The sequence below is a fragment of the Boleophthalmus pectinirostris genome, unplaced genomic scaffold (genome assembly GCF_026225935.1).
Source record: "Boleophthalmus pectinirostris isolate CB_2022bp ecotype Guang Dong unplaced genomic scaffold, ASM2622593v1 HiC_scaffold_6, whole genome shotgun sequence".
NCBI lineage: Eukaryota > Metazoa > Chordata > Actinopteri > Gobiiformes > Gobiidae > Boleophthalmus > Boleophthalmus pectinirostris.
In genome coordinates, this window is record NW_026571447.1 from 3,359,575 (window position 1) to 3,486,437 (window position 126,863).

General features: G+C 41.0%; 2 protein-coding genes and 1 long non-coding RNA gene across 6 annotated transcripts; 2 read left to right on the forward strand and 1 right to left on the reverse strand.

Moving 5' to 3' along the window:
• Positions 1–38,724: 38,724 nt before the first annotated feature.
• Positions 38,725–56,847, forward strand: LOC110170138 (uncharacterized). Of its 4 annotated transcripts, none has more exons than XM_055163821.1 (6): positions 38,751–38,807; positions 40,348–40,392; positions 45,420–45,597; positions 45,694–45,745; positions 49,003–49,065; positions 53,001–56,847. In XM_055163821.1, the coding sequence occupies exons 2-6, from the start codon at positions 40,358–40,360 to the stop codon at positions 53,363–53,365; spliced, it is 693 nt and encodes a 230-aa protein (XP_055019796.1). In that variant the 5' UTR covers positions 38,751–38,807; positions 40,348–40,357; the 3' UTR covers positions 53,366–56,847. The 4 variants fall into 4 exon arrangements, with proteins under 4 accessions (XP_020791426.1, XP_055019796.1, XP_055019798.1 ...); XM_055163823.1 differs by having other exon boundaries at positions 38,760–38,807; positions 49,033–49,065; XM_055163822.1 differs by having other exon boundaries at positions 38,760–38,807; positions 45,694–45,736.
• Positions 56,848–61,446: 4,599 nt separating this feature from the next.
• On the forward strand, positions 61,447–121,655 carry LOC110163992 (uncharacterized). Its single transcript, XM_055164092.1, has 9 exons — positions 61,447–61,863; positions 90,470–90,635; positions 93,906–94,283; positions 96,410–96,778; positions 107,862–108,215; positions 113,638–113,655; positions 119,373–119,433; positions 119,516–119,559; positions 121,472–121,655. Exons 1-9 carry the CDS (start codon positions 61,652–61,654, stop codon positions 121,646–121,648), a joined length of 1,779 nt encoding a protein of 592 aa, XP_055020067.1. The 5' UTR covers positions 61,447–61,651; the 3' UTR covers positions 121,649–121,655.
• LOC129411867 (uncharacterized) lies at positions 76,127–77,518 on the reverse strand. The gene is made up of 3 exons (XR_008633476.1): positions 77,414–77,518; positions 76,885–77,035; positions 76,127–76,718 (listed from the first exon to the last, which is right to left on the reverse strand). It is a non-coding gene; the product is annotated as an uncharacterized LOC129411867 (long non-coding RNA).
• Positions 121,656–126,863: the final 5,208 nt, after the last annotated feature.

Here is a 126,863-nt window from a genome sequence, read left to right on the forward strand (position 1 = left end):
GTTGTGAAAGTTTTCAGCTTGTCCAAGAAAGGTTGGAAGTAAAAGGGTGGAGACCAACTGGCTGTACTACGCAGGAGAAGTTTATGTTGAGGACAACATAGTATGATTTCACAAGAGAACATAGTTTACTCTTTGAGAAGGTTTATAAAGCAGGTGGTTAGACTATTAAGGCCAGTAGGCACCAGTTATTCAACAATATGTCACTATCTATCAAATCAAATCAAATCAAACTTTATTTATAAAGTGCTTTTCATACAAAACTGTAACACAAAGTGCTTTACAGTGATTAAAAACAATTCCACATTTCCATCCACCCACCCACCATCCCAACCCCCACACCTGCCCGACCCCACACAACCAGACAACCCAAACACACACACACACACACGCACTCACGCACACAAACACACAAACACACAAACACGGTAAAATACATAAAACGACACATAGTAAGATGTGAGGCTGAATACAGGCGAACCAGTTGAGAACGCTCCATCAGAGATAATGGTCTGCCAAGGGTGATGGTGTAAATATAGTAGTAGTAGTAGTAGTAGTAGTAGTAGTAGTAGTAGTAGTAGTAGTAGTAGTAGTAGTAGTAGTAGTAGTAGTAGTAGTAGTAGCAGCAGCAGCAGCAGCAGCAGCAGCAGCAGCAGCAGCAGCAGCAGCAGCAGCAGCAGCAGCAGCAGCAGCAGCAGCAGCAGCAGCAGCAGCACTTTTAATAGTGGTAGTAGTAGTAGTTCATTATGAGATTTACAGAGGAACAATGCATATGTACAACTACACTTTGAGTAAAACAAGAGAGAAGTATTTTTCGGACATTATTGGTAATTGCAGTAACAACTCTCGTGTCCTGTTTGCAACAGTGAACAGATTAACAAACCCTCCAGCTCCACTGCCACTAGAACTAATTTCCACATCTAAATGTAATGAGTTTGCAGTTTTCTTTAATGACAAAGTTCAGGGCATCAAAAATGCCATCAATTCCACAACACAAATAACAAGCATGAAACCACAGAGACACTTAGAGCTGAATCACTTTGCACCTGTAACTGACAAAACTGTTTTAGAGATCGTTACCAGTCTGAGTTCATCTACTTGCTGCCTGGACATGTTACCCACTAGATTTCTAAAGTCCATCCTCAACAGTTTACTCTCACTCACATAGTGAACATGTCACTTCAATCTGGAACATTCCCAAACGCGTTGAAAACTGCGGTCATTAAGCCTCTCCTAAAGAAGAGCAGTCTTGATGCCACAGTACTGAACAATTTCCGACCCATCTCAAATCTGCCGTTTTTTGGCAAAGTCCTTGAAAAAGCTGTTTACCAACAGCTTACGAACTTTCTCCAAATGAACAACTCCTTTGATGTTTTCCAGTCAGGTTTTCGAGCCTCCACAGCACTGAGACTGCTCTTATCAAGGTGACAAATGACATCCGCCTGAACACTGATGGAGGCAAAGTCTCAGTCTTGATCCTGTTAGATCTGAGTGCTGCTTTTGACACTGTCCATCATGGGATCCTCTTACAGAGACTAGAGGACTGGGTGGGCATCTCTGGTACTGTACTAAACTGGTTCAAGTCCTATCTAGAAGACAGGAAGTATTTTGTTGAAATTGGAAACTGTGTCTCAGATGACATGGCCCTGACCTGTGGGGTGCCTCAGGGGTCAATCCTGGGCCCCCTGTTGTTCAATCTGTACATGCTGCCATTAGGCCAGTTAATAAGCAGCAATAACGTGTCGTACCACAATTATGCAGACGACACTCAGATCTACGTCTCTCTGGCAGCAGGAGACTATGGACCAGTGGACTCACTTGGTCACTGCATCCAACAGATCAGTGTGTGGATGCAAAACAACTTTCTCCAGCTAAACTCTGACAAGACTGAAGTCATAGTGTTTGGTCCACAGAAACAAAGGGACAGTGTCAGCAGTCACCTCCAGTCTCTCTCTCTAAAACCTTCAAATCAGGCAAGAAATCTCGGGGTAATAATGGACTCAGACTTGAACTTTAACAGCCACATCAAATCAATAACATCTGCAGCCTTTTACCATCTAAAAAAACATAGCAAAAATCAAAGGTTTACTGTCTAAATCAGACTTGGAGAAACTTATCCATGCATTTGTCTCCAGTAGGTTAGATACTGTAATGTTCTGCTCACTGGTCTCTCCAAACGAGCTGTGAGACACTGCAGAACATCCAGAACGCTGCAGCTCGGGTCCTTACTCGAACTAGGAAGTACGAGCACATAAGTCCTGTGCTCAGGTCTCTGCACTGGCTCCTGTGCCTCAGAGAATAAACTTTAAAGCAGCTCTGCTTGTGTACAAGTGTCTCCATGGCCGAGCACCAAAGTCCATCTGTGACATGTTAGTGTCATATGAACCATCTCACACTCTGAGGAGCTCAGGGACCGACCTCCTGCTGGTGCCCAGAGTCACGACTAAACAAGGGGAGTCAGAGTTTCAGGTTCATGCAGCTAAAACCTGGAACAGTCTGAACATGTGAGACAGACTCTTCTGTGACGCTGTTTAGATTCAGGCTCAGAACATTTCTGTTTAACTGTGCAAATAACTGAAAGGTTTTCACTCCACACTCTTCTCTCCAATTTATGTCTCTCTTTTTAAATTTTAATCTTCATGATTATTTATGTTTTGATTTGATTTTAATGTCTTTCTTTTTCTGTAAAGCACTTTGAATTACTTTGTGTACGAATTGTGCTGTACAAATAAACTTGCCTTGCCTAGCAGTAGTAGTAGTAGTAGTAGTAGTAGCAGCAGCAGCCACAGCAGTAGCAGTAGTAGTAGTAGTAGTAGTAGTAGTAGTAGTAGTAGTACCAGCAGTAGCACTTTTAATAATAGTAGTAGCAGCAGGAGCAGTAGCAGTAGTAGTAGGAGCGGTAGCAGTAGTAGTAGTATTAGCAGTAGCACTTTTATTAGTCGTAGTAGCAGCAGTAGTACTATTAGTAGTAGTATTAGTAGTAATAGTAGCAGCAACAGCAGCAGCAGCAGTAGTAGTAGTAGCACTAGTGGTAGTATTAGCAGTAGTATAAATACAAGGAGTAGTAGAAGTAGCAGTAGTAGTAGTAGTAACAGTAGCACTATCAGTAGTAGTAGTAGTAATAGTAGTAATAGTAGCAGGAACAGCAGCAGCAGCAGCAGTAGCAGCAGTAGCAGTAGTAGTAGTAGTAGTAGTGGTAGTAGCAATAATATAAATAATAATAGTATTAGTAGCACTAGTAGTAGGAGTAGCAGTAGTATAAATACAAGAAGAAGTAGTAGTAGTAGTAGTAGTAGTGGTGATAGTAATGTTAGGAGTTGTGGTAGCAGATGTACTATTGTTGAAGCACTGAAAATGTAGTCGGGTTTGTGTAGTGATTTCAGGTAAAAAATAAATAAATAAATAAATAAAAATAAACGTCTAATAATTATGACCAACTTTTGATTAAAAATAAACTTCTAGGATTGATACTGTGCAGTGACATCACGCTGGGGGTGTTCTACATGCATCTTTATGATGAAATGTTCAGCAGTTATTATGGTGACACAATGCAGGAGTGAAAGTGAAAACTCAAGAAAACCACAGAACAATAAAAGCTGAGAGTGACTAACTGAAAAACCTGGAATCTCCCCTGGACTGGTAGCAGTAGCAGTAGTAGTAGTAGTAGCAACGGTGGCAGCAGCAGTAGTAGTAATAGTAGTAACAGTAGTAGAAAAAAGTATAAGTAGTAGCACCCGGGCTCAGACTGGTAATCTGTACTACAGGGAAAATGCCCATTTGTGGGGAAAACGTCCAGGGCTGTTTTTTGGTCCCAGTCCGGCCCTGGTAGCAGCAGTAGTATAAATAGTAGTAGCAGTAGTATAAATACTACTAGTATTAGTGGTGATAGTACTGGTAGGAGTTGTGTTATTGTTGAAGTACTGAAATATAAAACGTAGCAGGGCTCTGTTTAGTTAGATTATTGATTAGTATTTGATTTTCAATACTTCTGACAACCCACAGTACACACATCTGAACAGAGGACTGGTACTAACAGTAGTAGTAGTACAAGTATAAATAGGAATAATATAAATAATAGAAGTAGTAGTAGCAGTAGTATAAATAGTAGTAGCAGAAGCAGTAGTAGCAGTAGTAGTATAAATAGTAATAATATAAATAAAATAAATAGTAGTAGTAGCGGTACTGGCAGCAGCAGCAGCAGGAGCAGCAGTAGTAGTAGTAGTAGTAGTAGTAGCAGTACTAGCAGTAGTAGTGGTAGTACTAATAGTAGTAGCAGCAGCAGTAGTAGTAGCACTAGTAGTAGTTGTAGTAGTATAAATACTACTACTAGTAGTAGTAGTATAGTAGTAGTAGTATAAATACTACTACTAGTAGTAGTAGTGGTAGTGGTAGTGGTAGTGGTAGTAGTAGTAGTAGTAGTAGTAGTATTAGTGGTGATAGTACTGGTAGGAGTTGTGTTACTGTTGAAGTACTGAAATATAAAATGTAGCAGGGCTCTGTTTAGTTTGATTATTGATTAGTATTTGATTTTACAATAGTAGTAGTACATGTATAAATACTAGTCGTAATATAAATAATAGAAATAGTAGTAGCAGTAGTATAAATAGTAGTAGCAGAAGTAGTAGTAGTAATATAAATAATAGTAGCAGTAGTAGTAGTAGTAGTAGTAGTAGTAGCAGCAGTAGGAGTAGTAGTAGTAATAATATAAAAATAGTAGTAGCAGTAGTAGTAGTAGTAGTAATAATATAAAAATAGTAGTAGCAGTAGTAGTAGTAGTAGTAGCAGCAGTAGGAGTAGTAGTAGTAATAATATAAAAATAGTAGTAGCAGTAGTAGTAGTAGTAGTAGCAGCAGCAGCAGCGGCAGTAGTAGTAGTAGTAGTAGTGGTGATAGTAATGTTAGGAGTTGTGGTAGCAGATGTACTATTGTTGAAGTATTGAAAATGTAGTCGGGTTTGTGTAGTGATTTCAGGTAAAAAAAAATAAAAATATAATAATAGTAAAGTAAAAGTCAAATTATGACCAACTTTTGATTAAAAATAAACTTCTAGGATTGATACTGTGCAGTGACATCACGCTGGGGGTGTTCTACATGCATCTTTATGGTGGAATGTTCAGCAGTTACTATGGTGACACAATGCAAGAATCAAAAAGGTTTTAAGTGTGAAAACTCAAGAAAAGCACAAAAGTGATTTAAAGAGACATTTTCAGGCCATTATCAGGAGCCTGTGATCAGTCTGAACGCTCATGCTCCTGTTTAGGAGTCTGATATTAACAGGGGTGTAACGCCACTGTATGAACCTCACCGTATCGTGGGAAAGCTCACGATGTGGTGGGGAGGCTCACGATTAGGGATGTAACAATATCCAAATCTTTTGGTATATTTTCACAATATACATCTCACGGTACAATATTTATTGCAATATTTGGTTGTAGGCTCTTACTTTTTCCTCTTAAAATGCCTTGACAAGACTTAAAAGTGTTAGAACTGTTATTTCTTCATGTAGTCTACACTGAAATGGAGCAAAGGATCATGGTCTATGTAGTTCCCTCTGTGTTTTTTTTTTAGCTATTGCTGCACCATAACCCTTCATTTAAGCAAAGACACTTGTAATTCGATATATTATGATGGTCCATGATATTATTGTGAGAACTGTGACGATACGATATCATGATATTTCGGTTATTGTTACATCCCTAATTTTTAACTCAAAAGTGAGAGTGACTAACTACTGAAACTGCTGGCTACAAATAAGGCAGCTCTTTCTCATCAGACTGTGTTAAAATAAAGGTCAGATTAAAGTCTCACTACACTTAGCTACAGTTTCAGCCCCTGAGAGAATGTTGTGAACATCAGCTCCACACGTACAGTCTACAGTTTGACCTCATCGTACACTTGTGTCAGAGCTCTTGTTTCACTTTGCCTTTTGTGGGATGAAAGTGCTTCCTCATTGTACGATGTGATTATGTTTTCTGGAAATACCAGAACTTGCATACAGTTCATCACAGTTCCCTTTGCAGATGATGTTGTGTTGGACATGTTGAATGTTGAACAGACGCAGTGGCTCAAGTGAATCTCGCTCAGGTGCAGGTCCGTGTTGTCTTGGCTCTGGTCTCTACAGAAATGATCAGATTCAACATTTGTGAATTTACCTTTTGGAGATTTCATGGTAAAGTTTAATGTGATTAATTGATGCTTTGCAGTGACATCACACTGAGGGGCTTCTGCATTTATGTCTATGGTGGAATGTTCAGCAGTTACTATGGTGACACAATGCACACCTTAAGCTCTGCCAAAAGTGTTTTAAAATTGTCTGAAAAAATACAAAATGGATTTAAACAACACATTTTCAGGATCAATGTGAGTGTTCACGGTCCTGTTTAGGAGTTAGATTTTCAACAAAAGGTGAGACGGTTGGTTGGGTTGTAATTATTCGTTTGTTTTGGTTTTGCAGATTTGAGAGGCTGGTCCCACATTTTACATTTCATTCATCCACATTAAGCACAATAAACATGTATCACAAAATACAATCACAAAATAAAGTGTTACAGAGCTCCAGTGCAGAATGGTTTGTTCCTTAAACATTCATCCATCACACTTGGCTAAGATCCCAAAAAACATTAAATATATACAAACACATGATTTTTCCAAGACAAACATAATACACTCAATAGATTACAAAGCTCCTTTTAAAACAATTCGTTCTAGATTTTATCCTCTATGTAAGTGTCTTGAGTACAGAGAGTCCAGGCGGCTCTGAGGATGAACCAAACCAAACTCGCCCATTTAACCAACTGATCAGGGAGTTCTTGTTTTTAGCAGAAATGCTCCCAAATGAGGCCAATGAAAAAGTTAAAACTGATTGCATAAATGTTTTATAGAACAGTGTCCTCATGGTTCTGTCTACATGGAAAAAGCACAACTTCCTCGGACAATGAAGACACTAGTGCCTCTTTTACATACAGCAGCAGAATTATCGTCAAAGCTTCATTTACAATCTGTGAGTTTGATGAAGAGTCCAGACACTCAATGGACAGCCCCTTTATATATGTGATGTCATTCTGAGGCACACTCTTCCCAAAGTCAGTAATCATATCCTTTGTTTTGGATACATGTGACTCCTCACACCATTTTACAAAGTCATCAACCCATGTTGGTTTTCATTTTTTCAGAAGTAAACATGACAGATTTGTCTTAACATACTATATTGCACAAAATGTATTCTATTTATCCATTTTCTTCTGCTTCTGCTTCTTCTGTTAAAGCAGAAGCAGCTGGTAGACTTCCCCCTCGACACACACCGCACTTCCTTGAGCTCTTGCAGGGGGATCCTCATTCAACACGTCTAATAATAAAGGATTACTCAGTCTGTCCACAGCTCCAAAGCTCAAATTAGTTCAGTAGAGATTAACAAATCAAGGGCTGAAATCATTCAAATAATTCTAGTGGTGAAGTCTGGGTATATGGAGTTTAAACACACGATGGAGCACTTCCTGTAAAACCACATGATGTCTAGGTGGAACAGAGTATTTATTTATTTATTTTTGAGAGAAAACAAAAACAACAATAATAATAATAATAATAATAATAATGTGCTTTACAGACTTGTTTTATTTTTGTATTTATTTATTTGATTGGGATAAAACATTAACTTCTTAGGTTCTTTTTAAAGACAATGCAGTAAAGTGTATTTACCTTGTTGACATGTTTCGGCTGCTGCTGCATCTTCAGAACTGTCACCGGTGTTGGTGGTGACGTGTCGTATATCAGCTGTTGTTACTTCCTGTAGACGTGGTCAGACCCGATGGACCTGCAGGTCGCTCAGACTGACCACGCCTCCCGTCGCCCGGTGTCTCTGGAGGAGGGTGTCCCAGGTGTGTGAAAGGAGGAACGCTCCGTCATCACGGTTAATGCTGTCCGTGCCTCGTTTCCTGATTTCACCGTCCTCCTTGATCCAGCGTTTGAACTTGTTGTTTTCCGATCCAATGACCCGAGCCCCGTCCCAATCCAGAATGTGGTTGTTCCTTTTACAGTGTCTGATATTTTTAGGTTTTCCCGTTCTGCTTTGTCTTTTTCTGTTCTGATGAGTCTCCCTGATGTTTCCTTTTCGCATTCCTTTTGGTGTTCCTTTTTTTTGGATGTGAAATGCCTGGCCTGTTTCCCCTATGTATGATTTATTGCATGATTTGCATTGAATTTCATGTTTCCTATGCATAGTGTGACATTCATGGGTGTTTTGGTGAACAGTGATATGACGTCGTGTGATATGAGTATTTCATCCGGTGCTATTGTAATGTTTTTTAGTTTCATTTTGTTCCAAAATTCCACTGCAACAATGCGAAACAATTGGCACAGGTACTAAAAAACATAGCAACGGGTGAAATACTCATATCACACGACGTCATATCACTCTTCACAAAAACACCCATGGATGTCACACTACGCATAGTACAGGAAAAACTTAAAAAGGACAGAACACTCAAAAAACGCACAAATCTAACAGTTGATGACATTACATAATTATTAAGTTTCGTGGCCAAATCTACATATTTTCAGTACAATAGCATAATTTACCGACAGAAAGAGGGGTTCACAATGGGAGATCCACTATCAGCAATAATGAGCAGTTTTTTCATGGAGGACCTGGAACAGAAAGCATTCAACACCGCACCTGTGAGGGTTTCATCTGCCCCTCCTACCCCTCCCTTCCCTGTTCTTTCTCTCCTTACCCTATTTGGTTTTTCCTGGGCGGACCCCAATCACTCACCTGCTGAGCTCCACTCCTGATCCTCGTCAACTAATCATCTCCAGCAATAAAAGACCTGCTGACCTGCTCTCCAGTGCCAGATCGTTCTGTCAACCAAGTGGTGAACAACTCAGGCTTTTTGTGTTTTTGAGCATTTTAGAAGACTTTGACTCTTACCTGTTTTCTTTTATCTGTTCCCCAGTTCTTCCGTTTTGGTGCCAGCCTCATCCCATTACCACTGGTTTCTGTAAGCCTCCGGTCAGACTTCCCATCTGCAGCCAACCTGGACCCGTCCTGCCTCCCCTGGAATCTATCCCCCCGCCAAGACACTTTTTTGTAAATAAAATATGTTTTTTCCCTCTGCATATTTGGGTCCGACCAGTGATTTCATAACAGCACCACCACAATGCCGTTTAACCTTTTGGAAACGCTACGTAGATGACATCCTGGAAAAAATACAGCAAGGACAATGCAAGAACTCACGGACCATCTCAACACACAAGACGACACAGGTAATATTCAATTCACACACGAGGAGGAGAAAGATGGAGCCATATCTTTTCTGGACATTAAATCCACCACATCGCAGACGGCAGCATCAAAATGACTGTATACCGGAAACCTACACACACTGACCAATATCTGCTCTGGACATCCGAACATCCCACTGCACACAAACTTTCAGTAGTAAGAACATTATTGGAACGGGCCACACCGACAGGGAGGAAGAGGAGAGACACATCATACAAGCACTCAAACAATGTCAATATCCCAGCTGGGCCATAAACAAAGGCAGACAACAAGTTATCAATAAAGCCAACAAACCCAGGAAAAAAACACAACAATCCAACACAGGGCAGCAGGACAAAAACATAGTCACACTACCGAACATCAGAGGAATAACCGAACCCATCCAGAGCCATGAAAAAACACAACATAAACACTGGAGTAAAACCAGACACAAAACTCCACCAACAACTCGCACACCCCAAGGACAAAATCCCACAAGAACAAAAATGCAATGCCATCTACAGTCCATGACAAAAGTCTTGTCACTTATCCATTTTGTAGAAACAAAAGCTTATAACCTGACTTTAAATTAATTGATTTCTTTTAGAAATGTCTCATATGAAAGCTAAAACCCTCCCAAATTATGCTCAATATACTAAAATAAATTTGCTTCACTGAAGAAAGATTGATCATTTAATGAACACAGAAAGGTCAGATCTACAGGAAATTGAACAAATAATTTACTTCAAATACAAAAATATGTTGCATAACGTCAGTGAATTAAGTAGTGGTGCTGTGAGATCCATATTTAATATCTTGTATGACTTCCATGAGCTTGAAGGACGCATCCATGCGGTTCAACAATGATTCATACAATTTGTTGATGAAGTCATCAGGAATAACAAAGAAAGCGTCTTACATGCCTCCCAGAGTTCATCAAGATTCTTTGGTTTTGCCTTCCATGCTTCCTCTTTCATTCTACCCCAGACATGCTCCATGATGTTCATGTCTGGTGACTGGGCTGGCCAGTCCTCGGAGCACCTTGATTTTCTTCACCTTGAGAAACTTTGATGTAGAGATTGAAGTATGCGATGGAGCACCATCCTGCTGCAAAATTTGACTCCTTTTATGGTTGGGAATGTAAGAGGAGCTAATACTTCTTGATATTTTAGGCTATTGATATTGCCTTCCACCCTGCAAATGTCTGCGCACACCCTCATACTGGATGGAACTCCAGACCAGGATTTTTCCGCCACCAAACTTAACTGTTTCCTGGGTGAATCTTGGATCCATGCGGCTCCAGTAGGTCTCCTGCAATATTTGCGGCGGCTGTGATGTAATTCAACCGAGGATTCATCTGAGAAATCCACCTTCTGCCACTTTTCCAGTGTCCCGTCCTTTTAGCAGGCTGTGGGCCTTGGCAAATGCCACACGTTTTTTTAATTGCCTTTTGTTTAGTGCTGGTTTCTGTGCACTGATTCGACCATGGAGGCCATTTCGAGACAGAATTCTACAAACTGTTGTGGTTGACACAGGGACTTGAGGTGACCAGGTCTGGTGGAGTCTGCTGCAGTGGAAAAGGGGCCTTGGATTTTCAAATCAACAAACGGTCCTCCAGAGCAGTTGTCTTGTGGCGTCTGCTGGACCTGGGCTTGTCAAAAACATCTCCAGTCATTTCAGATCTTTTTCTTATTCTTTGTACTTGACGCTGAGACACATTGAAGGTGTCAGCCACTTCAGCAGTGGATCTGGTCTTCAGCCTCTTGATAATTAACGCTTTGGTCTCAGGGTGGATCTTAGTCATGTTGTCAGAGGTCAAGTTGCAGTTGATGTGAAGGTCCGGTGTGCTGGGGCTTCTTTTTATATACACCCACTGACTGATTGATCAGTAACTGATCACAGATGAAGCTGTAATCTAGGATTGGGTGCATCATATGACAAGGTGACAAAACTTGTCTTGCCAAAATCTGACCTTTCTGTGTTCATTAAATGATCAATCTTTCTTCAGTGAAGCAAATTTATTTGAATATATTGAGCATAATTTGGGAGGGTTTTAGCTTTCATATGAGACATTTCTAAAAGAAATCAATTAATTTAAAGTCAGGTTATAAGCTTTTGTTTCTACAAAATGGATAAGTGACAACTTTTGTCAGGGACTGTACGAAATTCAATGCAAATCATGCATAGGGGAAACAGGCCGGGCATTTCACATCCGAAAAAAGGAACACCAAAATCAATGCGAAAAGGAAACATCAGGGAGACTCATCAGAACAGAAAAAGACTAAGCAGAACAGGAAGACCTAAAAATATCAGACACTGTAAAAGGAACAACCACATTATGGATTGGGACGGGGCTCGGGTCACTGGATCGGAAAACAACAAGTTCAAACGCTGGATCAAGGAGGACGGTGAAATCAGGAAACGAGGCACAGACAGCATTAACCGTGATGACGGAGCGTTCCTCCTTTCACACACCTGGGACACCCTCCTCCAGAGACACCGGGCGATGGGAGGCGTGGTCAGTCTGAGCGACCTGCCAGGTCCATCAGGTCTGACCACACCTACAGGAAGTAACAACAGCTGATATACGACACGTCACCACCAACACCGGTGACAGTTCTGAAGATGCAGCAGCAGCCGAAACATGTCAACAAGGTAAATACACTTTACTGCATTGTTTTTAAAAAGAACCTAAGAAGTTAAAGTAGATAAGAAGACAAAATTATCATCATTAGCTTAATGGGATAGAACATGTCAATAGATAAACATGACACAACATGAATGTAAACCCACCAGATTGTCGCCTAAGGTTCATTCCCATCCATTGCCCCAAGGGGCTGTGCTCACAGGGGGCCAAACAATAAAATATTGTACACTCCACTTATTACAGTTTCCATTATTACACACTCCATTCATTACACAGTTCCCATTTTTGCACAGTTCCCATCGTTGCACAGTTCCCATTATTGCACACTCCACTAATTACACAGTTCCCATTATTGCACAGTTCCCATCATTGCATAGTTCGCACCATTGCACTCTCCACTTATTGCACAGTTTCCATTATTGCACACTCCACTCATTGCACAGTTCACATCATTGCACACTCCACTCATTGCACAGTTTCCATCATTGCACACTCCACTCATTGCACAGTTTCTATCATTGCACACTCCACTCATTGCACAGTTTCCATTATTGCACACTCCACTAATTACACAGTTCCCATTATTGCACACTCCACTAATTACATAGTTCCCATTATTGCACACTCCACTCATTGCACAGTTCACATCATTGCACACTCCACTCATTGCACAGTTTCCATCATTGCACACTCCACTCATTGCACAGTTTCTATCATTGCACACTCCACTCATTGCACAGTTTCCATTATTGCACACTCCACTAATTACACAGTTCCCATTATTGCACACTCCACTAATTACATAGTTCCCATTATTGCACAGTTCCCATTATTGCACACTCCACTAATTGCGCAGTTCCCATTATTGCACACTCCACTAATTACACAGTTCCCATTATTGCACACTACATTCATTATACAGTTTTCATTATTGCACACTCCACTAATTACACAGTTCCCATTATTGCACCGTTCCCATTATTGCACACTCCACTCATTGCACAGTTCCCATTATTGCATAGTTCCCATTATTACACAGTTCCCATTATTGACAGTTCCCAATATTGCATAGTTCTCATTATTGCACAGTTCCCATTATTGCACAATCCATTCATTGCACAGTTCTCATCATTGCACCATTATTTTGCCATCAGTTTGGCCACACATTCAACACATGTGAATGTATGTCCATAGAAGATCAATTCAAATCACAATGCAGCTATAAATGAGCACATGTTTGGTTTGACCATAACCAATCAAAATCATTTTTCATTTGCATTTTAAAAGAGCTGTACATAGGACACTCTCTCAGTGTTAGTGGAAGACTATTCCACAGATTTCCACCTTGGATAGATAATACATTCTGACCAAAGGTGGTCCGTCTGTGGGGTCAGGTCACCCCTGGTGGCGGCTCATGTGGTCCTTTATGAAATATCTTTGCATTTGATGTACTCCTTTAATGGTGGTGCTGGTGCGAGGGAGTGTAGGAACTTATAAATTAGACACGTGCTTTTAAGTTTGACCATGTTGCTAAAATCCAAAAGCCTGTGCTTTTTCAGAATGTGACAGTGCTGGTGGGAAAATAGATTTTTTATAGAGGTTTTCAATGGTTTGAAGTGTTGTGAGGCAGGCAAGAGATCAAGTAGTCAAACAATAATCTATGTGAGAAATGATCATGGAGTAGAAATACATTTTAGCTGCATTCATGTTTAAGTTGTTCCTGATGTGGCGAAAATTCTGATTATTGAACTGGATTACCTGGGACACTTTTTTAACATGACTTTTGAAGGATGGTATTGGATCTAGTGTAACTCCAAGGTCTTTAAATTCTGAGACCAGATCAAGTTCTACTCCAGTAAGAAAAACATTTGATTGCTTCAGTTTGATGTGATGTTTTGAGAAGTACATACAGACAGTTTTTTTGGGTGTTTAGCATTAGGCGTGAATCCTTGAGCCAGCTATGCACAGATGATAGGTCAACTGTGAGGTCATCAGAAGCCTGCTGAAAACTTTTGGCTTTAGTGTAGATGATTGCATCACCCGCATACATATGTGAAAATATATCTGGACAAGCATTTGGTAAATTATTAATGAAAAGGGAGAATAACACTTGTTCAAGAACTGACCCCTGTGGCACACCAACATCACCATCCAAACACTGAGATTTTACACCATCAACTACCACATACTGTTTCCTGTGGGACAGATACAATGTAAACCATTAGAGAGCTTGACTGAAGATGTTAAACTGAGTCAACTTGGACAGCAGAATCTGATGGATTACAGAGTCGAAGGCTTTCTTCAGATCTAAGAAGACAGCTCCAACACAGGGACTCTTATCAAGCAAGCTCTTTATGTTTTCTGTTAACATACACAGGCCAGTATCTGTGGAGTGCAAAAGCCAAACTGTAGCGGGTGTAGTGATTGTTGGGTGTTTTCTAAGTCAGCAATAAGGAGTTTAACTACCCACTTCTCAGCTATTTTAGGTATAATAGGAAGCATGCTTTTTGGCCTAAAATTAACCATGTCTGTTTTAGCACCTGATTTAAAAACTGGTGTCACCGCAGCTATTTTCCAATCAGTTGGAACAACTGAAAATTTGAAAGACATTGAGGAGATGGGTGATGGGTAGTGATGGGCCAATGGAGCCTCATGAAGCATTGTCACCTCAGTCGCAATATTGTCTCAAATGGTTGGACGTGTCTGAGGCCTCGGAGAAACACTGACCTCTAGTGGACAAATTTAACCATTGGCCGCAGGTGTCTCATCATCATTGAAGTATTGTTAGTGTAAGACAATACTTGTGTTCAGAGCAACACCGAACCTAACAACAACAATAATAATGATGATTTAAAATAATATGTAAAGAGCAACATAAATAACATGCTGTAAATAAGAAAATAGGTGTTACCTTGTTAGGTGGAATTAGATCAAAGTGATCCCAAACCATGGATCACTTTTTTCCACTTGTAGATGCCATTGAAAATGAAACAAATGCCAAAAGTCGCCAAAATCACCACTAACGTCACACACTCCTCACTACCCAACATTTTTAAGAAATATTGGTGCATCTTTTACACTGTAGCAGTTTAGCGCTTGTCAAACCACGGAAGTGTGCTGAACACTCAGAAGCACTCTGAACCAATCGCAGAGCGGAACATTCGCTGAGCCAATAAAACGCTTCGATACACTGAAGCGATTGAGCAATCTCATTTACGGAGGTTATGAAAAAACTGTTTAACTGAGTAGCTAAGGAGAGATGCTCTTTAACAATGGAGTTATTGACTTGTAGCTCCATTGTCTTTCCATTCTTGTTTAATTGACGGCCAAGCAATTTATTTTGATGTTGCCAAATTATTTTACCATTGCCTTTTGCGTTCTCTATTACATTTATGAAAAAAATTTGCTTTTGCCTTTGCCTGTCTTAAACTTGCAGTTATTTTGTTTCGTTTATGAGTAAATCTCTGTCTGTCTATAATTAAACCAGTTTTTAAAAATTGTTTCAGTAGCTGGTCTCTAGTTTTCATTAGATCCCTACATTCTCTGTTCTGCCATTTTTCCTTTTAATTTAAGCTTCTCTTTAGTGGACAATGTTGATATGACCTCTTTTACACTTTTATTGAGTTGACTGCTACAAGATTGAGGATCATCACTGGACAGGATTGATTCCCAATCTACTGATAATAACATTTCTGCCACATTTTGTCGCTGGTTCCTCGGTATGAATTCATTTATTGACCTGTTATTAGCTGGATTAGTAAAATCATTAGTGACCCTTTACCTGATGAGTTTTCTAGAACATAATATAAAATTGTAGTCTGAAATACCAGTGAGAAACTTATATGATTTGATTAAACATTCAGGCTTGTTACTAAAGAGCAAGTCTATTTTAGTTTTTGAATGTCTTGTGATTCTTGTAGGCTGCTCAATAAGTTGAAAGGCAACACTTTATAATAACTACACATTATTTAGCCTTAATAAAGCATGAACAAAGACTTAATTGATAATGAACAAAGACTTAATTAATAATGATTCACGCTTAGTAAATGCTTAAAGGATAATTAGGCTTCACTTTAGAAAAGCTCTCAAAAAGACTTAACTAACAGATAACAGCTGCCTGAATGATCATTGCAATGCATTATTAGTAAATCATTCTCTCATAGTTTACTAATGATTAATAAATGCTCAAATGGTTAGTCCATGAGTAATTAAGTATGAAATAATTATGAGTAACTATTTACAGCACAGGCAAATTAAGTGCAAGTGCTAATTAAGGTAGTAATTAAGTAGTTACTAAGTATGAATCATTATTAAGTCTTTGTTCATTATTAATTAAGTCTTTGTTCATGCTTTATTAAGGCTAAATAAGGTGTAGTTATTATAAAGTGTTACCAGTTGAAAAAACTGAGGGTGTCCATGATATGTTTAAGTGTTTTTCTGTCCTTACAGTCCCAGTTCACATTAAAATCAAACTGTGGACGCCCCTCAAAGCACCACACACAATCATTCACACGTGCATACCACTTTCATAGGCAATGCGGGTGAAGTGTCTTGCCTAAGGACACAATGACAGAACTTTTTCTGAGTGAATGCAGTGTAATGTGAGCCCTTCAACAGTACAAGTCATCTCAACTGTCAAATGTTTGTGGTCAGATTGTGTTGAAATAAAGTTGAGATTAAAGTCAGACAGAGCGGAGCCGACAGTTAGCATCACACACAACACACGATGAGGACACTGACACACAACACACGATGAGGACACTGACACACAACACACGATGAGGACACTGACACACAACACACGATGAGGACACTGACACACAACACACGATGAGGACACTGACACACAACACACGATGAGGGCACTGACACACAACACACGATCAGGACAAAGGTCCTAGTTCATTTGAAAGTTTGCAGAGGTCAAATTATTCCTCACTGATCTTGTGTGTTGAGAGAGTTCTAATGACTCGCCATGAGAAGTTTATAAGAGGTTTTTACAACTGTCAGACATGGGAGCAGTGCTAGTAATTCTAAACAAACTATGTTCTGAGGCTGGATTCAGAGTCAGAGCAGAGGCATTTCTCACATTTGCTCAGGGTGAGCCCATCAAGCAGAGGCGTATGACTCAGTTCAGAAGTTAAATCATTCTCAACTGAGCGGCAGTAGCTCAGTTGGTAGAGCATTCGCCCACTGATCTGAAGGTTGGCGGTTCAAATCCAGCTCTCGACATAAACATCACAGGTTGAGCGGTCAGATCCACTGACCCACAGGTTGGCTGGTGTGATTCCAGCTCCCACAGATGAATGCTGCCGTTGTGTCCTTGGGCAAGACACTTAACCCACCTTGCCCACAGTGTCTGCGTACACTGGTGTATGAATGTGTGTGTGAATGGGTGAGTGGTTCCTTGTTGTAAAGCGCTTTGAGTGCCTTGAAGGTGGAAAAGCGCTATAGAAAAATGTGACCATTTACCATTATTAAACAAAGGGTCGACTTTGATGACTGGGGGCTGGCAGAGGTTCAGCACAAAGAAAACGAAACAGAAGTTTCTCTCTAAGGTGCAGGAAGAGCCAACCACACACCATCATACACAAGCCCCCCCAGAGAAACACACGGAGGAACAACACAAAACAAACGACACCTAACAACATGCTCAGCAGACTGATCCACGGTTTAACTGCAGAAAACTGAAATGCTGACTCCATGTTTAGTCCAGATTTAGTCCTGGTTTAGTCCTGCTTTAGTTCTGCTTTAGTCCCGGTTTAGTCCCAGTTTAGTCCTGCTTCAGTTCTGCTTTGGTCTTTCTTCAGTTCTGCTTTGGTTCTTCTTCAATTCTGCTTTGGCCCATCTTCAGTTCTGCTTTGGTGGAGCAGAAATACATCCTACCTTGTCCTTGTCCTTCCTTCTCCTCATCGTTGACCTCTGAGAGCTACATCATGAGGCTGACTTGAGGATCAAGGAGGAGGAAGGAGCAGCGAGGAGAAGGAGATCTCACTGCTTTAGGTGGATCTGGATCCTCCTATCCAGCGGGACTAATGCACGAGTTGCCGTGTTCCGAATAAGAAGTTCTCATCAGGGTGCTTCCAGCTCCTTCTGACTCTGGCTCCGGTTGGCTTATGTTGGGATATTGTGGCCCCTCTCTTTGTAACTTCCGCTTTGAGGCTCGTCATTTTGAGCTTAAAATGTTTGAACTAACCCACGCTACATGACCCTGATCACACTCACTTAAGAGCGAATTATATTTCTGCGTCGACTCAACGCACACTGCCGCCATCGTTTTGTCACCATCGTTTTTGGTTCATGGATCTGCGTCGAGGTTTATGCGCCGCAAAATAATTAAACGCAAGAACGCTAGGGGGCGCTGAGTCGCAAAATGACTGATGTGTTTAGTTTGTGTATCTTTGTGTGCATGTGGGCAGGTGTATGTACACTGTGTGTGCGCGTGTGTGTGTATGTATGTGTGTGTGTGTGCCAGGGTGCGTGTGTGTCTGTGTGTGTGCGTGGGTGTGTGTGTACGTGTTCGTGTGTGTGTGTGTGTGCACAGGTTTGCGCGCGTGTGTGCGTGCACGTGTGTGTGCCTGTGTGTGTGCATATGTGTCTGTGTGTGTGTGCACGCGTGTGTGTGCATGTGTGTGTGCCTGTGTGCGTGCGTGCGTGTGTGTGCCTGTGTGCGTGCGTGCGTGTGTGTGCGTGTGCGTGCGTGTGTGTGCATGTGTGTGTGCATATGTGTCTGTGTGTGCGCGTGTGTGCATGTGTGTGTGTGTGTGTGTGTGTGTCTGTCTGTGTGTGCGCGTGTGTGCATGTGTGTGTGTGTGTGTGTGCGCGTGTGTGCATGTGTGTCTGTGTGTGTGTGCGCGTGTGTGCATGTGTGTCTGTGTGTGTGTGCGCGTGTGTGCATGTGTGTCTGTGTGTGTGTGCGCGTGTGTGCATGTGTGTCTGTGTGTGTGTGCGTGTGTCAGATTGAGATCACTCATTAGTGATTCAAATTTCAGCACGATCGGACTAAGTCTGTGCGAACAGGAGCAAATAATGTCACCTTGAAATTAGGCAAAATTTTCATCAAAATTTGCGACCTCGCTGCATGTAAACCGTGACAGTTATCAAAATAATTTGGCTAACTTTAGATGTTCCACTTGTGTAGATGATGTACGGTGATTTTCAGCCCTGTGGGTGAAGCGCCTTCAGAGGAGTGCGTTCAAACGCAATGACAGTGAAAACGCGGACATAAATTTCAAGATGGCCGCCTTCTGGTTTGTCAGGGGGCGTGGCTATAATAACATTTTTTGTTTGTCTTCAATGTGTGTACCAAATTTCGTGGCTCTACGACAGACGCGCTCGTCATTCACCATCTCGTCGAGGTCGCCCATCGCCTTCCATTGACTTCCATTCATTTTAGCAGTAGTAAATATGGCTCAGGCCTTGGGCGTGGGTTACTGGGATACTGCTGTTCGTGCCGGAGGCGACCGAGGACAAGGTTACATGTCGTCCTGTCGCATTCGGCCATGCGCACGTCGCTCCCCATTTGCTCCGCGTAGGGCGTCAGGGCATCGGGCCTATTGCAAAAAAAGATTGCAAAAAATATGAAAAACAGTCCTAGTCTTATTCTTGGTTTAGTTCTGCTTTAGTCCTGGTTTATTCTTGCTTCAGTTCTGCTTCTGTCCATCTTGAGTTCTGCTTCTGTCCATCTTCAGTTCTGCTTCTGTCCATCTTGAGTTCTGCTTCTGTCCATCTTGAGTTCTGCTTCTGTCCATCTTCAGTGCTTTGGTCTTTCTTCAGTTCTGCTTTGGTCTTTCTTCAGTTCTGTTTTAGTCCCGGTTAGGTCCATGTTTAGTCGTGACTCTGGGCACCAGCAGGACTTGATCCCTGAGCTTCTCACAGTGCAGATGGTTCATATGACACTGTGCCAGTGCAGAAACCTGACACCAGGACACATGTGCTTGGACTTCCTGCTTCTTCTCACAACTTGAGCTTGAAATGACCTGAAAATGGGCAGAAATACATCCTTCCTTGTCCTTCCTTGTCCTCATCATTGACCTCTTAGAGCTACATCATGAGGTTTACTCTAAGGATCAAGGAGGAGGAAGGAGCTGCTGAATAGGAAGTTCTCATCTGGGCGCTTCCAGCTCCTTCTGACTCTGGCTCCAGTTGGCTTACATTGGGATATTGGCCCCTCTCTCTGTAACTGCTGCAGTGAGGCTCGTCATTTTGATCATAAAATGTTCATATTAACCCACATGATCCTGGTGTTTTTTTTTTTTTTTTTTTTTTCTCTATATTGTCTGTTAAAAAATCCTATTCATAATATAGAACTCGCTCCTGTAACCGTTGGTATCGCGAGCTTCATTTGGGTGACGCCACACTCACTTTAGAGCGAATTATATTTCTGCGTCGACTCAACGCACACTGCCGCCATCGTTTTGTCACCATCGTTTTTGGTTCATGGATCTGCGTCGAGGTCTATGCGGCGCAAAATAATTAAACGCCACAACGCTAGGGGGCTGAGTCACGAAATCGCATGAAGTCGTTGGTGGAGTGTCCACTGTTCACACCAAGATTTTTGCTGATCTCCCTCCATGAATGATTTGACATTTGGCTGTCCTTGTAGCTTTTCGAAGAAGAATTGTAGCGGTGATCATATTTCCTCACCTCTTCGATAAGACTGGGCTTACTTCAGAGGTCATCAACCTTTTGTCTCTGGGGACCACATTATGGCTCCTGACTGTGATGGGGGTCGGGTCGGGGACAGAATTGTATGACCCTGACGACACAGATTATATTCTTTGAAAACCGTCACACTTTCTTTACATATCAGACAAACTGCATGGTCCTTAAACTGAACACAAAAATAATCAGTTGGCCATTGTTCTTTGAAAACTCTGCACTCTCTGTCAACTTTTTGTACTTTAACACGAGTCATTTTGCTGTTCTTACCTGCACTACAGAACTCTGCACGTGCGACTGTCACTGTTTGATCTCGGGCTTGTCAGGTGATGAAAAGTCAGCTTCAAATTCAGCGGCAAATGTAAATGATATGTTATGATATGATTATTTAAATCAGGGGTGTCAAACTCATTTTGGTCCGGGGGCCATATCCAACCTACTGTGATCCCAAAGGGGCCGGATCAGAAAACTCAAGACATATAAACCCCAAAAACAACAATAACTTTATAATAATAATAATATTTGTCCAGAGAAACACAAATCTATTACAGAAATCTTTTTTAACTGATGAACTCTTTCTTTTACAAAATATTATAATATTATGAACAACCTGAAACGTTAAAAATGTCATTTCAACACAAAGTTTTAACATTAACTTGTATAAATAGGAATAAGTAAATTTTTCTTGTAAAATCCTGCACTCGGCTCCACTTTTCTCATGTTGGACATTTTTCTGATGAGGGTGTCACGGTCAACAGTCAAAACGATCGTCCTTTAAGAGCGTTTGGAAAGAGACAAGTCTTCATTTGTGCTGCTCTGGTGGGAGGGGCCACGTACAGAGACACTGGAGACAATGATATGCTCAGCACCGCAGAAAATTAACAAAATTTTAATAGAAAATATAATTTAAATATTTTTGTAGAAAATCAACCTGAGGGCCAGATTAAAGGTCTTGGAGGGCCAGATTAAAGGTCTTGGAGGGCCAGATTAAAGGTCTTGGAGGGCCAGATCTGGCCCCCGGGCCGTATGTTTGACACCTGTGACTTAAATATAAATATAAATGCTCCATATAAATATCCTTTTTAATTGAAAAGATCAACAAAATACAAGATGCAGACGTGTTATTATTTGCTAAAAAATAACTTATAGACTTACAGACTTAAAAATAGTCCATGACAATTTTTGAAGATTGTCTCATGTGGCCAGTTCAAGTGTTGGTGGGCAGAGGGTCAGAGGAGCTGCTCAAAGGGGCGTGGAGGGCTGGAGTTGACCTGCGGGCCCTAGTATGACGACCCCTGCTCTAGTTGATCCATCTTCAGAGGAGGAGGAGGATTAAAACTGGCATTTGTGTTTACAAAATGAAGCGGGGAAGTGGAGTACCGGAAGTATAAGTAGAGCAGATGTAGAGAGGACCAATCCCAGCTCTTATTGTCTGCATCGCTTCCCCTGCTGTCTGTGTCGGTTCAGTGTGTAGTTAGAACATTTTGGAGGTGCATGTCGGTGGACGCAGTCGCTCTGTGGAGGGAGTTCAACCAGATGTGTGAACAAGTTTCCAAAAAAGATAAGACACAACACTGATTGCAGAACAAATAAAAGTGACTCAGGCAGAATATGCCTTGACTTAGTTCACCCCCCAAAAAATGTAATTTGAATCCTCACATTGTCCAATTACAAAGAAGATTTATGTATGGGTAAGTCATAGCCAAGAAAGCCCAAATCTCAAATTTTAGCATGATTGGACCAACGGTTTCCGAGATATTGCAATAAATTTTTTTCACTTTTTTGCATGGTCGCTGAAATTCAAATTGCATTTAGTCAGTAACGACTGGTCCAGTATCAAAAACCAAGGGGTCTCTGGAAAAGGGAAATCATAAGGAAGATGGGGGTAAGTCAACTTCCAGGTAAATTTGTGTGAAAATAAAAAAAAGAAAACCCCTCCAGGTTTTTTTGTATGTTGTAGTAGACATACAGTTGTGTTCAAAATAATGGCACTCCAACATGACTAATCAGATCAATCACTGTTTTTGGTATAAATCATATCATTACATGGCAAATAATTTACTAGTAGGTGTAGTAGAGTCAGAGAAACCAACAGACCCAACATTCAAGATATGAATGCTCCCAAGTCGGTGGAATTGAATACTTAAGTGAAAGGGGCGTGTTCAAAATAATAGCAGTGTGGAGTTCAATCAGTGAGGTCATTCATTATGTGAAGAAACAGGTGCCATTCAGGTGGCTCTTATTTAAGGATGAAGTCAGCACATGTTGTACATATAATTCTTGGGGTCGTGCCAGACACTGTTCAGAAGAACGGCGTGCTTTTATAGATGCATCAAGAATCTCAGACTTCCGGTCATTGCGCAATTCATACTGGGAAGGATTTTCCGAAAAAGTGAGCATCAAACCTCCATGTTTGTTTTCCAAGTGGGATGTGTCTACTGACAAAGCCGATCTTTTCAAGTCTTTTGAACCATATCACTTTTGTTTCTGGTTCTGATATTGTCATATTTTACTTTTGGGATTTGGACATCATAATTGTGGTTGTTGGATCTTAACACCGGAAAACGGCTCGAGAAATTTGTTTACGAACTCCATAACTGCAAAAGGGAATCAGATGTGTGTGACTGTGAACCTCCATTCAAACTGTTTCCCTTCACAACGGAATTGAAAAATAGTGAAAGGTGAAGGTGATGGGCAGGATTGATCCACAGGAAGGACCAAAAAGGAAACCTTTGACTGCCTGAGAAATCATCCTGAGTTTACAGCGAACTGCTCTCGGGGTGTTTTCTTCGAACAGTGGATTGTGAAACGTCCACACCTGCACTGTGAAGGTTGTTGGTGATTTTGGGATTTTTCTTTAAAGCTTGCACAATATTTCTGTTCAATTGCTATTGTTTTCCCTGGCCGACCTGTTCGACTTCTGTTACTCAGAACACCAGTAGTTTCTTTCTTTTGCAGGACATTCCAAACGGTTGTGTTTGCTATGTCCAATGTTTGTCCAATGACTCTGACAGATTTTCCTTCTTTTCTCAGTTTTAAAATGGTTTGCTTTTCTCCCATAGACAGCTCTCTGGTCTTCATTTTGGTTTATGCTCTTTAACAAGAAATACAGTGTTGCAGCCAAGAAGTAGGCTAGTCATGCAGACACCTGTCAGCACTTGTCAGCCACATGTTCCAATAGTTTTGCTCAGTTGAAAAATGGGTGGGTTTAAATAAAGGTAGGTATGTCCTGAGTTGTTTAACACATCTAAATGTAAATACCATACTTTTGGAGGGGACTGTATAATTTAAGGGGAATTCATCTCTTTAAAATGGAATAAAGAGTCCGTATGACAAGAAAAAGTATCTGTATTTCAGTTTGTGGGGTCAAAATCTGGAACTCTATGAGAGATGAGCTCAAAAAATATACAAATGTGAAAATGTTAAAACATAAATATAAAGAAATGATTATATCTAAGTATGCTCAAGAAGGAATTTAATTTTATTGTTATCTGAATGTAAAATCTGTATTTATTTTGTATCAGGAGTAATGTGATGTACTATAAGAGTCTGGCAGAAGCACATTATTACTTTAGTGGGATTGTAAAAGGGGGTGGGGGTAGATAATCGTTGCTTCTCCCCACTCCTTTTCTGAACAATTGATTTTATTTATTTTTTATTTCTATTTGTGGATATTATAGTAGCAATGTAAAATAATAGTCTTTATGTATCTGTTGATTATTGCATATGCAATTTATCATTTACTGTATGATAATGCAATTTATTATTTATGGAAACATCTGAAATAAACTTATCATTATCATTCCTACTATTTTCTTTTTAATATTATGAACCAGGACCACATACTTAAATTAGTCATTTGTGCTCCATTAATTATGAGGGGCTGGTTTAAACCAAAAATGCCAGGGCTGTTTTGTATTGTCCCAGTTTGTTTGCTTGTAATTATCTGTAAATGTCAGCTGTCTGCATCATGTCATTCCGGCTTTGCAGAGGCTGACGTCCATGTGTTTCCAACTATCCCACTAAACAGAAGCATGAACAGAGCCTGTTATAGTACAGGTCAGTGATGGAAAAAGGAACATTGAACATTTTCCGATGCACCGTCTCCCGTACACTTCTCTCTTCCTCCCTTCATTATCTTTCTCAAGTCACTCAAACATCAGTGAGCATGCTAACTTGCCCTTCCTGCTCGTAGGACAATACAACTCTTTATGATAGCTACAGAGAGCTCACAGCGGACTTATTGTGAGCTGCTCATACAGTAAATGCAGTGTTGTGCAAGTTCACACTTTTCATGAACTAGTTCAAAGTTCAGTTCATTTTATTTTTAGGCGAGATCTGTAAATGAAACGCTGAACTTATTTTTCAAACTGACTTCCAGTTTACACCAACTTTACAACATATAAACCATAAACACTCTAGAGCCACATCAGCCTGTTTGAGGTTATAATGTGTATAATGTGCAGCTTTGACATATTTGTTTATGTCTTACAGAAACAAAACTTAAAACCACATGGCTAATTTGCATAAACTGCGCTGATGCATCAGCTTCTGTTGGACTAAAGGACACGACTATATGTGTTTTTTCTGTGACAGAGGGATGTCACTGCAACTTTTGGACGCATTATTTGTAGAATGAAAGTGATGAGGGCAGCTCCACTGCACACGCTAAACGCATGTATGTAGCAGCGCTTCCTGCACAAGAAGATTTCCAAAAATGGATCCATCCTATTTTTGACGCTCTACACGAGCGTAGGTGTGTGTCCCCTTGAAAATACGCAGAGAGCATGGATCTATTGTTTACCATCTGTGCAACGTGCTCCCGGAGCAGTTCTGTGTCGTGTGAAAGAGCTCAGGTCCAGAACGACTGTTCATTAATGTTTCCCTTTGAGCAACACGGAGCCAGAGCCGCGTCCTCGCGAAACCACAGCCGCACGTCAACGCAAAGGCGGCTTTACCGGCAGCTGCAGCAGGACGTACACACGCGGCACTGCTCTGTGTTTGTCAATGGGAAAGACAATCAAACTTGACTGGAAGCGTTTAGCCTTTTGTATCAGGTCCACAGTGAAACTCAAAAGTGCGAGCAGACCTTGACTCATCAGGTGAAAACAAATTCCGATGTTGAATTGAACCCCAACAGTGACGTACGTCGTTCATCTCATATAATTTGAACAAATTCATATTCAAGTTCTTGATTTACAAATGCGTTGGGTTCAGTTCAAAGTTCAATGAACTTGTTCTTTTGAACTCGTTCATGCACAACACTGAGTAGATGTGTAGTGAGAGTCACAGGGTGCAGGACTTTCGCAGTAGCAGCCCGGTGCAGGGTTTGACTTCCCCCTCCTCTGCTGCGGAGAAAACAGGGCACTTCCTTGATCACATCAAACATTTGCACAGAAAACACAACACTCACAAATACTCACAAACACGACCACAAGAGACCTGACTTGAATGATTTGACTCACTGTGTTTCCCAGATTCTAATGAGGCCGCCGTGCTCAGATTATGACACAAAACGGAAACGTGTCTGTTTATTTTTAGAACAGCTTGACTTGAAGGTGCATCGGTGCAGGGTCCATCAAATGATGTTATTGATTTGTCTGGAATGTTTCACAGTATGGCATTAAATCTTTCTATTTGCATGGACACCAGATTAGACCAAGTTACAGGTCAGATCTGTAGAGAGGCAACCCCACTCACAGTCAGAATGTCTGTTTCTGTAGGATTTTTTGAGCTGTAAAACCACCTGCAATTGAATAAATGTAAAGTAGAGCTGTTTAATGTCACACTGTGGAACATTCCAGGCACAGCAATGACATCTCCATAGAAACAAGCAGGTGATGAACCCCCAACCCAAAAGTTACACAGTGCTTTTTTAATTTGTGATGTGTGAGCACAGAGTGTGACAGAGCTCAACCTCACTCAGACCTCGGCCCGACCACAGTGTCTCACTTGTACCACGTGTTTCTCAAACGCAGAAGACAAAACCTCCCAAAACATTCTTGTGTGATTTATCGACAAAATATATGACTTCTTATTTAAAAATAAAAGTTTAGTGCTCAGGTCTCTGTGTTATTTACAGTGTTGGGGAGTAACAGATGTATGTACATGTACTGGCGTTATGTAATCAGAGTACAAATTATGAGTAACTGTATTCGGTTACAGTTACTGTTTCAATGAGCGGTAATTGGATTACAGTTACTTTGTTGAAATAAATGGATTACATGTTTTCACATTTTGGACTAAACCAGGTCTAAACGAGGACTAAACCAGGTCTAAACCAAGACAAAACCAAGTCTAAACCAGGACTAAACCAGGACTAAACCAAGTCTAAACCAAGTCTAAACCAGGACTAAACCAGGACTAAACCAGGACTAAACCAAGTCTAAACCAGGACTAAACCAGGTCTAAACCAGGTCTAAACCAGGATTAATCAGGTTTAAACCAGGACTAAACCAGGAATAAACCAGGTCTAAACCAGGACTAAACCAGGTCTAAACCAAGACAAAACCAAGTCTAAACCAGGACAAAACCAAGTCTAAACCAGGACTAAACCAGGTCTAAACCAGGTCCAGGTAAACAGGTAAACTAAAAACCAGGTCTAAACCAGGTAAACTAAACCAGTCAAACCAGGTCTAACCAAAACCAGGTCTAAACCAGGTCTAAACCAAGACAAAACCAAGTCTAAACCAGGACAAAACCCAGTCTAAACCAGGACTAAACCAGGTAAACCAGGTCTAAACCAGGTCTAAACCAGGTCTAAACCAGTCTAAACCAAGTCTAAACCAGGACTAAACCAGGTTTAGGATTGACCTGGCAGGACTGGGACGGAGCTCGGGTCATTGGATCAGAAAACAACAAGTTCAAACGCTGGATCAGGGAGGACAGCGAAATCAGGAAACGAGGCACGGACAGCATTAACCGTGATGACGGAGCGTTCCTCCTTTCACACACCTGGGACACCCTCCTCCAGAGACACCGGGCGACGGGAGGCGTGGTCAGTCTGAGCGACCTGCAGGTCCATCGGGTCTGACCACGCCTACAGGAAGTAACAACAGCTGATATACGACACGTCACCACCAACACCGGTGACAGTTCTGAAGATGCAGCAGCAGCCGAAACATGTCAACAAGGTAAATACACTTTATTGTATTGTCTTTAAAAAGAACCTAAGAAGTTAAAGGCTTCAGGACAGAGGGGCTAGACCTGCTTTTTTGAGGAGCCTGAGAAAGTCGAGGCATCAGTGTGCTTTCTTCAGTGTAAAACTGGTACTGTTAAACCAGGTGAGATTGTTCATGATCTGGACTCCCGGGTATATGAAGCAGGAACCAATCTCCCATGCTTCTCCACTGATGTACAGAGGAGAAGGGGCACTGGCTTCCTTATGAAAATCCACAATCATCTCCTTTGTTTACTTTACATTTAAGCACATATTGAGTGTTTTGTACCAGGCCTCCAGCTGACAAACCTTCCTTCTGTAGTGAGACTCTTTGCTGCTGCTGATAAACTCCACCACAGCTGTGTCCTCAGCAAACTTCACAAACTGTTTGGTGAAGTTTGGAGATGTAAAAGTCTGCACAGGAAGTGATTCACTCATCCTTGTAAGGTTTGGACAGAGCTTCTGCTTCTGGCTGGAAAAGGAAAAACTTAAAGGAGGTTTGTTTTTGGCACTCTGAGTCAAAAGTCACTCAGAGCCCTGTCACATTTAGTGTTGGGAAGGTTATTTTTAAAATATATTCCCCTACATATTACAGATTACATATCCCAAAATGTAGTTTGTAACGTAATCTGAATAGTTTGGATTACTTGGTATTGTCATGCTTTTTAAAACGACATGAATGTAGCGACCACATCCTGATAGAGAAATGATTTTTATATGAGATCACTGCTGCCTTCAATTATGTCCACCTACTATTAGTGTCATATTGTTTAGTCCTGGTTTAGTCCTGCTTTTAGACCTGGTTTAGTCCTGGTTTTAGACCTGGTTTAGTCCTGCTTTAGACCTGGTTTTAGTCCTGCTTTTAGACCTGGTTTAGTCCTGGTTTTAGACCTGGTTTAGTCCTGGTTTTAGACCTGGTTTAGTCCTGCTTTAGACCTGGTTTTAGTCCTAGTTTAGTCCTGCTTTAGTCCTGCTTTTAGACCTGGTTTAGTCCTGTTTTTAGACCTGGTTTTAGTCCTAGCTTAGTCCTGATTTAGTCCTGCTTTTAGACCTGGTTTACTCCTGTTTTTAGTCCTGGTTTAGTCCCGGTTTAGTCCTGGTTTAGTCCCAGTTTTAGACAAGGTTTAGTCCTGGTTTTAGTCTTGGTTTAGTCCCGGTTTTAGTCCTGATTTAGTCCTGGTTTAGTCCCGGTTTTAGACCTGGTTTAGTCCTGCTTTTAGTCCTGCTTTTAGACCTGGTTTAGTCCTGGTTTAGTCCCGGTTTTAGACCTGGTTTAGTCCTGCTTTTAGTCCTGGTTTAGTCCTGGTTTTAGTCCTGGTTTAGTCCTTTTAGTCCTGTTTTAGTCCTGGTTTAGTCCTGCTTTTAGTCCTGGTTTTGTTTAGTCCTGTTTAGTCCTTTTAGTCCTGGTTTTAGTCCTGTCCTGTTTAGTCCTGTTTAGTCCTGGTTTTAGTCCTGGTTTAGTCCTGGTTTTAGTCCTGTTTTAGTCCTGGTTTTAGTCCTGGTTTAGTCCTGGTTTTAGTCCTGGTTTTAGTCCTGGTTTAGTCCTGGTTTTAGTCCTGGTTTTAGTCCTGGTCCTGGTTTAGTCCTGGTTTAGTCCTGGTTTTAGTCCTGGTTTTAGTCCTGGTTTAGTCCTGGTTTAGCCCAAAATGTGAAAACAGGAAAATACTGCCCTGTAATCCATTTATTTCAACAAAGTAACTGTAATCCAATTACCACTCAGTGAAACAGTAACTGGAACTGAATACAGTTACTCATAATTTGTACTCTGATTACGTAACTCCAGTACATGTAATCTGTTACTCCCCAACACTGGTCACATTACAATCTGGTCTAATGAAAGCACTGCACCTCACATCAGGTTTGTGAAGTTGTAGTTACTGTTTGTATCTTGCTTTTGTATATTTATGGAGAATTGTCATGTGGGGTCATGTCATGGGTTTAGGCTTGTGGGCGGAGCCGTGTACAGAATTTTACAGCTAAAATGATTCAAACATGTGTAATGGAATTAAAAATGCAAATTTTTTTGTTTGTATTTCATGTATATTTGTAATTTATGTGAATTTTATCGTTTTAACGTTTTATTTTGAAAACCCGGAAGTCCGCACTGCTCCCCTGTGTATTTTATTTTGGTAGTTTGGCTTCCCCTCTCAGTGGCTCGTTGGAAACTGCAGAGGGTGAGTTCTGTCCAAGTATGAAAGAATACATTTCACAAAATCAGCGCACGTTCAGCAAAAATACAAGAACACATTGACAAGACAACTTCTTTTACGTGTAATGAATGTTTTGTTTTGTGCTGATTTTGAGTTTTATATATTTTATTTGTATCGTAAAGAAAAAAAGAAATTAGCTTAATGTTATAGCCTAGTGCTGAGTGCCGCGAAAATGAACATCTGTCTCACGGTGCTGTTTTCATGTTGCAGAGGGGAGCCAGTGCTGACACCAGAGACATATTAATTGGTTATTTATATGTCACAGGTATGATTTATTTTGTTTTATTTTTGTGAATAGTGTGCATTTGTTTTTCTAGATAGCTGCTCCACTAGATTTTAAATGATTTTGTTGTTCATACATTTACATAAATGAGCCAGTCTGTAAGTGAGTGGCTCGTTGGAAACTGCAGACATATTAATTGGTTATTTATATGTCACAGAGGGAATAAAGCGGACTGACTCCACACTGTGTCCTGTCTCCTTTATACGGCCTGACGAAGGATCAACAGCCGTTACACATGCATGGATGATATAAAATCTCTTCAGCCTGGTTTCTGATGGGGGAACAGTGTAACATGGTCGAAAGCTCTGTGTAACTTTCAGGTGGGCGACCCGTCATCTGCCTGTCCTCGCTTTGGTTCGCCCAGTCTTTTGTGAAACATTTCGGAAAAAGGAAAAACTACATTCTTATACGAGCTTTTCATATCAGAAAATTACAAAGCTGCTTCCCCTCTCTTTTCTCTCTTTCCTCCCTTCTTCTCTTCTCTCTCACTCTGTCTCCTCCACCTCCTCACCCTTGCCGTCTATCTCCTCTCACTCTCTCCTCTCCTCTCTCTGTTCCCTCTCCTCTTCTCTCTCCTTTCACTTACCCTGAAATTGTGGTGTTCCGAGAATCAGATCTCACTTCTGTAATCAGCTGCGGTGTTTTTATTCATGGTACTTTCAAAATAAAGAAGCAGATCAGCTGTGTGGTCAAAATCAGCTTGATTATTTTATTATTTGTTATATTATGTTTTGAATATCTCGGATTTGGAAAGATTAGTCTTCTCCTGCAACATGATCCCACACCTCCCATCCTCCAGCCTCTATGAGCAAATAACGTCTGCAAACTGCCACTGCACTAAGTGTCCGGATGCTGATGCAAGATTTTATCATTTTCCAGAGGCCCACCCATCAACCACATGTGAGGGACAGAGCAGCTTCCCGACCACCGGACCAGGGGTAATGTCCTCCGCTTCTCGAGATAAAAGAGTGATTCAGTCTGCAGAAACCACCGTCCTTTCTACACCAGGTAAAGTCTTTACAGTAGGAGCTGTGGCCTGGAACAATAACACATTTTGCTAGACGATTAATTGACCAAGAAATTATTGCGATAAATGATAATATTGACATTTTGAGACCTTTTTTTTAACTAATATAATGACAATACAATAAAAATGCAAATATACCCTTTCAAAGATCAGTAAACTTTCTTAAGAAACACAGGAACTGCAAGACAAACAAAAACAACAGGCATAAATAAAACAGACTTTGTTAACATAAGAATGTAGTGTGGCTCACAGTGAAGACTTGTTAACAAAAAGGCTCTTGAATAAACCACTGTTGAACCAAACACAACCAAAACAATAAATAAAATGGATTATTAAGTCTCTGTAACAAAATTGCCCTTAAAAGTGATTTTAGTCACTGACTTCCATTAGAATATTGTGTCTCGTCTCTGGCTGCTGCGGTGAGCCTCGGCATTTTGGTCTTAAAATGTTCATATTAACCTGCGACACAGGATCCTTTTTCACTCTTTTGCCTGGCTCCTCACTTCGTCAACTTTTTTATAAGGGATTTCTGCGCAAGTCTCCTGCAGAAAGAGCCACTGTCCTGTCTGTTATCGTGCCGGTGTCTTGTGGGATTTCAGTGGACTCTCCCGGGGCAGGGATAGGTTTGGTTAGGTTGCTTTATTCATAACTGTAGGTAAATTTGTTTTGCGGAGAGGCTGGTCCCATATTTCACATTTTATTCATCCACATTATGTACAATGAACAGGTAAAAAAACCACAATTACAAAATAAAGTGTTACAGAGCTCCAGTGGAGTGATTTGTTCCATAAACTATTAGTTAAATTCATCCATCGCGCTTGGCTAAAAACATAATAAATATTAAATATATATAAAAACACATTTTTCAAGACAAACATATTAAAATTGATAGATAAATAGATTACAATTTATTCATAAGTATGATATCAGCTGGAATGAAGCTCCTTTTAAAAGAATTTGTTTCTAGATCTTGGGATGAAAAGCCTCAGACCAAAGGGAAGCAGCTGAAACTCTGAATTTAGTGGATGTTGCACATCTTTAGAATCCTCTAGAAGACAGTGGGATGATAGTTGTGTGAATGGGGTGTGGGTTTATCTTGGCTGTTGGGGTTTGAGACATTTTTTCTCGTTGTTTGCACTCGCTGCATTTGGCGCATGTCGCCGTTGAGACGTGTCCCGCTCACTCGTGTTGATTTGGCATCGTGACTTGATTTATCACACAGAGATGAACTGTTTCGGTTCAAACAGCAGCGCTCATGTTGCGGCTTCATGTTCACTGCACAGACAGCAGCGCTTTCTGCACTCAGGCTGCCCGTGCATCCGCTGTATTGACAAAGAAATAATAAGTCCATACAGTCCATGCCCCAGGGTCTAGACCAGGGATTGGCAACCCAAAATGTTCAAAGAGCCATATTGGCCCATAAAACCAAAAACCAAACCTGCCTGGAGCCGCAAAAAAATTAAAAGCCTTAAAATGAAGGCAACATAGGCTGTCAGTATATTAGCTATATAAGCCGACTATTAAAATGACTAAGTCAGCTACAAATACAAAATGAGCATTCATGATTTCACAAACCCCTTTTGTGACCTGCTCATACTCGCTGCGCCGTCTGTAGCCACTGAAATCAGGTGGTTAGTGTTTATTCCTTTGTTATTTAGGCCCCATTTACACGTACACGGGTACATTTCCCTTCATTTGTACACATCATTTACACGCAAACGGTGAATTCGCCTCTGAAAATGAATCTTTCTAAAAACTCCAGCTAGAGTGGAGATTTAGGAAAACTCCGGTTTCACGTTTGTGTGTAAACTGAGATAAACGGAGTTTTAGGAGCTGACGCACTGAAAGTGCGACCGACATTTACCTGTTGCTTTGACGACGATGATGGAAGTATTCAGAGCAGCAGTCGCATTTCTTCTGATCGTGCACAGGAGCACTCAGAAAACAGCAGCATGTAGAACTTTGTACACAACATCAGCCCGGAGCAGAAGCTCTGAGCTCGGGCAGCAGCGCTAAACACACGGGAGCAGTCAGCGCGCAGCTCCTCAAGACGGGGCTGGGGGTCCAGTGTTGGTCAGATTGTCCGGAGGCTTCGTCCCCCAAGTCCTGGTTCCAGACGGGGGCGAGCAAGACCAGCACGCAAAGAACTGGGTCCGAGTGCTTCAGTGCAGTCGTCTGTGCGCTGGTTCCGTGCGGGAAAAGCGAGAATGCCCTGTGGACCACAGGTCCGGGTGGGCTGCTCCAGTCCTCCACGCTCGACCACGGCTGGTTCCGAGTTGGTGCAAAGCATCTGGACAGAAGCATGAATCCCGTTTGGTTCGTTATATGTTGTTCTGAGTGTCCGTCTACGCATGTGTTTTTTGAGGGTTTTTTTTTCGGGGAAAGCGCTTCTCAGGTGGAGGCACCGGACACCAACCGCTGCTTCAGCTCATCTATTTGTTCGGCTGAAACACTTTTCATATGTTTGCATTTGCACACAGCTGATGGATCAGATCCATGAAGCAGAGATGAACGAGGGTTTTACCCCTAAAGAAACCAGATTAAAACAACAACCAAAAAAATCATTCCTTTTCCATTTTCACTCATTTTTGAAAAAGCTCCAGGGAGCCACTAGGGGAGTGCTAGCATGTGGCTCTGGAGCCGCCGGTTGCCGACCCCTGGTCTAGACTCTATGCTGACACGCTGGTTCAAGCAGCATTATATAACAACACTCAGATCTACGTCTCACTGGCAGCAGGAGACTATGGACCAGTGAACTCCAGCTAAACTCTGACAAGACTGAAGTCATAGTGTTTGGTCCACAGAAACAAAGGGACAGTGTCAGCATCACCTCCAGTGTCTCTCTCTAAAACCTTCAAATCAGGCAAGAAATCTAGGGGTAATAATGGACTCAGACTTGAACTTTAACAGCCACATCAAATCAATAACATCTGCAGCCTTTTACCATCTAAAAACAGCAAAAGTCACTTGGAGAGACTTATCCATGTGTTTGTCTCCAGTAGGTTAGATACTGTAACGGCCTCTCACTGACCTCTCCAAACGAACTGTGAAATGCTGTAGAACAGGAGTGCCCACACTTTTTCAGCACGCGAGCTACTTATAAAATGTCCAAGTCAAAATGATCGACCAACTACAAAGCCAAGTAAACTGTACTGCACTTAAACACTTTAAACAACTTTTTTGGACCCTCACCCTCAGTTGAAGAACCCCTTCTTTAAGAGAACGTTCAGTAGCACTTTACAGAAAACTGAAAAAAGTGAAGACAGTGATTAGGATTTTTAACCTGTTTTTTCAAGTTCCTAACTGGAGTTACATGGTTAGTACTAGTTTTACAGTGGGATTTAGCCTCTGCACATTTACCAAACCAAACACACGCCGTGACAATCACAGATGTATTTGTGCACCGTTTTGTTTTGTTTTTTTTTGTTTTTTACAGCGTATGAACGCGTATTGTGTATTACAGGCAGGTAGTAATTACACACAGGTGGGCCAGGACTAAACCAGGTCTAAACCAGGACTAATCTTGGATTTAAGAGAGAGAACTTCAAGCAGTTTGTCTGCAAAGTGCGATCAGGCAATTGCCGCGTTTACCTCGGTGAGGTGCGGAGCTGAGCCGGTCCTTTCTCCTGCGTCACCTCCAAGCCCGTCCTGACAATGAGTCCTGTTTCAGTTCTGGTTTAGTTTTAGTCCTAGTTCAGTCGTGGATTAGTCCTCCTCTTCAGTCCTGGAATCTGTCCTAGGTTAATCCTGGTTTGGTCTTGGTTCAGTCCGTGGCATAGGCAGCGCATAAGTTTGATATAATCTCGGGTTAATGGGCAGGTGCGCTCCTGTACTGGCGGGTGCGGTGTTGTACTGCAGGTCTCAAAAAATGGACCCATGCAGGACTCTGCGCTGTAGGCTCCATTACGGAATAAATGAATCTTCAGTTCGTTACATAAAGAAGGAGGAAAATAACAAAAGGACGACAGCAGCAATAAGTTTTAAGAAGGAAGTAAAAAGGGTTGCACCTGTCCTGTCTGAGAAAAGTGTATAAAGTTTGTGCTGAGGGGTTTTACAGCCTTAACACAGATAGAATAGTTATAAAATATAAAGTTGACTACTCGGTATCTTGCAGGCTGACTGTTTGTGTCTCACTCCTTCTGAATCACAGAGAACTACGAGAGACGCTCAGTTTAATGAATGGTAATGAAAACCCGGACATTTGCATCACTTTATAAAAAAAACCCAAAAACGGCCACCCAGGACAGGACGCAAAATACGGACATGTCCGGGGAAAAACGGACGTTTGGTCACCCTACATATGAACCATCTCGCACTCTGAGGAGCTCAGGGACCAACCTCCTGCTGGTGCCCAGAGTCACGACTAAACAAGGGGAGTCAGAGTTTCAGGTTCATGCAGCTAAAACCTGGAACAGTCTGAACATGTGAGACAGACTCTTCTGTGACGCTGTTTAAATCCAGACTCAAAATGTTTCATTGTGCACATGACTGAAAAGTTTTCATTCTGCACTCTTCTCTCTTATTTATGTCATTAATGTCTCTCTCTTTTCTAATTTTAATCTTTAATTTTATGATGATTATTTATGTTTTGATTTGTGTTTATTATGATTTTAATGTATTTCTTATTCTGTAAAGCACTTTGAATTACTTTGTGTATGAATTGTACTGTACAAATAAACTTGCCTTGGTTTGCCATTACACTAAGGAAATGAAAGTGATAGAAGCCTTTTGACACTCTCAGTCTCTTGGTAAAGAGCGAGACAGACAAGGAAAACAAACAAGCATACAAACAGAAATGTTCACAGCTAGAAAAGTTATCGAGCTTGTTGAAAGTTACCTTACGATTAACTGATTTATTGATTATTGTTACAGGCCCACCAAGTGCTCCACCACACAGCACCTCTGAGCTGTGCATCTGCTCATAGAACACACACATGAAGATCCTAATCAACCTGAAGGAGCTTTCCACACCGTCAGTCACACTTCCCTTTGGAGTAGACCCCATACTGCAGAGCCTCAGAATTGTTCACTTTGCACACTCCGGCCAGAACAGTCCGGAGATGAGATCAGCTGCTTGTACACCAGGCCCAGACTCCAAACCAGCGGAGATAGAGCTTTTGCTGTACGGGCCCTAAGTGTGAATGCCCTCCTGTCACACCTCAGAGCTGCTGTGAAAACACACTTTTTACCCTGGTTTGTAACTCGAGGAGATTTGCGGTCGTTTCATGTGTGTTCTTCAAGAACCTGTCACGCTGTTTTCTCATCTCTCCTCTAGTTTCCTCATCACACACACATGTGGAGTTGTGTTTTGTTTCATTCACACACAAACCCTGCACATTTTGAGTTCTTCTCTCAAACAGAACTCTGTTCCTCCTTGTGATGTCATGTGGTAATGCAGGAAGTGCTCCACTGTGTTTTTAAACTCCAAACACTTTCACCAGAATCATTTGGATGATTTTAACCCTGGAATTGCCAATCTCTACTGAACTAAGCGTAAAAGAAGCTGTTGAAAACTACCACTTCATGACATCACAAGGTGGAAGAGAACATTTGGAGCTTTGGAGATGTAGACAGACTCATAATAAAGGATTACTCACACATGTGTGACAAACAAAACACAACTCCAGGATGGAATTCCATAAAGCGAAAGCAAAAGTGAAAGCCTGACTTATTTGGCCAGTCCAGTCGAGGTTTGCCAAATCTTCTGTTCCATCAAAGTGACTGAGCTGAAGAGACGCAGAACTGACACAATAACAGACACCTGAAACAAACGTGCTCACGACCACACTCACTCTCCACATCATGTCAGCTCTGTCTCCAACAAACAGACTGTTGGTCAAATTTTCACCATGTGCATCACACACCTGTGTGACGGCACCTGTGTGACAGCACCTGTGTGACAGCACCTGTGTGACAGCACCTGTGTGACAGCACCTGTGTGACAGCACCTGTGTGTGTGAGATACAGTTTAAAAAGTGACTTTTATATTCGCATCTTGTGAGACTTTTACAGTCCATACACTCCTACACACGGGACAAACGTGTGTGTGTGTGTGTGTGTGTGTGTGTGTGGACACAGGACAAACGTGTGTGTGTGTGTGTGTGTGTGTGTGTGTGTGGACACAGGACAAACGTGTGTGTGTGTGTGTGGACACAGGACAAACGTGTGTGTGTGGACATGGGACAAACGTGTGCATGGACGCTTCACTCATCAAAAATGCACAAACCATATCAAAGCCTATGGGTATTATTTCATTCACTGATGTTGCACATGTGTGTGTTGTGGAGAGCAGTGCAGCTGTGTGTAAAAACACACACACATGTTGGTTTGGACTCTGAGGATGACTGTGGGTTGTGTCTGTTCTCTCCTTCATCACACCTGTCTCTCTCTTCATGCCCTCGTCTCCGCTCCCTGTCAAACTGCAAACTCCTTTGTGCAGATTTCATTGTTTCTTGTTCAGTACATGTAAAGAGTTCCATTACAGCTTCACTTTTACACACAGTCGAACTCCACACTCCACAGCAGCCTCCTCCCTGTCCACGGAGCGACAGGGGAGGAAGAGGAGCGACAGGGGAGGAAGAGGAGCGACAGGGGAGGAAGAGGAGCGACAGGGAGAGGAAGAGGAGCGACAGGGGAGGAAGAGGAGCGACAGGGGAGGAAGAGGAGCGACAGGGAGAGGAGCGACAGGGAGAGGAGCGACAGGGGAGGAAGAGGAGCGACAGGGAGAGGAAGAGGAGCGACAGGGAGGAAGAGGAGCGACAGGCGACAGGGGAGGAAGAGGAGCGACAGGGGAGGAAGAGGAGCGACAGGGAGAGGAGCGACAGGGACGACAGGGAGAGGAGGAGCGACAGGGAGGAGAGGAGCGACAGGGAGAGGAAGAGGAGAGGAGCGACAGGGGAGGAAGAGGAGCGACAGGGGAGGAAGAGGAGCGACAGGGGAGGAAGAGGAGCGACAGGGGGACATTAGAATGACTGGGAATGTTCTGTGGTCCAAATCAAACTCTGCGGGTGCGCGCTGTGGCTCTTCTCTCATTTAGTCAAATCATAAGAAACATCACATTTCTGGCCCATTTTTCATGGTGTTGTTGCTCTGGTCTTTTCAGAGTCAGAGGGAGCTCTCAAAACTCACTGCTTAAACACCAGGCCTGAATGAGCTTTGGTCAGAGACTTATTTCTGTCATGGAGCAAGTTGAGGCTTAAACTGGAGATGGAGCTGGTTTCAGCTCAGGATTTAAGGATAAGTCTGGATTTGTTAAGGCACTTTGATGGAATATCCTCTCCTGGTCTGTGATGAGGAAACAACATTATTACATGGCTCACAAGAGTCAGTTGAGCCTCCCTCCTTCTCTCATTTGCCTCTCATCTCTGTGGGTCAACAGACTCTGACACAGTCTCTCTGGTGCCCCCTGGTGGTGAGGCGCAGCAGGGTGCATGCGTGAGTACGCACGCTCTTGGGAAACTCCAAAGTAGGTGAAGAGGCCACGAGACATGCTCCTCAGTCCCTCACTCACAACAGAGACACGGAGGGGACAGGAGCACAGACAGGAGCACAGACAGGAGCACTGACAGGTGAGTGCAGTAAACTTTGACATGAATCTGTTTTATAGATGAGTTTAATATATTTATTTATTTTTATTATTTTTTATTTATTTATAGTTTATCTTTCAGTCTTCTCTCAAATTATGACTCACATTCCACCTTAAACTGCTCTTTGACTAACTGTTGTTCATGTTAGAACCTGTTGTTGCCTTAAATGTGCTGTTTTACTCTCACTATCTCCATGTGAGATCTTTAAGTGTGAAATGGACTAAGATGCATCTTTGTCAGTATTTCTCTTTTAAACACTCACACCTGACGTGTTTTAAAGAAGGCTCCCGTTAATACAAGTGTGTAGGCTTTTGTAGCAGGGCATTCTGAAAACACTGATTTCATTTCACTTTCAAGTCTCTCTCTTTTTTTTTTTTTTCATTTAAAAAAAATCAAAGTCAAATAAATGTGTGAGTGTGAGCACAGCTGCTCCCCACACAGAGCATGTGCTGCTCCATCCAGCTCCACTGTACTACTGTACTACTGTAGTACTACTGTACAACTGTAGTACTGCTGTATTACTGTAGTACTGCAGTAGTGTGTGACTCTAGGAGGCGGTGGTGCTGCGCTGTGGCGTCGTATGAGTGAAACAACAGTCTACGCTCTGTGTTTGTGTTGTTGTTTGCCTAATCTTCCTGGAGATCCCGCGGGTGCGATAGTGACCGGGATATGACCGGGATATGACCGGGTTATGACCGGGTTATGACCGGGTTATGATCGGGTTATGACCAGGATGTGACGGGCTGGAACACGCCGCGCTGAGGCTGCTGCTGGGCTCTTGCTGCTGCTATGGGTGATGACGAACTTCTTTGCAAAAGTGGCACTCAGATTTCTTGGCCTTCAGGGAGCAAGGTGCTTCTCCTCGCCAACACTAGTGGCCTTGGAAGACGCGGAGTGCACCATCCCAAACGGAAAATCCAAGGAGTTGTAAAGGAATCTGTGGGAGTACAAGGCGCGGAGGAAGAGGGAGACGCGGAGGCTTGAGGCAGGTGCTGCGCAGAAGAGCCAACAGACCCCCGCTTCCCTCTGTGACCCTGAATAATGTTCGCTTTTTAACAGACAAGACGGACGAGTTCAGTCTCTTCAGTCACTGGTACAAATCCCGGCGCTTGTGGAGACTCCATGTACCTGCTGCGCGTGGATGGATTTTCTTGTGTTTATATTAAAAATGGCCGGTGTAAGCAAGTTACAGTGTGGAGACGTCGTGTTGTCGTGTTTGGAATCACTTCGTCTGTGCGTAACTTTTCTCTTCTGAGGGACTATGTCAGACTGTCACCTGCGCCGCGTCGGAAATGCCGCAAAAGGCGCACGAAATCTTAGTTCACAAACATCCCCCGCGCACATGGGAGCTCCACATCCCTGCCACCCCTCGAAAATTCTGACCATGCCACTGTCCACCTCACGCTCACTTATAAAACGATGCTTAATGTGAAGGACAAAACAGGAAATAAATCACAAAATCAGATGTGAACGAGCTGCAAGAAACACAAATGTTCAAACCATTTCACTTTTGTCACTTTAGATTGACTCACATGCAGCGGGAAGAGGAAGCACAACTTTTGATCAAGTAAGAGTACTGTTACTTCAATTAAAAATATTACTCTGGTAGGAATACACATACACTGCAAGAAAAAGTACTCTGAAATATTGATGTTTGGAACTTTATTTATGCATTTTTTGTTATCTTGTCAAAAACAGATCTGGGGTTGTGTTTTGTTTCATTCACATGTTTGAGTAACACTTTATTATCAGTCTGTGTACATCTCCAAAGCTCAACATGCTCTGTTCCACCTTGTGATGTCATGAAGAGGTAGTTTTCAAGTGGACAGCTCCTTTTACCTTTTGTTTCAGAAATAAAAACGTCTGTTCCGGAGCTGAAATCATCCAAGTGATTCTAGTGAAGGTGTGTGGAGTTTAAAAACACAGTGGAGCACTTCCTGTATTCTCACATGTCGTCAAAAGGTGGAACAGTGTTTTCAGTTTGAGAGAAGAACTCAGCCTTAATGTGCAGAGTTTGAATGAAACAAAACACATCTCCAACTGTGTTTGTGTGAAGGAAACATGCTAGACAAGTGACTCATGAGTTACAGCCTGTTTGACCTGACCATGAGGAGTAGTAAAAAGTACTTGACATCAGAGCCTTACTTACCAGTTTTCTAGTTAAAGTTGATCCAGGTGACTGTACTGTAGCGTATCAAACTTTCCAAACAGCGTTCTTAAACAGGCAGTGTTGGGAAGATTACTTTTAAAATGTATTCCCCTACAGATTACAGATTACATACACCAAAATGTAGTAATCCATTAAATTACTTAAAGTGAGTAACATAATCTGAATACTTTGGATTACTTCATATTGTTATGCTTTTTAAAACGACATGAATGTACCAACCACGTCCTGAAAATTCTTGTTCTCTTCAAATTCTCTGTTGAGCAGAGGTCTTCGTGAATAAGAAAATGTTTGTTGTAGAGAAGCAAAGACCAGGAAATCTTAACCTGGGATGTTTTGTTTTGTCTGTTAAAAGAAAATAAAAAGCCCAGTCTTTACTTAAGCATATCAAAAATATTATTGATAGAGAAATGATTTTTATATGAGATCACTGCTGCCTTCAATTATGTTCACCTACTGTTAGTGTCATATTGTTTAGACCTGGTTTAGTCCTGGTTTAGTCCTGGTTTTAGACCTGGTTTAGTCCTACATTAGTCCTGCTTTAGTTCTGCTTTTAGACCTGGTTTAGTCCTGGTTTTAGTCCTGTTTAGCCCAAAACGTGAAAACCGGAAAATACCGCCATGTAATCTATTTATTTCAACAAAGTAACTGTAATCCAATTACCACTCACTGAAACAGTAACTGTAACTGAATACAGTTACTCATAATTTGTACTCTGATTATGTAATCCTGGTACATGTAATCTGTTACTCCCCAACACTGTAAACAGGTCATGACTTTTGTGCTCACACCAAACAGCCTCAGTCTCCTTAAAAAAGTGGAGCCTCTGGAAAATCAAGGTGTCATTCCATTTGAACAAAAGATCAATGTACACAGACAAACACTGAAAAGATGTAACCTGCTCAGTTAGTTTACCTTCTATGGAAGATCATTTGTTCCATCAGATTTTGAATTTTAAATACCACTGAATTGATCACTTTAGAATTTTTTAAATCTGAAAAAAATATTAAATTATTTTTATTCAGAATTGTAGTTTCTGAAATGTTATATATTTTTATATATATTTATATATTTTATACTTGTATACAATATATTTCAAACTCAAAATAAAAATTTCACCTTTTAAACATTCAGCACAGATATTTTCAAGTAGCCAGGCTGGCACCACCTAGTGTCTCCACTCAATTTCTTTTCTCTCCAGCAACTAGGTTAGAAATCAAAATACACTAGACCACAGGTGTACAACATGCGGCCTGGGGGCCAGATCCGGCCCTCCAAGACCTTTAATCTGGCCCTCGGCAGATTTTCTACTAAAATATTTTAATTCTATTTTTTATGAAATATTGTTAATTTTCTGCAGTACTGAGCATAGCAGCATCTCCAGCGTCTCTGTACGTGGCCCCTCCCACCAGAGCAGCACAAATGAAGACTTGTCTCTTTCCAAACGCTCTTAAAGGACGATCGTTTTGACTGTTGACCGTGACACCCTCATCAGAAAAATGTCCAACATGAGAAAAGTGGAGCCGAGTGCAGGATTTTACAACAAAAAAATTACTTATTCCTATTTATACAAGTTCATGTTAAACAAGTTCATATTAAAACATTGTGTTGAATTGGCATTTTTCTTAAAGTTTCAGGTTGTTCATAACATTATAATACTTTGTAAAAGAAAGAGTTCATCAATTAAAAAAGATTTCTGTAATAGATTTGTGTTTCTCTGCACAAATATTTGAACTTATTGTTATTTTTGGGGTTTATATGACATGAGTTTTCTGATCTGGCCTCTTTGGGATCAAAGTAGGTTGGATGCGGCCCCCAGACCAAAATGAGTTTGACACCCCTGGCCTAAATCATACCGAATTTGCAGCGAACATTTGTATGTGGAACACCATCAATGCAGAATCCCGATCCCTCGCTCCACTTTGGTTACGAATTTAAAAGTCAACACCAAAGCAAAAGGCACCAACTGTTCATCAAGAAACACCTTCCACTGCAAAGAGACCAAGACTTAATGTTGCTGTAAAACCACAAGAACAAGAAAGTGCAGCTCAGTGTGTTTGTCTTCTGCACCTCTCACTTAACAAACGGGACCCTGCTTTGATCCACATACAAAATGTTCACTACAAACTCGGGATGATCTAGACAGTCAAAGGTTTCCTTTTTTTTGTCTTTCCCATGGATCAATCTCCTCATCACCTTCGCCTTTCACTATTTTTCAATTCCGTTGGGAAGAGAAACAGTTTGAACAGAGGTTTGAGTCACACACATCTGATTCCCTTTTGCATCTATGGAGTTCGCAAACACATTTCTCAAGCCGTTTTCCACTGTTAGGATCCAACAACCACACAATTACAATGTCCAAATCCCAAAACTAAAATATGACAATATCAGAACCAGAAACAAAAGTGATATGGTTCAAAAGACTTGAAAAGATCAACTTTATCAATAGACACATCCCACTGGGAAAACAAACATGGAGGTTTGATGCTCACTTTTTCGGAAAATCCTTCCCAGTATGAATTACACAATGACCAGTAGTCCAAGATTCTTGATGCATCTATTGGCCGTTCTGTGGGCGGGGCTTACACTGAAGAAATCAAAGAGATGAGCTTTGGATGAGGTGAATTCTGACCAATCACATCGCTTCACTGCACCGTTTCCTGCTGTTACTAAGTTAAATGGGATCACTTTGGATCGATTGCTTCTGCCTTGGCATCTTGGATCTTCACTGCAAATTTTACACTCTGAATTTTGACTTTGAGGGCTTGAATATATTGTATTTGTGCTGAATATTTAAAAGGGTGATTTTTTATTTAGAATTTAAACACTTTGAAAATGTACACTTAACATTTCAGGAACTAAAATTCAGAATAAAAAGAAGTCAAACATGTTTTTTCAGAGTTAAAACATTTAAAACATAATCGACTTGAAACAATTTTAAGCTGAAGTAAAGATTTTTGGGGGAATATTTTTTATATCAATAAGTTTATTTATTTTATGTTTAAATATAGAGATTGTAGAACAACTGGATATATCGTTTATTTTGGATACATTTATGTTTTTCTGCTTTATTTCATGTTCAAAGTTTTTTTTAATTTTTATTCACATTATGTTTTATACATCACAAAACTGCTCTATATTTGTAGCCTGAATTTATTTTGAATTAAAAAATTTTGCGTACATGATCAATAACAAAGTGTTTTTTTTAGAGAGAAATGCTGAATAAATGCATCGTGTAACTTTAAAAAAAAAAAAAGTCTTTGAATATTGAGGATTTCAATATTGACCAAAATAATTGTGATAATGATTTGTTCCATAATCGAGCAGCTCTGATTCAAAGTGAGAAATTCAACGGCATTTAAAATTCAAAATCTGATGGAACAAATGATTTTCCAAAACCTTCATCACTCAGGACGAGGAGTGTGCAGAGCTCCATGCAGCCGTTTTACCACAATAACCTTTGTGTTTTTTTAAGCAGCAGATCAACCTGTGCTGGAGATTGAACTAAAAAAATCAGACAAACGATATATCAGTCCTGGTTCAGACCTAGTTTAGACCTGGTTTAGTCCTGGTTCAGTCCTTGTTCAGTCCTGGTTTAGTCCTGGTTCAAGTCCTGGTTCAGACCTAGTTTAGATGTAGTTCAGTTCTGGTTTAGACCTAGTTTAGACCTGGTTTAGTCCTGGTTCAGTCCTGGTTTAGTCCTGGTTTAGTCTTTGTTTAGACCTGGTTTAGTCTTTGTTTAGACCTGGTTTAGTCTTTGTTTAGACCTGGTTTAGTCCTGGTTTAGTCCTTGTTTAGTCCTGGTTTAGTCCTTGTTTAGACCTGGTTTAGTCCTGGTTTAGTCCTGGTTCAGTCCTTGTTCAGTCCTGGTTCAGTCCTGGTGTAGTCCTGGTTTAGTCCTGATTTAGTCCTGGTTCAGTCCTTGTTCAGTCCTTGTTCAGTCCTGGTTCAGTCCTGGTTCAGTCCTGGTGTAGTCCTGGTTTAGTCCTGGTTTAGTCCTTGTTCAGTCCTGGTTCAGTCTTGGTTTAGTCCTGGTTTATTCCTTGTTCAGTCCTGGTTTAGACTTGGTTTAGTCCTGGTTTAGTCCTTGTTCGGTCCTGGTTTAGACTTGGTTTAGTCCTGGTTCAGACTAGGATTCATATTTATTGACATTTACTGACATATTCTTATTTTTTTATTATTATTTTTAAATAAATAAAGTAAATATTTGTATTGGTCATATAATAGACTCAGTGTCGTAACACACCTGACCCGCAAACCCCACCTGTAGTTTTATTGTTGCTACCGAAAAGTGAATTTCATTTGAGATCGATCAAGTATTTATCTCTCTGCCTCCTCTGTTTCTTCTACTTTTCCTTTCCCTCTCCGTCCTCTCTCCCTCTCTGTCCTCTCATCCTCTTCCTCTCTTCCTCTCTCTGTCCTCTCAGGATGGATGCCGAGCTGAGGCCCAGACAGTTTTTTTTTCTGCATCTCTGGTGTGGAGCCCTTTCCGTGGCAGTAATCGTCATGGCAACAATGTTAATAACAACAAAACCCCCATCAGCACCACCTTCACCAACACCAGCACCGACAACGACAACAGCCAACCAGAATACTACTTCTCGGGTCAGTGTTCTCCCTGTGTCACTGTGAGGAGGTTGTGGGTTAGACTCCTGAACGTGCATGAACTTATGTCTTTGTGTCTCTGTGTGTTTTTTACAGGAAAAAAACTTTCCAGTCATACAAGGTCCACCAGGTCCACCAGGTCCACCAGGTATTAAAGCTGCACTATGTAACTTTTCTGACAGGGTGACCAAACGTCCATTTTTCCCCGGACATGTCTGTTTTCTGCGTCCTGTCCTGGGCGTGCAAATGTCCGGGTTTTCATTACCTTTCATTGGGGGCATTAAACCGAGCGTCTGAGTCTGTGACTCAGAAGGAGCGAGACACAAACAGTTGGTCAGTCTGCAACATACTGAAGCACAAATGTGTATTTAACAATGACTTGTACAAGAAATTCTCAGTTTTCCATCCCGGTCGGGACAAGTGGGAGGCCATGTGCCCCGGGTGCGAAGTGAGATTACAGTGTCCCTCGTTTATCGCTGGGGTTAGGTTCTAAAATAACCTGCGATACGTGAAATCCGCAAAGTAGTCAACTTTATATTTTACAATTATTTATTCTATCTGTGTTAAGGCTGTAAAACCCCTCAGCACACACTTTATACACTTTTCTCAGACAGGACAGTTACAGCCCTTTTTACTTCCTTCTTAAAACTTATTGCTGCTGTCGTCCTTTTGTTATTTTCCTCCTTCTTTATGTAACGAACCCAAGATTCATTTATTCCGTAATAGAGCCCCACAACGCAGAGTCCTGCACGGGTTCATTTTTGGAGACCCGCAGTAAAACACCGCACCCGCCCGTTAACCCATGATTATATCAGACTTTTGCGCTGCCACGAACTGAACCAAGACTAAACCAGGACTAACCCAGGACTAACCTAGGACTGATTCCAGGACTGAAGAGGAGGATTAAACCAGGATTGCAGTGTACACAATATAATAAGTTGATCCACTAGTGTCTATTAATACTTTACCAATTAGTAATGTTTTGCTGATGTGGACACGGTGCTTGAGCTTCGTGCTCCTCAAAGTCCTCGTCCAATTCCGGGTCCAACACATGCGGCTGAACTCGCTGTATCTCCATGATGAATAAAAGTTTATTCTTAACACTATCAGGGTGCACGCCTGTCTCCCCCTTCCTCTCTGAGATCCCTGGATGAGCAATAGTCCGCCTTTCATAGTTCCTGGTCTGTGACTGTCTCCAAGAAATCAGTAAGATTTCATAACTATTGTGTAATGAATGTTCCAAAACCCAAATTGTGCTTGTTTATGTGCAGAAGATACAACGTGAAAATACTTATTTTGCATGAGATGGGCCCTTTAAATTTCCTCTCGTACCGGAGCCAGAACATGTACAGCTTATTTGTTTTAAGGAGGAGACCACTTGGATATGTGCTCCTAAAACCGATACATATCCGATCTTTTGACATGCGACTTCAGCCTGAACGTCCAGGTCACATTCATCCCGCCTACACGTCAGGCTCGGAGTCTAGTCAATGGAGGGAAAGTGAGGATAGTGAGTTTGTTAATATTTGGGTTATCGCTATATTCAGGCCAAATGTTTTGAAATGATTGCCAAAGAAATGCACCAGCGCAGCTACAGGTGGTCCTGACTCCAATGTCAACGAAACATAAAGAGCCTGCGAGTCGAATACAACAAGGCTAAAGACTCAAACAAACGAAGCAGCCATGGACGTGTAACCTGTTCATTTTTTTTGGGAGACAAGTCATGTCCTCCAGTGTGCATGCGGGACACTTTTGTGGCACTTTTTGAGCTCACATACAAGTCACATTTAATTGGAAATGTGAAAGACCACCAAAAAATTGGATTTCACCCACAGCGTTGGGCTCATGGATTTATAATTAAAACTGGATGAGCCCCTTCCCCCCTTTGTCTCTCAGCTCCGGGAGCTTGGGCCCAGAGAGAATTCTCCCACAGAGTGCAATGCATTTTGGGAATTCAAACTGCCCGTGTTCTCACAGGGCATCAACAGCTTTCAAAATATTCGGATTTCACAAAAAAATCTGAATTGAGCATTAAGCCCTGCAGTCTGAATGTAGCCTTTGAAATTTGTGAATACTATTTTAGATCTCAAACACAACAGGACTCCAGGCACCCCAAAGAAGAAAAAAAGAGTACAAGGAAATTTGCACGAGGAAAAATATAGTAAAAGGCCTTTATTTAAATGGCCAAAGCCAACATGTTTCGACTTTAACTGGTCTTCATTCATTAAGCCCTGATGAAGACCAGTTAAAGTCGAAACATGTTGGCTAAAGGCCTTTTACTATATTTTTCCTCGTGCGATTAAACTTTTTCTATTTCTTTGGGGTGCCTGGAGTCCTGTTGTGTTTTAGTTTTGATCCTTTTTCCAAGAGCACCCTCTACCTCAGGGGTGCTCACACTTTTTCATCATGTGAGCTACTTACAAAATGACCAAGTCAAAATGATCTGCCTAATACAAAGCCAAGCAAACTGCACTGAAACACTCTGTGCCCCTTTTTTTGGACCCTCACCCACAGTTTGAGAACCCCTTCTTTAAGAGAACTTCCTCTGGCACTTTACACAAAACTGTGAAAAAAGTGAAGGAAGATTTTTAAATCTGTTTTTTAAAGTTCCAAACTGGAGTTTCATTCTTTTCTGGTTTTGCAGTGATATTTACCAGCCTCTGCACGTTTACCAAACCAAACGCACATCGTGACAAACACAGAAGCATTTGTGCACTTTTGTTAGACAAACTTCAGCCAAATGTGGCAGTAGGTCTGTTCTGTAGATCCGCTCTATGCTGTAGACCTGCTTTGTGCCAACACTCTAATACAAATTTAAACTCGTTTTTGCTTCACGTTTGGTCTTGCTCTTCTAATCAGCGCGCACTGTGGGAGGGGCTTGTGTTCGCTGTACGCAGGAAGGAGCGAGAGCGTGAAAAGGCGAGGGGCGGCGTGCTGACGTGAGGCAGATGGACAGGTAGAATGTTTAGGAAGTTGAACCTGCCCTGTGATGCCCGCTGGTACACGAGGGCACACGCTGTTGCAGACGAGCCGTGCATAGGGAGCGTGTGTGTTTGTGATGTGACGTAGAGTCTCTGCGGGTTTCAAATGAGCGCACAGATCGCACTGAGACGCCCCACACGCTCCTGCACCCGCTACAAGTTTATTACCAACAGCAGCGGCCGTAACGAAATATGATCGCACTTGTTGAGTGTCAGAGCTTGAGTGAGAGACAAGACCGAGTCCAAACGCGAGTCCGAGACGAGACACAGTGATCTACCCACACGACATTGGCGATCGACTGGTAGATCGCGATAGACGTATTGAGCAACCCTGCTCTACCTTCCCCAATGATTGGAACACCTGCAGTAAACAGCCACACCTTTGTTTGTTCTGTACTATTTTAGATCTATTTTCTTTTTGCAGCTTTTAACAGCAGTGTTCCTCCATCTACAGCTCCTTCACTGTCCTACATCCAGCTCATCCCAGGTAAGTCCTGGTTTAGTTCTGGGTAAAACCTGGTTGAGTCCCAATTAAATCTGGGCTTAGTTCTAGCTAGGGATGGGCATGATTAGTCGATTAATCGATAATTGATCATTAAGAATTTCACTGATTACGCTCATTTTTAATCCACAATCTAAATGTAGGTTGCTGTGCATAGTGTAGCGTGTGACCAAACAGGTGTCAGTACATGTGTGTCTCTGCTCTCAGAAGGAGCGAGACACAAACAGTCGGTCAGTCTGCAACGTGCTGAAGTGCAAATGCGTATTTAACGATGACTTGTACAAGAAATTCCACACTTTCCATTCCGGTTGGGACAAGTGGGAGGTCATGTGCACAATTTACAAAGCATCACATATGTTTCAGTGTCCAGTGGGAAAAAGTTCACCAGGACACTGAAAAACATGAAAAAAGTTTTGCCAGGTGAGAGTAGCACAATGCCGATGACAAGTCCCCGCCCCCCTCCCCCCGTACGCTGTCCTGGTTTTAACAAACTCAAATATGGTCACACTAACCTGTATTCCACTGAGTTGTGTCCATTAATCCAACAGAAGTTGAACCACATCAGCGACACAAGAACTGTTTTTTTTCTTTGCTTAGTTTATGCAAATGAGCCATGTGGTTTCGTTTCTGTGAGACTTGCACAAAGCTGCATTAAACATTATAATGTCAAACGGGCTGATGTGGCTCTAGAGTCGTTACGGTTTATATGTCGTAAAGTTGAATTTATTTATGCAGATTAGTAGTGCAGATAGTAATAATAATTATGATCATTTTAATATAAAAACGTTAATGATTAATCGATAATTGATCGTTAATTCTCCCGGCGATTGATTAAGAAAATTCAATCGAATGCCCATCCCTAGTTCTAGCTCTTAGTTTGGTGAAGTCCCAATTTTGTGCTGGTTTAAGCTTTGGCACTAGTCTAGATCTGGTTAAGTCCAGGCTCAGTCCTGGTTCAAATCTGGGCTAGTCCCAAAACGAGACTAAAGTAAGTTAGATATAGATAGGCCTCAGTTTGCTTGATGTGATGTCTGTTGATCCAACCTGGTTCAACCCTGGTCTAGTCCTGGTTGAGCTCGGGTCCAGGTCTTAGTCCTCGTCATAGACTGTATATAAATGGACATATCTAACCTGCTGGTTGCCGTATTCAAATAGGAAGTGAACATGGCCGCACATCTAGCTCTGTTGACTTGTCATTTTGGTCTTAAAATGTTCGTATTAACCACTCTGCCTGATCTGTTTTTTTTTTTGTTTGTTTTTTATTTCATTATTTTGTTCTTAAATCAACATATGAACATTAATAACAAACAGATCAGGAACTTTCCCAAGGTCGCTCCTGCTACTGTTAGCAACAGGTTTGATTGACAGCATTACTAAGCACCTGTCCCCTGCCAAACCAGCGGAGCAGGCGGGAAGGGGCATTACCTTCAACAACCTTGCTCTGGATTGGCTCTTTGGTTGCTATGATACTCATGTCGTAATTCCAAATAGGCTCCAAATCTGCCGCTATAGCTGCTCATTGACAACATGATGTGATCATGTGATGTTACACTCACTTCTTTATACAGTCCAGACTCCTGTCTAGTCCTGGTCTAGTTCTGGTCTGGTCCTGGTCCAGTCCTGGTCTTGCCTGGGACTAGGCCTGTAATGATAACCAATAAATCAATAATTCACATAACTTTTAACAAGCTCAATAAATTCTACTAGCACTTTTGTTTGTTTTCCTCGTCTCTCTCTCGCTCTATCACAGAGTCTGATGTCAAGAGGCTTCTATCGCTCTCCACTGACTCCTCTCGTTTCCTCAGCGTAATGACGCTTGAACCAGCGTGTCAGCATAGACTGTATAGACCATGGATCCATGGTATAGACGGATTATTAGTTATTATTTAGACAGAGTGCAGAAAGTGCTGCTGTCTGTGTTGTTCACATGAAGCCGCAACGCGAGCGCCGCCGTCAGAGCACCAAAACAGTTCATCTGTATTAGAGATGCGCGGATGGGCTGTTTTTTCATCCGCAACCACGACACAAAACTCATCATCCGCCCGCTGTCCATTTTGGCACCGAAGGTTTTCAAAACCACACCCGCCCGCCATCCGCCGATTGATTTTAGATTTTAGAACAATCATACAGCAAACAAACTAAGGAGCCTCGATAAAAATGCAAATTCTATAGCTCATTCATTCCAAAATTCTCTCAGCGTGTATGTTCACATTCTTAATTGTCCGTAACAACCCCAAACTTACCTGGTTTTCTTACGCAGCTAATTAATTGGCAACGTTTTCCGACTAGGCTATTTTTGAAACCTTCTTGCCTTCGTGTTGGATGTTGTTACATTCTGAACATTCTGCCATTGCCCGATGTTATTTCAAAGTCATAGCCTCACTCCATCGGTCTTTCTTTAAGTTTTAAATCCCCCGAGTGGCAGTCTACGCTATAATGTCTGCGTGTTTTAAAATATAACTGATATCGAAACAAAACAGACAGATCATCTCATCCAGATGAACCTTTATTGAAATCAGGCAATGCCCTCTTTATATTCCAATTGAAATAGGCAAGAAAAAATATGCATAACTAAATAAATCTGGCCCTATAGCCACTTATGTGTTGGCAAACAGCTGAAATAAATTAGAAATAATAAAATAAACTGCATATAATATGTGCCTCGTAAACCTTAGGCATCAATGACCCGACACAACCTGAACCTTCAGAACATAAAAACGAGGTCAAATGGGCTAATTAAGGACATGACGTACACTTCATACTACAAGCATAAACAATGACACTCGTCTTTTCAAATGTAGGTAACAATACTAACAATAACTTTTTTTTTTTTTGTAGTAGTTAAACCGCCACCCGCCCGAATTTAATTAAAATATAATTTTTCGTCACGTCATCCGCCCAACCCGCGGATTAACCGCGGATACCGCGGTTAATCCGCGCATCTCTAATCTGTGTGTGACAAAACAAGTCACAATGCCAAATCAACACTAGTGAGTGGGACACGTCTCAACGGCCACATGCATCAAATGGAAAGAAATGGCTCAAGCAGCCGACATACACCCGTACCCGATCGACACAACTCGCCCCCCGGAGAGCCCGAAACCTGCTGCAATCCCACAAGACTGTTTGTTTAAATGTTTAAATCCTCAAATTGTCTAAAAGTGATCTTTGTCAGACTGAGCCTCGCCGCTCTGAGCCGCGCTCGCTCCACTCTAGCAGCTCTCACTCTGATTGGTTCAAAGGCTCCACACCGTGCATGTTACAGACGTCACACGGGTGGGAGGAGCTCGCCTGGACTGAGGAAGTAAATGTGGAAGAGAAAATTATTTTTGGGCCCATGTGCCAATGAGCACAGGCCACTGAAAACAATACAACACCATCTTGGATTCATCTTCCAGATTTGATTAGAGTTCTGTGGTTCAGCTCCACTCAAATGAAACAGTTACAGGAATGAATTTGGAGTTAGGCTCTATATTATGAAGAGGATTCTTTTTTTTTTTTTTTGACGGACAAAACAACGAAAGGTTAATATGAACATTTTAAGACCAAAATGCCGAGGCTCACAGCAGCAGCCACGGAGAGATGAGACCCAATATTCTAATGGAAGTCAGTGACTAAAATCACTTTTAAGGGCAATTTTGTTACAGAGACATAATAATCCATTTTATTTATTGTTTTGGTTGTGTTTGGTTCAACAGTGGTTTATTCAAGTGCATTTTTGTTAACAAGTCCTTGCTGTGAGACAGACTACATTAGACTAGTCCTGTGTTAACAAGTCTATTTTATTTAGGCCTATTGTTTTTGGTTGTTTTGCAGTTTCTGTCTTAAATGTTTTGTTGTTTTGTCAATATTATTGTTTATCAAAATATTGTCTTGTTCAATTAATCATCTAGCAAAATTTGTTATTGTTACATTCCTAGATAGGAACTCCTGGAAACTGGACAATGACTTGTCTGCAGATCTGGCGTGCGATGCCTGCTCTCTGGTCTATAACAACAACTCCATCCACTGCAGAAGGAAGGGTCTGTACCTGGCCTACGCCCAAGTCAAATTCCACTCTGATGAGCAGAATTGGTCCTTCACCCTGAAAAAAAATGGCTTCAAAGGCGAGACGACGGAGCGGACTTTGTTCCAAATTGATGGTCCAAAGTTGCAGAACAGTAGTTTTGCGATGAAGGTGGTGAGTCTTCAGAAGGAGGACAGCATCAGCCTGATAATCGATGGAAAATATTCTTATGAAAAGACATTTTGGGGAGTGATCCAACTACAGCATATAGGCAGATAAGAACACCATTAACAAATCCATCCAGTGTCCAGTGTAGTCTTCCAGAACAGCAAGAATACCCACCTTCATGCCTTTGGTGGACCTCTGAACTGGGTCTGTCTGTTAAAAGAGGACAGACGGACAGACGGACTCCAATATGACCAGTACTGCCAATAAGCATTCCTGTAGTTTTGATTTGTACAAACATGTTCAGAAATGGGATTCTTGTATTACCGTAATTTCCGGACTATAAACCTCTACCTTTTACTCACACTTTGAACCCTGCGGCTTAAACAACAATACGAGAAATATATGGATGGATTATTTGTTTATCACCATAGCGGATGTGCGCAGCCTGAGTGCAGAAAGCGCCGCTGTCTGTGCGCTTACCATGAAGTTGCAGGGTTATCTAGCGACGTTGTCAGCACTAAAACAGATTATCTCCGTGCGATGAAATAAGTTATGATGCTAAATGCACATTAGTGAGTGGGATACGTCTTTAAATGCCGGTGAGTGCGTAAATGACGAGAAAAAATGTTTCAAACTTCAGTAGTCGGACTTCCGCTCATACCTGATCGATACACCACCTGAAATCTGCTGAAATCCTACAAGACACTGACATGATACCAGACAGGACAGAGACTCTTTCTGTAGAGCGCCAAGTGACGGGGTGCAGGAGCGAGACAGAAAGGTGAAAGAGATGATTCGTAGATGAAGATGCTCGTTTGATTGTGCTTTGAACAGTTATTTTGCGCTTCATACACACACCGTCCGTCCTCATGGAAATCACGCAAAGAAAAGCAGATGATGCAGATTTTAAAGGTTGTATGAGGATTTTTTTGTTTGTTTGTCCATTTCAAATTGTCAATGAAAGTTTAAAATACCGTTACAGAGATTCAGCAGCCTTGTAATTATGATGACCAAAAAAAAAAAAAAGAATGAAAATCCATCAACTGGACGTGTTGAGGCCAGATAAACATCAGCCAATAGAAAACGAGGCTGCCTCATTTTCTACTGGCTGTTAGGTTACCAATAAAACTCCCTACGTTCTCGGATTTTTTTAACTGTAGCTTCCTTGCATTTCACACAAACTTTGTTGCGATGGCGGCAAAAGAAAGTCAGTTTTTGAGGTTGCTGAAAGACGAAGAGAAGGAGAAAATGAGCAAAGCCAAACTGAGGTGATTCTTGGAGATCTCTTCCAGCGATTGCGCGAATGAAGCAGACGAAGGGTCTAAAAACTGACGCATCGGTCACTAAATTATTTCTAGACAGGTCACTTCAACTGTAATTCTTGAATGTGCACGGCTGTAAACAAGTGTGATTTCTAGAGTAAAGAGGTGGGAGGAGGTGTTTCTACTGAGGGAGCAGTGGAGGAGGAAGGTGGTGTCACACATGCACAACATTTGAAAAAGTTCTGTCGCTGTATTTCTTTTTCCTTAAAAATCCTCTACACAACCTTTAAGTTAAAGGCAACTGATGTGACTGTGGGAGAAGGAAATCGAGCTGCTGCACGTGAGCTCGGCGTCAGCGAGTCGTTTCTGAGACGTTGGCGATGGCAGCATGACGAAATGACTCAAAAAAAAAAAAAAAAAAAAAAAAAAATCGACAAAAGCTTTCAGACGGGATAAAAGCAGACAGCTCCAACTTGAAAACGTTCTTGAAGACGTGGATACCTGCGGCTTATAGACAAACATAAATAAATAAATCTTAAAATTTAGTTGATGCGGCGGATATTCAGGTGCGCTCAGTAGTCCGGAAATTACAGTCGTTTGTCAGTTTGTCTTTTTGTCATTTTGTGTGGATGTATTTAAAATGTGAGCTTTGAACAGAATCACATTATTAAAACAAATTCCAAATCCAATTAAAAGTGCAACGCTTGTCAGAAAAATTACAATTGAACATTTTTCCCAAATTGTTGAGCTCAGGGGCAGTATGTGGCCTTTTAAACCTTAATCCGGCCCACCAAACTTGAATAAATTATAATAATAAACCTTGTGAAGGTTTTTTTTTTTTTTTCCTGCAATTCTGGTGTTTCCTAATACACACATAAGGAATCTCGGACCATGTTTGATTTTACAGTGGGATGTGTCTATTGACAAAGTCATTCTTTTTAGGTCTTTTGAACCATATCACTTTTGTTTCTGGTTCTGATATTGTCATATTTTAGTTTTGGGATTCGGACATTGTAATTGTGTGGTTGTTGGATCCTAACACCAGAAAACGGCTCGAGAAATGTGTTTGCAAACTCCATAGATGCAAAAGGGAATCAGATGTGTGTGACTGTAAACCTCTGTTCAAACTGTTTCTCTTCCCAACGGAATTGAAAAATAGTGAAAGGTGAAGGTGATGGGCAGGATTGATCCACAGGAAGGACCAAAAAGGAAACATTTGACTGTCTAAATCATCCTGATTTTGCAGCGAACATCCTTCCCAGTATGCATTGCACAATGACTGGAAGTCTGAGATTCTTGATGCGTGTATAGATGGCGGACTCTAGATACATCGACCTTTGTTGAGGTGTGGCGTATTATGTTGCATTCATGTGGTGTCGAAAGATCCGACTTGCCGTTGTTTTTCCGACATGAGACGCGTGTGAATTGTGAATCATGTGAAGTCATTTTTTACGATCATTCCGACATCACATGAACGCATCCTGAAAATGGCCACAACAAAACTAACTCCAGACTTTGGATGGTCTGGATAAAAAGGGACACCAACAACACTGTTCCCACTGAAATCAAAAGTGAGTTTCTCTGCTATTATGTAAAAATGCATTTACATGTTACATGTCATTTCTGTTCAGCTGTGCAGGTACATGTAACTGTACGTTCTCATTATAAACTATGTGCACCAGATCAAATAGAACGCGTTGCTGGCAGACTGGCACGCTGTCACTGTTCCGTTCTGACGCTGGTCGTTGTTGAGTTTTGGGGACACACAGTGAACTGAAGTAGATCTGCATTTTGTACCGTTTTTGAAATAAAGAGTCAGGAGGAGAACTTTCAGTGCTTTAAAATAGTAAATGTTAGTCAGAATTTTATAAAAGCTGTATTTTATTAATTTAATTTTCAGTGTTTTAAAAGTAATTTCAGTAAACACTGTGGGACTTGAAAAACAGATATTTTGTTGTAATGCTTTGTAATGATTTTCTATTGAAATTCAAGCTCAGGTTTTCTACATATCCCATGTTATTTTTTTTCTTTTATGAGGTGGATTACCAAAACACTTCATCCCTCTGGTCCTGTTCCAGCCCTTCTGTCAAATTTTAGAACCCTTTGTGGCCCACGAGTCAAAAAGTTTGCCCAGCCCTGTCTTATATTACATATATATTGCTGTACACCATATTCCACTCAGGGGCCCAAAGTCTCTCCCTCCTTTACCGGTCAAACTCATATGTCTTATTTAAACCCTGGATTGTGAATTTGTGTATATTTTACTTGAATTGTGTGTCGTTGTTTTTTTTATTATTTCTATAATAAAATGTATTTTTATAATTTCTTAAAGATGCCTCTTTCTTTGGACTTAATTTTGGTTCAGTTGTCAGTAAAAGTGTTGGTAACCCTTTCTTTTACTGTCCCCTAATTACTATGTGTCTACCAGGTAATAACAAGGTAAAAAAGAGAAGTTACATGGTACCTAACATGTAAAAAATAATGATAACTACCAAGTAAATGATAAGTAATTGCCTAGAAATATGTCAAGTATTACTATGAAATAACTTTGTACTAATGGGTAATTATTGGTGCTTTATGATGGTAACTGCAGAAAACTAATGATGAAATTACTCTGTAAAAAGAGATAACATACTACCCATTTACCTGGTAGTTTACTCCAATATCACACCATATCAAGTTACTAGTTTATGTGCTGTTTTGATTTGTAATAACTGCACAAAATCGAGCAATTTCCAGGAAAGATTAGTAATGTTTCAAAGAAACTACATCCTCTGTTTGTCTTTACTTTCAGGGTAACACTGCAGAATGTAGGTAGTAAAGGTTTACCGTATTTTCTGCACTGTCTTTAAATGGTCTATGTTTTCACAAATAAACCGCACTGGACTTGAAAGGAAACACAACAGTTGGATGGGTCAGTGGAACTTTGTTTGGCACGTTCACGGTGACTCAGCACCCTTCCTACACGCCACAACCGAACAAAGTGCAGTCTGGGACCGCTGGAATGTTGGCATTAATTTTATTTACTTGGTGAAGGCTTTGATGGTTGGAATGAACACCGTGGTGACTTCAGACTTCTCCTGTACTTACCATGTACTTTCCAATCTGCAAGAATTAAGAATATACATCCTACTGGCAATGTTTGAGCAGGTGTTTTGTCAGGTAAGTACTACATATAATCAGTTAGTAGTGTTTTAAACAAACTACATCTGTTATTCCTCTTTACTTTCAGGGTCCTTCATAGTTATAACAGTTTTTCATTGTTGTTTCCAGTTAATTACAAATAGGACTGCTGCTTTTTCAGCCCCTACCCATTTATTGTGTGATTATATGTCATACTTACCTGACAAAACAACTGCTCAAACAATGCCAGTAGGATGTATCGTCTTAATTCTTGCAGACTGGTAAGTACAGGAGAAGTGTGAAGTCACCATGGTGTTCATTCCAACCATCAAAGCCTTTACCATCTGCAGTGTTACCAGGCTACACATGTTTATTTACCAAGTAAATAAAATTAAACTGAACTGTAAAAGAAAGTCTGGGTTCTTTCTACTGTATTACCCACTTCTTACTAAGCAATTCAATTATGTTATTAGGTTCTTTGTTCAGACCAAGAGTTTGTTTTCATGTCTGACAGTTTGGACTGTTCACTAGTGCTCTTCCTCAGAGTGGTCTCGTGATGTTGCTGTGACGTATCGGTCAGCTGATTTATACAGGTTTTTAAACCCGGTCAGTTGATTTAAACCTGTTTAAATCAACTGATCAGACACGTCACAGCAACATCACGAGACCACTCTGAGGAAGAGCACTAGTGAGCAGTCCAAACTGTCAGACATGAAAACAAACTCTTGGTCTGAACAAAGAACCTAATAACATAAATTATCGGAAGACCAAATAAACCTCATTGGAGCAATTAAATTAGTATAAGTAATTATTCACTTACTGTATTTTCAGATCTATTAGATGCAATTTTAAACCTCTAACCTCATCAAAACAGGACTGCGCCCCACAATCCAGAGCGCCCTATACACGAATCCACTCGGGTGTCCCAGCACGACTTCAGTAAACTACAAAGCTGCACCACCCGCAGAACATGCAAACACACACCTAGCAGACAGCGACCGTGCGGTGAAAAACACCCTCAGACACACTCATCACTCCACGCTGACGAGCAACGGAACGGAGGAATGAACCAAAAAAAGCGAGTGCAATGTGACACTTCTAGACACAACTGAACAACTGAGTCACTGCGAACACGCTGACAAACCAGCGGCCCCAGACAGCACCCTCCCTACACGCCACAACTGAACAAAGCCCAGTGTCACCGTGAACGAAACAAACAAACAAAACCACTCACCCATCACACTGTTGTGTTTCCTTTAAAGTCCCACATGGTTTATTTGTGAAAAACGTTCAAAAATAGACCATTTAATGACAGTGCGTCTTATAATCCAGAGCACCTAATAGTGCAGAAAATACGGTAAACCTTTATCATCTACATTAAAGAGGAATAGAGGATGTAATTTCTTTGAAACACTATTAGTCTTTCCTGTGATACTGGAGTAACCTACCAGGTAAATGGGTAGTATGTTATCTCTTTTTACAGAGTAATTTCATCATTAGCTTTCTGTAAAATAGAAAAATGATGGCAGAGGCTCTGATTTGTGGTGAATTTATTAAAAGTCACAACCAGTCCCTCTTGACAACTGGCAACAGTATAACAAAGACATGGACATGCTAGGATAGCAAATAAGAGCATACATGACAGGGCTTAATGGGTCCCAATAATTATGGACACAATTCAATTAGTTCAAATAGTTCATAGTTAATAATAAAAATTAAAAAAAAAGTATTTAAAATGATAAAAATTTGCTTGGAAGGACTGACATATTTTATAGAAATAGTTTCCTTTCATTTTGAAGTAATATTAAAGTATTTGGAAGAGAAAAACTGACAAATTATGTAAAATCATGCACCTTCTTCTTCTTGCTTGCACAATTTTCCCTCGGTTACCATGACCTTTCTTAATGTAACCGGGTGATTAAAGTATGTTGTCCTGCTGTGTTGCGTCCGTGAGTGCGTCCACCTGTGCGTCGCTGCGCGTGGCTCCCGGCGTCACTGATTACGCGATTAGAAAAGGCTGCGCACGTCGTGGTGAGGCAGTCGGGGCTTTCTTTGGCTTCTGAAGGCAGCGCGTGTAAGTACCGGAGTTGGTCTTTCAATATTTCTTATAGAATTTGCTTTAACTCGATGTGTCAGACTACATTTTAAAGGTTGTCTGGAGTAGGCGGTGGTGCCGGCGGCCGCTCGTAGCGCTCCGAGCCCCATGTAGAGCGCCCCCCTCCCTCTTCTAAACTTGTGGTAAATGCTCTTTGGTTGTATATCTGGGGTGGTGGTCGCTCATGGTCTCCCTGAAGCTAATTTATTTTTCCCTGTGTAACAGATTGCCACTGCTGCATTATTCTTGCTCTTTATTCTTTATCTTATTCTTCGTGTTGGTTTTAATTGAATATTGATTAACAGTAGCCGAGGTCTTGGAGGGAAGTGCAATATTTGGTCAGGGGGTCAGTGCAATGCGAGGTCAGGTCTCAGGGTTGGCACAAGTCACTTTAGTCCAAATAGGCCTCCTTAGCACGAGCACTTTCACCAGCTGGAATTTTATGCCCTTTATTGTAACGAAGTCTACCTCAGACACCTTAGCACACGCACACTTTAAGTATTATTACATTATCCAGGTTTACAGTGCACCTGCACTTTAACTTATTATAAATGTAGGGTTCAACTAGTGTTTGTTTTTTTGGTATTAATGTTTGGTTTGGATTATTAATTAGATTTGTTGTGTTTTAGTTTGGGTTGTTTGAGTCCTACATTTGACAATTGAGTGGTGTGTAATTGTATCAAGAAGGAAACCAGAAAATGAAATATATTTTTTTATGTTTAGAAGATTTAAATAAAGAGGTGTAACTTTTATACCACATTGTCCTTGTCCTTTTTTATGCCAGAACGGATTCTGTGAGTAAATAAGGGTTCTCGGTCACAACATTACATTAATAAAAAATCTCATGACTGAAAAATCTCATGACTGAAAAAGTAAGAGGTTTTTCAACCTAATCTTGCACCATATGGTAGAAAACTATATGAAGCAAATATTCAAACCAGTTTGTTAAGGATATGGAAGTGAGAACCAAGAGTTATCACTGTTTGGATTTATTGTCCAAAAAGTGCTGCATATTTCATTCCCTCCGTTACCGACATGAGTTTTAAAAAAATTTTTTTTGTCAAAACTTGAAAGAATATCACAGGTTTAACTTGACCCTGTTGGAGTGTAACTCTTTCCTACATTCTGATACTTTACTTATTTCAATAGTTCCTCTAGTTTCTGAATAAGAGACATTTGAATCTAACCCAGTTACATCATAAAGCACCAGTAATTACCCAATAATACAGAGTTATTTCATAGTAATACTTGAGATATTTCTAGGCAATTACTTATCATTTACTTACCATTATAGGTAGTTACCATTATTTTTTACCTGTTAAGTACCATGTAACTTCTCTTTTTTACCTTATTACCCGGTAGACACAGTAATTAGGGGAGAGTAAAAAAAAAAAAAAGGGTTACCAAAGTGTTTTTTAGTCCTGCTTTAGTCCTGCTTTAGTCCATCAACTCAGTTCAGCCCTGTTGAATTTCACAATCGGCCGGTCTGTTTAGAACATTAGTCCTTCCTGTAATGACCGTGTCTTTTGGCTTGATGCAGCGTGTTCTGGGTCTAATTAGAAACACATTGTCCCCCTTTGACCCATCTCCTGCTGAGAGCCTCTATTTCCACAATTTATTTCTAGTTTTCTATTCGTCCAAACCCACTCCACCTCCAAGTTATGCAGGATTTTACTGAAACTTCACAGGACGAAACCAGGAGTGAAGCAGAACTAAACCAGGACTAAACTAGGACTGGACTAGGACAGAAGCAGGACTAAAGCAGGACAGAGGATTAAACTAGGACTAAACTAGATGTAAATGAAATCTGGACTGAATCAAGGCAAGGTAGGGTCAAATTAGAACTATAAACGGGACTAAAAATACCTAAACTAGGGCACATCCAGGTCTAAACCAGGACTAGACCAGGGTTCAAACATGCCCCGAGCAGCAGTCATCTTTCTGTGCCTGTGTTTACTCCGCGGGGCCGAGTCGAAGCCCAACTGCAGGCCGCTCCAGGCGTCGTTCTGCGGGGCCGTGGGCTACTCCACCAGCGGCAGCCCCACAGGAGTGTCCGGGTACAGCCTGCGGGAGGTCGGGCAGATCGTGGAGACGGCGTGCTCCCCCGAGGTGGCGACGCTCATGTGCAGGTGCGTGACTCTTCTGACCCTGTGCTTCTCGTTTCTCGAAGAGGAGGAAAGCTGTTATTTATGTTTTCATTTATTGACAGTGGAATGGATACTCTTGTAGGTTTTACGTCATTATTAGCTACTTTCTGGACTGAAATGGCAGAGGGGGTCAGCTCTAGGTTCCCGCGGCTCTTCATTTGCTGGGTTTGTTAAAAGGTCCTATTACACAAAAAACTGACTCATGTGGGCTTTAAGTCATGTTACGTCATCAAAAACATGGAGGTGATCCTACACTGCACTACAAAAGCAAAAGCCCCTAATTCTCCAGAGTGAGAAACTGAGAAAAATGACTTCAGAGTTTGTTTTGTCCAGACAAATGTAGAATAGGCAGGGCTCCCAAATGTGTAAAATCTTGAGCTCAAAATTGACCTTTGACCCTTGTTTGTCAGTTCCTGTTCTGTCTTTGTATCATGAGACAAAAATAAGTTTGTGCAAAAGCAAAAGGCAGAAACTAACATGATCATGATTTGTTTGATTTTCTTCAGACTTCCATCCAAGAAAAACACGTCACCAAGCTCCAGTCGTCATGTGTGTGTTTGAAATGATCTAGAAGAGTTTTGGATTTCCTGTTTAGTGTTGATCAGGATCGTGCAGTGACACTTACACAGTGAAACAGTTTGACACAAGTGACTTTGCAGTACAGTGTGTACAGTATGAAGAAATACACATGTGGGGTGGGGGGGCAAAAATTCAAGTTAATGCATCTGATATAAAAATGTATTGAACAGATGCATATGTACTCTAGTTTATGAAACTGACTTTTCTGTACCATTTTTGGTTCTAAAGTTCCATCCGTTTTAAACAGACCATGTGTGAAATATGGAACAAAAATTATTTCCCAAATTTCAAAGACCTGAAAATCATGTCAGATTTTCCCTCTGTTACTTTTCCCTCCATTACCATGACCTTTCTTAATAAAAAATCTCATGACTGAAAAAGTAAGAGGTTTTTCAACCTAATCTTGTACCATATGGTAGAAAACTATATGAAGCAAATATTCAAACCAGTTTGTTAAGGATATGGAAGTGAGAACCAAGAGTTATCACTGTTTGGATTTATTGCCCAAAAAGTGCTGCATATTTCATTCCCTCCGTTACCAACATGAGTTTTTAAAAATTTTTGTCAACAACTTGAAAGAATATCACAGGTTTAACTTGACCCTGTTGGAGTGTAACTCTTTCCTACATTCTGATACTTTACTTATTTCAATAGTTCCTCTAGTTTCTGAATAAGAGACATTTGAATGTCAAAAATCTGCCCGTTTCCCTCCGTTACCACTTGACCAGACCCACAGGTGAGTCTGGCTGAAACACTGGACAAAAGCATTACATAGTGGAAAAATATACAATTCTTTATTTTAGTTAATATTAAAACAGCTCATTTTACACTTTTTTTTTTTTTTTTTAAATAAAAAGTACACATTTAACAACAATTTGGAGCTAAAATCTGGGACACAAGTAAAACCAAATCTCACAAAAACAATATTAGTAATCCAAAAAGAAAAATTAATCAAACCAAGACAACTAGTTGAATCCCAGGAGTCAAGAACCAAAGTGCTAGTGCAGTGCAAATATCTGTTTATACATACAAATTTGCTATAGTATTTTCTTTTAGATGTAAAGTGCTAGGTGCGTGGTTTGAATGTTGAGACTTTAAATGTTTTAAAGTACAAGGTGCTGCTAGTTGCACTATCCACTATTGCACAACCCACCCCAGCCAATAAATACACACACTATAAAAACTACACTCTAACTGCAGATAAAAGGAAATATGGAATCAGACTGAGAGAATAAGACTATTTCAAGAGCATTTGAGAGCAAAAACCAACAGCAGCAACGTAATCTGCCACATAGAAATACACCGATTACCACACACGAAGTCAAACGCCACCACCCAGAGCCTCTACCTGGATTCTAGAACAGGTGTACTCTACATTGGGCCGGGAGAGCGTTAGGAGCGGCCGATGTCACCACCTGCTCCACACAACACCTTTAAAAGTAGTCACAAGGAACAAGGCATTAAAACAAAGTTCAAAGAGAAACACTGAAGGAACAACTCCAGTACTCACACGCGCCACGTTCACAAGCCACCGAAAGCCCCGACTGCCACACTACGGCGTGTGCAGCCTTTCTAATCAGTAATCAGTGACGCCGGGAGCCACGCACAGCGACCCGCAGGTGGACGCATTCACGGACACACTACAGTCAGAGAAAAGTCTAACCGTTCATAAACAGGACCAAGACATGGTCCTGTTTATGAACAAAAGAGGGTCACAAATGCTCAATATAAGTATGCTGTGTGTTTTATAACCAAGAATGAACACGCCATGAGAGCAGACTCAATGGCAAGAAAACTCTTGTAACAACACATTGGACTTCTGGAAAGAAGTAAAAAGCATGACTGCCAGAAAATCGTCACTGCCGTGTGCAATAGATGCACCTCTGGCACTGAGAACATTTTGGAGCTTTGGCGTCAGCATTACAGGAGCTTATTTAAGTGTGTTCAGAGTGACCCTTGTATTTTGAATGATGTTGACTATGCAGATGTAATTCTGTTACATGAAGTTCTTGAAGCTATCACCAAACTGTCTAATAATAAGGCTAGTGGGCAGGATGGTGTTTCAGCAGAGCATCTAAAATTTGCAAGTGTGAGGTTAGCACCACTGCTTCCATCTGTTTTACAGCTTTTCTTGTTCATGGATTTTTACCTGACTCTGTGTTAACTGTGTTGCTACTCCCTGTCATTAAAGATAAATTGGGAAAGTTGGCAGTTCTGACAATTACAGACCTATAGCTTTGGCCAGCATAGTGTCAAAAATGATTGAAGTAATCCTGGACAGGATCTCACAATTTATTAAATCTACAGACACCCAGTTTGGGTTTCAGGCTCTGCTGGGCACAGATATGTGTGTATGGTCTAAAAGAGATTATTGCTAAATACAAGAGGCAGGATTCATCAGTTTTTATGTGTTTTTTTTTAGATGGATCCAAAGCATTTGATAGGGTGAATCACCAGAAACTATTTGTGAAGATGATTCAAAAGGGTATGCCCAAATACATTGTTAGTGTTTTTTGATGTACTGGTATGAAGAGCAGACAATGCAGATTAAATGGGGAAACAGTGTGACTGCCCCTTTTAGGGTCAGCAATGGGGTCAGATGGGGGGATTCTGTCCCCAGTTTTATTTAATTTGTATCTAGATTAATTGTCACCAAAGCTTAGAACATGTAAAACAGCTTAAAGACCAAAAATGTGGCTGTTTGCTACAGGTGTTCCAATCAGTAGGAGCAAAGAGGGTGCTCTTGGAAAAAAGGATCAAGACTCAAGACACAACGGATTCCAGGCACTCCAAAACAGTAGAAAAAGTAAACACATCGCACGAGGAAAAATATAATTAAAAGGCCTTTATTTGAATGGCCAAAGCCAACATGTTTCGACCTCAACTGGTCTTCATCAGGGCTTAATTAAGAACAAAGCCTGGGCGTGGCCTTCAAATAGAACACATCAACCAATAGCAAGACTGGAGGAAATTGGAGGCAGACAAAACAGGTGCACAAAAACAGGTTGACAGGTTGACAGTCTACATACATATAGGCATATTCATAAATTTAATTATTATTTTATCCATAATGTGCGATGTGTTTTTTAATGTTGCTTTTATGTCTTAATGTTGATATCTGTTATGATTGATGCAATTAAATATTAATTTTATGAATATGAATTACACTAATGTATAATGTGACTCTTGAACCTGTTTAAAACCTTAGTTTTTGTTGTGTGGCTGGAAATGTTGTTGTGAGGATCATTTAATGTTTGCAGATGATTTGGTTGTTTTTAGTCCAAGCACCTCTGGTCTCCAGCAGATACTTAACATGTGTTCAGCTCACAGTGTGGAGCATGATCTAAAGTATAATGCAACCAAGAGTCTGGTCATGATCTGTAGGACCAAAGAAGATAAGCACATGAGATTTCCTGACTTTTGTCTGTCAAATGTTGTGTTGTCTGTTACAACAAAAATTCAATATCTCGGGCAGATCATCAGTGCAGACATGACAGATGATGATGATGATGTGTACAGACAGTGTAGGACGCTCTGTGCTCAGGCAAATATTCTTATGCATAAGTTTGCTTCTTGTACAAATGATGTAAAGGTGTTTTTGTTTAAATCATATTGTACAGCGTTGTGCACAGCTCACCTCTGGACTAATTATAAAAAAGCCAGTTTGCAAAGACTGCAGGTGTTTACAGTGACGCTTTATGGATTCAAATGTTTGTTACTGCTCGAGTGAACACTTTGCAAGCTGCACTAAGAATTTTAATGTACAGTTTTATCTGCAGACTGAACAAATCAGACAATGAAATAATAATGTCACTCACAAATATAAGATTCAGTGCAATAAGATCTTTTAAAAAACATGAATGTTTATTGTTTTGTATTGTCACTGTCCTTGTCTGTGTTTTTGTTGTTTTATTTTTTTTTAAATGGACCATAAGTTCGGAATAAAGATGATGATGACCACCCGGTTACACACACAACACTTTCACTTTAAAGATAACTTAAGTATAATTGAATACAAAACTATATTTATTGAATGTGTTCAGACCCTGTGCCAAGACCACAACAAAACGAAGGAGGCCAGAGGTTGGATTTTAAAATAAAATATATTTATGAACTAAATCGCAAACAAAACACACACTGTTTCTGCCTTTTGCTTTTGCACAAAAACTTATTTTTTCTCTCATGATACAAAGACAGAGAACAGAAACTGACAAATAAGAGTCAGAGGTCAAGTTTGAGGTCAGTGTTGTTACAACCCAGCTCGTTTGGGGTGAGGGAAGTAACAAAAATAAAACCAAGATGTAAAATGGAATAAATTAAATAATGTTTAATTAACAGGAATGTAAAGGTAAATTAACAAAAGACTAAAAATATACAGAAAACAACCTAAACTAAGAAACAGAACAACAGAATAAACAGAGTTTTGTGCCACAAAAGGGGTCACACAGACTTACACAAAAACGAGTGGTAAAACTTAGGGACACACACTAAACTAAAACACAAGTTTCCCAAATTAAACCACATAAACCCACAAACAGAATCGAGTGACCAAATCAAAAAAAGGCACAAAACTAAACTACACACACACACACACACACACACACACACACACTCTGCAGGTGTAGCTGCAGGTGAGGTGGGCGTCGACCTGCCCCACCAATCACGGACCAGGGCTCCTGCAGCAGGAATCAAGAGAACTCAGCAAAAATTAAACAAATTAGAACTAAGGCCTGGGGCCGTAACAGTGTTTTTCACAATATTTATTCACATGATAAAGAAGATCTCAAATACAAACAGAATGACACCAACTCATTTTTGACCAAACATGATGTTACAGTGTTCTGTCTTTGTAGGGCAGTAGAATTAGAGGTACATTCCACGTCGCTCACTGTATTTGAATTGTGGAATTATTTCCTGGATGTAATAATAGTTTTTACATTGGTCCATCAGCCCGTCTTTGGTCAAACTTTGGTGACCTGACGGCATTATTGATTATCACAGAATCAATCAATTTATATGCTGTTGAGAGATGTTTTTGTGCTTCCGCTTTTCATTTTCCAAGTTTCACTTAAATAAACCTTTTTCACAACGGCTGGAAGTGTCGCGATGTAGGTAAACCTAACTCCCGGTTAATGCTTTTCTCTGGCAAAATATCTGTGGAAATGTCTCACGTATATTCCACCGGCTTCATAAATCTGCCCCATTACCAAATCTTCAGGTCCACAAAGGATAAACATTCTAACGTGAAGAATTTAACCACAACTATCAAGAGAAGAAAGACAAAAACTTAAAGAAGAACAACGACGACACATTAGGGACACACTCAACTAAACCAATGTTATGGCCATGAATAAAACAGAAGTAATATGTCATAAATAAGTAACTTGTTCACTCAGACTGATTTTAGAATTCAAATTAAAAATGGATTTCATGTTGTAGATATTTGCATAAACAGAGGGATTTGTGCTGTTTAAATGCTACAGATGTTCACAGATTACATCTCTAACATTTAAACTGCTCAAGTCTCTCCATTGATGTTAATATCTACTGTACATCATGAAATTCATTTTTAATTTGAATTCTAGAATCAGTCTGAGTGAACAAGTTATTTACGTTTTCTTCATGATCATAACGTTAGATATTTGTTTCTTCCCTTGACAGTTGTGGATAAATTGTTTATGGAAGAATGTTTATTGAAGAATGTTGTTTAATAGTTTGGTGAGAGGGAGATTTATGAAGCTGGTTGGAAAATATTCCAGATAAATACACAGATATTTTGCAAGAGAAACCCTCTCAGGCTCAAATACATTTTTAGTATCAGAAAAAATCTGATATTTGGGGAAAATTATAATATGGGGTAGTAATATAAAATTCTGACTTTTTTTTATCCTTTGTGAACAAAAAAAAGTATTTTGCACTTCTGGCAGGCCGTTTGTGTGTAGACGTTCTTGCACAGTCTGCATCGTCCACGTTTATCAGCATGGATGAGAAAAAAGGCTCCTGAGTAAAAAAAGCTCATAAAATATGGATGTGGAGTAAGTAGGTAATTGGAATTTAGTTGTTGCAAATCTGCAACGCCTGCCTGGAGAGGGTTAACCGGAGTTATGTTTACCCTACAAAGCGACACTTCCAGTCCTTGTGAAAAAGGTCGATTATAAACCCCAAAATCCATGTCTGAGTGAGTGGAACATTTTAGCTTAAAGGTTTTTTTGTTTGTTTGTTTGTTTTGTTTTTTTGTTACTTTTGTGCACATTATTTGTATATTGAATACTTTGGATAATCCATCATAAAAGTGCAGTGGTTCACTCTGTAGTCACAAAGTCAGCACTACAGTGACGCCTTTTGGGAGTGAGATCTCAAAAGAGACTGCTCGAGGTTAACCCGCTTCTGTGAAACATTCATCCTATTTACTGCAAACCCACCCTACAGAAGAATGCAGATGTCAAAGGGATAATAACACAGGTTTTTAAAGAATTACAAAGTTTTATATTTACTAACAGGAATGGAATGAGATAAATAGCAACAACAGGTCATTTGGGACTATTCTCACCTCTGTAATATGCACATGTCGTGTGTGTGTGGGCGGCATCCGAAAAAACACTAAAAAGATAAATCATTTGAACAGAAGTGGATAACATTACTCAGCTGACATGTTTTCCAGATAATCTGGCTCTTTTTTGGGCCATATTTTCTTAAATATTTGATTGTTTTGCATAAAAAATGACTAGAGAGCATCACTCAAATAAAGCCCAAATACAATGACTAATATAAATATATATGTGTCATTTTTAAAGTTATGCATAAAAATAAATATCAGTCATGGTGAGCATTCCTCCTAATGGATCATTAAACTGATCAGAATTCTGTTTTAAATCTGTCACAAAAACAAAACACTGCAGCCAGTGCCAAAAGGACAAAAAAACTTTCAAACTAATGTGGTGTCAAAAGTGTGATTTGAGAACAAATCAAAATCAAATGTCAGTGGCCCGTTCCCCAGTTAACAAAATAATTATTTCAACACTTTTAAAACATGAGTAATTTAAAATGATAAAAGTTTAAGATGGCCAAATAATTCTTTATGTCCCCTCAGCTGTCTGTTTTGAAAAGATGTAATTATCGTTTTTCTCCGTTAGTTTGGCTCATTTCTTGAAACAGAAATAACATTCTCAAAACAACATGGACAAATCTCCAAACCACTTTGCAGTCGTTCACAACAGAATGACATTTCTCATTGATTTCATCAGTTTGTAAATGTCTTGGTGCATGTGTCAAGTGTCTCAGTGCATCTTTGCTGCACATGGTTCTGTACAAGTCGTCTACAGTTTGCACAATGAGCCACATTTAGCACATTTTACAAATAAATGGATCTTGCTGATCTAAACTGATGAGTTGATTCTCAGTCTGATGGTTTTTCTCTCCAAAACATGTCAGCATCATTTCACTGTCTGAATCATCATCTGTACAATTGTCTGTTCAAGTGTCAAAATTAGTCAAGAACATAACACCATGAACAACATATATGATTTTTTTTGGAACATTTGATAAATTCATGGCAGTGATTGTCAGTCAGGTGAAATGAGATCTTCCTATCACACTGTGTGATCATGTGGGACAGTGTGAATTTCCACTGTGGCTCATCAGGGTCTGGGTCACTTCCATCTAAAGATGCTCATGGAGCCACTACCACCGTCCTCTCCTTTCCTCAATCTGACTGAGGAGTTTTTTCCTCTTGGAGGTGGAGAGTGGATGAACATGTGGCTCCAGACCAGACGTCTCTGCTCCATGCACTAGACGCTGCGTGTGAGGACATCACATGGATCAGTTTAGGAGACGGTTGAGACATTCTTTCCATTTCCATCCATTTCTTCCCTCACTGCATCACAAGAGAAAATATCCACTGAGATGTGAGTGAAAATCTGTGGTCAAACAGAGAGCAGCGTGTGGATGTGCAGGAGGATGAGGACGGTGACCAGGAGAGGAAGAGTGATGACAGTGACCAGTGAAAGTGTCACTCTAGAAACTTGATTTACTTTATTTACAGCACTGTTGGCTAGATATTATTGTTATGGCTTCTAGTTTAACATGAGCTGTAACACATGTGTTAAGGAGCCAGGCCTGTACTACGCGGCCTGAGTCTCACTTCTTTTTAAATAACTTTAACAATGCTCAAAATATCACTTAGCTTTAAAAACACAATGTAAATAACTCTAACAACACTTAGAATATCACTTAGAGTTATTTGTATGGTGTTTTCTAAAGCTAACAACACTTAAAATATCACTTAGGGAACACTTAAAATTTCACTTAACTTTAGAAAACACCTTATGACATACTCCATACTCTATCTCGTCACATTTGCCAAACACTTACTTATTTTTAACAGTACCTCAAAGCATTCAAAACCTTGCAGATATTAACCTATTTTCAGCAGTGCCTCAAAACATTTATCCAGATTTAGCTTTACACCAAACATTCCAAATATTCACTTATCCTTAGCAGTGCCTCGAAAACTTTTATCCAAATTCAGCATTGCATCAAAAACATTGCACCAGAGAATTTCCCCAACATTGCGTTTTTAGTCAGACAACTCACCTAGGATGACTGGACTTGCTCGTGGTAAGAATATATGTATATTAATTAAAGGGAGAGACTCAACAAAAGATCCCAACAAGTGATTTGTCTTTGTCTTATTTTTCGGCTTTTTATTAATTTTATGCACTACTCATGTGGCTGATACCACTGTTCGTCATCGTGCAAAAGTTCGCTCACTCAGGGTTTTTAGGCCCGGAAAGCTCACAACAAGATGACTATGACCAACTCACTCAGTAGTCGCTATTTTACTAGAAAGCTCATACAAAAACAATTAGGACAAATCACTATGCAAGTACCTTTTTGGAGAAATTACCCTGTAACCAGGTAAGCTATAAAGCACTGCCTAGTCCAAATTAGAGATCTGACCTCCTTAGCCAAGTTACTGCCGGAGGGGTCAATGCCAACCAAATCAGGATCCCGCTTCTATGCAGATTTTTTCAGTATTTATCTGAGGTCACAGGACTCCACCCAGGTAGATGCAAAGCGATTAGAACGTCACATATAGCACACATTTTCTAAGTGCAGGCAACACTTTTAGAAACTGCAAACATCACTCCTTCAGGCAAAAGCTCCTCTTCCACCCCCAGGTGCGAGGTTAACTGCCATTCAGCTTTGTCCAAAGAGCAGGAAGCTCGCGCCTGGTCCGTTTGCAGGCTTCCTGCACACAGCATAGCACATAATGTTACAAACCAATGTCAAACAAGGGTCAACTGTCAAAAGAACAGAAAGCTCTTATTTTTCCTGCACACAAACATAATAGTTACAAAAATTAATGCCAAACAACACAATCCTGGAAATTAAGTTGGAAGAATCAAAGAAATCTATGTAAAAGAAACAAGTCAGGTTAAATCAAAACAAAACAAGTAACTTATGCTAATATAGATCACAAAAATGCCTCTATCATCTAAATCAATCATTCTTAATCTCTAATGCTCGAACAGCTATTCGTTTAATGAAATAAAGCATTATGAATATCTTCATCTGAATGTCAGGAGTCCCTCAATGGATTCTATGCCAAAACCTTCATCTTTTTACCCAACCCGGGTGAGCTCTCCTGTGGCCAAGGGGGGGTACACGACAACATGTAAATAACCATCCTTAGGGCGTCCGCTTCTTGACTCACACGAAATGTACAAAAACTCACGTAGTCTGTAGTTCGTTTGATTTCTTTTATTTGCAGATTTTCAGCGTTTGCGTATGCAGTTCAGTTCAGTTCAGTGTGGTGTGGTGTGGTACCGTGTCGGTCGCCCTCCACAATCCCATAGTCCCCACACACCTGTCTCCCTATTTGACCTGATTATTTGACCTTATTTCCCTAGGACACACCCTCTTACACTATAAACCAAAAGACAAATTGACTGAAAAAACTTAAATTGGGACTGAAAATAAATCATTTTAACATTTCTATAATGTAAAGAATAATATTTTAATAATTGTTTTAAGGTATAATAAAAATATGAATTTATGGTAAAACATAAAATAACTTTTTAATAAATTAAATTATGGCTCTAACATCTCCAGCCCCTAATTGCTGGTCTAGCAATTACAGAATTATTAATAAATAATAAGTAATAATTTTACATTCTATTTCAAATTTTTCACATTTTATTAAATATTTTTAATATCTGGATGAGGGGGGTAGTCAAGTAAGGTCTGGTCAGTCAAGTTTGGTTTTGAGGCAGTTCAAATGTCCATCCATTTAATCTTCATTTTCTAATATTAAGTAGAGTTTGGTGACAGGTCGTTGGAGGATACCAGTCTTAGTTTTAATGAGGGCACTTCGTACCAATCCTTTACTTCCAGGTTGTGTTTGCAGGACTCTTCCTAGGATCCATGAGTTCCTGGGAGCGGTGTGATCAGCAATGACAACAACATCACCTGGTTGTAAATTTCTTTTCACTTTGTTCCATTTGACTCTTTGTTGCATGATTGGGAGATATTCTCTAATCCATCTTTTCCAAAAGAGATCTGCCAAATATTGGACTTGCCTCCATCTTCTCCTGGAGTAAATGTCTTCTTTAGTGAATAGTCCTGGGGGCATTACAGGTTTTGATGTAAGCAGGAGGCGATGGTTTGGTGTGAGCGGTTCCACATCATTTTTATCATTTGTAACTGTTGTGATGGGCCTGTCATTCATTATTGCTTCCACTTCACAGAGCATCGTTTGCAGAGCCTCATCATCTATAACTTGTTCCTTAGTAATAGAGCACAATATCCTTTTCAGAGTGCGGATAAGTCTCTCCCATACTCCACCACGATGAGCTCCTGCTGCAGGATTGAATGTCCAGTCTGTGCCTTTATTCAGGAGTGTTTCACTGATTTTGTCATGATTTAATTCTTCCAGTGATCTTTAAGTTCTTTATCTGCTCCAACCAAGTTTGTGCCTTGATCCGATCTGATGCTCAACACTGTTCCTCTGCGACATATGAATCTTCTGATGGCATTTATGCATGAGCTGGTGTCTAGACTATTGGCTACTTCCAAATGAACTGCTCGAGTCTTTAAACGGGTAAAGATCACGCCCCATCTCTTTACAGTAGTTCGGCCGCGTTTGGTTTCAAATGGTCCGAAATAGTCCATGTTTACTGTGCTGAACGGTGGCATGTCTGGCAGCACTCTGTCTTGAGGAAGATCTGCCATCTTCTGCTCTCCAGCCACAGAGTGCATTCACCGGCAATAAATGCAGTTTTTTATGATGTTTCGTGCGGCAGCATTAGCAGAAGACATCCAGTACTTTTGATGGAATTTTGACAGCATGTGGCTTCGGCCAGTGTGACCAATTTTCTCATGAATGTTTCTGAGTATCAGTTTAGAGATGTGGGACTTTTTGGGCACAATAATGGGATTTTTGATCTCTGTGGGCATGGATAGTTTGTTAATTCTGCCACCAACTCTTAATAGGCCATCTTGATCCAGCTTGGGGTCCATTTTGTAGAGTGGACTGTTCTTTTGGCAGTACTTTCCCTGATTTATGAGGTCAATTTCTTGTTTATAGTATTGTCTTTGTTCATAGGCAAGAATACATTGTTCAGCATTTTTTATATCTTTCACTGTCAACTTCTCATTTTCACACAGTTTTTCATCTTTCTTTACTTTTGTCTTTCTCAGCAGCAGTCCCTTGAGCTTCAGCATCCATGCAACACTTCTTTTTAGTTTATTCCAATCTGAAAAATACTCCATTAGTTTGCTGGTGGGACTCTTTTGTACAATGTTGACAGTGTTCACAAAAACATCTTTCTTAACTTCAGGGTCCTCATTTGATACAGCATATCGCATTGCCTCTGGAATTGGTGGCCATTGTGTTTCATCATATGCCAAGAAATCAGGTCCATTAATCCATCTTTTAGATTTCAAGAAGGCCTCAATGTTCACACCACGAGAGGCGTCATCTGCAGGATTGTGCCTAGAATCAACATGTCTCCATTGGTCCATTGAAGACAGTGCTTGGATTACTGCAACTCGATTTGCAACAAAGGTTTGAAATCTTCGTGACTTCGAATGTATTTCAATACAGACTGACTGTCCAATAAACAGATTCCTGTAAATCCATTTTCAGCTCTGATTTCAACATGCGATCAACACGAACAGCAAGAGTGTCAGCAGTGAGCTCCAGTCTGGGGATAGTCATTTTCTTTAGGGGTGTTACTCTTGATTTGCCCATTATTAAAACCACGTGGACGTGTCCTGAGCTGTTTGTTAGTCTCAGGTAGCTGGCTGTGCCGTACCCCTGCTCGTTTGCATCAGAGAAGTGATGCAACTGAGCTGTTGTTGTTTTACCAAAGTTGGTTTTAGACATCTGTTTATTTGAAAATGTTTTAGTTGTTCCAATTCAGATAACCACTTTTCATAACACTGACACAATTCACTGGGAATAATTGTATCCCAGCCGCACTTAATTTGACAGAGATTTTGCAGGATAAGTTTTGCTTTTAGCACAAATGGAGCTACCAGGCCCAAGGGGTCATAGACAGAACTTACAGTGGACAGAACAGCTCTTCTGGTAAGTGACTTAGTTTTGACTGAAATCTGGAATCCAAATGTATCATTTTCTATATTCCATGTCACGCCTAGAGCTCTTTCAACAGGTAGTTTCTCTGTCTAAATCAAGTTCTTTTATTTTTGTTTTGCCTTGTTTTCTTCTGAAATAGTAGATAAAACAGCACGATTTTTACTGACCCATTTAATGAGTTTGAAACCTCCTTTTGCACACAGTTTACTCAGCTCTTTGTCTAGCTGAATAGCTGTTTTTACTGTGGGAACAGATTGGAGACAGTTATCTACATAGAAGTTTGATTTTAGAGAGGGTCTGGCTGCAGACACATGGGGAAAGTGGAGCTCCACTCCAGACCGGAAACACGTGACCTCCACCAGAAACACGTCATATCTACGATAGACTTTTATTTTTATTTTTTTTTATTCGTATTAGCCATATTAGCCGTGTCCCAGTTCCAGGGCGGCAGCTTTCGAAGGCTGTGAAGGCTGCGGCCGTCACTGTAGCTGAAATGTGACAGGTGTAGCCCACGGAGCCGCCCCGTCGCCTAGCAACCGAGACACTTTGCTAATGCTAATGCTAACAACACGTACCACACAGATGATGCACGGGTAATCAAACTTGGAATTTTAGACCAAGTTATTCTAATAATTCTCATCCAAATCTTATGGCTAAAAACGATAACTTATGTTTAACTTTTGCAAAACAAAACGGTGATATTTCTGGGATACATCTAAAATAGACTAAATTGCCTTAAAGTTTCAAAAACTGATGAGATTATTAATTATTAATAAAGTATTTTTAAATTGATAAAGGATTACATTTCTACCGGGGATGTATTTAAGTCAGTTTATAAAGACAGACGTCTCTGCTTTGAGAAAAGATGGTTTATTAAACAATCAAAGGATTATAAATACTGTAAATACTTTATCATAATGTGACTAGTCAAACATTAAACCCATTACACAAACACAAACACACTCTGCATTAATAGGTGAGTACAAACAGCTGTATGTCAGTGTACTCTCAAAGAGTTGTTCCCATTCTGCTGAAGCAGAAAAAAAAATCCAAAATATGATCAGGTGGAATACCACTGCTTAACTGCAGTACAATAGTACATTCTTATAGTACATGTAATTAGTTACTTTCAAAAGAGACAGAAAGTAAATGGCACATTTCATCATGACTCAAACATCAGTACAGACTGAAAAACATTCAGAAAAACTTATTATGAGCAACTTATGACTCTAGTTTTGTCTCATACACTTGTTAAGATCATATAAGGACACATTTATCATGGGACACTTCCTCAGTGATAAAGATGTTTAGGTGCTCCTCAGCTAAGACGAACAGAAACCACCATTTTACTGTTTCACTTCTGGAGGAAATTAGACGTTAAACCTAATCTTTATGGACACATCACTATTAGGACACATTAGGAACAGCAGCAGACAGAATGTGCAGGAGGAAGGCCTGATGCAACCAGAGGCCCCACAGGTCTGCTGCAGTCTGGACCTGCTCCTCCTCCTCCTCTGTGAGTCTGGACATGGACAGTGGAGACATGACCCAGTGGACTAGGCCACTCAGTCTGATGTGTCTCTCGTCTTCTGGAGGAGGAAGAGCAGAATGGGCCTTAAGTCTGACTGGTTGAAATTTCTGTCTGCAGAGTGAAAACCTGTAATGACACACACATTAAGAAAACTATTACATAAATCCAAACAGCTAAATCTCACATTTGAGAAATGTGTATTTTCAGAAAATTAAATAATGATTTCAACATGAGCCTGATTCATTTGCAGCTCTTATTATTATTGGAGTTTTCAATGTAACATGTCCCAGACCTAAACAGAGGCAGGAAGTCTGGGTCAGCACTTCCTGCTCAGTGTTGACTTTTCTTTGTCATCTGCATTTGACCCATTTTATGAATCATGAGCGTCTCATCAGCCAACATTTCTGTGGCCCCAGCAGTGTGTTGTGTTCTCATACAGGAAGCTGCAGACGAGAAAAGAACATGAATATCAAACAGTTGACTCACTGTTCTGATATTAGATGTGACAGGCCAAACAGACACAGGTGTGTCTAGTATCTACAACAGTGTCTGCAAAATCTGTTCAATGAGCCTCATGTCCACCTTATATCTGACCTGTCCAGGCAGGATTCTTTACTCTTCACTTTACAAACATGCACGGATTATTAAAAGCAGATCACGTGTTCCCAGAATGAAATGCACACGTTGGAGGTTTATGTTACGTGAATATAAGTAAATATAAGCTTTGACATGTTTAATGTTTTATACATTAAACATAAAAAAACTGTGTCTTTTATGTTTAATGCATGAAATAATGCATGTTTTTATCTTACCGCACTTACACTTATACTGGCCAAGTGTTTACAAGTTTAACCCAGTCACTGTGCGTGAAAATGCGGCGTTTTCTCCTCGTAGTTTCTTTAAATCTCTCTGTGAGCTTCTTTACCCCTAACAGTAAAAACATGATTAGTGTTTGATGGAAATCTGTCCAAATATGAAAGTTTGAGCTGACTTTTCATCGTGTTAGCTGCAGATTACTAATCAAACTTTTAGCTCAAATCTCCGAGGTTCATGCAGTTAAAAATAAACGTATTTGACAGTTTTGTGGGAGTTATGGCTGTATTTTACATTTACAGTTGTGTTAGTAAGGATTTCCTAAAGTTAAAAGCGTGTTACTCGCATGTTTTCTCCGCCTTCCAAATGGTCATTTTGCTCTGTGTTTATGTCAAATCAAATCAAATCAAATCAAACTTTATTTATAAAGCACTTTTCATACAAAATGCAACTCAAAGTGCTTTACAGTGATTAAAAACAGTCCCGCATTTCCAACCACCCACCCACCAACCCAACCCCACATAGTCAAACAACTCAAACACACACACTCACATACACACAAACATGCACACGAACATGCACACACACACACACACACACACACACACACACACTCACACACACACACACGCTAAAATACATAACCGGACACAATAAAATGTGAGGCTGAATACAGGCGAACCAGTTGAGAACGCACCATCAGAGGAGCCGTCTGCACCGGGAGCAGAGAGACGTCCACCACCACCAGGAACCACCACAGGAGCCAGGGGAGAGATGAAGCCCAGGCACCTGAGGCCCAAGCACCATCCCTCCGCCCACATGACAGACCCAGCAGCCACAGCTGACCTCCACTCCCGATGCAGAGGCTCCTACAGAGGAGACACTGGAAATCCTAAAAAATATGCCTAAAATAAATAAATATAATAAAATGTGTACAATAAAAACAAGTAAAAGTATAAGATTTCAATCAAAAGCTAAGCTAAAAAGGTGGGTCTTGAGCCTGCTCTTAAAAACATGAACGTTCTCTGCAGCCCTGAGCTCCTCCGGCTGCAGGTCCATAGACGAGGGCCATAGTGCTGAAAAGACGCCTCTCCGTGAGTGTGTGTCCTGACTTTGGGAATGACCAGGAACCTGCTGCCAGAGGAGCGCAGGGTCCGCGAGGGTTCATAAGGTAAAAGCAGTTCTGAAAGATAAGAAGGCCCAAGACCATTAAGACATTTAAAAACCAGTAAAAGAACTTTAAAATCGATCCTGAAACTCACAGGGAGCCAATGCAGTGATTTTAAAACCGGTGTAATGTGGTCCCGCCCTCTGGTCCTCGTCAGGACACGCGCTGCTGAATTTTGTAATAATTGCAAACCTGAAATACTCTTTTTGGGAAGACCAGAGAGCAGGGCATTACAGTCGTCTATTCGACTGGTGATAAAAGCATCAGCGTCTCGGTGTTGGCCAGAGAGAGAATGGGGCGGACTCTGGCTATGTTTTTTAGGTGATAAAAAACAATTTTTGTGATGTTCTTAATGTGTGGGATAAAAGTCAGCTCAGAGTCAAAAATGACGCCCAGGTTTTTCACTTGAGGAGAAGGGTTAAAGGACTGTGTTTGTAGTTTGGGTAAAAGTTTCTCTCTCTGGGCCTCAGGACCAATGACTAAAACCTCAGTTTTGTCCTGGTTAAGCTGGAGGAAGTTTTCTGCCATCCAGGATTTGATTTCTAGAATGCAGTTAAAAAGGGCATCCATTGGTCTGGTGTCATCAGGAGACATGGAGATGTAAAGCTGCGTATCATCTGCAGAGCTGTGGAAGTTGATTCCATGTCTCCTGATGACACCACCAAGAGGAGCATGTACAAGTTAAAAAGCACAGGGCCTAAAATGGAGCCCTGGGGCACACCACATGTGATTTTATGGACCCTGGAGGAGCATGTGTCTACACTCACCATAAATGTTCTGTCTGTGAGGTAGGATGTGAACCATCTGTGAACAGCACCGGAGAGCACCAACACGGTTACCTTTTGTGAATCATAATTTAATCTAAAATCATTTAAAATCTTTGCCAGGGCGGTCTCGGTGCTGTGATTCACCCTAAAACCAGACTGAAATTTTTCCAAGATGTTGTGATCGTCTAAGAAATGATTTAGTTGGATAAAAACAAGTTTTTCTAAAATTTTGCTTAAAAATGGTCGGTTAGACACTGGTCGGTAGTTGTTAAAATCATTAAAATCTAAATTGCTCTTCTTCAGCAGGGGCCTCACCACTGCAGTTTTGAAGGCAGAGGGAAAGACCCCCGTCTGAAGAGAGCAATTCATCATGGTTAAAATCTCATCCCTAAAAGATCCATAAAATGACTTAAAAAATGGGGTAGGAATCGGATCTAAAAGACATGTGGTGGGCCTCACTGAGGAGAAAACTTTGTCAAGCATCTCAGCATTAACCAGGACAAAACTGTCCAGTGTTTCCTCTGGTCCAGACAAACACTCAGATGTACTAAAAACAGAGCTTTGACAAGATAAAATATCAGATCTGATAGTGTTTATCTTACCCATGAAGTGGTCTGCAAACTGCTCACAGAGAGAGTCAGTGGGTGTTAAGTAAAACGTGCTAAAATCAGGATTTAAAATGTTGTTAATGGTTGAGAAGAGGACCTTAGGATTATTCTTGTGATTGATGATTATTGTGGAAAAGTAATGGTTTCTTGCGTTTCTTATTGCGTTGTTGTAAGTTCGTTGTTGATCACTGAATAATTGGTAGTTTATTGTAGTTTTGTTTTTCCTCCATCTCCGTTCTGCCCTCCTGCACTCTCTCTTGAATTCTGTCAACTCTTCAGTTCTCCATGGAGGTTTTATTTTGGTTATGCTTTTAGTTTTGAGTGGAGCAACCAGATCCAGAGCTGACCGTAGTTTACTGTTAAAATAGTCGGTGATAAAATCGCAAGGGGCAGGTAAAACCATTGAGGGATTTTTATCTAAAACTTCGATAAAATTTGCAGCCACTTCAGGGGTCAGACGGCGCTTCCTCACAGTTCTCACAGAGGTCTCCCGCTGTATAAAACCAGTGATGTTAAAAAACACGCAGTAGTGGTCAGACACAGCCAAGTCAACAACAGAGGACACACTAGTGGTCAGGCCATAGGTGATGACCAGATCCAGAGTGTGTCCTCTGTTGTGAGTTGGCTGTGTGATGTGTTGAGTAAAATCCATATAATTAAGAACATTTAAAAATTCATTTGCAACAGGATCTAAAAGATTATCTATGTGCAAGTTAAAATCACCGGTTATAATAATCATATTAAAAGAATTGTGTAAAATAGATAAAAACTCAGAAAACTCATTGATAAAACTACTGCATTTCTTTGGTGGTCTGTAAACCGTGACACATAAAATCTGAGGGTTGCTAAAAACAATTGAGTGATGTTCAAAACTTGTAAAATTGTTCAATAAAATAGGTTTGGTGGCCAAAGTGTTTGTGCATATAGAAGCAGTGCCACCTCCCCTTTTACCGTTCCTGGTTGAAAAAGCAAAGTTAAAAGTGGGTGGTGAGGCCTGTGAGAACAACTGGTGCATCTGTACCCAGCCATGTTTCTGTTAAAAAGAAGCAGTCAAGTTCTAAAATCAGGTCATTTACAATAAAAGACTTGTTCAGCAGAGAGCGGACATTTAAAAGGGCCATGTTTAAGGTTATTGGGGACTGAGAAACTACAGGAATTTGTGGTAGATGTGCTTTTTGAAGGGATCTGAGATTATTGATGTTGGCAGTAGTTTTATGAGAAGATTTATGCTGATGCTGCTCTCTGCTGATAATAACGGGAATGAACTGTCCTTGATTATATTGTCATGCTTCTGCTAGTGTGAGTTCGATATTACATGAGAGGAGACGGGATCCGGGGATGTAGTCGGTCCTTTTTAAAAAGTTCAGGTCTCTTAAAAATGTGATAAAATTGTCCACGTAGGGGATTTTATTGTCTCTGCAGTATCTTTTGAGCCATATGTGCAGTGCTCTCAGGCGGCTGAACTTCTCATCTCCAAGACGAGGTGGTACAAAGGGTCCAGAGATGACACACTGTTTGTCTAAACTGTGGATTGTGGTGATGAGAATTTTGAAGTTGTCCTTAAGTAATTCTGACTGCTGCAATTTGAGATCATTAGTTCCGACATGAATAACTACCGTTGATACTGTGGGGTGATGACGTATGATGGTGGGGGCGGAGTCTGTGATGTCCTTCACGAGAGCACCTGGGTGACAGGAAGTGTGGCCTTTTTTAATTCTCACGTGCTGGACCATGGAGGAGCTGAGAACCAGCATGGACGGGTCTGGCCTGGACGTCGGGGTGAGGGCACCGCAGAGATGTGAGCCGAGCTCTGCAAGGCAGCACGGTCTGGAGCGAGACCATCTCCTCGCTCACGTCGAGCGCTCGGGCTCGACATGCGCGAGGAGGGAACGGAGGCCCCTCTTGCACTACATTGAGAACTTTGATCTTTTTTGGAAACGGAAGGACCTGTTTGAGGGAAATGGCCCACACCTAAGCAGAGGTGGAGTGAGAGTGTTGACGGAAAACCTCTTCCACGCTTTGAGGCACCGGGCTGGACAGGGTCCTGTGCATCCAGTGAGAGAAAAGAGAAATGGGAGAAGCATCCCTACTGCACCAAACAGAGAACCAGCCAATGAGTCAGCACCATTGACAGCACCACCACTGCCACAACCACAACCACTTCCCCCTTCCCCAGACAACAACTCAGCAGCATCACCACCTCCCGCTCCCCCAGAGAACAAGTCAGCAGAACCACCTCCCCCCCAGAGAACAAGTTAGCAGAACCACCTCCCCCTCCCCCAGAGAACAAGTCAGCATCACCACCTTCCCCTCCCCAGAGAACAAGTCAGCAGAACCACCTCCCCCTCCCCAGAGAACAAGTCAGCAGAACCACCTCCCCCTCCCCCAGAGAACAAGTCAGCATCACCACCTTCCCCTCCCCCAGAGAATAAGTCAGCAGCACCACCTCCCCCAGAGAATAAGTCAGCAACACCACCACCACCTCCCCCAGCGCCACTAGCACACCCATCACCTCCGCTGCCCACAGACCAGCCTGGAGTCCCCATTGCTACATCTACTCCATCAACGGACTCTTCACTCTCCTTCTCCTCTCCACCTTCACCCATGGCACTGCCCAACCATCTAGAAAGCCTCATCAGATCGGGAATCAAGATGGTTCCTCTCACACCTAACATAGCACGGTCAAGGGTTCTGACATCAACTATGTTGAACTCTCCCCCATACAAAACTGTGCCTGTTTCACCACCAGAGACTCTCTCAGCTCTCCCCTCACCCAAACCTCCCCCTACTCCACCTCCTCGGTCCTTACCTGGTCCCTCACCCAAACCTCCCCGTATTCCACCTTATCGGCCACCTCCTCGGCCCTCACCTGGTCCCTCACCTGGTCACTCACCCAAACTCTCCCCTGCTCGCCCTCCCCCGCCTTTCCCCAGAGCTGTTATCACCAAGAGCTGGACGCACAGGGCCTCTGCTGTCCCAGGACATACAGTCATGATAAAGGTAATATCAGGCTGGGGCCCTGCGATGGAGCTATATCTCCAATTACAACACGTAGACGGATTAAAAGAAGGACAGTTAGACTGTCTAATCAGAGAAATTTAGTTCACGTTCCCTGTAAGAAGATAAAATCCAGTCCTACTGAAACTAATCAGAAACTTGCTGTGCTCAATGTCAGATCTTTATGTAACAAATCATTTCTAATTCATGATTTTATTTCTTCTTTTAATCTTGACTTTATGTTTTTAACTGAAACATGGCTTGACAAAAACACAGGCCATGCAGTGCTAGTGGAATCAACCCCTCCCAACTTCAAATTTGAATCTGAAACACGAGCAAATAAAAAAGGTGGAGGAGTGTGTGCATTTTTTAGAGATCATTTGGTTACACACAGGTCGTCATTTGGGGTGTTTTCATCGTTTGAGTATGTTTCCTTCAAAATGGAGCTAAAACAATCACCGTCCAGACTCTACATAGTCATATACAAACCTCCTCAGCACTGTCAAAGTTTTATTGATGATTTTACTGAGATGCTTTCAGACTTTGATGGTTTAGTCATTACAGGTGATTTTAATGTACATGTGGATAATGTGTGTGACAAAAATGCCAAAGAGCTTAGTGTTGTCCTTGAAACTTTTGGTCTGACTCAGCATGTCAGTGAGCCCACTCACAACAGAGGGCACACTCTGGACCTGCTCATTACAAAAGGTGTAAATATTTCAAATGTCAATGTGGTTGATGTTGCTCTGTCTGATCATTTCTGTGTCTTCTTTGACCTGTCTGTTATTCCCAAACCACCGGCTGCTCCTACAGTTGTTCGAAGGAGACACATAAATGATAACACAGGTGCACTGTTCATGGAAATGATACATTTTGAAATTGCCTCATGTTCTAATGTTGATGATGTGTTGAACTCTGTGACTTTGAGTGTTTTGAATGTTCTGGATGCCATCGCCCCGATAAAGGTTAAAATGGTTAAAGAGGCAAAAAGCTCCGTGGAGGAATGATGACTCAGTCAGAGCACAGAAAAGGCAGTGCCGGAAGGCTGAGCGGAAATGGCGCAAGTCAAACCTCCAGGTTCATTATGAGATTTACAGAGGAACAATGCATATGTACAACTACACTTTGAGTAAAACAAGAGAGAAGTATTTTTCGGACATTATTGGTAATTGCAGTAACAACTCTCGTGTCCTGTTTGCAACAGTGAACAGATTAACAAACCCTCCAGCTCCACTGCCACTAGAACTAATTTCCACATCTAAATGTAATGAGTTTGCAGTTTTCTTTAATGACAAAGTTCAGGGCATCAAAAATGCCATCAATTCCACAACACAAATAACAAGCATGAAACCACAGAGACACTTAGAGCTGAATCACTTTGCACCTGTAACTGACAAAACTGTTTTAGAGATCGTTACCAGTCTGAGTTCATCTACTTGCTGCCTGGACATGTTACCCACTAGATTTCTAAAGTCCGTCCTCAACAGTTTACTTTCACCACTCACTCACATAGTGAACATGTCACTTCAATCTGGAACATTCCCAAACGCGTTGAAAACTGCGGTCATTAAGCCTCTCCTAAAGAAGAGCAGTCTTGATGCCACAGTACTGAACAATTTCCGACCCATCTCAAATCTGCCGTTTTTTGGCCTTGAAAAAGCTGTTTACCAACAGCTTACGAACTTTCTCCAAATGAACAACTCCTTTGATGTTTTCCAGTCAGGTTTTAGAGCCTCCACAGCACTGAGACTGCTCTTATCAAGGTGACAAATGACATCCGCCTGAACACTGATGCAGGCAAAGTCTCAGTCTTGATCCTGTTAGATCTGAGTGCTGCTTTTGACACTGTCCATCATGGGATCCTCTTACAGAGACTAGAGGACTGGGTGGGCATCTCTGGTACTGTACTAAACTGGTTCAAGTCCTATCTAGAAGACAGGAAGTATTTTGTTGAAATTGGAAACTGTGTCTCAGATGACATGGCGCTGACCTGTGGGGTGCCTCAGGGGTCAATCCTGGGCCCCCTGTTGTTCAGTCTCTACATGCTGCCATTAGGCCAGTTAATAAGCAGCAATAATGTGTCCTACCACAATTATGCAGACGACACTCAGATCTACGTCTCTCTGGCAGCAGGAGACTATGGACCAGTGGAGTCACTTGGTCACTGCATCCAACAGATCAGTGCGTGGATGCAAAACAACTTTCTCCAGCTAAACTCTGACAAGACTGAAGTCATAGTGTTTGGTCCACAGAAACAAAGGGACAGTGTCAGCATCACCTCCAGTCTCTCTCTCTAAAACCTTCAAATCAGGCAAAAAATCTAGGGGTAATAATGGACTCAGACTTGAACTTTAACAGCCACATCAAATCAATAACATCTGCAGCCTTTTACCATCTAAAAAACATAGCAAAAATCAAAGGTTTACTGTCTAAAGCAGACTTGGAGAATCCATGCGTTTGTCTCTGGTAGATTAGATACTGTAATGTTCTGCTCACTGGTCTCTCCAAACGAGCTGTGAGACGCTGCAGAACATCCAGAACGCTGCAGCTCGGGTCCTGACTCGAACTAGGAAGTACGAGCACATAAGTCCTGTGCTCAGGTCTCTGCACTGGCTTCCTGTGCTTCAGAGAATAAACTTTAAAGCAGCCCACATTTGCATCCATGTGACAACAGATCCTAACAAGCTCTCTGGCTTGGCCACTTGTATATTGTTCCAAATAATCAAGTCTGTCATGGTCATTATTTGTTTTCCTCTCAATGCCATGTTTAAATGCTCTCACAAATTTCTGAAATTGTAATGAATTGCCATCAAACACTTATTTGTCTGGAGGGGAGGGAGGACTGTTGCTGTGGTGACATTAGAAGACGTGTGATGTCATTTTGTTTTTGAATAACAGTAAACAGCTGTTTGGATAGAGAAGATTTGTCTGTGCTTGTGCTACTTTCAGAACCACTTTCACATTCAGATGGAGGAACTCTGACATGTACTGGTGTAGCATTAGATTTGTGCCTTTTGGATGATGTTCCTACGTTGGCTGGTTCATTTACAAAATGTTGAAGAGGAGTCTTGGGGGGTACATTGTATTCTTTGATACTGGTGATATTTGGATCATGTTTGATTTTACTCAGTGCTTTGTGTGACATTGCATTTTCAGGAGTTTGAACAAAGCTGTCCAGAACACTTAACCTGGCATCAGATGCAGCTAGATTTGCTGCGAGCTCCATTTCCTCCAGTTTAGCAGTTATTCTGGCCTTTTCAATTTCCATTGCATGTTTCTCTGTTAATAGAGCCATACCAGCCTCCAGAGCAGCTTTTTCAGAGACCAATCTGAGGCGTTCTTTTGAGGCACCAGAGTTTTGAGATTGACTTGATTTTGTGCTTTTTTGTTGACACATTTGATATACTGTCTTTTGGCTCCACCAAGACCTGTGGGTTTGGAACCATAATCCAAGCTTCCACATCCATCAGAAATACATTGAATATTTCCATTTTAGGTTCATACCAGTCAATTGTTTCATTTTCCTGTATTTCTAGAGGTAAAAGTTTTTGCACTGCTCCATGACATGTTTTAAACTCATTCAATGACACTTTGAATTGTTCAAAAACATTTGCAACATAGTCCATATTTTGAGGATTTGACATGAGAGCTTTCATTTCATTCATTCGTCTTGTACATGCACCCAGCTTTCCTCTCCGACTGGCGCTGAGCCTTTTGAGGTCATTTTCAGTTTCGTTGTTCTCCACAACGTCATTTTGAGCATTTTCCTCCACATTTCCTTGTTCCACAGTTTCATCCATTTTTCACAAATTCGTTCGTTTCCTTTACAATCCACACATTGGATTACTTCGCGCGTAATTGTTCACTTTTCCAGAGCGCACGGTGGCGCTTGAGTTTACTCACGGCACGTAAGCCTTGTGTCTTTACGCGTCCAGCGGCGCGGCGTCTTTGATTCATTCATAATTCCAAACTTGTGTCCGCGTCGCAGCGTCTTGACTCCATCCAGCGCAGGCTCGGACTCCATAGCCGAGGTCTTTGACTTTGTTATGGCTTCTAGTTTAACATGAGCTGTAACACATGTAAATAACCATCCTTAGGGCGTCCGCTTCTTGACTCACACGAAATGTACAAAAACTCACGTAGTCCGTAGTTCGTTTGATTTCTTTTATTTGCAGATTTTCAGCGTTTGCATATGCAGTTCAGTTCAGTTCAGTTCAGTTCAGTGCGGTGCGGTGTGGTGTGGTGTGGTGTAGTGTGGTGCGTTCAAAGACCGTGTCGGTCGCCCTCCACAATGCCATAGTCCCCACACACCTGTCTCCCTATTTGACCTGATTATTTGACCTAATTTCCCTAGGACACACCCTCTTACACTATAAACCAAAAGACAAATTGACTGAACTAACTTAAATTGGGACTGAAAATAAATCATTTTAACATTTCTATAATTTTAAGAATAATATTTTAATAATTGTTTTAAGGTATAATAAAAAATATGAATTTATGGTAAAATGTATGCTAATCCATCATAAAAGTGCAGTGGTTCACTCTGTAGTCACAAAGTCAGCACTACAGTGACGCCTTTTGGGAGTGAGATCTCAAAAGAGACTGCTCGAGGTTAACCCGCTTCTGTGAAACATTCATCCTATTTACTGCAAACCCACCCTACAGAAGAATGCAGATGTCAAAGGGATAATAACACAGGTTTTTAAAGAATTACAAAGTTTTATATTTACTAACAGGAATGGAATGAGATAAATAGCAATAACAGGTCATTTGGGACTATTCTCACCTCTGTAATATGCACATGTCGTGTGTGTGTGGGCGGCATCCAAAAATATTACAAAATGTCAACTTATAAAACCACTAAATAGATAAATCATTTGAACAGAAGTGGATAACATTACTCAGCTGACATGTTTTCCAGATAATCTGGCTCTTTTTTGGGCCATATTTTCTTAAATATTTGATTGTTTTGCATAAAAAATGACTAGAGAGCATCACTCAAATAAAGCCCAAATACAATGACTAATATAAATATATATGTGTCATTTTTAAAGTTATGCATAAAAATAAATATCAGTCATGGTGAGCATTCCTCCTAATGGATCATTAAACTGATCAGAATTCTGTTTTAAATCTGTCACAAAAACAAAACACTGCAGCCAGTGCCAAAAGGACAAAAAAACTTTCAAACTAATGTGGTGTCAAAAGTGTGATTTGAGAACAAATCAAAATCAAATGTCACTGGCCCGTTCCCCAGTTAACAAAATAATTATTTCAACACTTTTAAAACATGAGTAATTTAAAATGATAAAAGTTTAAGATGGCCAAATAATTCTTTATGTCCCCTCAGCTGTCTGTTTTGAAAAGATGTAATTATCGTTTTTCTCCGTTAGTTTGGCTCATTTCTTGAAACAGAAATAACATTCTCAAAACAACATGGACAAATCTCCAAACCACTTTGCAGTTTTCACAACAGAATGACATTTCTCATTGATTTCATCAGTTTGTAAATGTCTTGGTGCATGTGTCAAGTGTCTCAGTGCATCTTTGCTGCACATGGTTCTGTACAAGTCGTCTACAGTTTGCACAATGAGCCACATTTAGCACATTTTACAAATAAATGGATCTTGCTGATCTAAACTGATGAGTTGATTCTCAGTCTGATGGTTTTTCTCTCCAAAACATGTCAGCATCATTTCACTGTCTGAATCATCATCTGTACAATTGTCTGTTCAAGTGTCAAAATTAGTCAAGAACATAACACCATGAACAACATATATGATTTTTTTTGGAACATTTGATAAATTCATGGCAGTGATTGTCAGTCAGGTGAAATGAGATCTTCCTATCACACTGTGTGATCATGTGGGACAGTGTGAATTTCCACTGTGGCTCATCAGGGTCTGGGTCACTTCCATCTAAAGATGCTCATGGAGCCACTACCACCGTCCTCTCCTTTCCTCAATCTGACTGAGGAGTTTTTTCCTCTTGGAGGTGGAGAGTGGATGAACATGTGGCTCCAGACCAGACGTCTCTGCTCCATGCACTAGACGCTGCGTGTGAGGACATCACATGGATCAGTTTAGGAGACGGTTGAGACATTCTCGCCATTTCTTCCCTCACTGCATCACAAGAGAAAATATCCACTGAGATGTGAGTGAAAATCTGTGGTCAAACAGAGAGCAGCGTGTGGATGTGCAGGAGGATGAGGACGGTGACCAGGAGAGGAAGAGTGATGACAGTGACCAGTGAAAGTGTCACTCTAGAAACTTGATTTACTTTATTTACAGCACTGTTGGCTAGATATTATTGTTATGGCTTCTAGTTTAACATGAGCTGTAACACATGTAAATAACCATCCTTAGGACGTCCGCTTCTTGACTCACACGAAATGTACAAAAACTCACGTAGTTCGTTTGATTTCTTTTATTTGCAGATTTTCAGCGTTTGCGTATGCAGTTCAGTTCAGTTCAGTTCAGTGTGGTGTGGTGTGGTGTGGTGTGGTGTGGTACCGTGTCGGTCGCCCTCCACAATGCCATAGTCCCCACACACCTGTCTCCCTATTTGACCTGATTATCTGACCTTATTTCCCTAGAACACACCCTCTTACACTATAAACCAAAAGACAAACTGACTGAACTAACTTAAATTGGGACTGAAAATAAATCATTTTAACATTTCTATAATTTTAAGAATAATATTTTAATAATTGTTTTAAGGTATAATAAAAATATGAATTTATGGTAAAACATAAAATAACTTTTTAAGAAATTTAATTATGGCTCTAACAATTATATTTTGTTTTGTTTTGTTTGTTTGTTTATTTCATACATGTACAGATACTGTATACATTTTCCTTTTCTGTTCTCTGATGTGTGGAAGTGATTTTATGTGTGTGAATAAAATGGTTAGATTTTCGTTGGCAGTGTGAGAGCAGTGTGTGTGTGTGTGTGTGTGTGTGTGTGTGTGTGAGAGAGCAGTGTGTGTGATGTCAAACTTTGGAGGCTCTTATTGTGAAACATGGAGTCATTTTGAGCTGCAGTGACACAAAGCCAAAGGGACGATGCATTTTGGGGACAATGACTCTTTATGTGAGAAAGGAGTTTAGTTTTGACACATGGGTTAAGTGTTTTGGGACAGATCTGAGCTTTTGTTGTTGAGCTGTAATGTTGTGCAGAACTATCAGACTGTTTGGTCAAAATGATCTTATAGTTTTAAGAATGTTATTTCTGTTTCAAGAAATGAGCCAAACCAACAGAGAAAAACTGTAATAAAACAAAAGCTATTTTTTCACTTTTTATTGAGTGACATGTAGCCCTAATTATAGAATCACCCACAGGATTCCTGGAGTTGTGTTTTGTTTCATTCACACATGTTTAAGTAACTCTTTATTATTAGTCTGTCCACATGTCCAAAGCTTGAAATGCTCTGCTCCACCTTGTGATGTCATATAGTGGTAGTTTTGAAGTTACAAGGTAGTGCAGGTGGTGTAGTTTCCCAAGCCTTGTGTGTCTGGTACAGGGTGGTGGTGCCGGAGTGTGGGGTGGAGGAGAACAGCCGTCTGAAGCCGTGCCGGAGCCTCTGTGAGCGGGTGAAGAGCGACTGTGAGGGGCCCCTGAGAGCAAAGCGCATCTCCTGGCCCATTCGCCTCAGGTGTGACAGCCTGCCCCAGGACGACTGCGTACAGGTGAGACTGCCCCAGGACGACTGCGTACAGGTGAGACTGCCCCAGGACGACTGCGTACAGGTGAGACTGCCCCAGGACGACTGCGTACAGGTGAGACTGCCCAGGACGACTGCGTACAGGTGAGACTGCCCCAGGACGACTGCGTACAGGTGAGACTGCCCCAGGACGACTGCGTACAGGTGAGACTGCCCAGGACGACTGCGTACAGGTGAGACTGCCCCAGGACGACTGCGTACAGGTGAGACTGCCCCAGGACGACTGCGTACAGGTGAGACTGCCCCAGGACGACTGCGTACAGGTGAGACTGCCCAGGACGACTGCGTACAGGTGAGACTGCCCCAGGACGACTGCGTACAGGTGAGACTGCCCCAGGACGACTGCGTACAGGTGAGACTGCCCCAGGACGACTGCGTACAGGTGAGACTGCCCCAGGACGACTGCGTACAGGTGAGACTGCCCCAGGACGACTGCGTACAGGTGAGACTGCCCCAGGACGACTGCGTACAGGTGAGACTGCCCCAGGACGACTGCGTACAGGTGAGACTGCCTCAGGACGACTGCGTACAGGTGAGACTGCCTCAGGACGACAGCGTACAGGTGAGTGACAGGTGAGTGACAGGTGAGACTGCCTCAGGACGACAGCGTACAGGTGAGTGACAGGTGAGTGACAGGTGAGACTGCCCCAGGACGACTGCGTACAGGTGAGACTGCCTCAGGACGACAGCGTACAGGTGAGACTGCCCCAGGACGACTGCGTACAGGTGAGACTGCCCCAGGACGACTGCGTACAGGTGAGACTGCCCCAGGACGACTGCGTACAGGTGAGACTGCCTCAGGACGACTGCGTGTCCTGAAACGGTTTCACACTCTAGAATGCTGTTGCCCAGACAAATGGATCTTTTTCCAGTTCCAGAGGACCTACACTTTTGAACTGGTCCTTTAAAAGGTCTCCACTTGCTCTAGCTGAAGTGTGTCACACAGGACTCCTGTCTAAACGGTTACAGATGAAGACAGAAGTCCTGTGTTTCACACAGGACTTCTGTCTAAATCAGGGGTGGCGAACAAGTTTGACACAAAGAGCCGAAATTTTTAACTGTGAGAGTCAAAGAGCCACACCACGCACTGACCTGCCAAGACAGACAGACACACACAAACACACCCAATTAAAAACATATTATTTCTTATAACACACTCCTCTCCTTACAATAATACAACAAGTATTGTTCTTGTGTTCATTTCAAGGAAAGTGTCCACCCTCAATACACACATCAAATGCACCTTAGCCAGAGTTAACACAGCAACTACCCTGGAGGTCAGATACCCCCTCCACACACACAGGCACCTCTCTCTCATCTCATCACACACACACACACACACACACACACACACACACACACACACACACACACACACACACACACACACACACACACTTTTTCTCACTATCTAATTCTCTGCCTCTCTCTGACACACACAACTACTGAACACACTTCAGATGCACAGATAGAACCTGTATAATGTAAATTGATGGAATATTAAAATATTCACACAAGCATGTTCAGTCAGGTGTTTTTTCAAACTACACTAGGGCAAAATAAAAATGTCGCGTAAAAAAGGGTTCAAAGAAATTTTATTCGAAGTGAAACACAAAAAAAATCTATTTGAATGTATAAACTAATGTCGGGATTTTTTATCATTAAATTTTGATACTTAATAAAAAATAAACAATAAAATGTTTATACTAAGTTTTTAATTAGTATTGCTGGAGTGATGGGATGATATTCTCAGTGGGATTTCTGGCATCTCTTGTTTCCAGTAATCCTCTGCAAATCAGGTGTGTATTCAGTTGTAGCCACTCGGAGCAGTTCCTTTACGTGAGTGTCAGTCAGAACGGACCGATGCCTTGATTTCACGTGTTTCAAGGTAGAAAACAGGGACTCGCAGACATATGTTGACGAGAACATCGACAGCAGCTTGAGAGCGGCTCTTTTTACACACGGGTATTTTTCAGTTGGCACAGTTCTCCAAAACGTAACAGGGCCTTCTTTCAAAAAAGATTTCAGTCTGTTATCTTCGCGTAGCTCAATCATCTCCAGTTCAGTAGCTGCCTCATCAGTGACAAGCGGGGATTTCAGGCAGTCAGTCTCTGCATTAAAAGGGTCGATGAGAAAAGTGATCTGTGGTCGTTTCTGCTGCAGGTCCTCAAACCGCGAAGTAAAGTTCCCGTGCAGCTGCGCAAGCAGTGTCACATACTGCGCTGTATTCATTTTAATGGCAGCCTTCTGCTGTGCGCTACGCAAAGAAGGAAAGTGGGATAAATTGCCGTTTTGAATGTGCACTTTGAAAAGCTTCAACTTGTTAATAAAAGAGAATACACTTTGTGCCAGATCAGGAAGAGTTTTTAATTTCCCCTGCAGATCCAGGTTTAGTTTATCCAAGTGTGAAAGCATGTCCACTAAAAAAGCCAAATCCAAAAGCCAGTTGGGGTCTGAACTCAAGGGGTAAGTTTTGTTCTTTTCTGCCATAAACAATTTTACTGCTTCCAAAAGTTTCAAAAAGCACAAAACCACTTTACCTCTTGAGAGCCTCTTGAGAGCCTCTGAGAGCCTCTTGAGAGCCTCTTGAGAGCCTCTTGAGAGCCTCTTGAGAGCCTCTTGAGAGCCTCTTGAGAGCCATCTCACAGCGCAGTGCAGTGGCAGGTCACCAGGCAAGTCTGCGTCAAGTTCAGCAATGAGGTTTTTGAACTGCCGGTGATTAAGAGCGTGCGTACGGATGTAGTTCACAATCTCCATCACAGGTTTCATGACGTGGTCTAAATTCAGTGTTTTGCCATTTTGACCATGAGGGTAACAGTCTGCAGCTCATGAAATGTTTCCTTCATTTCCCGGCATTAGACGTAACCCGCGAAGATGATTGGCAGTGACTTACGTGTCCGGAGCAGCAGAAAAACACCCAATCTGCCAAATTAATTTTAAAATATTATTTATTATTTGTTTTTAATACCCTCTGATGGATTCGAGTGTGGTTTAAGAGGAAAAAAAAAACTAAACATGAAACGAGGCAAAGAGCCACAGTATATAGAAAATATGATGAGGCAAAGAGCCGCATGCTTATTGGCCGAGAGCCGCATGCGGCTCAAGAGCCGCGTGTTCGCCACCCCTGGTCTAAATGGACAGAGGAGGTTGTCTGTTGTGCTGCTGTGGTGGAGATGGGGAGAGAGAGTGTTATGACATGAAATTAGTTGTTGTTGTTTCTGCTTTGTGGTTCCAGGGCTCAGGGGGCGGGCTCTCGCGTGCGGGCCCTGTGAGCCAGTCACAGGTCTGTCAGCCAATCATGGTCCCCCTTTGCACACATCTGACCTATAACTTGACAGTGATGCCAAACCTCCTCGGCCACCAGCACCAGGACGACGCGGGCCTGGAGGTGCACCAGTTCTTTCCTCTGGTGAAGATTCAGTGCAGTCCCTTCTTGAAGGAGTTCCTGTGCTCTGTCTATGCTCCTGAGTGCATCATGGGGCGTGCTCGCGCCCCCTGCAGGCGCACGTGTGAGAAAGCACGCTCCGGCTGTGAGCCACTCATGAATAAGTTTGGCTTCCCCTGGCCCGAGAAACTCAAATGTGACACCTTCAAGAATGACGCCTGCGATCCGGTGAGAGACTTCATTTTGTTACTCTGATTTTCAAAAGGAAATTGCCAATTTAGGCTTTTACGAGCTAAATGAATGTCTGGTGAGGAGACACAATGAACAGTCAATAAAATAGAGCTTATTTAGCTAAATATAATTATCTGGAGCCCTTTCTACATGAAACCACATGTACAGATGGATGTTTAAATAAAGGAATAGTCAAAGTCAATTGTCAGTTATGTAGAAGTAGATTCTGTCATTTTCTGGTGGTGGCTCGTCACCTGTATGATTCTGTTGTCCATGGAGACAGAGACAGTTTTCTGTCCTACTGTAGACAAGTAGAGTCACAGGAACAACATGGAAACAAGCAGGAGGAGGATTCATTTAAAGGGCTTCTGTGACTCGTGTGTATAAACACAGATTAGATGGATTACAGTAGATGGACAAATAGCTCTTCTCAAACTTTAAAAGGTGCACTGTATAAGTTTTCTAGTGGAGGGTCCACCACCTGCTTGTCTCCCTGAAGATGTTACTGCTTTTCAGTGTTCCACAGTACCTGTTTCCATGAGTCAAAATGAATGTCACCAAGCCAAGTTACAGATCAGATCTGTGGAGAGTGCATGTTTATCAACGTATTTTTGAGCAATAAAACATAATAAACGTATAAATGAATAAATGCACATTGTGGAACATGCAGGTAAAGGAAAAGTGCACGTTTAATTAAATGAACTGTATGTAAGAGTTTGATTTGAAATTTCATAAATGTGACCTAACTCTGTCTCCAGATACGAGGTAAACATGTTGAAATCAAACTGAACTGTTACTGAAAACAATTGTACTGCTGATTTATTCTTAAGTACAAAAACATTGGGCATGGGCAGATACTTTGATTTTTGGTTCTTTGGTTCTCAAGACGGTTATCCAGTTAGAACGTTGAATGAACCTCACATGAGTGTCTCGTTTGGGTTGCTAGTTTCAGTCAGTGCTAGTGCAGCCCCTGCAGCTCAGGGAGGGAATTCTGGAGGCCTGAACATAAACTGAGACTGATACAAACCTGTTTGTGTCCTCTGTCGACACAGGTTCAGGCTCTGGAGACACAGGTTTAGTTGCGATTGTAACATTTTTAAACTGTATCATGCAAGCTACATATAGTTCCTGTAAAGAGGAGGTATTATGCAAAATAATAAAAAAAACAACAACAAACAAACATTGGGCTTTCTACCATGTTAAAATGCGATTCCCTCATCAAAAACATGTCAAAAAAGTCCTCCATGCATATTTAAGTAATTTATCATTCTCTCAAGCCCTATTCAAACTCTCTTTACAGTTAGATGCAAGAGCCTGTATGAGGCTCCGCCCACAAATCTACAGCCCCCATGCTCCCACACGACAATTCATAAATATAAAAAGCAGGATACAGAAGTACACAGCAGCTTCACAAACCTGGTGCCATGTGCAGTAGTTTCATTAGTGCTGTGTTGTGATAGCGCTCTGAAGGGAGGGGAGACTTTTAAAACATGTTAATACATTGTTTTGGGCCAATATAGTATTTTTAATCAAATAAAAAGGTAACATGGTGAATAGGGTATGTGTTAATACCCCATAGAAGTGTAATAGCTCTCTTTAAAATGAGCAGGAATTGTAATCTGGATACATGTTTTATTAAATGTCCTATATTATGCTAAATTGTTTCTTGTGAGCTTTAAGTCATGTTATAATAGTTACCTCCTCAAAAACATTCCTGGAGTTGTGTTTTGTTTCATTCACATGTTTCAGTAACTCTTTTATCTCTCTATTATTAATCTCTACATCTTAAAAGTTCAAAATGTTCAAAAGTCTAGGAGAGATTAACAATTCCAGGGATGAAATTATCCAAATGATTGTAGTGAAGGGATATGGAGTTTAAAAACACAGTGAAGCACTTCCTGTATTACCACATGACATCACAAGGTGAAACAGTGTTTTCCGTTTGAGAGAAGAACTCATCCTAAATGTGCAGGGTTTGTGTGTTAAAAGTGTGAATGAAACAAAACACAACTCCAGGTCAGTTTGTGATGAGGAAACCACATTAGAACATCAGAAAATAGAGTAATCTGGGCTCTTTAAACGCACAGCTCTATGTTCCGTGTGTGTTTTGTGTGTTCCTCAAGGAGCCTCCCCCCACCATGAGCCCCACTCTGCCCCCTCAGTGTGAGCCCATCTCGGTGCCCATCTGCTCGGACCTGCCCTACACCCAGACCCTGCTCCCAAACGCCCTGGGCCTCCGCTCACAGCAGCAGATCTCTGAGGAGATGAGGAAGCACTTCCACGCCCTCCTCACCGTGGGCTGCTCCTCCGCCCTCAAGCCCTTCCTCTGCTCCGTCTACACCCCCGAGTGTGTCGAGGGCAAAGCGCGCGCCCCCTGCAGGACACTGTGTGAAGAGGCGCGCTCCTCCTGTGAACCGCTGCTCAGACGGATCGGAGTGAGCTGGCCCCAAATGCTCACGTGTGAGGCCTACAACACCGACTCCTGCTCCCATGTGAGTGATGTAATGTGTAATGTGATATACTGTAGTATACTACACAGTACTACAGGGTCCGGTCAAGTGGTAACAGAGGGAAACAGGGGCAGATTTTTTTTTACATTCAAATATCTTTTATTCACAAACTAGAGGGACTATTGAAATAAGTAAAGTATCAGAATGTAGGAAAGAGTTACACTCCAACAGGGTCAAGTTAAACCTGAGATATTCTTTCAAGTTGTTGACAAAAAATTTAAAAACTCATGTTGGTAACGGAGGGAATGAAATATGCAGCACTTTTTATGCAATAAATACAAACAGCGGTTCTCACTTCCATATCCTTAACAAACTGGTTTGAATATTTGCTTCATATAGTTTTCTACCATATGGTACAAGATTAGGTTGAAAAACCTCTTACTTTTTGACTCATGAGATTTTTTATTAAGAAAGGTCATGGTAACGGAGGGAAAAGTAACGGAGGGAAAATTGTACAAACAAGTAGAAGGTGCAGGATTTTACATCATTTGTCAGTTTTTTTTCTTCTGAATACTTTAATATTACTTCAAAATGAAAGGAAACTATTTCTATAAAATATGTCAGTCCTTCCAAGCAAATTTTTATCATTTTAAATCTTTTTTTTTTTTTTGAAAAATCATGAACCTTCATCAACAGTTCAAAGATGGAATAACACAAGATATGATGAAATACATCAATTTATTGACATGATTTGCAGGTTTTTGAAATTTGGGAAATAATTTTTGTTCCATGTTTCATACATGGTCTGTTTAAAACAAATGGAACTTTAGAACCAAAAATGGTACAGAAAAAAGGTCAACAGTTTCATAAACTAGAGTACATATGTATCTGTTCAATACATTTTTATATCAGATGCATTAACTTTTTGGCCTTGCTGTTTACTTCTGCTTGACCGGGTCCTACAGCTACTGTGTGAAACAGGGAGAGCAGAGCACTCCAGAGTCCTGCTCCCATGTGAATAATGTAACGTACTGTAGTATACTGAAGTACCAGACAGATACAGAACTGTATGAGTACTAGGGCTCATTCAGAAGTTGCAGATACAATACATACCACAACACAAAGGTCACGATATGATACATTTCTTGATACAGTGAGCATTTGATTCAATACGATTCAATACAATATATTTCAAATGGATTCAATATGGTTCAATATAAAATAAAGACTAAATCGTGGCTGTGATACTAAAAGTTTTTGTTAAACCACTTCTTCATATGAAATACAAACATTTTAATCATCAAAACAATGAATATGTCAAATATGTTGCATAAATGAGTTTTCTTCCTCTAAACCAGTGCTTCTCAAATAGTGGGGCGTTTGACCTCGGGGAACATGCTTATTTATTTTTTTATTTTTATTTTGTTTACTGTCCTAGAATAAAGTGCAATTGCACTTCCACTACATTAGGGGGCAGAGGCGCTCTCATTGGCAGAGTGTGCGCAGGGCGCATTCGCTCGGTGGTGTAGGAGTTTTGTTTGCACTGAGCATGCGCGCTTTGCACACAGCACAGAGTTTGAGTATGAAGTGTAGACACGAAGTGTAGCAGACCCTCAAGTGACACCATGAAAAAATATTTAACAGGGATGAGAAGACAGACGGAGAGAGACGGAGATAAAGAGACAAACGAAAATCTCCCGAAAGCTAAGACGAGGAAATATGACGAAGCGTATGTAGCGCTTGGCTTCACTGTGACTACGGTGGGAGACGAGGAAAGACCGGTGTGTTACTGTGTCTAAAAATGTTGGCAGCCGACAGCATGAAGCCCAATAAATTAAGGCGTCACTTAAATACATTACACCCCGATCACTCTGATAAGCCGCTTGAGATTTTTCAGCGAAAACGTGCCGAATATTGCCGACAATCATCCCGCTTTGTGACTGCTACTTCAGTAAACCAGCGAGCGTTGTTGGCATCATATAAGGTGGCAGTGTTACGCAGAGTTGTACTTATAACAATTTTATAGACAAATGATACTATCTATAGTCACGCGGGGGGCGCGAGATGTTTTATTCTTCCTAGGGGGGCATGACAGAAAATAATTGAGAAGCACTGCTCTAAACAAACAACAAAACTGTAGCTGTAACAAAATAATTTAGTAAAATATATCCAAAAGTACTCTTGGTGATATATCGATACTGTATCATTACATTAAACGATACTATATATGAATATTTCAATATTTCTGCACACCCCCAATGAGTACTACAGGTACTGTGTGAAACAGGGAGATCAGAGTACACCAGAGTCCTGCTCCCATGTGAGTGATGTAATGTACTGTAGTATACTGAAGTACCAGACAGATACAGGACTGTATGAGCACTACTGTGAGAAACAGCGAGATCAGACCACCCCAAGTCCTACTCTCATGTGATGAAGTACTCAATTTTGTTACTCAAGTAAAAGTACAAATACGGGTTTGTTACTTAAGTAAAAGTACAAATGCAGAGACAAAAAGACACTGAAGTAAAAGTATCACATGACAAAATCAACTGAAGTAAAAGTTGTAAAGTACAGGTTTAGGGCTGGGTATCATTAAGAAATTGCCGATACGATACATTCCTCGATACACAGACAACGATACGATACATATGTCGATACAGTGCACTTTCGATTCGATACGATATATTTCAAATTGATTTGACACGGTTCACTAAAAAATAAAGGCTAAATCATGGCTGTGATACTAAAAGTCTTTGTTAACCACTTCTTGTGTAAAGTTCATATGAAACACAAACATTTGAATCATCAAAACTGTGTCAAAATGTCAAATGTGTCGCATAAATGAGTTTCCTTTCACTCCACAAACAACAAAACTGTAGCACTGTAACAAAATAATTTAGTAAAACACACCTAAAAATACTCTTGGTGATATATCGATACAGCAGCCCATGATATCGATACTGTATCATCACATTAAACGATACGATATATCGAAATTCCGATATTTTTGCACACCCCTAATGGGTTTAGTATTTCACACAGATGTTGAGTATAAATGTAGTAATATAGTAGAAATAAATGTAGTAATATTGAGTAGAAATGATGCAGATTTTGATCAACAGTGTCAATACGAATCAGTTTCTTAAATATCTCATGAATTTTTTTGTATTTATTTTTGTTTGCTCAAAGCAAAAAAATAACAACTAAAATCAAACGAAAAGTAATTTCTACCTTTCAGTCTAATTCAAAAATGTACTGGAGTAGAAAGTACAGGTAACTGCTCTCAAATTACATTACTTTACTACTTGTACTTTGTTACCTTCCACACAAACAAACATTAGTATAATTTCACTATATGATGACTACTACAGCATGAAACAGGAAGAGCAGACAACAAAGTCCTGCTCTCGAGTGACTGATTTTTAAAACAATTATTAAAATATTATTCTTAAAATTATAGAAATGTTAAAATGATTTATTTTCAGTCCCAATTTAAGTTAGTTCAGTCAATTTGTCTTTTGGTTTATAGTGTAAGAGGATGTGTCCTAGGGAAATAAGATCAAATAATCAGGTCAAATAGGGAGACAGGTGTGTGGGGACTATGGCATCGTGGAGGGCGACCGACACGGTCTTTGAACGCACCACACCACACCACACCACACCGAACTGAACTGAACTGAACTGAACTGAACTGAACTGCAAACGCTGAAAATCTGCAAATAAAAGAAATCAAACGAACTACGGACTACGTGAGTTTTTGTACATTTCGTGTGAGTCAAGAAGCGGACGCCCTAAGGATGGTTATTTACATGTGTTACAGCTCATGTTAAACTAGAAGCCATAACAAAGTCAAAGACCTCGGCTATGGAGTCCGAGCCTGCGCTGGATGGAGTCAAGACGCTGCGACAGACACATGTTTGGAATTATGAATGAATCAAAGACGCCGCGCCGCTGGACGCGTAAAGACACAAGGCTTACGTGCCGTGAGTAAACTCAAGCGCCACCGTGCGCTCTGGAAAAGTGAACAATTACGCGCGAAGTAATCCAATGTGTGGATTGTAAAGGAAACGAACGAATTTGTGAAAAATTGATGAAACTGTGGAACAAGGAAATGTGGAGGAAAATGCTCAAAATGACGTTGTGGAGAACAACGAAACTGAAAATGACCTCAAAAGGCTCAGCGCCAGTCGGAGAGGAAAGCTGGGTGCACGTACAAGACGAATGAATGAAATGAGTGGATCACAGTCTCCCCGAGTCCACAGAAAGAACAGTCCTCCCCCACACCACTGTTCATGTGATGGAGCAACTCTACTGCTCATGTAGCAGCCTCCACTGCACGTCTCCCTGAGCCCAGAGAAAGAGAGAGAAAGAGAGAAAGAGAGAGAGGAGAGAAAGGCAAGGCAAGTTTATTTGTACAGCACAATTCGTACACAAAGTAATTCAAAGTGCTTTACAGAATAAGAAATACATTAAAATTATAATAAAAACAAATCAAAACATAAATAATCATGAAGATTGAAATAAAAAAAGAGACATAAATTAGAGAGAAGAGTGTGGAGTGAAAACCTTTCAGTTATTTGCACAGTTAAACAGAAATGTTCTGAGCCTGAATTTAAACAGCGTCACAGTAGAGTCTGTCTCACATGTTCAGACTGTTCCAGGTTTTAGCTGCATGAACCTGAAACTCTGACTCCCCTTGTTTAGTCGTGACTCTGGGCACCAGCAGGAGGCCGGTCCCTGAGCTCCTCAGAGTGTGAGATGGTTCATATGACACTAACATGTCACAGATGGACTTTGGTGCTCGGCCATGGAGAGACTTGTACACAAGCAGAGCTGCTTTAAAGTTTATTCTCTGAGGCACAGGAGCCAGTGCAGAGACCTGAGCACAGGACTTATGTGCTCGTACTTCCTAGTTCGAGTAAGGACCCGAGCTGCAGCGTTCTGGATGTTCTGCAGTGTCTCACAGCTCGTTTGGAGAGACCAGTGAGCAGAACATTACAGTATCTAACCTACTGGAGACAAACGCATGGATACGTTTCTCCAAGTCTGATTTAGACAGTAAACCTTTGATTTTTGCTATGTTTTTTAGATGGTAAAAGGCTGCAGATGTTATTGATTTGATGTGGCTGTTAAATGTACCTGCTTCAAGGTTCACTATGGACTTTTCTGATTGAGGGTCATTGCTAGAAGGTTACTGGACATGATGGTCAAGTTGTTTATCTTATAATTTAGTGTTCGTAAGATAATTATCCAATCAGAAAGCAGAATGAGCCTCACGAGTCTCTCATTTGTGTTGCCAGTTTCAACGCTGAAATCCAGCTGGTTTAAACTTTAAAGTCCTCTCTCTGATCTGAACGGTCACTCCCTAAACCCCAGCTCCTGTAGACAGTCATGAGTCAGTGCTAGTGCAGCCTCTGCAGCTCAGGGAGGGAATTCTGGAGGTTCTGAGCTTCACATGAGGCCTGAAAATAAACTGAGAATGAGACAAACTTGGATGTGTCTTTATCTGCAGGTTAATTCTCTGGCAACACCAGTTCAGATGTGATTATAGAACATTTTAACAGTTAGAGCACAGGCTAAAGTTTTTTTTTTTTTTTTTTTTTTTCACTCAGTTATTGGTTCCAAACCCTAACCACCTTCACCATGTAGCTCTTGTAAATGAGTAAACAGTTGGCAGCGTTTAAGAAATGATTTAGTGTTTGATCCCTGTTTTTTCTTAAGTCTCTCATATCACATTTTGAAGTGTGATATATTGCTTAAAAATACATACATGATAAATGATAATATTGAAACTAATTTATGCCACTGACACAATAAACCTAAAGCAAAAGTATTCCCCAGAGTCCCTATTCTAAATGTAAAATATAATAATAATAATAATAATAATAACATGAGCTGCAAAACTATGAATAATAATAAGTATTTAGAATGAGTCATAGAAGTTATGATTTTAAGTTTATTCAACCATCTCCAGCTCAGATCTAAAAAAAAAAAAAAAAAAGTATGAACTGACCTAGGCCTGGGTGATATGAATAAAAAATATATAGCTCGATATATTTTGCTATATCTCGATATACGATATATATCTCGATATCTGTACAGGAAAAAATAATCCCCTAAAACTGAAAACTGCAAAAACAAATCTGCCAAACTCCACAAGGTCTTTTTTTTTTTATTAAAGTGTAAGAGGTCGGCAGTTCAAATAGGAACATTTAAGATTACAAAAAAAATATATAATTTATCTGTAAAATAAAATAAATAATACATATTTCCTTCTTTTCATTCATAAATAAAACAACTCAACACAAGCTCATCTTTGCATTAACTCTGTTCTCCAAACCAGAACCAGAACCATGAGCTCATTTAGCAGAGGAAGCTCAGGATGTTCCTTATTTTAATAGATCCATGTTATTATCCAGCAGTGAGGAGCTCTGAGGTTTAATCCCACAATCCACTGCAGATCAAACCCAACGTTTCCAAACACTATTGTACAAGTGACACTGCAGCAGATTATTCATTCAAATCTTCTGCATAAATAAAATTTACATTACTAAACTTTACAATATATAAAGCAAAACGACTCTAGAGCCTGTTTGAGATTATTATGTGTTTTTTTGTTTTGTTTTTTTTTGGCAGCTTTGCACACATGTGTTTATGTTTTACAGAAACAAAAGTTAAACATGACTAAACTGCATAAACAGTGCAGTCCATCATGTGGTTCAACTTCTTTCGGGCTAAAGGACATGACTCAGTGGAATATGAGATGTGCTGCTGGTAGCCTTTTTCTGTAAATGGTGGAAAAGTTTCGTGGCACTAGAAGCTTTTCACTGGCACCAACTTTGGGCGTTCACGTGGATAGTGAAATCAGGGAGGCGAGAGTGCGGGGCGACTAGAGAGAAGACAAACAAGTGAAGTGGAGAAATCAAAATTGAATATAAGCATTATATCAATATATACGATATGTCAGAATTCATATCGAGTTTAAGAAATATCTTGATATATTTAAAATATCGAGATATCACCCACCCCTAAACTGACCCCTCCAAAAAAGTATTAAAAGTATTGTTCCATCTCTTATTTATTTAAACAGTATAGTCATTAAAAACACAAAAAATAACTCAAAATCTCATGTGGGTGAGGGCACAGACTCAAGCAATGAGGTCTATTGATACTTTGCAGTGCCATCATGCTGGGGGTGTTCTACATGTGGGGCTCTATGGTGGAATGTTCAGCAGTTACCATGGAGACATAATGCGCAGATTAGCAAACACTGTCCGAAAGTTTTAAAATTATCTGCAAACTCAAGGAAAAATACAAAATGGATTGAAACAGCACATTTTCAGGAGCCTGTGATCAGGGCGAGCATTCATGGGCCTGTTTAAGAGTTTAATTTTCAACTAAAATGGGAGAGTGACTAATGCTAGAGAGCATTTAACCTGTCTGCTGCCAAAAGGGAAGCATGCATGGGGGTCAACCGGACGCTGTGTTCCAGAGTGCAAAACACAAAAATGACTCAGTTCTTTAGTTGATTACTAACAGACAGATTGGCTTCAAAGGGGAAGTTTGGCATTTTGGACATAATTTCCTAGTGAGCCAGAGTGTTGGAGACCTTATGTCTAGTTCTGCCCCTGAGAGAACCCTCAGTCCGTAGAGCAGTGTGTCTGCAAAGTGCGATCGGGCGACGGCTGCTCTGCGTCGGCTGCTCTGCGTCGGTCCTTTCGCCCGCGGTCACCTGACGGTCTACTCAGGCGCACCTCTGGCGCCCGTCCCGACACTCAGAACTGTAACGATGGCGTTTCACCGCTGCTGACATCGCGGTGATTTTAGTGAATCAAAAACCCACCACTTCAGTCCAGGTTAAAACAAAGCATTGTGACACATGTTACTCACATTTGTATCCAGTAAAATATGACACTTTTTTTCCTGTAATACCACATTACTGCATTACAGCAAAAAGCAAAGCATTACTGTAACTCGTCACTTTTATAACGCTTTACTCCCAACACTGGTTCTGACTAAACCAACTTTCTGGTCAGATTGTGTAAAAGTAAAGTTCAGATTGAATGTGCACTGTGTAACTTTTTGTTTGGGGGTCTGTCAAATGCTTGTTTTTAGGGAGATGTCATTGCTCTGCCTGGAATGTTCCACAGTGTGACATTAAACTTGTGGTTTTATAACTCAAAAAGAAATTGGACCTGGTTTGGTTTGGTCTCCATGAAGATAGAAATGGATTATTATTGCAACAACACATCATCAGTAGGGAAAAACTAACCTGTTTCACGACGGTCTGAACCCAGCTCCCGTTCTCTATGAGTGGGTGAACAATCCAGCGCTTGGATTACCATACTGTAAAACATTCCAGACAAAGCAATGACATTTCCATAGAGAAAAGCATTTGACGGACCCTCCATCGGAAAAGTTACACGTTGCAGAGCCTCACACAGAGCAGTGCCTCTAGTTAGCCTCATCCCCCAGAGTGACAGGTCTGTCTGTTACTTTGTGTTGGCCCCTTGCAGTGGTGCAACATGACAAAGTAAAAGTAATAAAGTAGTCTAGTGTAATCTGCCCTACAAAGACAGAACACAGTAACATCAGGTTTGGTCAAAAATGAGTTCATGTCATTTGTTTCTATGTCAGATCTTCTTTATCATTTGAATAAACATCATGAAAAATATTGAGCTCAAATTGACCTTTGACCCTTATTTGTCAGTTTCTGTTCTGTCTTTGTATCATGAGACAAAAATAAGTTTTCGTGTACAGACAAAAGGCAGAAACAGTGTGTGTTTTGTTTGTGATTTAGTTCATAAATACATTTTATTTTAAATCCAACCTCTGGCCTCCTTGTTTTTGTTGTGGTCTTGGCACAGGGTCTGAACACATTCAATAAATATACCTCTGTATTCAATTATACTTCAATGATCTTTAATGTGAAAGTACTGTGTGTATTTTTTCATACTGTACACACTACTGCAAAGTCACTGTGTCAAACTGTTTCACTGTGGAAGTGAACAAACACATGATGACTCAGCATTGGTGATATGTTCTTATAATGGATGGAAGTCTGGGGTAGCCAGGCTCCGGTCAAATCAAATTCTGGGTCCCTTTTGTGGAACAGTAAACAAAGCGTTGAGATGGATGTAGACGAAGTCAGACATTCTGTGTTGGCAACGATTCCCCAGATTAAAGATTTAAAGCCGGAACTAAGAGAATGTTTGTTGAATTTTATCAAGGGGAAAGACATTATTGTCCTTCTTCCTACAGGATTTGGCGCATTACAGCTGCGTCTGGAGAACAATCTGTTCTCCAGACGCTCTATAGAGCTCCGGGAGCTGACGTCATACCGGCTCATCAGGCACAAGGTGCTCGCGCTGTACGACTCCAGCACAATAACAGATTGTTCTCCAGACGCAGCCGCGATTCATTTCCGAATTATTTTGCCAACAATTTTCCAATACAGATAATGTAATACACAAAGATCAGAGCAAGAACCAATGTGCGAACGTGTGGCTCCAAAGTAGCAAACAGCATTTGTTATTTTAGGCTTATAATTAACCAAATAATTTTATGGAAATAGGCAATAGCTTATTTTATTGATTCAACTTTAAAAATGTCCTGCTTTTAGCCTAGTGTGAGAAATGCTACAGTCGGACTAGATCCAAACCAGAGTCCTGAACCAGCGGGAGAAGCTCCGGTTCAGGCCGGGCTCAGAGGAGCTACAGCGGGGAGTGGTGTCAGGAGCCTTGGCCTGACAAGAACGTTCCCCAGGAACAAAGAGCGCGGAGGTCGGACGCTCAGAACAACATATAACCCACCAAACTATTCACGCTTCTGTCCGGATGCTTTGCATCACCTCGGAACCAGCCGCAGTTCTTGACCGCCGGAGCGAACTGTCCAGACCTGTAGTCCACAGTGCATTCTCGCTTTTCCCGCACGGAACCAGCGTGCAGACGATGACACGGAACAGCTCAGACCCAGTCCATCAAGCACTGGTCTTGCTCGCTACCGTCTGGAACCAGCACATGGAGGACGGAGCCTCCGGACCAAGGACCAGACCGCAGACCCCGTCCTGAGGGATCTGAGCTGCGGTGAGGGCTCCTCTTTATTGCTGTTGCTGCTGCTGTTGTTACCCGTGCTTTTTGTGTTTTACGAGTTCATGATGACTCTTGAGATGAGGATGTCCCGTGGTCTTAACAGGGAACATCTGTGTTGATAATTGGAGGTATTGCTGTTCTACCAGGAAACAGAGGCACGTCAATCGGACCAATTTTGGTTCATTTGGCGATGTACTGCGGATCTGGGACGTCTTCTTCAGCGGAAATATTTTTTTTAAAAACACCCCCGGGGCATTATACGGTCAATGTTTAATCCGTTTAATTTTGATCTGAAGCTCAATGTCTTGTGAATTAAAGTGAGTCTCCGATGGCTTGAAAAATTCAGCGGTGGCGCTATCCATTTTTACTGCCAAAATGGCGGCCCGCCCACCGTGAGTCACGTGGGGTCCGGAGCTCTATAGCAACTAGTCGTCAAAATTTGGGAGCCCGACCTATAATACTTTTGTCTGGACAAAACGGAGTTAAGCTCTTTTGCCTTTGTAGGGCAGTAAGTATAAATTGTAGGTGTCTGTACTTTACATAAGTAGGTTTTATAATGAATACTTTTTACTTTTATTTTACTACATTTGAGAGCAGGTACCTGTACTTTCTACTCCACTACACTTTTGAATGGGACTGAAAAGTAAAAATATTTTTCACTATTGTGTGAGAGCTGCTGAAATGTCTGAAGGTTTATTTTTAACATGTTCGTAGTCTGAGAAAACAAAAATATAAAACTAAAAACAGCTGAAAAAAAAACTTGACTTTATTGTTTCTGTTGAACAAATTCATCAGAAATCTTTATCAAAATCACTACATTTGAAGCTTTGTTGGATCTCAGGATCTGTGTGAAATGCTTTGACTTTTTACTTTTACAGTACATTTTTAAACAAGTACTTTAATGCTTTTACCTAAGTAGATTTTTTTTCATGTGATACTTTTACTTATGTTTTTGCAGTTGAGTACTTGTGGCTCTGGGGCTCTCTGCGTGTGCGTCTCTTGTGTCTCTGCTCATTGGTTTTGTGTTTCAGTTCGGCGTGAGCAGCACTGGGGGCATGTGCCAGCCCATCACGGTGCCCATGTGCCAGGGGCTGTACTACTCCGAGACCCTGGTCCCAAACCTCCTGGGCCACAGCTCCCAGCGCGAGGCCGCCATCCAGATGTCCTTCTTCAACTCCATCGTCCAGACCTTCTGCGCCGTGGACATCCGCCTCTTCCTCTGCCTCGTCTACGCCCCCAAGTGTGTGCGAGGGGAAGTGCAGCGCCCGTGCCGCTCCTTCTGCCTGAGGGCCAAAGAGGGCTGTGGCCGCATGATGGAGCAGCTCAACATGAACTGGCCCCAAGAGCTCAACTGTGAAGCTTTCCCCACACACAACTGCATCTCGGTGAGGAATGAGAATCAGAATCAGAATTTATTTGTCATTTCAGTATAAAAACTACACAGAAACGAAATACTGCACTCAGGTCCAGGTCAACAGCAGCATAGATAATAATAAGAATAAACAGAATGGAGGGTTAAAGCTCTTTTATTACACTGAATGGACTCTAAACCAATGATGTTCATTTTGTCTTCTTATCTACTTTAACTTCTTAGGTTCTTTTTAAAGACAATGCAGTAAAGTGTATTTACCTTGTTGACATGTTTCGGCTGCTGCTGCATCTTCAGAACTGTCACTGGTGTTGGTGGTGACGTGTCGTATATCAGTTGTTGTTACTTCCTGTGGGCGTGGTCAGACCTGATGGACCTGCAGGTCGCTCAGACTGACCACGCCTCCCGTTGCCCGGTGTCTCTGGAGGAGGGTGTCCCAGGTGTGTGAAAGGAGGAACGCTCTGTCATCACGGTTAATGCTGTCTGTGCCTCGTTTCCTGATTTCACCGTCCTCCTTGATCCAGTGTTTGAACTTGTTGTTTTCTGATCCAATGACCCGAGCCCTGGGCTTTTCATTTTCTTTTAACAGACAAAACATCTTATGTTATGATTTCTTGGTCTTTGCTTCTCTACAGTAAATCAAGTAATCCAAAGTATTCAGATTACGTTACTCACTTTAAGTAATTTAATGGATTACGTTACAAACTACATTTTGGGGTATGTAATCTGTAATCTGTAGGGGATTACATTTTAAAAGTCACCTTCCCGACACTGTCACCAGCGCTCCTCCTCAGAGTCTTGTGATGTTGCTGTGACGTGTCGCTCAGTTGATTTAAACAGGTTTTGTCTCTGTCTTCCTACTGGTGGAGGCAGGACGACAGCGCCATCTGCAGTCCCACTTCCTCAGGACAGTATCCCAGGGGTGTGAGAATAAAAAGCCCCTTGTCCTGGTTTATCATCCCGTGGGCATGTTTTTGTATTTCGATGTTTGTTTTCCTCTGTCCCAGTGATGTTTTCTCTGTCCCAGTCCATAATGTGCTTCTCTCTTTTCCAGTGTCAGAGATGGACAATTTGACTTGTTCCTGTTCTGCTTTGTGTTTTGTGGCTCGTGTTTCGCCTTCGCTGTTTCCTTCTTGCATTCTGTCCTATTTTTCTTTTTTCGATGTAGGTTCTGTTGCAGGACATGCAGGGTATTTCGTATATGACATTACATTTATGGTTCTGTTTTGTCTTTCGGGTGGACGAGTAGTTGTCTTTTTACTCTCACACCCCTGGGATACTGTCCTGAGGAAGTGGGACTGCAGATGGTGCTGTCGTCCTGCCTCCTCCAGTAGGAAGACAGCACCAAAACTTGTTCAAAGCAGCAACATCACGTGACCACTCTGAGGAAGAGCACAGGGAGCAGAACAAACTGTCAGGTATGAAACAAAACTCTGTAAAAAGAACCTAATAACATAAAATATCGGAAGACCAAATGAATCTCATTGCACTACACCCCCACGCATTTTTGAGTAATACAGGTTTATTAGTCTGTCTACTACATCTCCAAAGCTCAAAATGCTCAGTTCCACATTGTGATGTCATGAAGCAGTTTAGTATATTTATTTTTTATTTAATGAGACAGGGACAGTGCACAATCTACATCAGGGGTGTCAAACATACGGCCCAGGGGCCAGATCCGGTCCTCCAAGACCATTAATCTGGCCCTCGGCTGATTTTCTACTGAAATATTTGAATTATATTTTCTATTAAAATATTGGTAATTTTCTGTGGTGTTTATCACAGCAGCGTCTCCAGTGTCTCTGTACGTGGCCCCTCCCTCCAGAGCAGCACAAATGAAGACTTGTCTCTTTCCAAACGCTCTTAACTCTTTCCCCCATGAAGTCGACATTTGATGACCCTCCCTTGTTTCCTTAATGACGTCTTTTGACACCTCCGCTGTATCACTAAAGAAGTGCTTTGACGATCATTACAAATGGCTTGGTTTTTCACATGTAAACAGAGGCTGTGATAGTTGGAGGCCACTGCAACCCACACATACTAATATACAGTGTTGGGGAGTAACAGATTACATGTACTGCAGTTACGTAATCAGAGTACAAATTATGAGTAACTGTATTCATTTACAGTTACTGTTTCAGTGAGTGGTAATTAGATTACAGTTACTTAGTTGAAATAAATGGATTACACGGCGGTATTTTCCTGTTTTCACATTTTGGGCCACTCATTGCTGGAAACTATACCAGGTCTAAACTAGATCTAAACCAGGACTAAAACCAGGTCTAAACTAGATCTAAACCAGGACTAAAACCAGGTCTAAAACAGGATTTAACATATTTTTCTTTTCTTTTAGCAGACAAAACATCTTATGTTACGATATCCTCATCTTTACTCCTCTACAGCAAATCAAGTAATCCAAAATTTTGGGGTTTGTAATCTGTAATCTGTAGGGGAATACATTTTAAAAGTCACCTTCCCAACACTGCTGATATATGTATGGGTTGTTCCAAGTAGGCGTCAAAGGGGGAAAGAGTTAAAGGACGATCGTTTTGACTGTTGACCGTGACACCCTCATCAACAAAATGTCTAACATGAGAAAAGTGGATCCGTGTGCAGGATTTTACAAGAAAAAAGGACTTATTCCTATTTACATACAAGTTCATGTTAAAACATTGTGTTGAAATTGCATTTTTCTTAAAGTTTCAGGTTGTTCATTATAATATTCTGTAAAAGAAAGAGTTCATCAATTAAAAAAAGATTTCTGTAATAGATGTGTTTCTCTGCACAAATATTTGAACTTGTTATTTTGGGGTTTATATGACATGACTTTTCTGATCCGGCCCCTTTGGGATCAAAGACGGTTGGATACAGCCCCCGGACCAAAATGAGTTTGTCGCCCCTGATCTACATGAATCTTAACAGGAGAGTTGTATTGTTCCAGGTTGTAGATCCAGTTCTCATTTCCACCTGTTGTCCCCGGGCAGGTTGATGTTCTATTTCATAAAATCAAACATACAAAGAGAATGTTTTTATAATGACTGGATCATAACAATTCTGTAAACTCATTCACACCCAGTTGTCTCAGCACCTTAAAATCATCCTCCTTATCAAAATCATCATTCAGTTCATTCACTTCACATGACACACTCTCCAGACACTCCTCGGTCCACAATATGGGTGAAGCTTTTGTTTGAGAGGAGTCGCGGTTTCACCAGGTGTGAGAATGTGCTGCAGTTTGTCCATGTGATCATCTCTGTTGGTCACATGTTCCACTGATGGACAGCCTTGGCTGAAATCCGTGTATCGTTCGTTCATTTTTTTAAAAATAAAACCAAAAATAAGAAAACTTATAAGATTAAGAAAAAATAAAAAAAATTCTTCATTATTTGTCTCCAAAAACAGATAACGATTTGTTTTTTTCAGTTTTTGATTTTGTGTTTAAATGATAAATGGAAAAAAACGGATAATGGACGTTTCCCGTTTCCGTGACTTAAACTGCGATGTCTGCATAGACTGATCAGGACTGAGACCGGGACCAGACTGGGACCAGGTCAGGACTGAGACGGGGACTGAGACCGGGACTGAAACCGGAACCAGGACTAGGACTGAACCAGGACTGATCTCAGGACTAAACCAGATTCCAGTGTCAGTCCTGGTCTGGTAACAATCTCAGTCCCGGTATCAGTCCTGGATCAGTCCTGGATCAGTCCTGGATCAGTCCTGGATCAGTCCTGGATCAGTCCTGGATCAGTCCAGGCTCAGTCCAGGATCAGTCCTGGATCAGTCCTGGTTCAGTCCTGGTTCAGTCCTGGCTCAGTCCTGGATCAGTCCTGGATCAGTCCTGGATCAGTCCTGGATCAGTCCTGGATCAGTACTGGTTCAGTCCTGGTTCAGTCCTGGTTTAGTCCTGGTTCAGTCTGTGATTAGTCCTGGTTCAGTCCCAGGTTCAGTCCCAGGTTCAGTCCCAGTCTCAGTCCTGGTTCAGTCCTGGATCAGTTTGTATGCGGCAAAAAAGTCCATCATCGCAGTTTAAGTCACGGAAACCGGGAAACGTCCATTATCCATTTTTTCCATTATTCATTTAAACACAAATACTTGTTTTTTCGTTTTCTTATTTTTGGTTTTATTCTGAAAAACGAATGAACGAATGATACATGGATTGGCTGAGTTTCCAAATACTGCCCTGGGTTTGTGGATCCTGCTCTCTCAGTGGAAGGAGCGGCTCGGGAGGTGGTTTCAGAGCTCAGAGAAACAGCAGCAGTATTGTGAATGATCTTAAACAAGAGACAAACATCTTCACACATGATCAGGGTTGCAAAAATGCTTAAAATGCTGCGTTTCACAAGAATATGACAGTGCTGAAATAGTCCATATCGGTAGTGTTAAAGTGAACAGCTCCTTTTACCTTTTGTTCAGCAGAGATCGGCAATTCCAGGGCTGAAATGATCCAAATGATTCTAAATGAAGGTGCATGGAGCATTTTCTCTATTACCACGTGACATCACAAGGTGGAACAGAGTTGTTTTCTGTTTGAGAGAAGAACTCAAACTAACCTGAATCTGTAGAGTTTGTGTGATGAAATAAAACACAACTCCAGGTGTGTTTTGTGATGAGGAAACTACATTATAACATAGATCAGAAAATAGCGTAAGATGTTTTGTTTTTGTTTTTGTTTTTTTTCCAAGTGCATATGACTAGACTTCTGATTGAATTCTTTGGTAACACTTTATAATAACTACACCTTATTTAGCCTTAATAATGCATGAACAAAGACTTAATTAATAATGATTCACGCTTAGTAACTACTTAATTAGTACCTGCATTAGCACTTAACTTGCACTTAATTCTCCTGTGCTGTAAATAGTTACTCATAAGTATTTCTTACTTAATTACTCATGAACTAACCATTTGTGTGTGCATTTGTAAATGTATATTTAAGTACAACTTTGAGCATTTATTAATGATTAATAAGCCATGAGAGAATGATTTACTAGTCATGCATTATTGTTTCTCTGGAATTTGACCAAACTTAACAAATGTTTAATAAACATAATTAGTCTTCACTTTAGAAAAACTCTCAGAAAGACTTAACTAACAGATAACAGCTGCCTGAATCATCATTGCATTACATTATTAGTAAATCATTCTCTCATATCTTACTAATGATTAATAAATGCTCAAATATGTACTTAAATATGCATTTGTAAACATGCAAATGGTTAGTTCATGAGTAATTAAGAAGTATTGAGTAACTATTTACAGCACAGGCCAATTAAGTGCAAGTTAAGTGCTAATTCAGGTAGTAATTAAGTAGTTACTAAGCGTGAATCATTATTAATTAAGTCTTTGTTCATGCTTTATTAAGGCTAAATAAGGTGTAGTTATTATAGTGTTACCAATTCTTTTTCTTCTGTTTGACGTGTTTTTTGTGTTTTCAGGAGGGTGGCGATGCTGAGGTACGTGAACTCTGACCTACTTCAATCTAATCCTTGGTATTTGATCAGGTTTGGTGTTTATTTAAAGAAAGGTGAAGACATTTTAGTTCAAAGAGACTGCAAATTTAGAAAGACTGCAAGTTTTTCTCTAAATACTGGTATAAAAGTCATCCGTTTTTGGCCTAAGTGACGTACTGTGGCTTTAAAATGTGTTGCTAAAGGGCATATGTTATGTAAAATGTTGCATAGTACTCCTTTCATTTTCAAATATATATTTATTACAACCCCAATTCCAATGAAGCTGGGACGCTCTGTAAAACTTAAAAAAAATACAGAATACCATGATTTGCAAATCCTTTTCAACCTATACTGAACCGAATAAACTACAAAGACATGATATTTAATGTTCAAACTGATAAACTTTATTGTTTTTATGCAAATATTGACTCATTTTCAATTTGATGCCTGCAACATGTTCCAATAAAACTGGGACAGGGGCAACAAAAGAATGGGAAAATTGGGGAATGCTTAAAATCCACCTGTTTGGAACATTCCACAGGTGAACATGCAGTGCTGGGGAGTAACAGATTACATGTACCGGAGTTACATAATCAGAATACAAATTATGAGTAACTGTATTTAGTTACAGTTGCTGTTTCCATGAGTGGTAATTGGATTACAGTTACTTTGTTGAAATTAATGGATTACATGGCGGTATTTTCCTGTTTTCACATTTTGGGCTATATCACTTTTTTTTAAAAATAATTTTATTTTGGTAATTCCACTCATTGCCGGAAACCCAAACAGACCGCGCGCATTAAAAGTTACATAAACAGCTTGTTAACGATTGGTGGCGTCAGTCACACAATGGACGAGGTCGTTAATAAGCATTGTTGTTAAGAACCTGATTCTGCATCATTTTGAGTAAAAAACATCAAATATTACAGATTTTTATTGGGCTGGCGCCTTTATGTTTGTACTGAAAGTGATTTTTAAATAAACAATCTGACACTAACAGTAGGTGGACATAATTTAAAGCAGCAGTGATCTCATATAGAAATCATTTCTCTATCAATAATATTTATAATATGGTTAAGGAAACACTGAGGTTTTTATTTTCTTTTAGCAGACAAAACATCTTATGTGAAGACTGTTACGTCCCCTTTGCTCGGGGAGAAAGGGAAGTAACAAAAAAAAAAAACAGGATGTTAAAGGTTTAACTAAAAATTGTGCATTTATTATTTACAGTGTAAGGGAAGACAAAAAAAAAACAGGCAATTAAGGTGAAAATAAATAGGAATTAAACAAAATAATCTAATAAACTAAAGAGCCCTAACTAAATACAATGTACCAAATCTAACTCAAGGTTTACTGCGAACAAAAAAGGTGTCTCAACGAACTAAACAAGGCAACAGCCGGCAATATAACAAACTGAGACAACCCAAACATCAAACAAAAGGGTGAGCTGGCTGCAGTGATCCAGCCGCCTCGAGCAGGTGGAAGATGGTCCCTTTTCAATCCCCCGCTATCACAGGTGGCATCCGCGGATTGGTGGAAGCGCAGGGATGAAGGGCCAATCGCCAACGCGCTGCGACGCCAGCCTCCGTCCCCCATCAGGTACTCCCACGCATCTGGGTCCAGGGCTCACGGACCGGGAGCATCATGCGCAGACAAAAGCAATTACAGAAGAACGGGAGCACTTTAAACAAATATCACAGGGCCGGGGCCCGTAACAAGATTTCCTAGTCTTTGCTTCTCTACAGCAAATCTATTCATGGAGACTTGGGCTCAACAGACAATTTGAAGAGAACAAACAACAATTTGGAGGATGTGGTTCATGTAGTTTTAAAAAACATGACAATATCAAGTAATCCAAAGTATTCAGATTATATTACTCACTTTAAGTAATTTAATGGATTACGTTACAAACTACATTTTGGGGTATGTAATCTGTAATCTGTAGGGGAATACATTTTAAAAGTCACCTTCCCAACACTGTGAACAGGTCAATTGGAAACAGGTGAGTGTCATGATCAGGTGTAAAAGGAGTTTCCTCGAAGGGCTCAGTCATTCACCAGCAATGATGGGGCAAGGTTCACCACTTTGTCAACTACTGTGTGAGCAAATAGTCCAACAGTTTAAGAACAACATTTCTCAACATATAATTGCAAGGAATTTAGGGATTTCATCACTGCACTGCACTGCAATCTCTGCACGTAGGAACGTTGGAACGTGTTGCGGACATCAAATTGAAAATGAGTGAATATTTGCATAAAAACAATAAAGTTAATCAGTTTGAACATTAATATCATGTCTTTGTAGTTTATTCCGTTCAATATACACTACCGTTCAAAAGTTTGGGGTCATCCAGACAATTTTGTGTTTTCCACGAAAAGTCAAACTTATTTACCACCATGAGTTGTAAAATGAATAGAAAATATAGTCAAGACATTGACAAGGTTAGAAATAATGATTTGTATTTGAAATCATAATTTTTTCCATCAAACTTTGCTTTCGTCAAAGAATCCTCCATCTGCAGCATTTTCAGCATTGCAGACTTTTAGTATTCTAGCTGTTAATTTGTTGAGATAATCTGGAGAAATTTCACCCCACATTTCTAGAAGCCCATTCCACAAGTTGGATTGGCTGGATGGGCACTTCTTGTGTACTGTACGGTCAAGCTGCTCCCACAACAGCTCAATGGGACAACAGCTCAATGGGGTTTAGATCTGGAGACTGCGCTGGCCACTCCACTACAGATAGAACACCAGCTGCCTGCTTCTTCTCTAAATAGTTCTTGCACAATTTGGAGGTGTGTTTGGGTCATTGTCCTGTTGTAGGATGAGCTTGGCTCCAATCAAGCTCTGTCCACAGGGTCTGGCATGGTGTTGCAAAATGGAGTGATACCCTTCCTTATTCAAAATCCCCTTTTGCCCTGAACAAATCTCCCACCTTACCAGCACCAAAGCAACCCCAGACCATCACATTACCCCCACCATGTTTGACAGATGGCGTCAGGCACTCTTCCAGCATCTTTTCAGTTGTTCTGAGTAGGGATGGGCATTCGATGAAATTTTCTTAATCGATCGCCGGAAGAACTAACAATCGATTATCGATTAATCATTAACGTTTTTATATTAAAATGATCATCATTATTATTACTATCTGCACTACTAATCTGCATAAATAAATTCAACTTTACGACATATAAACCATAACAACTCTAGAGCCACATCAGCCCGTTTGACATTATATGTGTTTAATTCAGTTTTGTTCAACTCTCACAGAAACCAAACTTAAAACAGCATCGCTAATTTGTATAAACTAAGCGAAGATAAAACTACAGCTCTTGTGTCGCTGATGTGGTTCAATTTCTGTCAGATTAAAAGACATGACTCAGGTGAATACAGGTTAGTGTGACCAGATTTGCGTTTGTCAAAACCAGGACACCGTACGGGGGGAGGGGGGCGGGGCCTCGTCATCCACATTTCGCGACTCTCACCTGGTAAAACTTTTTCCCACTGGACACTGAAACATATGTGCTGCTTTATACACTGTGCACATGGACTCACACTTGTCCCGAACGCAACGGTAAGCCTGGAATTTCTTGTACAAATCATCGTTAAATCCACATTTGTGCTTCGGTACGTTGCAGACTGACCCACTGTTTGTGTCTCGCTCCTTCTGAGTGCAGAGACACATGTACACACCTGTTTGGTCACACTACACACAGCAACACACATTCGGTTTGTCGATTAAAATTAACGTAATCGATGAAATTCTTAATGATCAATTATCAATTAATCAATTAATCATGCCCATCCCTAGTTCTGCGTCTCACAAATGTTCTTCTGTGTGATCCAAACACCTCAAACTTCGATTTGTATGTCCATAACACTTTTTTCCAATTTTCCTCTGTCCAATGTCTGTTCTTTTTTACTGTGGTTAGAGCCTGTTTGTGTTGTTCTAAGAAGGAAGTAGTACACAGGAAGGAAATAGGAATAGGAAATCTTCAGTTTCTTTGTCATTTCTCGCATGGAATAGCCTTCATTTTTAAGAACAAGAATAGACTGTCGAGTTTCACATGAAAGTTTTCTTTTTCTGGCAATTTTGAGCATTAAATTGGCCCCACAAATGTGATGATGCTCCAGATACTCAACCTGCTCAAAGAAAGGTCAGTTTTATAGCTTTTCTAACCAGCTAAACTGTTTTCAGCTGTACTAACATGATTGTACAAGGGTTTTCGAATCATCCATTAGCCTTCTGACACAATGAGCAAACACATTGGACCATTAGAACACTGGAGTGACAGTTGCTGGAAATGGGCCTCTGTACACCTATGTAGATATTGCACCAAAAACCAGACATTTGCAGCTAGAATAGTCATTTACCACATTAGCGATGTATAGAGTGTATTTCTGATTAGTTTAAATCAGAGGTGCTCACACTTTTTCAGCGTGCGAGCTACTTACAAAATGACCAAGTAAAAATGATCGACCTAATTCAAAGCCAAACAAACTGCACTGAAACACTCTGTGCCCCTTTTTTGGAGCCTCACCCACAGTTTGAGAACCTCTTCTTTAAGAGAACTTCCTCTGGCACTTTACACAAAACTGTGAAAAAAGTGAAGGAAGATTTTTAAACCTGTTTTTTAAAGTTCCAAACTGAAGTTGCATTCTTTTCTGGTTTTGCAGTGATATTTACCAGCCTCTGCACGTTTACCAAACCAAACGCACATCGTGACAAACACAGATGCATTTGTGCACTTTTGTTAGACAAACTTCAGCCAAATGTGGCAGTAGGTCTGTTCTGTAGATCCGCTCTATGCTGTAGACCTGCTTTGTGCCAACACTGGAACACAAATTTAGACTGGTTTTTGCTTCACGTTTGGTCTTGCTCTTCTAATCAGCGCACTGTGGGAGGGGCTTGTGTTCGCTGTACGCAGGAAGGAGCGAGAGCGTGAAAAGGCGAGGGGCGGCGTGCTGACGTGAGGCAGATGGACAGGTAGGATGTTTAGGAAGTTGAACCTGCCCTGTGATGCCCGCTGGTACACGAGGGCACACGCTGTTGCAGACGAGCCGTGCATAGGGAGCGTGTGTGTTTGTGATGTGCCGTAGAGTCTCTGCGGGTTTCAAATGAGCGCACAGATCGCACTGAGACGCCCCACACGCTCCTGCACCCCGCTACAAGTTTATTGCCAACAGCAGCGGCCGTAATGAAATATGATCGCACTTGTTGAGTGTCAGACGTCGAGTGAGAGACAAGACCGAGTCCAAACACGAGACGAGACACGGCGATCTACCCACACGACCTTGGCGATCGACTGGTAGATCGTGATAGATGTATTGAGCACCCTTGGTTTAAAGTTATCTTCATTGAAAAAAACAGTGCTTTTCTTTCAAATATAAGGACATTTCTATGTGACCCCAAACTTGTGAAAGGTAGTGTAGGTTGAAAAGGATTTGCACATCATTGTATTCTGTTTTTTTTGTTTGTTTTGTTTTGTTTTTTTAGGTTTACGCAGTGTCCCAACTTCACTGGAATCGGGGTTGTATTAATTACACATGTTATAGCTATGTTTACCTCTAAAATATAAAGTGTTTTGTCCAGCGAGCTATTGCAGATAAAATATTTGACTGGATTGTTCATTTGACCCTCAATTTCTCATCTCATCATTATTTCTGTGACAAACCACTCCTCAGTTTTAGTAAACAGACATGTACAAAACATTCCCACAGACCAGTGCCAAACAGATCCTGGCGCGGCTCAACGCTGGAGGATTCTCTGTCTTCGGCAACAGTGGGTTTATGTTTGAATAAATAGAATAATGTGTTTTTATTATTATTGTTTATTCATCGGTGTTTTACGGTCTCCTCTCCAGGTCTCACTCTGAGGACCGCCTTCCTGCTGCTCACCGCCGCGGACGTATCCTTTAAACTGGTTTAGACCTGGGTTAGTCCTGTTTAGTCCTGGTTTAGACCTGGTGTAGTCCACATTTAGTTCTGGGTTAGTCCTGGTTTAGTCCTGGTTTAGACCTACTTTAGTCATGGTTTAGTCCTGGTTTAATCCTGAGTCCTGGTTTAGTCCACATTTAGTTCTGGTTTAGTCCTGGTCTAGACCTGGTGTAGTCATGGTTTAGTCCTGGTTTAGTCCACATTTAGTTCTGGTGTAGTCCTGGGTCCTGGTCTAGACCTGGTGTAGTCTTGACCTGGAGGAGCTGGAGGACGTGTCTGGGGTGAAGGAAGTCTGGGAGTCCCTGCTTAGGCTGCTCCCCCCGCGACCCGGCCCCGGATAAGCGGACGAAAATGGATGGATGGATGGATAGTCCTGGTTTAGTCCACATTTAGTTCTGGTGTAGTCATGGTTTAGTCCTGGTTTAGTCTACATTTAATCCTGGTTTAGTCCTGAGTCCTGGTCTAGACCTGGTGTAGTCTTGGTTTAGTCCTGGTTTAGTCCACAATTAGTCCTGGTTTAGTCCACAATTAGTCCTGGTTTAGTCCACATTTAGTCCTGGTTTAGTCCACAATTAGTCCTGGTTTAGTCCACATTTAGTCCTGGTTTAATCCACATTTAGTCCTGGTTTAGTCCACATTTAGTCCTGGTTTAGTCCACATTTAGTCCTGGTTTAGTTCACATTTAGTCCTAGTTTAGACCTGGTGTAGTCCACATTTAGTTCTGGGTTAGTCCTGGTTTAGACCTACTTTAGTCATGGTTTAGTCCTGGTTTAATCCTGAGTCCTGGTTTAGTCCACATTTAGTTCTGGTTTAGTCCTGGTTTAGACCTGGTTTAGACCTCCTGGTGTAGTCATGGTTTAGTCCACATTTATTCCTGGTTTAGACCTGGTGTAGTCCACATTTAGTTCTGGGTTAGTCCTAGTTTAGACCTACTTTAGTCATGGTTTAGTCCTTGTTTAATCCTGAGTCCTGGTTTAGACCTGGTGTAGTCATGGTTTAGTCCTGGTTTAGTCCACATTTAGTTCTGGTTTAGTCCACATTTAGTCCTGGTTTAGTCCTGAGTCCTGGTCTACACCTGGTGTAGTCTTGGTTTAGTCCTGGTTTAGTCCACATTTAGTTCTGGTTTAGTCCTGGTTTAGTCCTGGTTTAGTCCACATTTAGTTCTGGTTTAGTCCTGGTTTAGACCTCCTGGTGTAGTCATGGTTTAGTCCACATTTAGTCCTGGTTTAGTCCCGAGTCCTGATCTAGATCTGGTGCAGTCATGGTTTTAGTACCAATTTAGTCTGATCAATCAGTCGTTCATCAAACAGTGGGACTAGTTCTGGTCTAGTACTGGTTTACTCTTGGTTTGGCCCTGATTTAATCCTGGATTAGCCGTGGTTTAGGATCTGGATTAGTCCTGGTTTAGTCCTGGTTTAGTCTTGGTTTAGACCTGGTTTAGTCCTGGTTTAGACCTGGTTTAGTTCTGAGTTAGTTCTGGGTTAGTCTTGGTTTGGTCTGGGTTGAATTCTAATTTAGACCAAGGTTATATTCAAAACTCTTATCATTTATGAGTTCAAATGGACTGTCAGAAGTTATTCAGAAGTTATGGTTGAGTATGACTGGTTAAGAATGATTGTATTTGTAGGTCCCTCTGTTTCAGTCCAGTTTACACGATGAAATAATTTATGAAGCACTTTTAAATCTTAACTCTTTGGTTTATGACTGAACCAAAGACTTGTTCATAATTTTGTAAGCCTCCACAAAATATTGCAGTAAGTATTGTACCGTGAGAAGTATATCGTGAAAAGATCGTACGGAGAAATGAGGATATGGTCGCGTCCGTACCGCACATCTTTCAGTCAGAAGTTTCAGTCGTGGTTGTGTTTCCTGAGTGGGAGCAGGCAGACCACTCCGGGGGCCTCAGCTCTGTGGAGTATTTTAACATGGAACACTTTGTGGCCACTGTGAGGAGGGAGTACGTGGAGCTGAACCAGGGACGCACCCCCCCTGCAGTCTCACAGGAGCAGCTGCAGACGGCGCTGTTCAAACGCGGTAAGAGAACACGGCTGTCCAAATGAACTACACAGATTCATACAAATGAGTTGAAATTGTACATAACTAACATATAAAGTGTGATCATCGTGTGCAAACAGCATCAAACTCGAGTCTCTAATCCAAAGAAACATGTTGTCAGACTGGGGAGGTCAGGGTCAGGCTTTATTGGATCTATACAACTGTAAACGGAAAAACGTAAGGTGGCTTAGTTCAATGGGGCAGCGTGAATCGATAGACGTCACTGTCGATTTAGACTGCCGGTAGCTCATTTCGACAGAACACTGGGAATAACTTTGTACAACTGAAAAATGTTTACAATGAACTTGTTCTGTTTTTCACACTATTAAGACAGTAAAAATTAGGTACCGTATTTTTTTTACTAAAAGTCGCACTTTTTTTCATGGTTTGGATTAGGGATGGGCATGATTAATCGATTAATCGATAATTGATCATTAAGAATTTCATCGATTACGTTCATTTTAGTCCGATGAGGTTCATTTGGTCTTCCAATAATTTATGTCATTAGGTTCTTTTTTTCAGACCAAGAGTTTGTTTTCATACCTGACAGTTTGGACTGCTCACTAGCGCTCTTCCTCAGAGTGGTCATGTGATGCTGCTGTGACGTGTCCGGTCAGCTGATTTATACAGGTTTTGGCGCTGTCTTCCTACCTGTGGAGGCAGGATAAACCAGGACAAGGAGCTTTTTTACTCTCGCACACCTGGGATACTGTCCTGAGGAAGTGGGACTGCAGAAATCCTGTTTAAATTAGCTGACCGGACACGTCACAGCAGCATCACATGACCACTCTGAGGAAGACGCTAGTGAGCAGTCCAAACTGTCAGGTATGAAAACAAACTCTTGGTCTGAAAAAAGAACCTAATAACATGTTCATTTTAATGGACAAACTGAATGTAGGTTGCTGTGCATAGTGTAGTGTGACGGCCAATAAGCATGCGGCTCTTTGCCTCATCATATTTTCTATATACTGTGGCTCTTTGCCTCGTTTCATGTTTAGTTTTTTTTTCCTCTTAAACCACACTCGAATCCATCAGAGGGTATTAAAAAAAATAATAAATAATATTTTAAAATTAATTTGGCAGATTGGGTGTTTTTCTGCTGCTCCGGACACGTAAGTCACTGCCAATCATCTTCGCGGGTTACGTCTAATGCCGGGAAATGAAGGAAACATTTCATGAGCTGCAGACTGTTACCCTCATGGTCAAAATGGCAAAATGCAAAGCTAAACGAAAATATGAAGATGAACACAGGACATTTCTGGAAGAATGGGAAGATGCTTACTTTTTTATTGAACGGAATGGCAAATCACTCTGTTTATTATGCAGAACCACGATATCACATTTCAAGGCTTCAAATCTTCAGCGTCATTTTAGCAAACTCCATGCTAATATTGACAAAGAATTCCCCAAAGGTACTGAACTACGCAAGCAAAAATTGAGCACCTTGAAAAGCCAGGTAAAAAGACAGTCTCAAATGTTTCAGCAATTGACCAAGCATGGAGAAACTGTGACACTTGCCTCCTATAAAGTGGCGTGGAACATTGCCCGTGCTAAAAAACCATACAGCGAAGGCGAGTTTTTAAAACAGTGTTTTGTGGATTTAATTGAAACTCTGGCTCCAGATAATAAAAAACTGCAAGATTCCATCACTGATCTACAGCTGTCACGACACACAGTTGAAACCAGAATATCAGACATAAACAAAGCGCTTGAATCTGATCTACACGCAGACCTGAACACGTGTGCTTATTTTAGTGTCGCATTGGACGAGTCATGCGACATACAGGACAAGCCACAGTTGGCAATATTTGCGCGGATGGTTTCTGAGGACTGCGTGGTTAAAGAAGAGCAAGGGCGATGACACCTTCCCCGAATTTTGGAATTTCCATTGCATCATCCACTGGGAGCAACTCGTGTCCAAAACACTGAATTTAGACCACGTCATGAAACCTGTAATGGAGATTGTGAACTACATCCGTACGTGTCATAAAAACAATTCAGTTCATTTGCCAACACTGTGTCAGATTTAAAACCCTCTAGTGCAGGGGTGGCGAACAAGTTTGACACAAAGAGCCGGAATTTTTAACTGTGAGAGTCAAAGAGCCACACCACGCACTGACCTGCCAAGACAGACACACACAAACACACCCAATTAAAAACATATTATTTCTTATAACACACTCCTCTCCTTACAATAATACAACAAGTATTGTTCTTGTGTTCATTTCAAGGAAAGTGTCCACCCTCAATACACACATCAAATGCACCTTAGCCAGAGTTAACACAGCAACTACCCTGGAGGTCAGATACCCCCTCCACACACACAGGCACCTCTCTCTCATCTCATCATCACACACACACACACACACACACACACACACACACACACACACACACACACACACACACACACACACACACACACACACACACACACACACACACACTTTTTCTCACTATCTAATTCTCTGCCTCTCTCTGACACACACAACTACTGAACACACTTCAGATGCACAGATAGAACCTGTATAATGTAAATTGATGGAATATTAAAATATTCACACAAGCATGTTCAGTCAGGTGTTTTTTCCAAACTACACTAGGGCAAAATAAAAATGTCGCGTAAAAAAGGGTTCAAAGAAATTTTATTCGAAGTGAAACACAAAAAAAAAAATCTATTTGAATGTATAAACTAATGTCGGGATTTTTTATCATTAAATTTTGATACTTAATAAAAAATAAACAATAAAATGTTTATACTAAGTTTTTAATTAGTATTGCTGGAGTGATGGGATGATATTCTCAGTGGGATTTCTGGCATCTCTTGTTTCCAGTAATCCTCTGCAAATCAGGTGTGTATTCAGTTGTAGCCACTCGGAGCAGTTCCTTTACGTGAGTGTCAGTCAGAACGGACCGATGCCTTGATTTCACGTGTTTCAAGGTAGAAAACAGGGACTCGCAGACATATGTTGACGAGAACATCGACAGCAGCTTGAGAGCGGCTCTTTTTACACACGGGTATTTTTCAGTTGGCACAGTTCTCCAAAACGTAACAGGGCCTTCTTTCAAAAAAGATTTCAGTCTGTTATCTTCGCGTAGCTCAATCATCTCCAGTTCAGTAGCTGCCTCATCAGTGACAAGCGGGGATTTCAGGCAGTCAGTCTCTGCATTAAAAGGGTCGATGAGAAAAGTGATCTGTGGTCGTTTCTGCTGCAGGTCCTCAAACCGCGAAGTAAAGTTCCCGTGCAGCTGCGCAAGCAGTGTCACATACTGCGCTGTATTCATTTTAATGGCAGCCTTCTGCTGTGCGCTACGCAAAGAAGGAAAGTGGGATAAATTGCCGTTTTGAATGTGCACTTTGAAAAGCTTCAACTTGTTAATAAAAGAGAATACACTTTGTGCCAGATCAGGAAGAGTTTTTAATTTCCCCTGCAGATCCAGGTTTAGTTTATCCAAGTGTGAAAGCATGTCCACTAAAAAAGCCAAATCCAAAAGCCAGTTGGGGTCTGAACTCAAGGGGTAAGTTTTGTTCTTTTCTGCCATAAACAATTTTACTGCTTCCAAAAGTTTCAAAAAGCACAAAACCACTTTACCTCTTGAGAGCCTCTTGAGAGCCTCTTGAGAGCCTCTTGAGAGCCTCTTGAGAGCCTCTTGAGAGCCATCTCACAGCGCAGTGCAGTGGCAGGTCACCAGGCAAGTCTGCGTCAAGTTCAGCAATGAGGTTTTTGAACTGCCGGTGATTAAGAGCGTGCGTACGGATGTAGTTCACAATCTCCATCACAGGTTTCATGACGTGGTCTAAATTCAGTGTTTTGCCATTTTGACCATGAGGGTAACAGTCTGCAGCTCATGAAATGTTTCCTTCATTTCCCGGCATTAGACGTAACCCGCGAAGATGATTGGCAGTGACTTGCGTGTCCGGAGCAGCAGAAAAAACACCCAATCTGCCAAATTAAATTTTAAAATATTATTTATTATTTGTTTTTAATACCCTCTGATGGATTCGAGTGTGGTTTAAGAGGAAAAAAAACTAAACATGAAACGAGGCAAAGAGCCACAGTATATAGAAAAATATGATGAGGCAAAGAGCCGCATGCTTATTGGCCGAGAGCCGCATGCGGCTCAAGAGCCGCGTGTTCGCCACCCCTGGTCTAGAAGGTACAATCATGTCTCTACAAAAAGCAATGTATGAACACACTACATCTGTCAGTTCATTCAGGTTATTTCCCCAGCTGTCTATAAACGAGTCCCAGTTTGTGTATTCATAACACTCCTGCAACAATGGACTCCTCATTCCAAGATCTTATCTCTCTAGTCTCTACCTTTTCCCTCCTGAGCACAGTTTTATATGAGGGCACCAGATGCACGCAGTTATGATCCGACAGTCCCAGCGGAGGGAGGGGCAGGGACTTACATCCACAGCAACGGTCCAGCGTTTTTCCCTTCCTCGTGGGACAATTTACATACTGATAAAAGTGAGCGAGAAACTTGTGAGGGATGGGTGGAAAGTGGGGATGGAGAACACAGCTTTACGGGAACTGGGAGGGTGCACCATGTAACTTTCCTGGAAGGCACGGGATGAATCGACAAAGCCTGAACTTCAGTGATTCCAAAACCACCCTGTAACTGGAACTGATGCTGAGTCTGACAACAGCTGCACAGAAGAGGAAGCGGCGCTCTGTTTACATCCGGAGATCGAGGCTGAGTTGCTCAGAAGTGACACTGAGGATGAAGAATTGAATGGATTTAGTGATTTGGAGTGGGATGGAGAGTTTGTTAAACTTGTTCTGTTCTGTTGTTTATGTTAAAGTTTATCTGAAGAACTGTTCATATGTGACGTTAACAGTCTGTTGTTCTCTCTTCTATTGTTATTACTAGAACTTGACTTTCAACAGGAAATGTTGGTTCCCCCACATACATTTCCCCCAAAAAATGCAATTTATAGTCTGGTGTGACTTATATATGTTTTTTTCTTCTTCATTACGCATTTTTTGGCTGGTGCAATTTATACTCCAGAGCGACTTAAAGTCTGAAAAATATGGTAATTTAATGCACAGGACGTGTCTTCAATGGACCTAAAAAATGTTTTGCCTAAGCCCCATCCTTTGTTTTATGTTTCAATAAAACCACTATTCCTGGTCTCCTGATTGTGCTGAGTGCAGAGCCCCCTGTCCTGTGATTATATTTGACACATTTTGTTGTGTTGTCTGAAAGGTCTGA

What these genes read in the sequence shown, in the direction of transcription:
- LOC110170138 (XM_055163821.1), top strand. Translation starts at nt 40,358, where the DNA reads ATGCAGCGGGAAGAGGAAGCACAACTTTTGATCAA. An exon ending in AGGTCCACCAGGTCCACCAG is followed by an intron (nt 45,746 to 49,002) that starts GTATTAAAGCTG and finishes TTCTTTTTGCAG; the next exon opens with CTTTTAACAGCAGTGTTCCT. An exon ending in CTACATCCAGCTCATCCCAG is followed by an intron (nt 49,066 to 53,000) that starts GTAAGTCCTGGT and finishes TTACATTCCTAG; the next exon opens with ATAGGAACTCCTGGAAACTG.
- LOC110163992 (XM_055164092.1), top strand. Translation starts at nt 61,652, where the DNA reads ATGCCCCGAGCAGCAGTCATCTTTCTGTGCCTGTGTTTACTCCGCGGG. An exon ending in ACACCGACTCCTGCTCCCAT is followed by an intron (nt 96,779 to 107,861) that starts GTGAGTGATGTA and finishes TTTGTGTTTCAG; the next exon opens with TTCGGCGTGAGCAGCACTGG. An exon ending in ATTCTCTGTCTTCGGCAACA is followed by an intron (nt 119,434 to 119,515) that starts GTGGGTTTATGT and finishes TCTCCTCTCCAG; the next exon opens with GTCTCACTCTGAGGACCGCC.